This window comes from Hyla sarda, chromosome 9 (assembly GCF_029499605.1).
Source record: "Hyla sarda isolate aHylSar1 chromosome 9, aHylSar1.hap1, whole genome shotgun sequence".
Classification (NCBI taxonomy): domain Eukaryota; kingdom Metazoa; phylum Chordata; class Amphibia; order Anura; family Hylidae; genus Hyla; species Hyla sarda.
The window spans coordinates 78,173,915-78,318,093 of record NC_079197.1 but is presented as its reverse complement, the minus strand read 5'-3'; the positions used below and the strand labels follow the sequence as shown (position 1 = coordinate 78,318,093).

The 144,179-nt window shown below is 46.3% G+C and overlaps 2 protein-coding genes across 6 annotated transcripts; one reads left to right on the top strand and one right to left on the bottom strand.

The window, feature by feature from the left end:
• Positions 1–25,797: 25,797 nt before the first annotated feature.
• LOC130291473 (uncharacterized) lies at positions 25,798–103,389 on the top strand. Of its 2 annotated transcripts, XR_008847944.1 has the most exons (3): positions 88,341–88,469; positions 90,072–90,207; positions 103,280–103,389. XR_008847944.1 is itself a non-coding variant. In XM_056540210.1 (2 exons), exon 1 carries the CDS (start codon positions 26,105–26,107, stop codon positions 31,226–31,228), a length of 5,124 nt encoding a protein of 1,707 aa, XP_056396185.1. In that variant the 5' UTR covers positions 25,798–26,104; the 3' UTR covers positions 31,229–31,480; positions 103,280–103,385. The 2 variants fall into 2 exon arrangements, 1 of the variants encoding a protein (XP_056396185.1); XM_056540210.1 differs by lacking the exons at positions 88,341–88,469; positions 90,072–90,207 and adding an exon at positions 25,798–31,480 and having other exon boundaries at positions 103,280–103,385.
• On the bottom strand, positions 103,064–109,569 carry LOC130291475 (zinc finger BED domain-containing protein 4-like). 4 transcript variants are annotated; one of them, XM_056540216.1, is made up of 4 exons: positions 106,113–109,569; positions 105,963–106,030; positions 104,922–105,044; positions 103,064–103,432 (listed from the first exon to the last, which is right to left on the bottom strand). In XM_056540216.1, the coding sequence occupies exons 1-4, from the start codon at positions 106,179–106,181 to the stop codon at positions 103,237–103,239; spliced, it is 456 nt and encodes a 151-aa protein (XP_056396191.1). In that variant the 5' UTR covers positions 106,182–109,569; the 3' UTR covers positions 103,064–103,236. The 4 variants fall into 4 exon arrangements, with proteins under 4 accessions (XP_056396191.1, XP_056396187.1, XP_056396189.1 ...); XM_056540212.1 differs by having other exon boundaries at positions 103,071–103,432; positions 105,963–109,569; XM_056540213.1 differs by lacking the exon at positions 103,064–103,432.
• Between the last annotated feature and the right edge of the window lie 34,610 nt (positions 109,570–144,179).

Sequence of the window (144,179 nt, the reverse complement as noted above, 5' to 3'; positions counted from 1 at the left end):
GTCATCTGAAGCCTCGCCGGCCACCACTTCCGCCCATCTTGCTGTATTCTGCGCTCAATGTCGGGAGCGCGCATACAGGCGCGCATACAGGCTGGGAGGGACGGCAGCCTCTGAGAGTCTGAGAATGGAGCTGCTGTACTGTACCCTGAGGGAATTTATAATATCAAAATGGTGGGTAGTACAATTGATTATATGCCCAAAACAATAAAAATAAAATTTCACAAAGCTGCAATCCCCAATGAATGACTGCAATGAATAATAGTGAATAATAGTGATTTTATCCCAATCAAAAATGATGCAGAATTTTTGAATGGGATAAAATCTCCATTATTGACACCATTTATAATGCACTGCTGGCTGCAGCCATTCATTGGGGATTGCAGCTTTGTGAATTTATTTATTTATTTATTTTTTCATATAAAGCTGCACTCCCAAATGAATGGCTGCAGCCAGCAGTGCATTATAAATGGTGTCAATAATAGTGATTTTATCCCATTCAAAAATGATGCATCATTTTTGTAATGGAATAAAATCTCTTTTTTTTCACCATCTATACCAGTGGTCCCCAAACTGTGGCCCTCCAGATGTTGCAAAACTACAATTCCCAGCATGCCTGGACAGCCAACGGCTGTCCAGGCATGCTGGGAATTGTAGTTTTGCAACATCTGGAGGGCCACAGTTTGGGGACCACTGACCTATACTGCATTGCTGCGGTTTTATCGTGTACATGTGCTCACTGATTGCATATTTTATTGCATTAGGAACACCGCAGCAATTCAGGATAGGTGGTGATTAAAAAAAAAGATTTTATTCCATTCAAAAATTGTGCATATTTATTGATGGAATGAATTCACAATTTATATCACCATCTAGACTGTATTGCACATAACACCATAACCTCCCCCCAATGGAATAAATGTGCTTTTTTTGCTCACCATCTATACTGGAGTGATCCGGTGTTACTCAATAAAACCGCAGCACTACAATATAGATAGTGATCCAAAGTACCAAATGAGTCCAAAATCAGAAATTTACCGTGCATACCATCCACACTCAATATATGATAATGAACGTGCATAGCATGCAGGCTCAAAACATGATAATGAGAGTGCATAGCATGCATGCTCAATACCTGATATTGAGCATCCATAGCATGCACACTCAATACATAATAATAAACATGAATATTTTGAGCGTGCATAGCCTGCATGTTCAATACATGATATTGAGCATGCATAGCATGCACAGTAAGTATATGATATTGAGCATGCATAGCATACACACTCAATACATGATAATGAGCGTGCATAGCATGCAGGCTCAATACATTGTAATGAAAGTGTGTAGCATGTATGTGTAGCATACATTGAGCATCCATAGGATGCATACTCAATACATAATAATGAAAGTTAATATATGAGTGTGCATAGCCTGCATGCTCAATACATTATATTGAGCATGCATAGCATACACACTCAATACATGATAATGAACGTGAATGTATGAGCGTGCATAGCATGCATGCTCAATACATGTTATTGAGCATGCATAGCATCCACAGTCAATACATGATATTGAGCATGCATAGCATGCACAATCAATACATGATATTGAGCGTGCATGGCATAAACACTCAATACATGATAATGAGCATGCATAGCATGCAGGCTCAATACATCGTAATGAAAGTGTGTAGCATGCATGCTCAATAAATGATATTTTGCATGGATAGCATGCACACTCAATACATAATTAACGTGAACATTTTAGCGTGCATAGCCTGCATGTTCAATACATGATATTGAGCACGCAAAGCATACACAATCAATACATGATAATGAGCATGCATAGCATACATTTTCAATAAATGATATTGAGCATGCATAGCATACACACTCAAAAATGATATTGAGCATGCATAGCATACAGGCTCAATACATCATAATGAGAGTACATAGCATGAATGCTCAATACATAATAATGAACATGAATATATGAGCGTGCATAGCATGCACAGTCAATACATGATATTGAGCATGCATAGCATACACACTCAATACATGATAATGAACGTGAATATATGAGCGTGCATAGCATGCATGCTCAATACATGTTATTGAGCATGCATTGCATCCACAGTCAATACATGATATTGAGCGTGCATAGCATGCACAATCAATACATGATATTGAGCTTGCATGGCATAAACACTCAATACATGATAATGAGCATGCATAGCATGCAGGCTCAATACATCATAATGAAAGTGTGTAGCATGCATGTTCAATATATTACATTGAGCATCCATAGGATGCATACTCAATACATAATAATGAACGTTAATATATGAGTGTGCATAGCATGCATGCTCAATACATGATATTGAACATGTATATCCTACACACTCAATACATTATAATGAGCGTGCATAGCATGCAGGCTCAATACATCATAATGAGAGTGCATAGCATGCACACTCAATACATAATAATTAGCGTGCTTATCTGATCAATACCTGATGTTGAGCGTGCATAGCCTGCACAGTCAGTACATGATAATGAGCCTGCATAGCTGAGTGTGCATAGCATGCACACTCAATACATGATAATGAGTTTGCTTAGCTGAGCGTGCATAGCATACAGGCTCAAAATATGATATTGAGCAGCCCTAGCTTGCTGTCGCTATAAATACAATGTGCAGAGTATTATTAAACCTTGTATAATTGATTATTGTACTGAAAAAGGATGATAGCCACTAACATGTTATCTCAACAAGACCAAAATCAAGTAATGGAGAATTTTGCTTTAGGCTATTACATACTCTATTAATCTATTTACTAAAGGCAACTGGATATTCATAGGCTGCAGAGGAGGAAAGGGATGAAGAATATAATCCTGAAGAATCTTCTGATGAGGTAATTAATATTCTTTATTATATATATATATATATATATATATATATATATATATATATATATAATTTTTTTAATACTTATTATTATATTAATTCACTTTTTTTTTTTTTTTAAATAGGAAGATTATAGTATTCAACAGGAGACGGAAAGTGACAGTGAGGAGGAAACAGCTGCAACAATACATGAAATAACGCCGGTAAGCATATCAACAAGCTACACTTGAAGATCATTTGAACACTGTAATTGAACCCACACCAGGGTCTAACCTACACATTACTAACAGCACCCTGATGTTTAGCTTTCTACCCCGTTTGACAAAAGATCTCCATAGACCACAATGGGCAAAATAAAATAAAATAATGTTTTAGATCTAGCCCATTCATTCCTATCCACCAAAAATAGACCCTGGAGGCTGACTTCCAGTACCCTGCTGTTTAGCTTCCTACGTCATTTGACACAGGATCTCCATAGACCACAATGGGCCATTGAATTCAATGGGCAAAAAATCTCAATATTATAGATCTAGCCCATTAATTCCTATACACCAACAATAGACCCTGGAGGCTGACTTCATACTCAGCCTCCAATGGTATTTTGACTAAACAAACCTCAAATGTTTAATGGGTTAATTTGTTGGTGTATAGGAATGAATGGGCTAGATCAGTGTTGTTCAAACAGTGGCCCTCCAGATGTCGCAAAACTACAACTCACTCACAGTCCAGGCATGCTGGGGGTTTTAGTTTTGCAACATCTGGAGGGCCACAGTTTGAAGACCACTTGGCTACATCTATCTTCTGCAATCTTCACTATCACCAATCTCTTCTTTCTCCTGCCCTAATCTAGCAGCCAAACATTACCATGACACCCTAAAGTCTACCCTGGATCAAATGGCACCCTCTAAAACACGAATCTCCCGACACAGACGGCAGCAACCCTGGCACACGCTAACAACCCGCTTTCTCAGGCGATGCTCTAGGTGTGCTGAACGTCTCTGGAGGAAAACTAAGACTTCTTCAGACTATCTGCACTATAAATTCATGCTTAAATCCTATTACTCCGCTCTTCACCTCGCCAAACAAACATATTTTACCTCCCTCATCTCCTCTCTGTCTAACAACCCAAAACACCTTTTTGACACATTCAACTCTCTCCTTCAGCCTAAAGTACAGACCCCAATCACTGATCTCTGTGCTGAAGACCTGGCCAAATACTTCAAAACTAAAATCGATGAAATTCGTGATGAAATCCTCTCCCAGTCCCCTAAAAGTTCTGATCCAATTCCCAGGCACGTCTCCTCTTCATCACTCTCAGTTTTTGAGCCTGTAATGGAGGATGAGGTTTCCAAGCTCCTCTCCTCCGCCCGCCCCACTACCTGCTCTAGTGACCCCATGCCTTTACACCTCATCCAGTCTCTCTCTCCTGCTATCAGCTGTCACCTAACTAAAATCTTTAACCTCTCCCTCTCTTCTGGGGTCTTTCCCTCCTCCTTCAAACACTCTATCATAACCCCACTATTGAAAAAACCATCTCTGGACCCTTCCTGTGCAGCCAACTATCGACCCGTCTCAAATCTCCCCTTTATCTCCAAACTCCTGGAATGCTTGGTCTACTCCCGCCTTATCCGCTATCTCTCCAAGAACTCTCTCCTTGACCCCTTACAGTCTGGTTTCCGCTCCATTCACTCCATTCACAGAAACGGCCCTAACCAAAGTCACTGACGATCTTCTGATGGCCAAATCAAATGGCAATTTCTCTTTACTGATTCTCTTGGACCTGTCTGCGGCTTTTGACACTGTGAATCATCAACTCCTCCTCAGTAGTCTCCGCTCCATCGGTCTCTGCTCTCGCCTGGTTTTCCTCCTATCTCTCTGGACGCTTCTTTAGCGTCTCGTTTTCTGGCTCTACTTCTTCTCCTCTTCCCCTTGCTGTCGTGGGTTCCCCAGGGATCGGTCCTAAGTCCTCTACTCTTTTCACTCTACACATCCCCAATTGGAAAAACAATCAGTGGATTTGGTTTCCAGTACCACCTCTACGCTGATGACACCCAACTTTATACCTCCTCCTCCAACATCACCCCTGCACTCCTACAGAATACCAGTGACTGTCTCTCTGCCGTCTCAGACATCATGTCCTCTTTATATCTGAAACTAAATCTTTCTAAAACAGAACTTTTTGTCTTTTCTCCATCAACTGATACTGTACCTAACCCTGACATTTCCATCTCGGTATGTGGTACTACCATAACTCCCGGGCAGCAGGCTCGCTGTCTTGGAGTTATACTCGACTCTGATCTGTTTTTCACTCCCCATATTCAGTCTCTTTCACGTTCTTGTCACCTGCATCTAAAAAACATTTCCAGAATCCGCCCGTTTCTCATTACTGAAACTGCTAAAACTCTCATTATTGCTTTGATTCACTCCCGTCTCGACTACTGTAACTCTTTACTAATAGGCCTTCCTTTCTCCAAACTCTCTCCTCTTCAGTCCATCCTTAATGCCGCAGCCAGACTCATCTCCTCTCCAGCCGCTACACCGACGACTCCTCCCTGTGCCAGTCACTACACTGGTTAACAATTCAGTCCAGAATACAGTACAAAATCTTCAGTCTCACACACAAAGCTCTCCACAATGCTGCACCTCCCTACATCTCCTCTCTCATCTCCGTCTACCATCCTACACGTTCTCTCCGATCTGCTAATGATCTCACACTAACATCTTCTATAATCCGAACTTCTCACTCCCGTCTACAAGACTTCACTCGTGCTGCACCGGTTCTCTTGAATGCTATCCCTAAATCCCTCAGACTCAACAACAACATCCATAGTTTCAAACGTGGCCTAAAAACACATCTCTTCAGACAGGCCTACAGTAGTCTCTAATTGGCCTCAACATATCCCCAACATATCCCCACACCTCTTGTTTGAATAGTTATTGTGTAATTTTATGTCTGATACTTGTCTTTGTTTGTACCCCATAATTGTAAGTGCTGTGGAATCTGTATGCGCTATATAAATAAATAAAATTAATAAATCTATAACATAGTGATTTTTTGTCTATTTAAGTCCAAGGGCCCATTGTGGTCTATGGCGATATTGTGGTAAACTTGTAAGAAAGCTGAACAGCAGTGTCCTGTTAGTAATGTGTATGGGAGACCCTGGTGTGGGTTCAATTCCTCTGTTGATATAGAGGGAGATTTATCAAAACCTGTCCAGAGGAAAAGTTTCTGAGTTGCCCATTGCAACCAATCAGATTGCTTCTTTCATTTTTCAGAGGCCTTTTAAAAAATGAAAGAAGCAATCCAATTGGTTGCTATGGGCAACTGCACAACTCTTCCTCTACACTGGTTTTGATGAATCTCCCCCATAGAGTTCTGTGATTATACTCATATTAGTTTGAACTTTTGTGAACTAGGTCAATTGAATACAACACATTACCTCCTTTTTCAATTAACCTAGTTGCCCATTTATGGTATCCAATCAACCTAGTTTCCACGGTTCAAAGTATCAATTGACCTATATCTGTCAAACCTAATTAAAGAATAATCACACAACTTGAGCTGAACCCAGGAATTGAACCCACACCAGGGTCTCCCATACATATTACTACCAGTACCCTGCTGTTTAGTTTCCTACTTCATTTGACACAGGATCTCCATAGACCACAATGGGCAAAAAATCTCAATGTTATAGATCTAGCCCATTCATTCCTATACACCAACAATAGACCATGGAGGCTGACTTCATACTCAGCCTTCAATGGTATTCTGACTCACCAAAATGATAATGTTTAATGGGTTAATTTATTCCTAAATTTCTGTACTTTCCTATTTTGTCTGTAGCTTGATGCATTGGACAAACATTTTAGCAGGAACTGGTGGGTTTGGATAAAACAGTCCCCCATAGGGCTACTGTAAGTGGTCCCCAAAAATTTTTGTGACACCCCTATGTCCATTTAATATATTGTTCAAGAGGATTACATTTTTTTATTGTATACAATTTTTTATCTTTTTGTATTCATTTTTAGAAACGAAAAGCTCTTCTGGAAAGACTAAGAAAAAAGGCAGAACTACATGGCGAGCTACATGAGCACTCTTTCCAAAACGACCCAGAGTGGCCAAGCATCAATGACATCCCAGGTGACATAGTTACATAGTTACATAGTTACATAGTTAGTACGGTCGAAAAAAGACATATGTCCATCAAGTTCAACCAGGGAATTAAGGGGTAGGGGTGTGGCGCGATATTGGGGAAGGGATGGGATTTTATATTTCATCATAAGCATTAATGTTATTTTGTTCCAGGAATGTATCTAATCCTGTTTTAAAGCTGTTAATTGTTCCTGCTGTGACCAGTTCCTGAGGTAGACCGTTCCATAAATTCACAGTCCTCACGGTAAAGAAGGCGTGTCGCCCCTTGAGACTAAACTTTTTCTTCTCCAGACGGAGGGAGTGCCCCCTCGTCCTTTGGGGGGTTTAACCTGGAACAGTTTTTCTCCATATTTTTTGTATGGGCCATTAATATACTTATATACGTTTATCATATCCCCCCTTAAACGTCTCTTCTCAAGACTAAACAATTGTAACTCCTTTAATCGCTCCTCATAGCTAAGATGATCCATGCCCCATATTAGTTTAGTCGCGCGTCTCTGCACCCTTTCCAACTCCGCAGTGTCCCTTTTATGAACAGGTGCCCAAAACTGAACAGCATATTCCAGGTGAGGCCGTACCAATGCTTTATAAAGGGGGAGTATTATGTCCCTGTCCCTTGAGTCCATGCCTCTTTTGATACATGACAATATCCTGCCGGCTTTGGAAGCAGCAGCCTGACATTGCATGCTATTCTGTAGTCTGTGATCTACAAGTACACCCAGTGACTCTGCCAGTTTAATCCCCCCTAAGACATACGACGCATGCAGGTTATTAGTACCCAGATGCATAACTTTACATTTATCCACATTGAACCACATTGAACTATAATGATCCAAGAATTGGGAATACACATTGGTGCAAGTGCCAAAATTGCAAAATTATGCCAACAAGAGATGAGAGCATCTGCTGCCAGGAGGAGGATATTCTTAATCCCCACTTTGATAAAGGACTAACTTGTATTCTACAACACGAGGAGTTAGTCAACTTGAGATTTAAAGAAAAAAGTTCAGTGGATGGATAAGTGCCAAAGAATTGTTAAAAAAATCGCAATAGGTAATAATATTGTATTGTATATTAATTTTTATATCTTTTTTAGAAACATTTTTTTTAATGTTTTTAAATATTACTCTCTTTTTTTTACCTTTTCATAAAACTTGAAAAATTAAAAATGTGCATATCAGCATTTCTCTGTGTTTACATGAACATAATTGCAGTTGCTATTACAATTCATTTTATTTTTTATTTATTTTTTTGTGTGCAAATAATTTACCAATCTCAAAGTACATTTACACAAACTTTAGCGTATACGGCTGGGGGAGATAAAACCGGGGGATCACGTATCCCTGCCAAATGCAACCGTATGTTAATTCCTTTCTATGAGCCGTCCGGAGTGAAATGCCGATTATGGTTGGCTCATTTTTGCTCTGTATGCACTTTTTCCACAGACCAAAAGCCATAGTCGACCATGGTTTTACTTCACCCTTTTAGGTACGGTTGAAAGTGCATACGGGACAAAAATGAGCCAACCTCACTGAGGATCACTCCGGTCGGCTCATTGAAATGATTTACCATACGGCAGGGATACGGTAGCACATGGTTTTAGCTCCACCACAGCCTTATGAACTCATGTAAGTGTAACAACATGATGTAGGTCTTTATAAGTCTTCCCCCACGTTTGTGAAATTTGAATCTAAATCCACATATCTGTAAATTATTCATAATTGTTACACTATTTTAATCTTATTTTATTTGTAGGGTTATTCGCAAGTCCGCTTATAGATCCTACTCATGTTTTGCGCATGGAATCCTTGGGCCTAAACGACGAAAGCCAATACCATCATGTGTCGTCAATTTTATTAGGTCTGAATTTCCAGATCCTGACGGGCAATATATTGGATTCCACTGGCCTGATGAATACCCAGCAAGTGACATGGCTGCTGATGTTTGATTCACTATGACACTTACTTTCTGCACTTTTCATGTTACTACAGTTTTACATTGCACTTTTATTGTTTACAATTTTTTTATGTTTATTTATCTTGTTATTTATATTATATTAATTAGTTATTTAAATTTTTATGGTGGTTATTTTATTTTGTCTATTTTAATCTGTCTACACCAGTCATTTCCCAAACGTGGTCCCTCGGCACACTGCTATTCCATTTGACACTTCCCATTGTTGGAGTTTATTTTTCCGTTGATTTTTTTATTTTTTTATTTCCAGCCCTGGCATGCTCGCTGATGACTGACGGCGCAGGGTGGAAGGGAAGCCTGCGTGCGAACTGCGCACAGTGTCCCACTCCCCCTTGCGGCCCAGTGAGGCAAAAATGGAGCCATGGTGAAGAAGCTGTAATACCTGCGGTGCCACCGTCACTGCGGTGTCACCCAGGTCCACCCTCTACCCACCCCAACTGTCAACCCCCCCCCCCGTCCACACCCGTGTCACCATGTTCATCCTCCTGTCCTCACTGTCACACATGTTCCCCCTCCCCGTCAATCATGTCTACCCCCTATTCACATCTGTCACCCATGTACACTCCTCTACACCCCTGTTACCCAATTACACCCCTCTGTTACCCATGTACACTCCTCTACACCCCTCTATAAACCATGTACACTCCTCTACACCCCTCTATAAACCATGTACACTCCTCTACACCCCTCTATAAACCATGTACACTCCTCTACACCCCTCTATAAACCATGTACACTCATCTACACCCCTCTATAAACCATATACACTCCTCTACACCCCTCTGTCACCCATGTACACCCCTCTGTTACCCATGTACACTCATCTACACCCCTCTGTTGCCCACGTAAAATAATTGCGGATCCTAATGTGTTTGTTTTGCATGTTTAACAGTGAAGAATTGTGTGTGGAATAAATAGTCAAGATGGCAACAATTCAAAGTAGAGAAGATATTATTTGTCAGTTGCTATATAAAGCAGAAATTTTAAATACATACCAACTGAAAAATAGATAATCCATACTCCTTGTATCTCGGCCAGCTGCAGCACCTGGCGTATGAGATAACCCCCGGTTTTCTATAAAATTTTACCTTGTTTAAAGGTAGTCTTATATGGCATATAAAAAAAAAATTAGTTCCTTAGAAACTGAATATTTTTGATTTATGTTTTTTTTAACAATTGATGATTAACATTTATTTTCTGTAATGAAAACATTTCACAAAAACAAGTAGTAATAATATTTTTTAATAAACAACACTATAATAATAAACCATTAATAAAAAAAAGTATTTTTTACTCATGAAAATATACATGAATATGCATGTTAAACAATATAGCACATAAACAAGTATATAGCACATAACAAACAAGTAAAAAATTAAAATCTTGAGTGGTGTTTTTCAACCATTGATTGTTTGTCTGGTTTTTCAATTGGTGCTATATTAGAAGGCATTGTTGACCGGCGAGAGGTCCAGTCTATGGAAATGTTTCCATCGGCAAGTCCCATTACATCCTGCATGATTTTCGAGACGAATTCCTGAGTGGTTGGCTCATACACTGATCGTAAAAAACCACTCTTTCCGGGCTTTTGAATAGGCAAGATTGTACCTCGGTGTGCCTAAAGGTCCGCTAGTTTCAGTCTCTCTTGTAACAACTGCTTGCACTCTATTCACATTATAATTATGGTCAAGAGCAGCAAGCTGTGTTCGAGCATACACCCTGTCTGTACTAAAATGAAGTCTTTTAGGCCTGTATTTTGTTAGTGAACTATGAAACACTTCCAGATATCCAGTGTGACAAAAGTTGCTAAGATGTCTAAGGTATTTTTGTAGTCTTGTATCCATGACAATTTTTCCAAGTTCAACATAACAGGCACTTTGTTTTTTTAACCATTTTCGGGTGGACTGAATGTCCTCAGGGAGTTGGTCATGATGACAAGATGATTCCTGACCATTATCATCCTTCCAAAAATGAACGTTGGTGACATGGTACAAGACAGAGTTCCATCTGTTTACAAGTTCATCTGGATTGCATTCACAAGTATTAGAACTCCACCATAAATGATTTTTAATTGGTCCTATCCATTCTGCTAAATCTTGGCAGTTTTTTGTTTTTTTTTGCTGACGGCAAGTAGCTTTTTTCCAATAGATTTAGCTAAGTGCCAGACATCAAACTGGGGACCAATTGTTTTATATTCCTCACACAGCATTTTTCTGATGGATACATGCCGGTCAGTGCAAATGATATCTATGTCCACTTTATTTTGCAGTAGAAATTCCATGGCATTCTTGCACGCTATTTTTTCAAGGGCAACAGAGGATAAACCAATATTTGTTGAATGTTGAAATTCAATATTTTGTTAGTTTCTACATCCATCAATGTGTGTCACGATGCCGGCTGGCAGGTAGTGGATCCTCTGTGCCAGAGAGGGATAGGCGTGGACCGTGCTAGTGGACCGGTTCTAAGCCACTACTGGTTTTCACCAGAGCCCGCCGCAAAGCGGGATGGTCTTGCTGCGGCGGTAGTGACCAGGTCGTATCCACTAGCAACGGCTCACCTCTCTGGCTGCTGAAGATAGGCGCGGTACAAGGGAGTAGACAGAAGCAAGGTCGGACGTAGCAGAAGGTCGGGGCAGGCAGCAAGGATCGTAGTCAGGGGCAACGGCAGAAGGTCTGGAAACACAGGCAAGGAACACACAAGGAACGCTTTCACTGGCACTAAGGCAACAAGATCCGGCAAGGGAGTGCAGGGGAAGTGAGGTGATATAGGGAAGTGCACAGGTGAACACACTAATTGGAACCACTGCGCCAATCAGCGGCGCAGTGGCCCTTTAAATCGCAGAGACCCGGCGCGCGCGCGCCCTAGGGAGCGGGGCCGCGCGCGCCGGGACAGAACAGACGGAGAGCGAGTCAGGTAGGGGAGCCGGGGTGCGCATCGCGAGCGGGCGCTACCCGCATCGCGAATCGCATCCCGGCTGGCAGCGGAATCGCAGCGCCCCGGGTCAGAGGACGTGACCGGAGCGCTGCCGCGGGGAGAGTGAAGCGAGCGCTCCGGGGAGGAGCGGGGACCCGGAGCGCTCGGCGTAACAGTACCCCCCCCCTTGGGTCTCCCCCTCTTCTTAGAGCCTGAGAACCTGAGGAGCAGACTTTTGTCTAGGATGTTGTCCTCAGGTTCCCAGGATCTCTCTTCAGGACCACAACCCTCCCAGTCCACTAAAAAAAATTTTTTCCCTCTGACCTTTTTGGCAGCTAAAATTTCTTTGACCGAGAAGATGTCCGAGGAGCCGGAAACAGGAGTGGGAGGAACAGATTTGGGAGAAAAACGGTTGAGGATGAGTGGTTTGAGAAGAGAGACGTGAAAGGCATTAGGGATACGAAGAGAGGGAGGAAGAAGAAGTTTATAAGAGACAGGATTAATTTGACACAAAATTTTGAAAGGACCAAGATAGCGTGGTCCCAACTTGTAGCTAGGGACACGGAAGCGGACATATTTAGCGGAGAGCCATACCTTGTCTCCAGGGGAAAAAACAGGGGGAGCTCTTCTTTTCTTATCCGCGAACTTCTTCATGCGTGATGAAGCCTGTAAGAGAGAATTATGGGTCTCTCTCCATATGATGGAAAGGTCACGAGAAATTTCATCCACAGCGGGCAGACCAGAGGGCAAGGGAGTAGGGAGGGGGGGAAGAGGGTGACGGCCGTACACCACGAAAAATGGGGATTTGGAGGAAGACTCAGAGACCCTGAAGTTATACGAGAATTCGGCCCATGGGAGGAGATCTGCCCAGTCATCCTGGCGGGAGGAAACAAAATGTCGCAAATAATCACCCAAGATCTGGTTAATCCTTTCTACTTGTCCATTGGACTGGGGATGATATGCAGAAGAAAAATTTAATTTAATCTTGAGTTGTTTACAGAGAGCCCTCCAGAATTTAGACACGAATTGGACGCCTCTATCCGAGACAATCTGCGTAGGCAACCCGTGAAGACGAAAAATGTGTACAAAAAATTGTTTAGCCAACTGAGGCGCAGAAGGAAGACCAGGAAGAGGGATGAAATGTGCCATTTTGGAGAATCGATCAACGACCACCCAAATAACAGTGTTGCCACGGGAAGGGGGTAAATCAGTAATAAAATCCATACCAATCAGAGACCAAGGCTGTTCGGGGACAGGCAGAGGATGAAGAAAACCAGCGGGCTTCTGGCGAGGAGTCTTATCCCGGGCACAGATAGTGCAGGCTCGCACAAAGTCCACAACATCCGTCTCCAGAGTCGGCCACCAATAGAAGCGGGAGATGAGTTGCACAGATTTCTTGATACCCGCATGACCTGCGAGATGGGAGGAGTGACCCCATTTGAGGATTCCGAGGCGTTGGCGAGGAGAAACAAAGGTCTTTCCTGGAGGAGTCTGCCTGATGGAGGCAGGAGAAGTGGAGATCAGGCAGTCAGGTGGAATGATGTGTTGCGGAGAGAGTTCAACTTCTGAGGCATCCGAGGAACGAGAGAGAGCATCGGCCCTAATGTTCTTATCGGCAGGACGAAAGTGAATCTCAAAATTAAATCGGGCAAAGAACAGAGACCACCGGGCCTGGCGAGGATTCAGCCGTTGGGCAGACTGGAGGTAGGAGAGGTTCTTGTGGTCGGTGTAGATAATAACAGGAGAACTTGATCCCTCCAGCAGATGCCTCCATTCCTCAAGTGCTAATTTAATGGCTAGAAGCTCTCGATCCCCGATGGAGTAGTTCCTCTCCGCTGGAGAGAAGGTCCTAGAGAAAAAACCACAAGTGACAGCATGCCCGGAAGAATTTTTTTGTAGAAGAACAGCTCCAGCTCCCACTGAGGAGGCATCAACCTCCAATAGGAAGGGTTTGGAAGGGTCAGGTCTGGAGAGGACGGGAGCCGAAGAAAAGGCAGACTTGAGTCGTTTAAAGGCGTCTTCTGCTTGAGGAGGCCAGGACTTGGGATCAGCATTTTTTTTGGTTAAAGCCACGATAGGAGCCACAATGGTAGAAAAATGTGGAATAAATTGCCTGTAATAATTGGCGAACCCCAAAAAGCGTTGGATAGCACGGAGTCCGGAGGGGCGTGGCCAATCTAAGACGGCAGAGAGTTTGTCTGGATCCATCTGTAGTCCCTGGCCAGAGACCAAATATCCTAGAAAAGGAAGAGATTGGCATTCAAACAGACATTTCTCAATTTTGGCATAGAGTTGGTTGTCACGAAGTCTCTGAAGAACCATACGGACATGCTGGCGGTGTTCTTCTAGATTGGCAGAAAAAATTAGGATATCGTCCAGATATACAACAACACAGGAGTATAACAGATCACGAAAAATTTCATTGACAAAGTCTTGGAAGACGGCAGGGGCGTTGCACAGTCCAAAGGGCATGACCAGATACTCAAAGTGTCCATCTCTGGTGTTAAATGCCGTTTTCCACTCGTCCCCCTCTCTGATGCGGATGAGGTTATAGGCGCCTCTTAAGTCCAATTTAGTGAAGATGTGGGCACCTTGGAGGCGATCAAAGAGTTCAGAGATGAGGGGTAAGGGGTAGCGGTTCTTAACCGTGATTTTATTAAGACCGCGGTAGTCAATGCACGGACGTAGGGAGCCATCTTTTTTGGACACAAAGAAAAATCCGGCTCCGGCAGGAGAGGAGGATTTACGGATAAAGCCCTTTTTTAGATTCTCCTGGACGTATTCGGACATGGCAAGAGTCTCTGGGGCAGAGAGAGGATAAATTCTGCCCCGGGGTGGAGTAGTGCCCGGGAGGAGGTCGATAGGGCAATCATAAGGCCTGTGAGGAGGTAGAGTCTCAGCTTGTTTTTTGCAGAAAACATCCGCGAAGTCCATATAGGCCTTAGGGAGACCGGTTACTGGAGGAACCACAGAGTTACGGCAAGGGTTACTGGGAACCGGTTTTAGACAGTTCTTGGAACAAGAGGACCCCCAACACTTGATCTCCCCAGTGGACCAATCCAGGGTAGGGGAATGAAGTTGAAGCCAGGGAAGTCCAAGGAGAATTTCCGAGGTGCAATTGGGGAGGACCAAAAGTTCAATCCTCTCATGATGAGATCCGATGCTCATAAGAAGGGGCTCCGTGCGGAAACGTATGGTACAGTCCAATCTTTCATTATTTACACAATTGATGTAGAGGGGTCTGGCGAGACTGGTCACCGGGATGTTGAATTTGTTGACGAGAGAGGCCAAAATAAAATTTCCTGCAGATCCAGAGTCCAAGAAGGCCACTGTAGAGAAGGAGAAGGCAGAGGCAGACATCCGCACAGGCACAGTAAGACGTGGAGAAGCAGAGTAGACATCAAGGACTGTCTCACCTTTGTGCGGAGTCAGCGTACGTCTTTCCAGGCGGGGAGGACGGATAGGACAATCTCTCAGGAAGTGTTCGGTACTGGCACAGTACAGGCAGAGGTTCTCCATACGGCGTCGTGTCCTCTCTTGAGGTGTCAGGCGAGACCGGTCGACCTGCATAGCCTCCACGGCGGGAGGCACAGGAACAGATTGCAGGGGACCAGAGGAGAGAGGAGCCGAGGAGAAGAAACGCCTCGTGCGAACAGAGTCCATATCTTGGCGGAGTTCCTGACGCCTTTCGGAAAAACGCATGTCAATGCGAGTGGCTAGGTGAATAAGTTCATGTAGATTAGCAGGAATTTCTCGTGCGGCCAGAACATCTTTAATGTTGCTGGATAGGCCTTTTTTGAAGGTCGCGCAGAGGGCCTCATTATTCCAGGACAATTCTGAAGCAAGAGTACGGAATTGTACGGCATACTCGCCAACGGAAGAATTACCCTGGACCAGGTTCAACAGGGCAGTCTCAGCAGAAGAGGCTCGGGCAGGTTCCTCAAAGACACTTCGGATTTCCGAGAAGAAGGAGTGTACAGAGGCAGTGACGGGGTCATTGCGGTCCCAGAGCGGTGTGGCCCATGACAGGGCTTTTCCGGACAGAAGGCTGACTACGAAAGCCACCTTAGACCTTTCAGTGGGAAACAGGTCCGACATCATCTCCAGATGCAGGGAACATTGGGAAAGAAAGCCACGGCAAAACTTAGAGTCCCCATCAAATTTATCCGGCAAGGATAAGCGTATCCCAGGAGCGGCCACTCGCTGCGGAGGAGGTGCAGGAGCTGGCGGAGGAGATGACTGCTGAAGCTGTGGTAGTAACTGTTGTAGCATAACGGTCAGTTGAGACAGCTGTTGGCCTTGTTGCGCTATCTGTTGTGACTGCTGGGCGACCACCGTGGTGAGGTCAGCGACAACTGGCAGAGGAACTTCAGCGGGATCCATGGCCGGATCTACTGTCACGATGCCGGCTGGCAGGTAGTGGATCCTCTGTGCCAGAGAGGGATAGGCGTGGACCGTGCTAGTGGACCGGTTCTAAGCCACTACTGGTTTTCACCAGAGCCCGCCGCAAAGCGGGATGGTCTTGCTGCGGCGGTAGTGACCAGGTCGTATCCACTAGCAACGGCTCACCTCTCTGGCTGCTGAAGATAGGCGCGGTACAAGGGAGTAGACAGAAGCAAGGTCGGACGTAGCAGAAGGTCGGGGCAGGCAGCAAGGATCGTAGTCAGGGGCAACGGCAGAAGGTCTGGAAACACAGGCAAGGAACACACAAGGAACGCTTTCACTGGCACTAAGGCAACAAGATCCGGCAAGGGAGTGCAGGGGAAGTGAGGTGATATAGGGAAGTGCACAGGTGAACACACTAATTGGAACCACTGCGCCAATCAGCGGCGCAGTGGCCCTTTAAATCGCAGAGACCCGGCGCGCGCGCGCCCTAGGGAGCGGGGCCGCGCGCGCCGGGACAGAACAGACGGAGAGCGAGTCAGGTAGGGGAGCCGGGGTGCGCATCGCGAGCGGGCGCTACCCGCATCGCGAATCGCATCCCGGCTGGCAGCGGAATCGCAGCGCCCCGGGTCAGAGGACGTGACCGGAGCGCTGCCGCGGGGAGAATGAAGCGAGCGCTCCGGGGAGGAGCGGGGACCCGGAGCGCTCGGCGTAACAATGTGTATATACAATATTTTGCACTGTGCCCGGGTGAATCACATTGTCCATCTCCAGCAACACATACTGCATGTTGTGATATTTTTTCCATTTCTAATTTTTGATTAATTGTCCAAGAATTTTCAATTGCAGGAAATATATATATTTTTTGGATACGGTAGTAAGTAGCCTGGCTAATTCCCAAAATATTAAATATTTTTAGGAACTGTTGGATTTTGATGTAAGTGTTTCCACTAGTAATGATAGCAGTAGCTAACTGTAAATTTCCAAATGGTTTCTTTCCCAATCGGGGCTGGCTCTGCCATATGCGTTTTAAATGTTTGGCCTCGCATTCAGCAAAGACTGAAATATATGATCCCTTTGTTTTTTTATACACTCTTAGTATTTTTTTGTTGCAGGGTGGATTAGAGGTACAGGGCATCTTGTATAGTAATGTGTCCAAACAGCTTTCATAAACTATCAATTTTCTTTCTTCATGATGTGGTACATTTACATTTACAAATTTTTCACTCAGCACATGCTGACTGTCCTCTTCTTCGTAGTCTTCATCATCTGAATGAACTGAGTCTCCCTCATCATCACTTGAACTACTTTGATTTGTTGAGACTGGAGTTGTGATTGTTGATAAACTTTTATCTACTTCTAAAACAGATATAGGGGCATGCAGAGTAGATTCCTCCACAATAACAGTGACTTCAGGGTCTTCAATAGGTTGTATAGGTGAAATTGTCAATTCGGATAAAAGCGTGGCAGGTAGTAGTTCGTGTCTAGCTCTACAACTTTCTTGAAACTCAGGTACACTGTTAAGAGTTGCTGATCCAGATGGTCCTATATTTTTTTTCGGAGTCGAAAATATTACACTGGCACCTTGCAATGGCTCCGAAGGCAGGTTTCCAAATACCAAGCTTTGTCTTGATTTTTTTTTTCTCAAGATTTTTTTTTTAACCAGTCTTCTGCATTGTATTTTTATAGAGAAAGTTGTAGGTTTTACTTGTATACACTGATTTCCGGTTCCCCAATTCCTGTCAAATATAGTTGCTGCTTCCTTTTTCGTTATCTCTGAGGCTTGTGGCTCCGTTTCAGTTGGGTTAACATGAGGTACAATATTTCGGCAGGTTGGGCACATTTCCCCTGGCTTTAAACCATTGGTTGAAGCTACGTCTTCATCCAATCTTTTCCTCTTTTGAGGATTCAGGATTTCAGCCTTAACTGCCTCGGCAGCTTGAACTTGTATATCCCGTGTAGGGAAAATACTAGGAACGGCAAAGGGGGTGAGCCTCTGTTTTCCTGTATTTGGATTAAAGGTATAGTCAGTAGTTTTAAAATGGGCTGAGCAGAGCCGATAATTGTTTATTTTAGAGAGATGAATGTGGTCAACCAGTTCATCAATTTTGGGAAACTCTTGATCTGTAGCCAATAGCCATGCCATGATACGATCCCTCTCTCTTGGGAAGGAATGCATGATGATATTATGGTCGCCTTTTACGCTCCTTGACTTGCAACCGTTGACAATGCAGCCCGGCATTTTCTAAAGAAGAAAATGGAATAATGGATTTTAAAATAAATACTAAATATGTCTATATAAAAATATTAAAATTACATTATGTTTCTATTTTCTAGGAGAACATTTGAAAAATAATATTTATTGAAAAAGCACCATTCAAATAATAAATACAAGATTAATATGTTAGTTCACTAGTACAGTAATGTAACTCCTTCCAAAATTTTACAAAGCTTTCTAAATAATTTTAATTTTTTTACTTGGCCTGTACTTATTACTGTTTATCCAAAATATGGTTACTCTGGTTGTTGCAAAACTTCATTGGCTGTCATGTATGTGTACCCTCTGTATGTCTGAGATTGCTGGGAGTTTTACTTTTGCAACAGCTTGTGGCACACTGATTGTGAAACACTGCTTTAGTGTGTCCTGTTTTAACTCAAATATTTTTACAAGATGAACACAAATCTTTTCAAATTATTATCGTTTGAGTTGAATCATGGCTTGTGTTTCTTTTGAGCCTTTGTGATAGTGCGGGAGCATTACATTATTGAACTGAGGCATAAGATGGTGCAGAATCACGTGGAATAAAATAGTGTCCATTAGTGGAAGATGTTCCCTATTGTGAATAGAGGCTAAAAAAATCTTTATAAATTATAGAGTAGTGTCATGTACTAAATGAAGATTGTAATTAACTATAAAACCCTTAAATACAGTAGAATATCCGAGAGCCTTTTAGTAATCTACTAAAACCACCACCCCATATGATTTTAACCACTGTGCCATATTATTTCACCTTGATCCGCCACTATGTCTACTACTAATTTTCACCCTACTATTTCATTGCCCCTTTATTACCTCTGTGTGGCATGAAGAGGAAATACATTTATGTATCTAAAGGTTGTTGGGTTGCCCAAAGCAAACAATCATATAGCTTTTTTGATGAAAGAAGCGATCTGAACGGTTGGGACACTCTTCAGCTTCACATCAGGACAAGTTGTTCTAAAATCACCCACACTATATTTATGTATTACATAACTTTATGTAAAATTTTTATGCAAACCTGAAAAGCGGCTCTGATAAGTAGTAGACAATAAAGCAAAAGAAAAGAGCTGTTGATGAGTCTTCTGAAAAAAATCAAAAAAGGATAATGTCACATTGACACACAGAACTAAACATCATTTTATTACTTAGATTTTTGATCTATGTTGCCCAGCTTTTAAAAAATGTAACACATAGACACCATAGGTGAACTAAGCCTAAATAGACAAAATTTATAACACAACAAATGACAACTTATCACAAGTTAACTCTACTAATCGCTTTTGAAAATGGGGATGTGGCTTCCATAAATGTGTGTAGCCTAGGACTGCACACACCAATACCAAAATATTATACACATAGTAGTACACGCAATTACGAAGCCATTACCGTCTCACTTGAGAACTGAGAGCACGCTCCACTGATCACAACATCACCACTGTCCAGCCAAATCGTGGCATTGGTCCCTGAACCTAGTCCAATAACACCACCATCTGCATTTTCCAGCAAGAGGCACATACTGGCAAACCTTCATTCCGCTTGAAACTTGGTTAATATTGTAACAGCACTGCAAGGGTAAAAGAGTTCCACAGCGGAGGACTCAAGTAAAGCAGTGCACCCCTGAATAACTCAGTACTCACCCCCACCCCACTAAATATCACTCATACAGCAGGGCTGTGACGACAGGGTATATTGGGCAGAAAATAGAGGGACTCCAGCACAGCTACTAAACTTATTTTTACGTTTTATTTCGACTACATTGGCACAGTGACGTCCGTGCCAGCTACATGTAATGCTAAGACATTGATTATAACAAAAAAAAATGTTTATGTACATTTAGTTTATATTACATAATACAATTATGTATGTATTATTAAATGCCAACCTGTATAGCTGTTCTGTAGAGTAGTTGACAATAAACACAAATAAGATAGCTGTAGATGAGTCTTCTGAAAAATGAAAAGGAAAATGTCACATTGACATACAGACCAATACATCATTTTCCTAATTATGGTTTTGATCTATGTATCACAACTTGTTCCAAATTGAATGCATAGACACCTTATGGTGAACATTAGAGATGAGCGAACTTACAGTAAATTCGATTCGTCACAAACTTCTCGGCTCGGCAGTTGATGACTTTTCCTGCGTAAATTAGTTCAGCCTTCAGGTGCTCCGGTGGGCTGGAAAAGGTGGATACAGTCCTAGGAAAGAGTCTCCTAGGACTGTATCCACCTTTTCCAGACCACTGGAGCACCTGAAAGCTGAACTAATTTATGCAGGAAAAGACATCAACTGCCGAGCCGAGAAGTTCGTGACGAATCGAATTTACTGTAAGTTTGCTCATCTCTAGTGAACATATGTTAAAGCATAAATATTGACACAATTGACGCCACAACAGATGACCACTTATTATAAGTAGTGTAGCATCTGGTGTCCATTTTTTCAAGACAGTGGACAGGGCAACGCATAAAGATGTGTTACCCTGTCAGGTGCCCTCTCAGATGTCCAACCATCCTGCCTCAAAATTGATGTCCTGCAAAGTTTCCCTCTGGCGTGATTTGCGGGTAAAATCATGCAAGAACTGATACCAATCTTTTCTTTTTGACAGTTCACATTCATCAAGAATCTAAATTTAACCTCCTGAGCGGTATTCCCGAGCGTGACTCGGGGTTAATTTTCCCTGCCAGAATCGGTAACCCCGAGTCACGCTCGGGGTAGAATTACAGAGTTCCCGGCCGGGCTGCACGATATATCGCAAAAGCAATGCGATATAGCGATGCGGCCCCCCGGGAAAACTTGCGATTATCTGCTCTGGTTGGCTCGCGTTGCGGGGGCCGGCCAGAGCAGGTAAAGAAAAATACTAAAAGTCAGTGTTTCCCTACCAGGGGGCCTCCAGCTGTTGCAAAACTACAACTCTCAGCATGCTCGAACAGCCAAAGGCTGTCCGGGCATGCTGGGAGTAGTAGTTTCACAACAGCTGGAGGTACCCTGTCAGAAAAACACTGAGCTAAATGTAAAAGGAAAAAGTAGTAAAATAAAAAAAACTTTTGCTCACCTAGTCCCGGTCCCTGAAGATGTCGTTCCCCTCCGTGCGCTCTGGTCCCTGCTCTATTCATCTTACAGGACCTTTCACTTTTCAGCCAATCACAGGCCGCAGTGGTGTAAAGCCTGTGATTGGCTGAAGGGGAAAGGGCTTGTTCTGCAGCAAATACACTAGGTTTGAAAACTGCCCGGCAAACCCAGTGTATCCTGCTGCAGAACAAGGTGACAAGGGGGGGATAGGAAGAATGTGACAAAGGGGGGAATGTGACAGAGGGGGGGATGTGACAAGGGGGGGGGATGTGACATGAAGGGGGGGGGAAATGTGACAGGGGGAATGTGACAAGGGGGGGGGAATGTGACAAGAGGGGGGAATGTGACAGGGGAGGGGGAATGTGACATGAAGGGGGGGATGTGACAAGGGGGGATTTGACAGGGGGAGGGGAATGTAACATGAAGGGGGAGAATGTGACAAGGGGGGGGGAATGTGACAAGGGGGGGAATGTGACAGGGGGGGAATGTGACAGGGGGGGAATGTGACAAGGGGGGGAATGTGACAAGGGGGGAAGAATGTGACAAGGGGGGAAGAATGTGACAAGGGGGGAAGAATGTGACAAGGAGGGGGGAGAATGTGACGGGGGGGATGTGACAAGGGAGAGGGGGAATGTGACAAGGGAGGGGGAATGTGATGGGGGAGATGTGAAATGGGCGGGGGGAAGATGTGAGATTCAGTGCAAAAAATTGTACCGCTTTTGGTACAAATTTCCAGAAAGAATCATACCGCCAGGGAGGTTAATGCCAGATGGGTGATGCTTATGACAGGGTAACACAACTTTCTGCTTTCACCTGTCCGTTGGCAAGAAACAATGGACGCATGAGTCAATACAATTTATGCCAAGTTTTCATAAGTTATTCAATCAGTTGTGTCAATATTTAGGGTGAGACCACCTATGCAGGATACCTGATATATGTGAACCACACCATATAGCGCCACCTCTACCCTGTTAATATGTATTTTGAATACCATGTTACACAATTAAATTATTATGTTTTATTTTCAGATTCATTAATTGTGAGGAATACAATTTTGCATTCTGTTGCCTATGTAGCTGACTCTCCTTTATTTTGGTATAAAAACAATAAAATGGAGGGGAGTGCTTATTTCTCTAAAATTTTATAATTTTTTTTTATTAATTTATATTATACGGTTTAGTAATGGAACCAATCGTATAGATGTAGTCCATTACAAACGCAGGGATTAGCGTTTGTGCCAAAAAATAAATAACCAGGAAGCGGTAACCTCCAATTATTACCAAGTTCACAACCTAAAACGAGGTACCGGGAAGAGCCGGTACCAACAGGCCCAGAGCGTCCAAAATGGTGAACCTGGGCCTAGTTGTTAACAGGCTGGTGTTTTTTAGTCTGGGGAGGGCCAGTAACAATGGTCCTCGTCCACTCTGGTAATGTCAGGCTCTTGCTGTTTGTTTGCTATCTGTCAGAGACTGAAAAAATGGTGACATACACGTTGTTTGTCAAAAATAATTACCAAGATGGGAAAAAAAAAAAAACGTGTGCAGTTCACCATATTTTCATTCTCAGCCAGATACCAACCAAACAGCAACAGCCTGACGTTACCAGGGTGGGTGAGGACCATTGTTACTGGCCCTCCCCAGCCTAAATAATGCCAGCCTGTTACCACCTAGGCCCAGGAGCGCCATTTTTGATTCTCCAGCCCTGTTGGTACCGGCTCTTCCTAGCACCCTTGTGGCGGTGGGTACCAGGGTAATAATGGGGGGGGGATAGCGCTAGCTGGTTTTGGCGCTAAAGCTAAGCCCTGACTTAGTAATGGATTCTGTCTACAAGACAGTTTCCACTACTAAGCATTATAATGTAAATTTATTACACAAAAATAAAAAATTACAACACGTTTTATAAAAATTTTATTGAAAGAAGCACTACCACACAAGCTGTCAAAATATTTTTTTGAATTTACAACAAAATAAACGTAGTCCATCAGACAGAGTTGTAGCCCTTCACACGTATCTGAAATAAAAACTAAAAAAAAAGTTACTACATGCATGGCACTCACCCCTGTGGAGAACGTTTTTTTTTATGTGGATGCTCCAACTTTTGATAAAAAACAACCCCCATTTCCTGTGTGGGAATGATGGGAGTTGTAATTTAAAAAACATGTTGAGCCTAAAGATTTGCAACAGCAGAAGGCAACCTGTTCCTAAAATACAACCCTTATCATGGGAGTTGTTGTTTAGAAACAGTTATTCATGTGTCTACTAAAATTACTGATGATGAATATAATGAAGTATATGTTTATTGGTCTCAAGAATGTTTTTATCATGTCAGTAAGCAATACATACACACACTCATATATATATATATATATATATATATATATGGATATATATATATATATATACCGTATTTATCGGGGTATAACACGCACCCTCATTTTACCAAGGATATTCGGGTAAAAAAAATTTTTTTACCCAAATATCCATGGTAAAATGAGGTGCGTGTGTGCGCGTGTATACCCCGATATACCCCCAGGAAAGGCAGGGGGAGAGAGGCCGTCGCTGCCCGCTTCTCTCCCCTGCCTTTCCTGGGGTCTAGAGCGCTGCTGTCGGCCCTTCTCACCCCCTGGCCGATAGCCAGGGGGAGAGAAGCGGCGCCGACAGCCAGGGGGAGAGAAGGGGCAGCGGCACCCATTGCCGGCGCCGCTGCCCCGTTGCCTCCCCCCCATCCCCGGTGGCATAATTACCTGAGTCGGGTCCGCGCTGCTCCAGGCCTCCGGCGTGCGTCCCCTGCGTCGTTGCTATGCTCGGCGCGGCGCACTGACGTCATGCGCCGCGCCGTTCAGCGCATAGCAACGACGCCGGGGACGCACGCCGGAGGCCTGGAGCAGCGCGGACCCGACTCAGGTAATTATGCCACCGGGGATGGGGGGAGGCAACGGGGCAGCGGCGCCGGCAATGGGTGCCGCTGCCCCTTCTCTCCCCCTGGCTATCGACGCCACTTCTCTCCCCCTGGCTATCGGCGCCGGCACCGATAGTCAGGGGGACAGAACGGGCAGCGGCGCCGATAGCCAGGGGGTGAGAAGGGCCGACAGCAGCGCTCTAGACCCCAGGGAAGGCAGGGGGAGAGAAGCAGGCAGCGACGGCCTCTCTCCCCCTGCCTTTCCTGGGGCGGTATCGGCGTATAACACGCACACAGACTTTAGGCTAAAAATGTTAGCCTAAAAAGTGCGTGTTATACGCCGATAAATACGGTATATATATATGGATATATATATATATATATATATATATATATATATGGGTATATATATATGGGTGTGTATATATATGGATATATATAAGGATATATATATATATATATATATATGGGTTTATATATGTATATGGGTATATATATATATATATTTTTTTTATATATGGGCATATATATATATATATATATATATATATATGGGTGTATAAATATATATATATATGTATATATATGGGTATATATTATATATATATATATATATATATATATATATATATATATATACCCACACATACATATATACTCACACATACATACCCATACATACCACACATACCCATACACACCCACACATACATACCCATACACACCCACACATACATACCCACCCATATATATATATATATATATATATACATATATACCCATACACCTATACATATATACCCATACATATTGTGCTGCCATCGCAATGTATTTTACATGCTTGGCACTCAGAAGGGTCTGTTCCTTTAAGACCCTCCATTTTCTTGAAGCCTAGAGGCGGGCCTTCTCTCTAAAGCATAGGGCTAGATTCGGCATGTCTCATTCATTCCAGCTCCAGCCACCACAGTGACCAGATCCACAGGACTTCTTAAAGCTAATACAGACTGCAAATCTGATAAATACCAAAGCCTGTGAGTACGGAATTGTTAGTTAGCCTGTGTAGAGAGATGCTAGGCATTTGTAGATAGATAATGTGTTTTCAGTGTGTAGTAAGTGAGCACATGTTAGACCCTATCTATGTATTAGCTATGCATAATGTAAGGCACTTGAATAGCCATGCTTACATTTGTCTTTCATATGTTTGTTTTACAGTTTTACCGCACTTTCAGTATATCTCAGTAAAGATTACATCAGTTAAGCAAACCAGCGTGTCTTTCCTTGAGATTCGGTATAAACTTGATGTGAAGCTGTGTCCACGAGACAGCGGAGACATTATAGTAAAAAGGCTTTTAAAACGTTATCAGAAGCAGTTAATCAGCTTTGAATCGTCCGCAGCAGTAAAAAAGACTCATAAATCCTGTGCCCTGCAGTCTGTGTCGGAGTAAGGGCGCGAAGCACTAGAAAGTGAAACTAATTCTCTCACGTGCTATAACACCGCTGTGCTGTGTCCAGTCATCATCATTATCTACGCTGCCAGCTAAATCAAGATGCAGAACCCAGAGAACAGCACTCTGACAGTTAACCCTCAATGCTCCTATAAAGAGGAAGACACCTTGCCAAGAAGTAGATCTAGGTGCACAACATTGTCTAGAGCATCCAGTCAAACAAATCTAACTTCGGTTAGCGCCGATGCATCAAGATTTAAACGCCATAGTTCTAGACACTCAAGCACCACCAGCCTGTCATCCGCTAGCGCCATAGCAACTAAGGCAAGAGCAAAAGCAGAGGCAGCTTGTGCAATGGCGTCCTATGCAAAGCAGGAAGCTGAATTGATGAAAGAACAAGCAAAAAGTGAATCTGAAGCACTTAGAAGAGAAGCTGAATTGATGAAAGAACAAGCAAAAAGTGAATCTGAAGCACTTAGAAGAAAAGCTGAAGCACTTAGAAGAAAAGCTGAAGTGCAAGCATCTTTACACTTACTGCAACAGCAGAAAAACGCTGCAGCAGCCTTAGCCGAGGCAGAAGTTCTCACAAGGGCTGCTGAAGCTCAGTTCGCTGACATAGAAACCCAGATGTCACCCCTCAGCGCAAGCCAACGTACCCGTGAGTACATACAGTCACAAGCAACCATGTACACTGACCAGCAGTTCAATGACACACCAAGGCCATCATTGACTCCACCAGCAATAAGCAACTTTGATACTATGCAACACTGCAAGACTGAATCAGAACCTCAGGGTAGGAAGTCAAGTGGTCGCATGCTCAGAGACCAATCTGCCAACCTGACAAGAGTGCAAACGGATGCTGATGTACTCCCTCCTCAAGCAAATACAAGTCTGGATTATAGCAGAAAGACTTACAATAGAGGAGAACAAAGCAGACTTAGTCAAGTACCTCATCAGCCTTACCAGCCGCAGCCATACCCTGAGTTTACACCCAGGAAGTATTCACCAGATGCAGCAAGAGCTACAGAGGTAGCAAGATTCCTGATGCGCCGTGAGATAGTGAGCGCTGGTCTCATGAAATTCGACGACCGTCCAGAAAACTACTTGGCCTGGAAGTCATCTTTCCTAAGCGGTACCCAAGACTTAGATCTGACAGACAGAGAAAAGCTTGATCTGCTCGTCAAATGGCTAGGACCAGAGTCCACTGAGCAAGCCCAAAGAATCAGATCAGTACATGTTCATGACGCAGCAGCAGGACTTGCAATGGTGTGGAGGAGACTAGAACACTGCTATGGGTCACCTGAAGTGATTGAAGATGCTCTTCTGAAGAGGATAGAAAACTATCCAAGAATGACAAACAAAGACAATCAAAAGCTGAGAGGGTTTGGGGACCTACTCTTAGAAATAGAAGCCGCTAAGTCTAGTGGATATCTGCCAGGTCTCTCATACTTAGATACAGCACGTGGAGTTGATCCCATAATCGAGAAACTTCCTTTCAACTTGCAGGAAAGGTGGGTCACTCAAGCATCAAGATACAAGAAAGAACATCGAGTCGCATTTCCATCATTTGCCTTCCTTGCTGAATTCATCGTAGACCAAGCTGAAACACGCAATGATCCAAGCTTTGCTTTCCTGAACAAGAGAACTGCAAGCTCCCCAAAGGTAGAGCAAAAACATCCAACGCCTTACAAAGAACGCAGAGCAACAGTTTCTGTACGGAAGACAGAAGTCTCGCCTGAGTCTGCAGTCAATCAGGAAGACAACACAAGTAAGAAAGTTGAGGAGCCAGACAAAATATGTCTCATCCACAACAAGCCTCATCCACTAAGAAAATGTCGCAGTTTCAGAAGTAAGACGTTAGAAGAGCGCAAAGCTTACCTTAAAGACAATCACATTTGTTTCAGATGTTGCGCTTCAATTCAGCATCTTGCAAAAGACTGTACAAAAACAATAAAATGCACAGAGTGCAACAGTGACAAACACCTGTCAGCACTGCACCCAGGACCATCACCATGGAAACAAGAAGTTCCAGCAACTCAAGAAGATCATGGTGGGGAGCAAGGCGAGAGTACAACGCCAGCAGTAACCTCAAAGTGTACTGAGATCTGTACAGAGCAGGGCCGCCCCAGATCATGTTCCAAGATATGCTTAGTCAAGGTGTATCCTGCAGGCTTCAGAGAAAAAGCAATCAAGATGTACACAGTCTTGGATGAACAGAGTAACAGATCTCTGGCAAAAACAGAGTTCTTTGACCTCTTCGGTGACAAAGGAAGTCCAACTCCATACACCCTGAAGACTTGTTCTGGAGTTGTAGAGACAACAGGGAGAAGAGCAAACAACTACATCATTGAGTCATTAGATGGAAAGACAAAGGTGACTCTTCCTACCCTCATAGAATGTGATGAGATACCAGACGACAGGTCAGAGATCCCCACACCTGAAGTTGCTCGTCATCACCCCCATCTGGTGCGAATAGCAGACCAGATACCAGCACTAGATCCAGATGCTGCAATCATCCTTCTACTTGGGAGAGATATCCTCAAAGTGCACAAAGTCAGAGAACAGTACAATGGGCCACACAATGCACCATTTGGACAACGCCTTGATCTCGGATGGGTCATCGTTGGAGAAGTATGTCTAGACGGACTCCACAAACCAGAAAAGGTAAATGTCTACAGAACACATCTGTTACAGAATGGTCGTACATCTTGTCTTTGCCCATGTACCAACAGTCTACACATTAAAGAGAGACTTGTAAACCCAACACATCATCCGAGTATCCAGAGGTGCATGGAAGACTTCGCCTCAACTGGAGATACAGATGAACTGGGCTGTAAGGTGTTTGAAAGAACACGAGATGACGACAAGCTAGCACCCTCGGTGGAAGATACTCTCTTCCTTGAGATCATGGACAGAGAAGTCTTCAGAGACAAATCAGGCAGCTGGGTAGCCCCTCTACCCTTCCGGTCACCACGCCATCGCCTTCCTGACAACAAGGTACAAGCAGAGAAACGCTTCACCTCGTTGCAGCACATGCTACAAAGAAAGCCAAATATGAAGAAACACTTCCAAGCCTTCATGCAGAAGATCTTTGATAACAATCAAGCTGAAAGGGCACCACCACTACAAGAGAACCAAGAACACTGGTACTTACCAATATTTGGGGTGTACCATCCTCAGAAACCAGGCCAGATACGCGTAGTATTTGACTCTAGTGCGAAGCACAAAGGCATCTCACTAAATGATGTCCTTCTCAGCGGACCTGACCTGAACAATACACTCCTTGGAGTACTCATCAGGTTCAGAAAAGAACTCATAGCAGTGACAGCAGACGTACAACAGATGTTCTACTGTTTCCTTGTTCGTGAAGATCACAGAGACTGCTTAAGGTTCCTGTGGTATACAGACAACGACTTTAACAAAGAAATCACAGAGTACAGGATGAAGGTACATGTGTTTGGAAACAGCCCTTCTCCAGCTGTAGCTATCTACAACCTGAGACGAGCAGCACAGCAAGGTGAAAGACATGGTCAAGAAGCCACACAGTTCGTCATGAAGAACTTCTACGTAGATGATGGACTTGCTTCTTTCTCCAGCAACGAAGAAGCTATCAACGTCCTGAAAAGTACAAGAGAAATGTTGGCAGAATCCAACATAAGACTGAACAAGGTAGCTTCCAACAGCAACAGAGTCATGGAAGCATTTCCAATGGAAGACCGTGCTAAAGACCTCAAAGACTTGGATCTAGGAACAGAATCACCACCCTTGCAAAGAAGTCTTGGGATTAGTTGGGACCTGAAGACTGACAGTTTCACCTTCAGGGTCTCCAGAGAAGAGAAGCCATTCACAAAAAGAGGTGTCCTATCTACAGTCAACAGTCTTTACGACCCCCTGGGGTTCGTAGCACCCATCATCATGCAAGGTAAAGCTCTTTTGAGACAGATCACTACTGAGCAAGAACAAAGTGACTGGGACGTACCTCTACCTGAAGAGAAGAAAATGCAGTGGAAGTTGTGGAAAGACTCATTGTTAGAGCTTGAACAACTCAACATCCCTAGACCATACGTATCTGTTTCCTTGTCTGCTACAAAGAGAAGAGAAATATGCATATTCTCTGACGCCTCCACTATGGCTATCGCATATGTCGCCTACCTTAGGGTAATAGACACTGAGGGACAAAGTCATGTCGGGTTCCTCATGGGAAAATCTAAGCTGGCTCCCAGACCGGCTCACACTGTCCCATGTCTAGAACTTTGTGCTGCTGTCTTAGCTGTAGAGATGGCAGACATGATTACAACAGAACTGGACATCGAGATCCATGCAATGAACTTTTATACAGACAGCAAGATTGTGTTAGGATATATTCACAATGCTTCAAGAAGATTTTATACATACGTGGCCAACAGAGTGACACGTATCAGAAAGTCTACAAGTCCAGAACAGTGGCATCACAACAGCACAGACAAGAACCCAGCTGATCATGGGACAAGACTGGTGCCAGCCGCTGCGCTCAAGCAAACTAACTGGTTTGTAGGTCCATCCTTTCTTCGTAAACCAGAAACCAAAGAAACTACTCAGGTAGAGACCTTTGAACTCATAGAACCAGATCAAGACAAAGAGGTAAGACCTCAAGTGACAGTTTGTAGGACTATAGTTACAAGAGACAGTCTGGGCACTCATAGATTTGAAAGGTTTTCCAGCTGGAAGTCGCTGACCCGTGCAATCGGAAAACTTATCTGTCTAGCCAGATCCTCCTGCAGAGCTACCAATACTGATCAGCGTAGCAACGACCACCTTGAACAAGCCAAGGTCACGATCATCAGATGCGTCCAACAGGAAGTCTTTAAAGAAGAAATCCAAGGCCTTCTGAAAAAGGAAGAGATTTCTCAACACAATTCACTCAAGGACTTGTACGCCAAGCAATGGAAACAAGTTCAAAGTCTTGCGGACATTTTCTGGAAGAGGTGGAGACAGGAATACCTGGTGATCTTCCAGCCATGCAAGAAATGGCAAGATGACAAACCCAATTTACAAGTTGGAGACGTTGTCTTACTGAAAGACTCTCAGGCCCACAGGAACGAGTGGCCTATTGGACTCATTGTGGGGACTGATCCTAGTAGTGATGCTAGAGTTAGAAAGGTTGAAGTTAGGATTGTTAGACAGGGCATTCCCAAAGTGTATGCAAGGCCAATTTCTGAAGTAGTTTTACTTCTGTCCAAGGGTTAGTGGCATAACAAAAAAGTATGCCAGGTGGGGAGTGTGCTGCCTTCGCAATGTATTTTACATGCTTGGCACTCAGCAGGGTCTGTTCCTTTAAGACCCTCCATTTTCTTGAAGCCTAGAGGCGGGCCTTCTCTCTAAAGCATAGGGCTAGATCCGGCATGTCTCATTCATTCCAGCTCCAGCCACCACAGTGACCAGATCCACAGGACTTCTTAAAGCTAATACAGACTGCAAATCTGATAAATACCAAAGCCTGTGAGTACGGAATTGTTAGTTAGCCTGTGTAGAGAGATGCTAGGCATTTGTAGATAGATAATGTGTTTTCAGTGTGTAGTAAGTGAGCACATGTTAGACCCTATCTATGAATTAGCTATGCATAATGTAAGGCACTTGAATAGCCATGCTTACATTTGTCTTTCATATGTTTGTTTTACAGTTTTACCGCACTTTCATTATATCTCAGTAAAGATTACATCAGTTAAGCAAACCAGCATGTCTTTCCTTGAGATTCGGTATAAACTTGATGTGAAGCTGTGTCCACGAGACAGCGGAGACATTATACATATACTGTATACCCATACATATATACCCATACATACATTCACCCTTACATATACTGTATACCCATACACATATATACCCATACACATATATACCCATACCCACATATATACCCATACATATATACCTATATACCCATACACCTATACATATATACCCATACATATACTGTATACCCATACATGTATACCCATACATATACTGTATACCCATACATAATTACACCCATATATATATATATATATATATATATATATATATATATATATATACACCCACACATACATACCCACCCATATATATATATATATATATATATATATATATACATATATACCCATACATACCTACACACATATATACCCATACCCACACACATATATACCCATACCCACATATATACCCATACCCACATATATACCCATACATATATACCCATACATATATACCCATACATATATACATATTTACCTATATACCCATACACCTATACATATATACCCATACATATACTGTATGCCCATACATGTATACCCATACATATACTGTATACCTATACATGTATACCCATACATATACTGTATACTAGAGGTGCACCGAAATGGAAATTTCAGAACCGAAACGAAACCGGAAAAAAAAAAAATGTCTGGCCGAAACCGATACCGAAACCGAAAATGACTTCTCCCCGTCTTCTGGTAGAATGCAGCACTCCGCTCATTAGATTAGATTCCCCCACATTAGATTGCCAGCTCCCCCACATTAGGTCAGGAGTTCCCCCACATTAATAGGCAGCTCCCCCACAATAGTAGGCAGCTCCCCCACAATAGTAGGTAGCTCCCCAACAATAGTAGGCAGCTCCCCCACATTAGGTCAGCATTTCCCCCACAATAGTAGGCAGCTCCCCCACATTAGGTCAGCATTTCCCCCACAATAGTAGGCAGGTTCCCCACAATAGCAGGCAGTTTCCCCACAATATTAGGCAGATCCCCCAACAATATTAGGCAGCTCCCCCCACATTTGTAGGCAGCTCCCCCCCACATTAGGTCAGCAGTTCCCCCACAATAGTAGGCAGGTTCCCCACAATAGTAGGCAGTTCCCCCACAATATTAGGCAGCTCCCCACAACAATATTAGGCAGCTCCCCCCACATTTGTAGGCAGCTCCCCCCACATTTGTAGGCAGCTCCCCCCCCCCCCCAATATTAGGCAGCTCCCCCCCCCCAACAATATTAGGCAGCTCCCCCAACAATATTAGAAAGCCCCCCCCCCAACAATATTAGGCAGCTCCCCCCATAATATTAGGCAGCTCCCCCCCACAATATTAGGCAGCTCCCCCCCCACATTTGTAGGCAGCTCCCCCCCAACAATATTAGGCAGCTCCCTCCAACAATATTAGGCAGCTCCCCCCACATTTGTAGGCAGCTCCCCCTCAACAATATTAGGCAGCTCCCCCCACATTTGTAGGCAGCTGCCCCCCAACAATAGTAGGCAGGTTCCCCACAATATTAGGCAGCTCCCCCCCCATTTGTAGGCAGCTCCCCCCCACATTAGGTCAGCAGTCCCCCCACAATAGTAGGCAGGTTCCCCACAATAGTAGGCAGTTCCCCCACAATATTAGGCAGCTCCCCCCAACAATATTAGGCAGCTCCCCCCACATTTGTAGGCAGCCCCCCCCCCACATTAGGTCAGCAGTTCCCCCACAATAGTAGGCAGGTTCCCCACAATAGTAGGCAGTTCCCCCACAATATTAGACAGCTCCCCACAACAATATTAGACAGCTCCCCCCACATTTGTAGGCAGCTCCCCCCACATTTGTAGGCAGCTCCCCCCCCCAATATTAGGCAGCTCCCCCCCCAACAATATTAGGCAGCTCCCCCCCCAACAATATTAGGCAGCTCCCCCCCAACAATATTAGACACCCCCCCCCAACAATATTAGGCAGCTCCCCCCACAATATTAGGCAGCTCCCCCCACAATATTAGGCAGCTCCCCCCCACATTTGTAGGCAGCTCCCCCCAACAATATTAGGCAGCTCCCCCCAACAATATTAGGCAGCTCCCCCCACATTTGTAGGCAGCTCCCCCCCAACAATATTAGGCAGCTCCCCCCACATTTGTAGGCAGCTGCCCCCCAACAATAGTAGGCAGGTTCCCCACAATAGTAGGCAGCTGCCCCCCCACAATATTAGGCAGCTCCCCCCACATTTGTAGGCAGCTCCCCCTCACATTTGTAGGCAGCTCCCCCCCACATTAGGTCAGCAGTTCCCCCACAATAGTAGGCAGCTTCCACCCACTCCACAGACATACAGCTTCCAGCCATATACAGTGTATGGCTGGAGGCTGTATGTCTGTACTGCTGCCCCCACAGTGATCCGGTCACCGCTCCTCTGGCCCGGGGCCACATCTACTGCTATGGCCTATGGACCATAGCAGTAGGTGCCGGGACCGGAGGAGCGGTGACCGGAACACTGAAGAAGATGACGCGGTCACTTACCAGGCCCCGGCCAGCGCGCATTATCCTGCGACGATCCTGCGGTCCTCCTGCTTCTCTTTGGTTGTACGCACGGGACGTCAGTGACGTCCCGTGCGTACGACCATAGAGGCGGAGAAGCGAGGGACCGAAGGAGGATCGCAGGAGGACGCCGGGGAATGGTGAGTGACCGGCGGACATCCTTATGTCCCGAAAAGATTTGCCGGTCCGGGCATGCTGGGAGTTGTAGTTTCACAACAGCTGGAGGCCCCCTGGTTTTTAGTATACAGTATTAGGTTTTATATGCGCTGGCCGGCCCCCACCTGCAGCCACACACGGGAGCCGGCCCGGGCACATAAAAAGAAGTATTCCTATCCCGGAGAGCGCGCCCCCCCCCCCCAGATGTTGCGCACCGCCCACGAGTGCCTGTTTGCAACTTGTGCTGTGGGCGGGCAGGGGAGGTGGGTCATTATCGGCACATTTTTTGTTGTTTCGGCATTTCCCCGAAACAGCTATTTTCGGCCGATATGTATCGGCCGCCGATATACTGGATCCCTACTGTATACCCATACATAATTACACCCATACATATATATATGTATATATATATATATATATATATATATACACACCCATACATAAACCCATACCCATACACATATATACCCATACACCTATACATATATACCCATACATATACTGTATTCCCATACATAATTACACCCATAAATACATATATACACCCATACATACATATATACACATATACACATATACCCATACACATATACACCCATACACCTATACATATACACCCATACACATATACACCCATACACATATACATACACACCCATACACATATACATATACACCCATACCCATATACATATACACCCATACACATATACACATACACCCATACACATATACACCCATACACATTTACATATATACCCATAAACCTATACATATATACCCATACATATACTGAATACCCATACATATATACCCATACATACCTACACCCGTACATATACTGTATACCCATACATAATTACACCCATACATATTAATATATATATATATATATATATATATATATACACACACACACCCATACATACATATATAAACCCATACACATATACATATACACCCATACACATATACATATACACCCATACACATATACATATACACCCATACATATACACCCATACACATATACGTATACACCCATACATGTATACATATACACCCATACACCTATACATATATACCCATACATATACTGTATACCCATACATATATACCCATACATACCTACACCCATACATATACTGTATACCCATACATAATTACACCCATACATATTATATATATATATATATATATATATATATATATATATACACACACCCATACATACATATATACACCCATACACATATACACCCATACACATATACATATATACCCATACACATATATACCCATACATATATACCCATACACATATACATATATACCCATACACATATATACCCATATACATATACACCCATACACATATACATATATACCCATACACATATACCCATACACATATACATATATACCCATGCATATATACCCATACATCTATACATATATACCATACATATACTGTATACCCATACATATACTGTATACCCATACATTATATATATATATATATATATATATATATATATATATATATATATAAATATGTATGGGTGTAATTATGTATGGGTATACAGTATATGTATTGGTATACAGTATGTATGGGTATATATGTATGGGTATACAGTATATGTATGGGTATATATGTTTAGGTGTATGGGTATATATGTATGGGTATATATGCATGGGTATATATGTATATGTGTATGGGTATATATGTATATGTGTATGGGTATATATGTATATGTGTATGGGTGTATGTGTGTATGTAAATGTGTATGGGTGTATATGTGTATGGGTATATATGTATATGTGTATGGGTTTATATGTGTATGGGTATATATGTGTATGGGTATATATGTGTATATATGTGTATGGGTATATATGTGTATGGGTATATGTATGGGTATATATGTATCGGTATATATGTGTATGGGTATATATTTATATGTGTATGGGTGTATATATGTATGGGTGTATACATGTATGTATACATACATGTATGTATACACCCATACACATATACACCCATACATATATACACCCATACACATATACACCCATACACACCCATACACATATACACCCATACACATACACATATACATATACACCCATACACATACACACCCATGCACATATACACCCATACACATATACACCCATACACCTATACATATACACCCATACACCTATAAATATACACCCATACACCTATACATATATATCCATACATATATACCCATACATATACTGTATACCCATACATACCTACACCCATACATATACTGTATACCCATACATAATTACACCCATACATATTAATATATATATATATACACACACCCATACATACATATATACACCCATACATACATATACACCCATACACACATACATATACACCCATACACACATACATATACATATATACCCATACACATATACATATATGTTTCAACTTGGTTTTTATTAAAGGATTTTAGAATGTAACAAAGGATAAACAAAAGACAATAAATGGGATAATAATGCTGCAGACATGACATATAATGGACTCACAATAACCGCACTAATACTTAGTATAAATGACGTGTGGATCTGATGTCGCGGAAGGTCCGGACTGATCTCCAATATGAACACGGTAATAGGGAAGATCTAACCAGAAGAGTCCAGTGGGTGGGGGAATATAATGGTGTATACATGTCCATATACACGATGATCTGTGAGATCCTGGGTTATGTAGGATTTGTCAGCAGTGTAAATAATGGGGTATAATAAGGGGTAATAACAATACCACCTAACTGTATAATAACAAAGAACACAATGTTCAGTATGAGACCTTCATGTTCTAGTAAACAATAGATATGGAGATTTTGTGCTACAATTATATTATAAACTATTATAGGAAACGCCACAAAATCAGAGTTGTTACTATTATTATACTCACTATTATTATTGATATGAATGGGAAGTAATATTCCGGATTCACCAGGTGCGTCCCCATCTCCAGTTTTGCTATATTTAAGCTCAGTGTGTGATGTCATATGTAATACACGTAACTGTCCCTGATCCAGTATCCAGGTATTAAATTTTGGTCCAGCAGTGATGTCATGTGTGATGTCATATGTAATACACGTAACTGTCCCTGATCCATTATCCAGGTATTATATATTGGTCCAGCAGTGATGTCATGTGTGATGTCATATGTAATACACGTAACTGTCCCTGATCCATTATCCAGGTCTTATATATTGGTCCGGCTGAGGCTTAGAGCAGAATTTACGTGGAACCATCACAGAAGTTATTGGCCGATTGAGGGAATTTTGTAAACCAGGATTTCCATTTGTGTCTCATCTTTTCCCCACACCCTTGTTGATTTGCCAGAGCCCATTCATATGACCCATTGGTGGAGACGTTATCGATGACTTCTTGGATGTCTGGGATATTTGGAGTTTTCCAGCGCCTCGTAATGAGGAGTCTGGATACATGAAATATGTGGCATATGGGGATTTGCTGGGGGAATGGAATATTCTCTATGTCAATAAATAACAGGGCCAACTCAGGGGTTATCTGTTATCACCTTGAGACTACGTTGTTTTGTCTCTCTGTTTAAAGTCAGTCATGTTGTTTGCATCTATATACACGTTTATCAGGTGTCAGGATGTGATTGTGGTACTTGTGACCGTCTGCAGGCATTCTCCATTGTATGCAATTTTTGCTGGGGACATCGCCCTTAGCAGCGGTTGACAAGTGCAGGGCCTCCACCCCAGCGAAGGTGCACAATTGCACTTGGGGTTGAGTTTCCTGCTATAGCCATGTCCATGCAAATATAAGCCGGCAAGCGTCTTTTAAGGCTTATACCAATGCACCCTTTTATCTTATTGGGTAGCATTGGGGGTTTCACCTGTGAGGCCTGCTATATATAAACCAGCAAGGGTGGGGCTTGTAGCCTGTCTCCCCCCTCCCATTGTATGTGTGCTGAGTTCACACTGGAGGCGACTGGGGAGCAGTCTGCAAGTTGGACCTTAGGCTGCTGTATATCTGGTTCCTGGTTCTATGCATCTGGCCAGGCAAAAAAGGTTGGTGGTTAGGTCCTGCATAACATGAGAAACCTTGGCGTGGTGTGCGGGCTCAGGTATGTCCTTCATATAAGGATATACTGGCTAATGTCTCATTTTTACATCAGTTTTGAGGATTAGCTAATATCATTGTATATATTTACCACAGGATTGAAACCCCACTTTTGTCCATAGGTGCGGGTCCTCTACCCCATTGTATGAGTGCACAATTGCACTTGGGGTTGAGCACCTGTTATCACCTTGAGACTACGTTGTTTTTTCCAACTCAGGGGTTAATGAGATCGGGGAGATCAATAAATCATTAATCAATGAATTTATATTTGACCAAAAGTGCTTGAGCTTTGGGCAGCTCCATAGAATATGTTTGATGGATCCAATTCCACCGCAGTCCCTCCAGCAATCCATAGAAGCGAAAGGATACATTGTAGATAGACGGAGCGGCGTATAATGCCATCTCATTAACACTTTAGCATACGATTCCCAGTGGGAAGCACATCGGGTAGACTTCTTAGCCAAGAAGAACGCTTTCTCCCATCTCATGGAATTCAACGTTAATTTGAGATCGTTCTCCCACTTTCCTAGATGGGAGAATTTTGCCTCATTATATCCGTTTTCATTAAAGAATTTATAGGACCACGCTAAACCTTTCTCTAGGTATGAGTGCGGATTGTGTAGGGTGTCTGCTAGGAATTGGGGGAGGTTGACATCTTTATGGGATAAGTTTTTAATGGATTTCTGTATTATTAGGAATGTAGCTTCCTCTATATCTGGGGGCCATAGCGGAGCTGTAATTCATGGAAGGAAAGAAGACGGTCCCCTTCAAAAAGATTTGAGACATATTTTATTTGCTTATCTGACCAGGTGGAGACGTCCTGCAAGGAGGTGTATAGGACGAGGGAGGAGAGGGGAATATTACATTGGGAACCAGAATGGGGATTTCTCTCTGACTTGCTGTAATCTGCCCACAGTTTTAGCATTGCTTTGACTGGTGGTAGAACAGTAAATCTTTTAATAGGAAGCAGTTTTCCTGCGACTAGTAATACATTTGACCAATTGTCTACATTTAGCGTCTCTTTCTCTACACGTTGCCAACCAATGTTGCCACGTTCTGGTATTAACCAGGCTTTGGTTTGGGATAATATGGTGGACTTCCAGTAAGCCTCTATATTTGGCAAACCAAATCCTCCATCTTTAATGGGGCCTAGAAAAATCTTTTGTGCGACTCTCGGAGGGGAACCCCCATATAAATTTCAGGAGTTGTTTCTGCAGAGCATTGAATATATATTTGGGAGTTGGGATAGGTAGGGCTCTGAACCTATACAAGATTTTCGGTAAGATAAACATCTTATATAAAGTCAACTTACTCAGCCAGCCTGTCTCATTCTTACTTATATCATCTAATTCTTTACCCAGGGATGTTATTAAGTTGGGGTAATTACTTTTAATAAGATTTCTTGGATTATTAGTGATTTGGATACCTAAGTAGGTTAATGATTCTTCTGCCCATTTGTAAGGAAATTTTTGACCAATGATGTCCTTCTCCTCCCTTGACATATGTATACTCAATAAATAACATTTCTTCTCATTTAATTTATAATAGGAGACTTTACCGAAGTCATCCAGAAGTTTTTGAGTTGTCAGGAGTGAGGAGAGTGGGTCTGATAGAAGAAGAATGACATCATCAGCGTAGAGGCTGATTTTATTTTCACTGATTGAATGATCAATTCCTTTAATGCTGGGGGATTTGCGAATTAGAGAGGCGAAGGGCTCCATCACTAAAGAGAAAACTCCTTCTCTGCATTTAGTGACAAGAGCAGAGAAGGCGTCCGTTTATGATCTGCTAGAGCCACTAGGTCTATTACTCGTCTGGTGCCATCATAGGTTTGACGGCCTTTAGTAAACCCAACCTGGTCCTCACCAATGATGAAAACGGTTGGCTATAAGCCTTGCATACAGTTTTGATATCTTCATTTAATAATGATATTGGTCGTAGGGCTGAGGGCCAGGTGGGGCTTTTACCAGGTTTGGGTAATGTGACAACATGCGCTGACAGCATCTCTATCGGAAACTTACCAGACCTCATAGTCTCATTAAAAACCTTTTCCAATAGAGGCACCAGGGTATCTGCAAAGGTTTTATAATAGAAAGTAGAATAACCGTCCGGGCCAGGGGATTTATGGAGTTTGGCTTGTCCGATTCCTGTATGAATTTCTTCTGAGGAGAACGGCCGTGATAAGAAGCTATGGAATTTGTCAGGAATTTGAGGGAGATCACATCGGTCTAGGAAGCTGTTAATTTCTTCTAGGTCTGGCTGATGAGTATTGGGGTCTTTATTCAGATTATATAAATCATAATAATATTTACTGAATTCATCAGCAATTTCTTGGGGGTGATAAATTTTGTTTTTTGTGGAGGGATTTTCTAGGTGACTTAATCTAGTTTTAATTTGCATTTTATTTATTCTGTTTGCCATTAATTTTGATGATTTATTGAAATCATTATAATAGAGTATTTTAAGTCTCCTCATTCTTTTATCGAATCTTGAAACTAATAATTGGCGTAGATGTAGTTTAATCTGTCTAAGTTCAGTCTCTACTTGATGGGAGGGGTTCTATTTATGAGATGCTTCTATTTGGGATAATTTGGTTAGAGTTTGGTTTATTTCAGCCTCATGTAGTCTTTTTTGTTTTGAAGTGGCCTGAATGATGAGTCCCCTGATATACGCCTTACTTGAGTTCCACAAGAGGAATTGATCATCAGTTGAAGGAGAATTTATGGCTATAAATTCTGTAAATTTTTCCTTTATGAGCTTTACAGTTTGTGGGTTGCCCAACACAAAATCATTACATTTCTAGATGTAGGTATTGCTAGGGTGGTTTGGAATATGAATTTTTAGAAAAATGGGGGTGTAGTCAGACCAAGTGATTTGAGATATTGAGCAGTCTTTGACATAATTCAAAGCGTCTTTTTTCAACAGAAAATAATCTATTCTAGTATAGATTTTATGTGCAGCTGAGTAAAATGTATAGTCTCTTTCGTTGGCGTGAGCGCACCTCCATATATCCAGGAATTCGTGTTGGGCAAACCATTGTTTTAGTTGAGTAGGTGGAGTGGAGCTCTGTGAGGCGGTATCCTCTGAGCGATCACAACTATTAGCTTCCCCTCAGCTATACGGTTTATTTTTTTGATCAATTTGTTAAGGAAATTAACTTTTGAGCTGTTTGGGCCGTATGCGTTTACTATGGTGAACAACTGATTATTAATCTCACATACAATAATCAGATATCTCCCATTGATATCCCTTAGTATTTCTATTAGGTTGAAGGCGACAAAGTTTCTAACCGCTATTGCTACTCCGGCTGACTTCTTTTTTGAGTTGGCCAAAAATATGTTAGAGAAATTTTTGTTTAAAAAATTAGGATGATCGCCCTCCTTAAAATGTGTTTCTTGTAAACACAAGATGTCAACCTTATTTTTCCTCGCCTCTGTCCAAATTAAGGAACGTTTGAAAGGGCTGTTAAGTCCTTTCACATTTAAACTCATAAATTGGACTGTCATGGTGGATCAGTAGTGGAATGATGTGAGTGAGTAGTGTTTACCTGAACCCTTTGGAGGGTCTTATTCATGGGGAGGGGGAAGCTTCTGCACCCGGTAATTCGGAGGGAGGAATATCGTCTCATACTGAAACACAAAGAAATCTGTGTAAACAACAAAACAAACATAACATTTTCAATTAATATAACCAACAATTAGGAGTAGTGTTGTCGGGAAAGTGCAGATTCAATATCTGCGCAACTGGGGAAGTTGCAGGAAAAAGGGTAAGTTCTTTAACAATTATATAGTTCCTCATGTTGGGTTGCTCCCGGGTACTCGGGACCAATCCGTATTGAGCTTTGAGAATCTTCGCTGATCATCCTTTGGAGCATTGTCAATTTGAATGTCTCATTTCTGAAGGAGCTCTTTGCCTTTCTCCACTGAGGCAATATAATAGGTTTTCCCATTTCTGGTCAGTAGGATTTTAGTTGGGAACCCCCACTTGTAGGGTATGAGGGAATTGGGAGAGGTCGGTGTATAGAGACAGGTGCTGGAATGGTTCTGGTGTTTTTTTGTAGTTTCCTGCATTCAGCGAGCAGTTGTTCTTTGACATGGAAGTAATGGATCCTGGTGATGACGTCTCGTGGTATCTCTTCCGGTAGATGTTTTGGTTTATATAACCTTTGAGCTCTGTCCACAGTCAGTTCTATGGTGTCCACTGTAGGAATCAGTGTTGCTATGAGGTGTTGGACATATTTTTTCAGGTCCGCATCCTTAACAGTTTCGGGTACACCTCTGATTTTGACATTATTTCTCCTCCCTCTATCCTCCATGTCTGCCATTTTGATTTTCATGGCAGAGATTTCCTCTTGAAGAGAAATGACTTTGTCAGTGAGGCCGTTGTGATTGAATGCAACTTCTTCAATTCTCTCATCTATTTCAGTCACTCTTTCTTCTAAAGTGTCCAATCTGTCAGAGATTTTTGTGATGGCGTCATTGAGATCTTTTTTTATAGATTTTCTGAGGGACAGCATCATCTCTTTCATTAATTCTTCTGATGCAGGTGAGGTTTTAGATGCTTGAATTTGTGTAATGGGGTCGTCAGAGTCATCCTCCATATCAGATGGAGTAGAATGGTTGTTTCCGTCGTCCCATCTCCCTTTGTGTGTTTCTGGGCTCGCCGTAGCTGATTTATTGCCAGTTGTATTTGGTGTAACTGGATCTCTTTCTTTCCGTTTGACGTAAGTAGATCTTTGAGGTAGTGCATCACTTGGTGTGACACTTTTTTTAGGTGATTTGTTCCGAATTCTGTTACCTTGTTCTTTTTGAGAACCATGGGAGGTTCCCAATATATCAGATTGCAATAGTTCCATTTCAGTACGGCGTACATGGTGAGTTTTTTGTTCTTTGTTCTCAGATGTTTTTTTAATAGAAGGATTGTTGGAGGTTTTCCATTTATTTTGAGGATTGGAGGCCATTTTGGTGTAAGTAAGATGAGATATAAAGACTGTCCACTAGAGGGCGCAGTGAAGTTGTGGCACTTCAGGGGTAATTGCACTTTATATGAAGGAAAGAGACAGTGAGGACTTTCCTCCTGTGTGATCTCTTCAGGTTATTGCTGAGGAACAAGTGTATGAGCTTTATAATGAGCACAGAGATATAGAGAGGAGCTGTGTAGTGCTGGCAGGTAGGTCAGTACACTGTATATATAGTCTGCATTCCTGGGACAGTTATGTCTGTATTGTACTCTGTATTGTACTCAGTACTCTGTATTGTACTCTGTACTCTGTACTGTACTCTGTATTGTATTCAGTACTCTGTATTGTACTCTTTATTTGTATATCTGTAGTCTTAGGGCACTGTATACAGCAGTTATATACTCTGTATTGTACTCTTTAGTTATATGTCTTGTGGTGTTAGGGCACTGTATACAGCAGTTATATACTCTGCTCTCAGCTGTTCAGGCTGTATTCTCCTCAGGAGCTCTGTACTCTGTATTGTACTCTTTAGTTATTTGTATATCTGTAGTCTTAGGGCGCTGTATACAGTAGTATATACTCTGCTCTCAGCTGTTCAGGCTGTATTCTCCTCAGGAGCTCTGTACTCTGTATTGTACTCAGTACTCTGTATTGTACTCTTTAATTATTTGTATATCTGTAGTCTTAGGGCACTGTATACAGCAGTATATACTCTGCTCTCAGCTGTTCAGTAGTATTGAGCGGCATATGTCATATTCGAATTCGCGATATTTCGCGAATATATGGACGAATATTCGTCATATATTCGCTAAATTCGCATATTCATAATAGTCGCGTTTTATTTTCGCATACGCGAAAATTAGCATGTGCGAAAATTAGCATAGGAAAAATTACCATAAGCGAAAATTCGCATATGCGAAAATTAACATATGTAAATTTTCGCTTATGGTAATTTTCGCATATGCGAAAATTCGCTCGCCAGTCTCACACAGTAGTATTTGAGCCTACTTTACACCACACAAGCTGGAAGAAGAAAGGGGTGATCACTGTGATGTGTACTGTGAAAAAAAAAAAAAAAAGGAATATTCGTAATTACGAATATATAGTGCTATATTCGCGAATATTCGCGAATATGCGATATTCGCGAATAAAATTCGTATTCCGAATATTCGCGAGCAACACTAATGTTCAGGCTGTATTCTCCTCAGGAGCTCTGAGGTGATGACAGGGGAGGGAAGATGGCGGCGGGGCTGAGCACAGGACTGTTATCAGTGTTTTCTGTCAGCTTGTATAGAGCAGGACTCACCAGAATCTCAGCAGGGATGAGATGGAGACGTGTCTTGTGAAAGAAGATGGAGGCTCCGCTCTGTAGTGTCTTGTGAGGGAAGATGGAGGCTCCGCTCTGTAGAGTCTTGTGAGGAAAGATGGAGGCTCCGCTCTGTAGTGTCCTGTCAGGTGATTCCCCTCTGTAGTTGGATGACAGGACTTTTCCTCACAGGCAGGAGGTATGGAGTCTGCTAGGCCAAAACTTTTTATCCACAATAAGTCTGGTAAATCAAAACAAATTTACTGGAGAGCTTCTCACTGATGTCCCAAAGGATTGTGAGAGGTTTGGACCCAAAATTATCCCGGAGAAGTAGCTTTTTGTTGCTTTATGTGAGAAACCATAGAGGAGCTAACACAACATGCGACTATTCTCTCTCAGCGCTAGGCCACGCCCCCATACATATACATATATACCCATACACATACACATATATACCCATACACATATGTACCCAAATACATATACATATATACCCATACACATATACATATACACCCATAAACATTTACAAATATACCCATACCCATATACATATATACCCATACATATACACATACATCTATACCCATACATAAACTGTATACCCATACATATATACCCATACATACCTACACCCATACATATACTGTATACCCATACATAATTACACCCATACATATTAATATATATATATATATATATCTATATATATATATATATATATATATATATTAATATGTATTGGTGTAATTATGTATGGGTATACAGTATATGTATAGCTGTAGGTATGTATGGGTATATATGTATGGGTATACAGTATATGTATGGGTATATATGTATATATGTATGGGTATATATAAATGGGTGTATATGTATGTATGGGTGTATATGTATGTATGGGTGTATATATGTATGTATGGGAGTATATATATATATATATATATATATATATATAAATATACACCCATACATACATATATACACCCATACACACTCATACATATATATACCCATACACATATACACATATATACCCATACACATATATACCCATACACATATACATATATACCCATGCATATATACCCATACACCTATACATATATACCCATACATATACTGTATACCCATACATATCTACACCCATACATATACTGTATACCCATACATAATTACACGCATATATATATATATATATACACACCCATACATACATATATACACCCATACATACATATATACACCCATACATATATATACACCCATACATATATACATATATACCCATACACATATACACATATATACCCATACACATATATACCCAAACACATATATACCCATACACCCATACCCATATACACCCATACACATATACATATATACCCGTACACACCCATACACATATACATATATACCCATACACATATACATATATACCCATACACATATACATATATACCCATGCATATATACCTATACATATATACCCATACATATACTGTATACCCATACATATATACCCATACATATATACATATATACACCCATACATACATATATACACCCATTCATATATACACCCATACATATATACACACACACATAAATATATATATACACCCATTGTGGCAGTGTGGCAAGGAAAGGGTGTATTTCCTTGGCTCACCCTGCAGAAGCTCTCACCTGCTTCTTAAGTAATGAGGCAGGAGGGAAGGGAGGTGTATATGAGATGGAGACTCAGTCTAATGTGGGCTCTTCCTAGGAGACAGCATGTGGGCTGTAGGGAAGAGACAGAGCCTGCTGAGGAGTACACAGCCCAAGCTATGAGTGGCTCAAAGAAAGTGACATGAATTGTGAGTAGAAGGTTGCAGGGGACATATGTTTAACCGGCTGAGGGAAGCTCAGCGGTTGTTAGTCAGGACAAGCTGATCTGTTCAGTCAGTGACCAGACGGTCTAGGATTTTGTTTTGTTCCTGCTTTTTGTTTATTTCTTTCCCTGCAACCTGTCTAATAAAACTGGCAAGGTGCCAGATTTGCATTATAAGCGTTTGTTTGCTGGTTTATTGAGAAGAAACGCATCCTGTGGCGTGGTCCAGGACGATCCCAGAGCTAATCCCCAAGACGGATCGTCACATTTTGGTGGAGGATGCGGGTACGCCGTTGCTAAGGGCAACCCATTGCCAAGGGCAACCAACAAGTGAGTTGGAGAGGAGCTGTTGCTAGGAGCAACCCCCTGCAAGATTGCAAGTCGGAGGAGCCCAGCAGAGGAGTTCAAGCCCAGTTTGGTGTCTGTGGAGGAGCGTTGCTAGGGGCAACGGATCGAGATTTTTTTTCAAGAAAATGGGACAACCTCGAAAGGCTGTTGCTGGGAGCATCCGACGTGGGCCACAACCGGTGGTCGCCAAGACGAAGCCGAGGTCCTGTGAGTTGTCGGTGGGCGGAATCCCACTGTGGGTGGACTTGGATTGTTGCCAGACTGTATCTCGGATTATGCCAGAAATAATTCCATTTGTGAAGTCCCGCCCGGAGCTCGGTAAGACTGTTCAAATTACCTTTGATACATGTTTTGGGACAGTAAGCCATATGATGGAGGTATGTGCGGAACTTACAGTGGAAAATTGTACTGGACAGAGACTTTCCGTATTTCTGGCAGCTGTGGGATGCCGAGAGTGCACCTGAGAGTTCGCACACAAAGGTTCCGGAAGGAGTGAGGACTGGGAGGTCTCTACTGGACTGTGTGAATGGTGCTGTATATTGTGAACCCATGCAGGCTGAAAATGTTTTTCTTGAAACACTTATGTTAATGTGTTCTGATGTAAAGAGTTCTATTCCCACCTCTTGCAGGACAAAAGAAAACCTGTGTGAGCTGGAAATAGAAGGTAAAAAGATGACTGTTTTGTTAGATCCAAAATGTGTAATAAGTCTGGTAAAGACCAGCTGCAGAAAGCCAGACCCCGCTATAGTGTCTATACAAGCCAGTATTTGGGGCTATAAAACAGTTAATGTGTGTATTTCTACTCCCTGTGGTACCATAAGTCACAAGGTTGCAATAGAGCCTACCTTAGAGTATGAAGTAGTGCTGGGGAAGGATTTTCCGTTTTTTCAGCGGTTGTGGGAAGATAGTCAGGTAACTAGAGCAGGAACACCTGATAGGCTCACCACACTTGGTTTTCACCACATAGCAGGGGACAGTAACTCCGCAGAAGCTGAGGACGGGGAATGTCAGCAGACCCTAGGTATATCTCAGGTGGGAGTGTGCCAGACCACTAGGGGAGCTGAAGAACAGTCCACGAGTCAAGTTGAAGTGGTGACTGGAATAGAAGCTGCGGAAAAACCAAAACTCCGGAAGAGAGTACCAGTGGAGCTGGGGGCTGCACTTACGGTCACAGACGGAGTCCTAAGTGAAGGAGACTGTGACAAGACAAAAGAAAAGTCTGCCAAGAAGCCGAGAGACAGTTCAGAGGAACTGATCAGGAATCTCCCTGACTCGCTGGTGCCAAGAGCCATTGAAGTTGTTACTAGGGGCAACAAACTTACCGCCAAGGGATTGCCGGTCCGACAGGAGTGTTTAGCGAGAGTCTCCAGAGTTGCCAACGTGGTGGGAGAGGAAGAGTGCCACGTGTCAGTGGCACCTGTTGTGGATGATAATAATGAGGCACAAGTGGCCGCAACCCCGAAAAAGGGGGAGACTTCATCTAGAGATGGAGAAGAGCTGGGTCGAGTGTCTGACAGAGGACCAGGGGATGTCTCAAGGTCTAACAGCGAGAGTGAGGAGACCGCTGTCAGTAAAAGGTCTCGGAAAAGATGAGCTGGCCTTGGAAAAAAACTGGAGCAGATCCAGAATCTGGAAGAATCCCTGTAGATGGCTTATGTGAAGTTGTTGGAGAAAGAAAAAGAGGTACATCGCTTGACAGAGGAGAAGGACAAATCACTTGCTGACTTCAAGAAAGAGCAAGAAGCGAGGCTTCAGCTGGAAAAAGTCATGGAGCATCACAGAAGGGAGTTTGTGGCTCTGCAGGATGAACTGTCCCGCTCCCAGGGTCTTGTGACCAGCAAGGAGAGTGAAGTGCAGAGTCTGGCCAAGCGGATGTCCTTCCAGGACGAAGAAGTGAGTCTTCTACATGGTGCATATCAGGCTCTGCAGAGTGATCACAAGGCTAGCCTGGTAGCCATGGAAAAAATAGAAAAAGAGAAGAATGAAATGAAGATGGAAGTTCATGATCTTGCCAGCAATCTGGAGAGTGTCTCTAAAGCTAAGAGACAACTGGAGGAGGAAGTCAAAGCAAAGAGTGCCCTTGCACATGCTCTTCAATCTGCTCGTCATGACAATGACTTGCTCCGTGAGCAGTATGAGGAAGCCCTGGAACAAGTTGAGACTCTGAACCATGAAAACAAGAACTTGCAACAGGAGATCTCAGATTTATCTGAACAGATTGGTGAGAGTGGAAAATCTATCAATGAGTTAGTGAAGTCCAAGAAACAGTTGCTGGACAGTGAGAAGATTATCTCCACAAAGCTCAAGAGTGAGCAGCTGAAATATATAAAGCTGGAAGATGACATGAAGATCTTAAAAGAGAGCCTGGAAGCGCAGAACGAAACGCGCAGAAGGTCCCACGTAGCTGCCTTGGTTTTGCTGGGAGCTCAACTCTACGAGCAGGTGGCTGTGCTGGCGGTCAATGAACAATTGAGGAAACAATTGCTGTCTTCGGAAGATACTGTCAGAGACTTGACAGAGTTACTTGACAGTGAGAGGATGAAGTCCGCTAAGCTCCAGTGTAAGCTGCGAAAATGCGAGAAAAAGGAAGAGGACCAGGAAGTCCTAAAAGAGAGCAGAGACCAGGATATGGCGGAATGAAGTCCTCTAAAGTTGAAACTGAGATGGACCCGTGTCAGAGGTCCTCTGACGGTACAGAGAACAAGACAGTGGTTGGTGAAGCCACTGAGGCCGAAAGATTCTCTGAAGCAGAGGCAGAGGTCCGGCAAGCAAGAAGACAAAGGTTAGAAGCATCTGTCCTCTCACTCCTTAATTTCAAGAACCCTGCCCACACTAGGGTGAAGAACCTGGTACTGGAGAGGTGTGACCGAGAGACTTGCAATTGGTGGCTGGTAAAAGTCCGGAAGAAAAAAGTCAAGGACTTCAGAGACTGTGGGACAAAAGTTGTCCAAGAGAAAGGAAAGGCAGATGGTTTCTGCCTTTCAAATACATGTGCTCCTTCCCGGTGGTCTGAGCAAAGGGGGGGGGGGATATGTGGCAGTGTGGCAAGGAAAGGGTGTATTTCCTTGGCTCACCCTGCAGAAGCTCTCACCTGCTTCTTAAGTAATGAGGCAGGAGGGAAGGGAGGTGTATATGAGATGGAGACTAAGTCTAATGTGGGCTCTTCCTAGGAGACAGCATGTGGGCTGTAGGGAAGAGACAGAGCCTGCTGAGGAGTACACAGCCCGAGCTATGAGTGGCTCAAAGAAAGTGACATGAATTGTGAGTAGAAGGTTGCAGGGGACATATGTTTAACCGGCTGAGGGAAGCTCAGCGGTTGTTAGTCAGGACAAGCTGATCTGTTTAGTCAGTGACCAGACGGTCTAGGATTTTGTTTTGTTACTGCTTTTTGTTTATTTCTTTACCTGCAACCTGTCTAATAAAACTGGCAAGGTGCCAGATTTGCATTATAAGCGTTTGTTTGCTGGTTTATTGAGAAGAAACGCATCCTGTGGCGTGGTCCAGGACGATCCCAGAGCTAATCCCCAAGACGGATCGTCACACCATACATACATATATACACCCATATATATACCCATACATACATATATACACCCATACATACATATATACCCATACATACATATATACACTCATACATACATATATACCCATACATACATATATGCATCCATACATACATATATACACCAAAATACATTTACTCCATTACCTGAATATGAAGCTCCCCCACTGCTGTAAACTTCTCCCACGTGTGCTGTCCTCCGCTCTCTGCTGTGTATCCAAGATACCCTGCTGCTCGCATGCGCGGGAGCTGTAAGGTGGGGGGGGGGGGCGGGCGTTCGGGGATATTTCAATTTCGCGCTGAGCTCTCTATCTGCTGTATAGGAAGCTGTGAGCGCGCATTCCGGATCACGCTGGGGCATGCCCGGCCAGCGTTGGTCCATGCATGCTGAAATTCAGCAAGGAAAACTCAACCTGAGCCACTTAGGGTGACACCTAGTGGCCAGGTTTTCAAAGTGAAAATATACATGTAAAACATTTTTTTTTTAATGAAAATATATTAGAAACATTTTTTATTTAGCAAAATCTTTTTAATAAATTTTTTTTTTTTAATGAGAGTACCCATTTAACCCCTTAAGGACCAAGGGCGTACAGGTACGCCCTTGGTCCTGCTCTCCTGATATAACGTGGGGTTACACAGTAACCCCGCGTCATATCACGGTGGGCCCGGCGTCATAGTGAAGCCGGGACGCAGCGCGCTATTAACCCTTTAGCCGCGCGCTCAGAGCTGAGCCGGCTAAAAGTGAAAGTTGACGGCTAGCTCAGTCGGGCTGTTCGGGATAGCCGCGGCTAATCGCGGCATCCCGAACAGCTGACAGGACAGCGGGAGGGCCCCTTCCTGCCTCCTCGCTGTCCGATTGCCGAATGACTGCTCAGTGCCTGAGATCCAGGCATGAGCAGTCATGCGGCAGAATCGTTGATCACTGGTTTCTTATGAGAAACCAGTGATCAATGATGGAGATCAGTGTGTGCAGTGTTATAGGTCCCATTGGGACCTATAACACTGCAAAAAAAAAAGTGAAAAAAAAGTGACTAAAGATCATTTAACCCCTCCCCTATTAAAAATTTGAATCACCCCCCTTTTCCAATAAAAAAAAAAAAAAACACATTGTAAATAAAAATAAACATATATGGTATCACCGCATGCGGAAATGTCCGAATTATAAAAATATATCATTAATTAAACCACTCGGTCAATGGCGTGCGCGCAAAAAAATTCCAAATTCCAAAATAATGCATTTTTGGTCACTTTTTATATCATTTAAAAATGAATAAAAAGCGATCAATAAGTCCTATCAATGCAAAAATTGTACCGTTAAAAACTTCAGATCACGGCGCAAAAAATGAGCCCTCATACCGCCCCATACACGGAAAAATAAAAAAGTTATAGGGGTCAGAAGATGACAATTTTAAACGTATTAATTTTCCTGCATGTAGTTATGATTTTTACCAGAAGTCCGACAAAATCAAACCTATATAAGTAGGGGATCATTTTAATCGTATGGACCTACAGAATAAATATCAGGTATCATTTTTACCGAAAAATGTTCTACGTAGAAACGGAAGCCCCCAAAAGTTACAAAACAGCGTTTTTTTTTTCAATTTTGTCGCACAATGATTTTTTTTCCCATTTCACCGTAGATTTTGGGGCAAAATGACTGACGTCATTACAAAGTAGAATTGGTGGCGCAAAAAATAAGCCATCATATGGATTTTTATTTGCAAAATTGAAAGAGTTATGATTTTTTAAAGGCAAGGAGCAAAAAACGAAAATGCAAAAACGGAAAAAACCCCGGTCCTTAAGGGGTTAAGTCACCCAAGTGCAAGTATTCACACAAAACACTGTGCACGAGGATGTGGTCTATCGCAAGCCCCCTTTTTTTTTTTTTTATTTGGCTACCCCTGAGGGGTATCTTTATTTAAAAATTCATAAAATTAACAAAGTGCATATGATCGTAAAAGACATTGTTTTTACAATAAAAACACATTTTTCATAATAAAAGTCACATAAATAGTAGTAAATGTTTACATAAATACACTCATATTACACTTAAAATGTTCATTTGGTTGCTTTACAAAATGGCGTTCCATTCATTAAAATATCATTTTCTAGCTCATAAAGGATAGTATTTCCTGTCCAATAAAAGGTACTGGTACATATTACTAATACAAATAGATAAAGCATCATTCACAGATAAAATCTTGTGCTTAAATAGTAAACAGTTTCTGGCATCCCACAGAGCTGCCTTAACACCAGGGCCGGACTGGGTGGGAAAACCAGCCCTGGAAAATATTACATACCAGCCCCATAGTGTTGCGTCATTATACCAGCACGTCGTCATTTTCTTGTTCATAAAAGGTAAAATCATGTATTTTAAAGCATATTAGTTCCCCCCACATTAGGTGCAGTATAGTTCCCCCCCACATTAGGTGCAGTATAGTTCCCCCCACATTAGGTGCAGTATAGTTCACCCACATTAGGTGCAGTATAGCTCCCCACGTTAGGTGCAGTACACTTTCCCCACATTAGGTGCAGTACAGTTTCCCCACATTAGGTGCAGTATAGTTCCCCCACATTAGGTGCAGTATAGTTCCCCCACATTAGGTGCAGTACAGTTCCCCCCACATTAGGTGCAGTACAGCCCCCCCCCCCACATTAGGTTCAGTACAGTCCCCATATTAGGTGCAGTATAGTTCCGCCACATTAGGTGCAGTATAGTTCCCCACATTAGGTGCAGTCACTGTAGAAGACAAGCAGTCTTCTGTACACTGAGGACAAGCGGGGCTCTGTAGACTGAGGACAAGCGGGGCTCTGTAGACTGAGGACAAGCGGGGCTCTGTAGACTGAGGACAAGCAGGGCTCTGTAGACTGAGGACAAGCAGGGCTCTGTAGACTGAGGACAAGCAGGGCTCTGTAGACTGAGGACAAGCAGGGCTCTGTAGACTGAGGACAAGCAGGGCTCTGTAGACTGAGGACAAACAAGGCTCTGTACACTGAGGACAAGCAGGGCTCTGTACACTGAGGACAAGCAGGGCTCTGTACACTGAGGACAACCGAGGCTCTGTACACTGAGGACAAGCAGGACTCTGTACACTGAGGTCAGCCCCCCCCCCCAATCCTCAAGTAGAAAAACAAAGCCACGCCCCCACCCGCATCTCCCACCTGCCAGCTAGCTGTTGTAAGACTAAACTCCCAGCATGCTCTTACAGTGAGGACATGCTAGGAGTTGTAGTTCTACCAGCTAGCCAGTGGGAGGTAGATGCGGGCAGATGGCCGGGGTGCGGATCTTCACAAAAAGTTGTACAAAAAGTTGCAGTTTGCGACTTTTTGTGCACCTTTTTTTTAAATGCTACAGCACGTTTTGTAAGCCAGGTCTGACCTGGCTTAAATTTGCTACTTTTTTATGGGGGTTTGGACTGGGACCAAAAATACACCCTGACATTTAAGAATAAGCAGTCCATTTTTTCTGGTGGGGTCTGAATGCTGGGACCTCCACCAATCACCTCGCTTCAAGTTGCTCTCCAGCTGTTGCAAAACTACAACTCCCATCATGTCTGGAGCCTCAGGCATTATGGTATGCAGTTTTGTAACAGCTGAAGGCCACAGATTGGAGTACAGTGTCCCCATCATCACTGCAGAACTTACAAATTACAGCAGTGATGGGACAGTCAGGAGAATACACAATGATATCACTGACCTGAGTGATGTCTTCTCTGTTGTCGTTCCTTTTCCTCTGATCCAGACGCCAGGTCTTCTTCCAGCTCCATCTTCTCTGCAGAGTCTGAGGCCCAAACTTCATTGTCTCCTCACTATGTCAGCAGATCCTCATCCTCTGTATGATGACAATAATCATTATAATACTGCCAGATACTGTGCCCTAAATAAAATACTGCCACACACTGCACCCACTGAATGTAATACTGCCACACACTGTACCCACTGAATATAATACAGCCATACACTGAGCCCTTGTCACGATGCCGGCTGGCAGGTAGTGGATCCTCTGTGCCAGAGAGGGATTGGCGTGGACCGTGCTAGAGGATCGGTTCTAAGTCACTACTGGTTTTCACCAGAGCCCGCCGCAAAGCGGGATGGTCTTGCTGCGGCGGTAGTGACCAGGTCGTATCCCCTAGCAACGGCTCAACCTCTCTGGCTGCTGAAGATAGGCGCGGTACAAGGGAGTAGACAGAAGCAAGGTCGGACGTAGCAGAAGGTCGGGGCAGGCAGCAAGGATCGTAGTCAGGGGCAACGGCAGGAGGTCTGGAACACAGGCTAGGAACACACAAGGAAACGCTTTCACTGGCACGATGGCAACAAGATCCGGCGAGGGAGTGAAGGGGAAGTGAGGTGATATAGGGAAGTGCACAGGTGTAAACACTAATTGGAACCACTGCGCCAATCAGCGGCGCAGTGGCCCTTTAAATCGCAAAGACCCGGCGCGCGCGCGCCCTAGGGAGCGGGGCCGCGCGCGCCGGGACAGAACTGACGGAGAGCGAGTCAGGTACGGGAGCCGGGGTGCGCATCGCGAGCGGGCGCTACCCGCATCGCGAATCGCATCCCGGCCAGAGGCGGTATCGCAGCGCCCCGGGTCCGTGGAACCGACCGGAGCGCTGCAGTGAGAGGAGTGTAGCGAGCGCTCCGGGGAGGAGCGGGGACCCGGAGCGCTCGGCGTAACAGTACCCCCCCCCTTGGGTCTCCCCCTCTTCTTGGAGCCTGAGAACCTGAGGACCAGACTTTTGTCCAGGATATTGTCCTCAGGTTCCCAGGACCTCTCTTCTGGACCACAACCCTCCCAATCCACTAAAAAGAAGGTTTTCCCTCTGACCTTTTTAGATGCTAAGATTTCTTTGACGGAGAAGATGTCCGAGGAGCCGGAGACAGGAGTGGGGGAAACAGATTTGGGAGAGAAACGGTTAATGATAAGTGGTTTAAGAAGAGAAACATGAAAGGCATTAGGAATACGAAGAGAAGGAGGAAGAAGAAGTTTGTAAGAGACAGGATTAATCTGGCGCAAAATCTTGAAAGGACCAAGATAGCGTGGTCCCAACTTATAGCTAGGGACACGGAAGCGGACATATTTAGCGGAGAGCCATACCTTGTCTCCAGGGGAAAAAATGGGAGGAGCTCTTCTTTTCTTATCCGCGAATCTCTTCATGCGTGAAGAAGCCTGTAAGAGAGAATTTTGGGTCTCTCTCCATATGAAGGAAAGATCACGAGAAATTTCATCCACAGCGGGCAGACCAGAGGGCAAGGGGGTAGGGAGGGGGGGAAGAGGGTGACGGCCGTACACCACGAAAAACGGGGATTTGGAGGAAGATTCAGAGATTCTGAAATTATACGAGAATTCGGCCCAAGGTAGAAGATCTGCCCAGTCATCCTGGCGGGAGGAAACAAAATGTCGTAAATAGTCACCCAAGATCTGGTTAATTCTTTCTACTTGTCCATTGGATTGAGGATGGTATGCAGAAGAAAAATTTAATTTAATCTTGAGTTGTTTACAGAGAGCCCTCCAGAATTTAGACACAAATTGGACGCCTCTATCCGAGACGATCTGCGTAGGCAACCCGTGAAGACGAAAAATGTGTACAAAAAATTGTTTAGCCAACTGAGGCGCTGAAGGAAGACCAGGAAGAGGGATGAAATGTGCCATTTTGGAGAATCGATCAACGACCACCCAAATAACAGTGTTGCCATGGGATGGGGGTAAGTCAGTAATAAAATCCATACCAATCAGAGACCAAGGTTGTTCGGGGACAGGCAGAGGAAGAAGAAAACCAGCGGGCTTCTGGCGAGGAGTCTTATCCCGGGCACAGATAGTACAGGCTCGCACAAAGTCCACCACATCAGTCTCTAGAGTCGGCCACCAATAGAAGCGAGAGATGAGTTGCACAGATTTCTTGATGCCCGCATGACCTGCGAGATGGGAGGAGTGACCCCATTTGAGGATTCCGAGGCGTTGGCGTGGAGAAACAAAGGTCTTTCCTGGAGGAGTTTGCCTGATGGAGGCTGGAGAAGTGGAAATCAGGCAGTCAGGAGGAATGATGTGTTGAGGAGAGAGTTCAATTTCAGAAACATCTGAGGAACGAGAGAGAGCATCGGCCCTAATGTTCTTATCAGCAGGCCGAAAGTGAATTTCAAAATTAAATCGGGCAAAGAACAGAGACCACCTGGCCTGACGAGGATTCAGCCGTTGGGCAGACTGGAGGTAGGAGAGGTTCTTGTGATCGGTGTAAATAATAACTGGAAATCTTGATCCCTCCAGCAGATGCCTCCATTCCTCAAGTGCTAATTTAATGGCTAGAAGCTCTCGATCCCCGATGGAGTAGTTCCTCTCCGCCGGAGAGAAGGTCCTAGAAAAAAAACCACAAGTAACAGCATGCCCGGAAGAGTTTTTTTGTAGAAGGACAGCTCCAGCTCCCACTGAGGAGGCATCAACCTCCAATAGGAAGGGTTTAGATGGGTCAGGTCTGGAGAGCACGGGAGCCGAAGAAAAGGCAGACTTGAGTCGTTTAAAGGCGTCTTCCGCTAGAGGAGGCCAAGACTTGGGATCGGCATTTTTTTTGGTTAAAGCCACAATAGGAGCCACAATGGTAGAAAAATGTGGAATAAATTGCCTGTAATAATTGGCGAACCCCAAAAAACGTTGGATGGCACGGAGTCCGGAGGGGCGTGGCCAATCTAAGACGGCTGAGAGTTTATCTGGGTCCATTTGTAGTCCCTGGCCAGAGACCAAGTATCCTAAAAAAGGAAGAGATTGGCATTCAAACAGACATTTCTCAATTTTAGCATAGAGTTGATTGTCACGAAGTCTCTGAAGAACCATACGGACATGCTGGCGGTGTTCTTCTAGATTGGCCGAAAAAATTAGGATATCATCTAGATATACAACAACACAGGAGTATAACAGATCACGAAAAATTTCATTAACAAAGTCTTGGAAGACAGCAGGGGCGTTGCACAGGCCAAAGGGCATGACCAGATACTCAAAGTGTCCATCTCTGGTGTTAAATGCTGTTTTCCACTCATCCCCCTCTCTGATGCGGATGAGGTTATAGGCGCCTCTTAAGTCCAATTTAGTAAAGATGTGGGCACCTTGGAGGCGATCAAAGAGTTCAGAGATGAGGGGTAAGGGGTAGCGGTTCTTAACCGTGATTTTATTAAGACCGCGGTAGTCAATGCAAGGACGTAGGGAGCCATCTTTTTTGGACACAAAGAAAAATCCGGCTCCGGCAGGAGAGGAGGATTTACGGATAAAGCCCTTTTTTAGATTCTCCTGGACGTATTCAGACATGGCAAGAGTCTCTGGGGCAGAGAGAGGATAAATTCTGCCCCGGGGTGGAGTAGTGCCCGGGAGGAGGTCGATAGGACAATCATAAGGCCTGTGAGGAGGTAGAGTCTCCGCTTGTTTTTTGCAGAAAACATCCGCGAAGTCCATATAGGCCTTAGGGAGACCGGTTACTGGAGGAACCACAGAGTCACGGCAAGGGTTACTGGGAACCGGTTTTAGACAGTCCTTGGAACAAGAGGGCCCCCAACTCTTGATCTCCCCAGTGGACCAATCCAGGGTTGGGGAGTGAAGTTGAAGCCAGGGAAGTCCAAGGAGAATTTCCGAGGTGCAATTGGGGAGGACCAAAAGTTCAATCCTCTCGTGATGAGATCCGATGCTCATTAGAAGGGGCTCCGTGCGGAAACGTATGGAACAGTCCAATCTTTCATTGTTTATACAATTGATGTAAAGGGGTCTGGCGAGACTGGTCACTGGGATGTTGAACCTGTTGACGAGAGAGGCCAAAATAAAATTTCCTGCAGATCCAGAGTCCAAGAAGGCCACAGAAGAGAAGGAGAAGGCAGGGGCAGACATCCGCACAGGCACAGTAAGACGTGGAGAAGCAGAGTAGACATCAAGGATTGTCTCACCTTTGTGCGGAGTCAGCGTACGTCTTTCCAGGCGGGGAGGGCGGATAGGACAATCCCTCAGGAAGTGTTCGGTACTAGCACAGTACAGGCAGAGGTTCTCCATGCGGCGTCGTGTCCTCTCTTGAGGTGTCAGGCGAGACCGGTCGACCTGCATAGCCTCCACGGCGGGAGGCACAGGAACAGATTGCAGGGAACCAGAGGAGAGAGGAGCCGAGGAGAAGAAACGCCTCGTGCGAACAGAGTCCATATCTTGGCGGAGCTCCTGACGCCTTTCGGAAAAACGCATGTCAATGCGAGTGGCAAGGTGAATAAGTTCATGAAGATTAGCAGGCATTTCTCGTGCGGCCAGAACATCTTTAATGTTGCTGGATAGGCCTTTTTTAAAGGTCGCGCAGAGGGCCTCATTGTTCCAGGATAATTCAGAAGCAAGAGTACGGAATTGTACGGCATACTCGCCAACGGAAGAATTACCCTGGACCAGGTTCAACAGGGCAGTCTCAGCAGAGGAGGCTCGGGCAGGTTCCTCAAAGACACTTCGGATTTCCGAGAAGAAGGAGTGTACGGAGGCAGTGACGGGGTCATTGCGGTCCCAGAGCGGTGTGGCCCAAGACAGGGCTTTTCCAGACAGCAGGCTGACTACGAAAGCCACCTTAGACCTTTCAGTGGGGAACTGGTCCGACATCATCTCCAAGTGTAATGAACATTGGGAAAGAAAGCCACGGCAAAACTTTGAGTCCCCATCAAATTTATCCGGCAAGGATAGTCGTAGTCCAGAAGCGGCCACTCGCTGCGGAGGAGGTGCAGGAGCTGGCGGAGGAGATGATTGCTGGAGCTGTGGTAGTAACTGTTGTAGCATAACAGTCAGTTGAGACAGCTGTTGGCCTTGTTGCGCTATCTGTTGTGACTGCTGGGCGACCACCGTGGTGAGGTCAGCGACAACTGGCAGAGGAACTTCAGCGGGATCCATGGCCGGATCTACTGTCACGATGCCGGCTGGCAGGTAGTGGATCCTCTGTGCCAGAGAGGGATTGGCGTGGACCGTGCTAGAGGATCGGTTCTAAGTCACTACTGGTTTTCACCAGAGCCCGCCGCAAAGCGGGATGGTCTTGCTGCGGCGGTAGTGACCAGGTCGTATCCCCTAGCAACGGCTCAACCTCTCTGGCTGCTGAAGATAGGCGCGGTACAAGGGAGTAGACAGAAGCAAGGTCGGACGTAGCAGAAGGTCGGGGCAGGCAGCAAGGATCGTAGTCAGGGGCAACGGCAGGAGGTCTGGAACACAGGCTAGGAACACACAAGGAAACGCTTTCACTGGCACGATGGCAACAAGATCCGGCGAGGGAGTGAAGGGGAAGTGAGGTGATATAGGGAAGTGCACAGGTGTAAACACTAATTGGAACCACTGCGCCAATCAGCGGCGCAGTGGCCCTTTAAATCGCAAAGACCCGGCGCGCGCGCGCCCTAGGGAGCGGGGCCGCGCGCGCCGGGACAGAACTGACGGAGAGCGAGTCAGGTACGGGAGCCGGGGTGCGCATCGCGAGCGGGCGCTACCCGCATCGCGAATCGCATCCCGGCCAGAGGCGGTATCGCAGCGCCCCGGGTCCGTGGAACCGACCGGAGCGCTGCAGTGAGAGGAGTGTAGCGAGCGCTCCGGGGAGGAGCGGGGACCCGGAGCGCTCGGCGTAACAGCCCTGAATATAATACTGCCATACACTGCGCCCCGAATATAATACTGCCATACACTGCACCCCAAATATATTACTGCCATACACTGAGCCCTGAATATAATACTGCCATACACTGCGCCCCGAATATAATACTGCCATACACTGCACCCCAAATATATTACTGCCATACACTGAGCCCTGAATATAATACTGGCATACACGCCTGTTACGCTGAGTGCTCCATCTCCCCCTCCACCTCCGGAGCGCTCGCTGCGTCTTCTGACCTGCAGCGCTCCGGTCGGCAGCGCTGACCGGAGACGCTGTTCTGTTGTACCCGGCGGGGATACGATCTGCCTAGCGGGACGTGCCCGCTCGCGGATCGCATCCCGTCCCGCTCACCTGTCCCGATCTCCTGCTGGATCCCAGTGCGCGCGGCCCCGCTCTCTAGGGCACGTGCGCGCCGGGGCTCTCAGATTTAAAAGGCCAGTGCACCACTAATTGGTGCCTGGTCCAATCACCCTAATTAGCTTCCATCTGCTCCTTGTATATATAAACCCACTTCCCCTTCCTGTCCTTGCCGGATCTTGTTGCCTTAGTGCCCTGAGAAAGCGTTTAGTGTGTTCCCAAGCCTGTGTACCCAGACCTTCTGCTGTGGCCCCTGACTACAACTCTTGCTGCCTGCCCTGACCTTCTGCTACGTCCGACCTTGCTCTTGCCTTGTCCCTGTGTACCGCGCCTGTCTCAGCTGTCAGTTGGGGTTGAGACGCTATCGGGTGGAACGACCTGGGGGTTACCTGCCACTGCAAGTCCATCCCGCTTTGCGGCGGGCTCTGGTGAAAACCAGTAACCCCTTAGATTCCGTTCCCCTGGTACGGCCCACGCAATCACCCCACTGACACAGAGGATCCACCTCCAGTGTCCTCGCTGCATACCAGTCCGGATCCTGACAGTAGATCCGGCCATGGATCCTGCTGAGGTCCCGCTGCCTAGTGTCACTGACCTAACCACGGTGGTCGCCCAGCAATCACAACAGATCGCACAAGGACAGCAGCTGACTCAACTGACCATTATGCTGCAACAGCTTCTGCCGCAACTACAGCAATCATCTCCTCTGCCAGCTCCTTCATCTCCTCCGCAGTGAGTGGCTGCTCCCAGCTTCCGCCTGTCTCTATCGGACAAGTTTGATGGGGACCCTACACCTGGAGATGATGTCGGACCAATTCCCTACTGAACGGTCTAAGGTGGCTTTCGTGGTCATTCTCCTGTCTGGAAAGGCCTTGTCATGGGCCACACCGCTCTGGGACCGCAAAGATCCCGCCACCGCTACTATACAGTCCTTCTTCTCAGAAGTACGTAGTGTCTTTGAGGAGCCAGCCCGGGCCTCCTCAGCCAAGACTGCTTTGCTGAACCTCGTCCAAGGGAGTTCTTCTGTGGGCGAATACACCATCCAGTTCCGTACCCTCACTTCTGAACTATCCTGAAACAATGTGGCCCTCTGCGCGACCTTCAAGAAAGGCTTATCCAGTAACATCAAAGATGTTTTGGCCGCACGAGAAATTCCTGCAAATCTGTCTGAACTTATCCATTTGGCCACCCGCATCGACATGCGTTTCTCGGAAAGACGCCAGGAACTTCGACAGGAAAAGGATTTTGTTCGCACCAGGCGATTCCTCTTCCCGGCTCCTCTCTTCCAATGTCCTTTGCAATCTGTTCCTGTGCCTTCCGCCGAGGAGGCTATGCAAGTGGATCGGTCCCGCCTGACCCTACAAGAGAGGACTCGCCGTCGTAATGAGAATCTGTGCCTGTACTGTGCTAGTACCGAACACTTTCTAAAAGACTGTCCTATCCGCCCTCCGCGTCAGGAGAAACGCACTCACTTACTTCACAAGGGTGAGACGACTCTTGGTGTGAATTCTGCCTCTCCACGTCTGACTGTACCTGTGCGGATTTCTCCTTCCGCCCACTCCTCCTTCTCAGCAGTGGCCTTCTTGGCCTCTTTCATTAATAGGTTCAGCATCCCAGTAACCCGTCTCGTCAAACCGCACTTTATCTCTTCTGTTAACGGAGAAAAATTGGACTGCACTGTGCGCTGTTACGCCGAGCGCTCCGGGTCCCCGCTCCTCCCCGGAGCGCTCGCTACACTCCTCTCACTGCAACGCTCCGGGCCCGGGGCGCTGCGATACCGCCTCTGGCCGGGATGCGATTCGCGATGCGGGTAGCGCCCGCTCGCGATGCGCACCCCGGCTCCCGTACCTGACTCGCTCTCCGTCAGTTCTGTCCCGGCGCGCGCGGCCCCGCTCCCTAGGGCGCGCGCGCGCCGGGTCTCTGCGATTTAAAGGGCCACTGCGCCGCTGATTGGCGCAGTGGTTCCAATTAGTGTTTACACCTGTGCACTTCCCTATATCACCTCACTTCCCCTTCACTCCCTCGCCGGATCTTGTTGCCTTAGTGCCAGTGAAAGCGTTTCCTTGTGTGTTCCTAGCCTGTGTTCCAGACCTCCTGCCGTTGCCCCTGACTACGATCCTTGCTGCCTGCCCCGACCTTCTGCTACGTCCGACCTTGCTTCTGTCTACTCCCTTGTACCGCGCCTATCTTCAGCAGCCAGAGAGGTTGAGCCGTTGCTAGGGGATACGACCTGGTCACTACCGCCGCAGCAAGACCATCCCGCTTTGCGGCGGGCTCTGGTGAAAACCAGTAGTGACTTAGAACCGATCCTCTAGCACGGTCCACGCCAATCCCTCTCTGGCACAGAGGATCCACTACCTGCCAGCCGGCATCGTGACAGTAGATCCGGCCATGGATCCCGCTGAAGTTCCTCTGCCAGTTGTCGCTGACCTCACCACGGTGGTCGCCCAGCAGTCACAACAGATTGCGCAACAAGGCCAACAGCTGTCTCAACTGACTGTTATGCTACAACAGTTACTACCACAGCTCCAGCAACCATCTCCTCCGCCAGCTCCTGTACCTCCTCCGCAGCGAGTGGCCGCTTCTGGACTACGACTATCCTTGCCGGATAAATTTGATGGGGACTCTAAGCTTTGCCGTGGCTTCCTTTCCCAATGTTCATTACACTTGGAGATGATGTCGGACCAGTTCCCCACTGAAAGGTCTAAGGTGGCTTTCGTAGTCAGCCTGCTGTCTGGAAAAGCCCTGGCTTGGGCCACACCGCTCTGGGACCGCAATGACCCCGTCACTGCCTCTGTACACTCCTTCTTCTCGGAAATTCGAAGTGTCTTTGAGGAACCTGCCCGAGCCTCTTCTGCTGAGACTGCCCTGTTGAACCTGGTCCAGGGTAATTCTTCCGTTGGCGAGTATGCCGTACAATTCCGTACTCTTGCTTCTGAATTATCCTGGAACAATGAGGCCCTCTGCGCGACCTTTAAAAAAGGCCTATCCAGCAACATTAAAGATGTTCTGGCCGCACGAGAAATGCCTGCTAATCTTCATGAACTTATTCACCTAGCCACTCGCATTGACATGCGTTTTTCCGAAAGGCGTCAGGAGCTCCGCCAAGATATGGACTCTGTTCGCACGAGGCGTTTCTTCTCCTCGGCTCCTCTCTCCTCTGGTTCCCTGCAATCTGTTCCTGTGCCTCCCGCCGTGGAGGCTATGCAGGTCGACCGGTCTCGCCTGACATCTCAAGAGAGGACACGACGCCGCATGGAGAACCTCTGCCTGTACTGTGCTAGTACCGAACACTTCCTGAGGGATTGTCCTATCCGCCCTCCCCGCCTGGAAAGACGTACCCTGACTCCGCACAAAGGTGAGACAATCCTTGATGTCCACTCTGCTTCTCCACGTCTTACTGTGCCTGTGCGGATGTCTGCCTCTGCCTTCTCCTTCTCTTCTGTGGCCTTCTTAGACTCTGGATCTGCAGGAAATTTTATTTTGGCCTCTCTCGTCAACAGGTTCAACATCCCAGTGACCAGTCTCACCAGACCCCTTTACATCAATTGTATAAACAATGAAAGATTGGACTGTTCCATACGTTTCCGCACGGAGCCCCTTCTAATGAGCATCGGATCTCATCACGAGAGGATTGAACTTTTGGTCCTCCCCAATTGCACCTCGGAAATTCTCCTTGGACTTCCCTGGCTTCAACTTCATTCCCCAACCCTGGATTGGTCCACTGGGGAGATCAAGAGTTGGGGGCCCTCTTGTTCCAAGGACTGTCTAAAACCGGTTCCCAGTAACCCTTGCCGTAACTCTGTGCTTCCTCCAGTAACCGGTCTCCCTAAGGCCTATATGGACTTCGCGGATGTTTTCTGCAAAAAACAAGCGGAGACTCTACCTCCTCACAGGCCTTATGATTGTCCTATCGACCTCCTCCCGGGCACTACTCCACCCCGGGGCAGAATTTATCCTCTCTCTGCCCCAGAGACTCTTGCCATGTCTGAATACGTCCAGGAGAATCTAAAAAAGGGCTTTATCCGTAAATCCTCCTCTCCTGCCGGAGCCGGATTTTTCTTTGTGTCCAAAAAAGATGGCTCTCTACGTCCTTGCATTGACTACCGCGGACTTAATAAAATCACGGTTAAGAACCGCTACCCCTTACCCCTCATCTCTGAACTCTTTGATCGCCTCCAAGGTGCCCACATCTTTACTAAATTGGACTTAAGAGGCGCCTATAACCTCATCCGCATCAGAGAGGGGGATGAGTGGAAAACAGCATTTAACACCAGAGATGGACACTTTGAGTATCTGGTCATGCCCTTTGGCCTGTGCAACGCCCCTGCTGTCTTCCAAGACTTTGTTAATGAAATTTTTCGTGATCTGTTATACTCCTGTGTTGTTGTATATCTTGATGATATCCTAATTTTTTCGGCCAATCTAGAAGAACACCGCCAGCATGTCCGTATGGTTCTTCAGAGACTTCGTGACAATCAACTCTATGCTAAAATTGAGAAATGTCTGTTTGAATGCCAATCTCTTCCTTTTCTAGGATACTTGGTCTCTGGCCAGGGACTACAAATGGATCCAGATAAACTCTCTGCCGTCTTAGATTGGCCACGCCCCTCCGGACTCCGTGCCATCCAACGTTTTTTGGGGTTCGCCAATTATTACAGGCAATTTATTCCACATTTTTCTACCATTGTGGCTCCTATTGTGGCTTTAACCAAAAAAAATGCCGATCCCAAGTCTTGGCCTCCTCAAGCGGAAGACGCCTTTAAACGACTCAAGTCCGCCTTCTCTTCGGCTCCCGTGCTCTCCAGACCTGACCCATCTAAACCCTTCCTATTGGAGGTTGATGCTTCCTCAGTGGGAGCTGGAGCTGTCCTTCTACAAAAAAACTCTTCCGGGCATGCTGTTACTTGTGGGTTTTTTTCTAGGACCTTCTCTCCGGCGGAGAGGAACTACTCCATCGGGGATCGAGAGCTTCTAGCCATTAAATTAGCACTCGAGGAATGGAGGCATCTGCTGGAGGGATCAAGATTTCCAGTTATTATTTACACCGATCACAAGAACCTCTCATACCTCGAGTCTGCCCAACGGCTGAATCCTCGTCAGGCCAGGTGGTCTCTGTTCTTTGCCCGATTTAATTTTGAAATTCACTTTCGGCCTGCTGATAAGAACATTAGGGCCGATGCTCTCTCTCGTTCCTCAGATGCTTCTGAAATTGAACTCTCTCCTCAACACATCATTCCTCCTGACTGCCTGATTTCCACTTCTCCAGCCTCCATCAGGCAAACTCCACCAGGAAAGACCTTTGTTTCTCCACGCCAACGCCTCGGAATCCTCAAATGGGGTCACTCCTCCCATCTCGCAGGTCATGCGGGCATCAAGAAATCTGTGCAACTCATCTCTCGCTTCTATTGGTGGCCGACTCTAGAGACTGATGTGGTGGACTTTGTGCGAGCCTGCACTATCTGTGCCCGGGATAAGACTCCTCGCCAGAAGCCCGCTGGTTTTCTTCTTCCTCTGCCTGTTCCCGAACAACCTTGGTCTCTGATTGGTATGGATTTTATTACTGACTTACCCCCATCCCATGGCAACACTGTTATTTGGGTGGTCGTTGATCGATTCTCCAAAATGGCACATTTCATCCCTCTTCCTGGTCTTCCTTCAGCGCCTCAGTTGGCTAAACAATTTTTTGTACACATTTTTCGTCTTCACGGGTTGCCTACGCAGATCGTCTCGGATAGAGGCGTCCAATTTGTGTCTAAATTCTGGAGGGCTCTCTGTAAACAACTCAAGATTAAATTAAATTTTTCTTCTGCATACCATCCTCAATCCAATGGACAAGTAGAAAGAATTAACCAGATCTTGGGTGACTATTTACGACATTTTGTTTCCTCCCGCCAGGATGACTGGGCAGATCTTCTACCTTGGGCCGAATTCTCGTATAATTTCAGAATCTCTGAATCCTCCTCCAAATCCCCGTTTTTCGTGGTGTACGGCCGTCACCCTCTTCCCCCCCTCCCTACCCCCTTGCCCTCTGGTCTGCCCGCTGTGGATGAAATTTCTCGTGATCTCTCCATCATATGGAGAGAGACCCAAAATTCTCTCTTACAGGCTTCTTCACGCATGAAGAGATTCGCGGATAAGAAAAGAAGAGCTCCTCCCATTTTTTCCCCTGGAGACAAGGTATGGCTCTCCGCCAAATATGTCCGCTTCCGTGTCCCTAGCTATAAGTTGGGACCACGCTATCTTGGTCCTTTCAAGATTTTGCGCCAGATTAATCCTGTCTCTTACAAACTTCTTCTTCCTCCTTCTCTTCGTATTCCTAATGCCTTTCATGTTTCTCTTCTTAAACCACTTATCATTAACCGTTTCTCTCCCAAATCTGTTCCCCCCACTCCTGTCTCCGGCTCCTCGGACATCTTCTCCGTCAAGGAAATTTTGGCATCTAAAAAGGTCAGAGGGAAAACCTTCTTTTTAGTGGATTGGGAGGGTTGTGGTCCTGAAGAGAGGTCCTGGGAACCTGAGGACAATATCCTGGACAAAAGTCTGGTCCTCAGGTTCTCAGGCTCCAAGAAGAGGGGGAGACCCAAGGGGGGGGGGTACTGTTACGCCGAGCGCTCCGGGTCCCCGCTCCTCCCCGGAGCGCTCGCTACACTCCTCTCACTGCAACGCTCCGGGCCCGGGGCGCTGCGATACCGCCTCTGGCCGGGATGCGATTCGCGATGCGGGTAGCGCCCGCTCGCGATGCGCACCCCGGCTCCCGTACCTGACTCGCTCTCCGTCAGTTCTGTCCCGGCGCGCGCGGCCCCGCTCCCTAGGGCGCGCGCGCGCCGGGTCTCTGCGATTTAAAGGGCCACTGCGCCGCTGATTGGCGCAGTGGTTCCAATTAGTGTTTACACCTGTGCACTTCCCTATATCACCTCACTTCCCCTTCACTCCCTCGCCGGATCTTGTTGCCTTAGTGCCAGTGAAAGCGTTTCCTTGTGTGTTCCTAGCCTGTGTTCCAGACCTCCTGCCGTTGCCCCTGACTACGATCCTTGCTGCCTGCCCCGACCTTCTGCTACGTCCGACCTTGCTTCTGTCTACTCCCTTGTACCGCGCCTATCTTCAGCAGCCAGAGAGGTTGAGCCGTTGCTAGGGGATACGACCTGGTCACTACCGCCGCAGCAAGACCATCCCGCTTTGCGGCGGGCTCTGGTGAAAACCAGTAGTGACTTAGAACCGATCCTCTAGCACGGTCCACGCCAATCCCTCTCTGGCACAGAGGATCCACTACCTGCCAGCCGGCATCGTGACATGCGCTACCGCACAGAACCCCTGCCCATGAGCATTGGACTGCACCATGAAAAAATCGAATTTTTCGTTCTGCCTAACTGCACCTCTGAAGTTCTTCTCGGCCTGCCGTGGCTCCAACGTCATGCTCCTACCCTCGACTGGACCACCGGGGAGATCAAAAGTTGGGGTCCTTCTTGTCACAAACGATGCCTCACATCTGCTCCCACTTGTCAAACCCCTGAGGCTCCACCTTTACCGGGCCTTCCCAAGGCTTACCAGGACTTTTCAGATGTTTACTGCAAAAAGCAAGCAGAGATCTTACCACCTCATAGGCCTTATGATTGTCCCATTGACCTCCTTCCTGGTACTACTCCACCCCGTGGCAGGATTTACCCTCTGTCAGCCCCAGAGACTCAAGCCATGTCTGAGTATATCCAAGAGAGGTTTTATTCGGAAGTCCTTATCCCCTCCTGGAGCGGGGTTCTTCTTTGTTTCTAAAAAGGATGGATTCTTACGACCGTGTATTGACTACCGCGGTTTAAATAAAATTACCATCAAAAACCGCTATCCCCTGCCTTTGATCTCTGAACTCTTTGACCGTCTTTGTGGAACAAATATCTTCACTAAATTGGACTTAAGCTTATTCGCATTCGGAAAGGTGATGAGTGGAAGACCGCTTTCAATACCAGAGGTGGACATTTTGAATATCTAGTTATGCCCTTTGGGCTCTGCAACGCCCCTGCAGTCTTCCAGGACTTCGTTAATGAGATCTTTCGGGACTTATTGTATACCTGTGTTGTGGTTTACTTGGATGACATCTTGATTTTTTCCTCTAACTTAGAGGAACACCGTCATCATGTCCGTCAAGTGCTCCAAAGACTTCGTGAAAACCACCTGTACGCTAAATTTGAAAAATGTCTCTTTGAATGCAACAGTCTTCCTTTCCTAGGTTACCTAGTCTCTGGCCAAGGGCTTCAAATGGACCCAGATAAACTGTCAGCGGTTTTGGATTGGCCACGCCCTTCTGGACTCCGCGCTATCCAACGCTTCCTGGGATTTTTCCAACTATTACCGACAGTTTCTTCCCCACTTCTCCACCATAGTGGCCCCTATTGTGGCTCTGACCAGGAAGAATGCTAATCCTAAATCGTGGCTTCCACAAGCGAATGAGGCCTTCAATCGTCTCAAAACTGCCTTCGCCTCTGCACCAGTTCTGTCCAGACCTGATCCGTTGAAGCCATTCTTCCTGGAAGTTGACGCTTCCTCAGTTGGAGCCGGAGCCATACTTCTTAAAAAAAAACGCTACCAAACGTTACATTACTTGTGGTTTTTTCTCAAAAACTTTCTCTCCGGCAGAAAAGAATTACTCTCTTGGAGATCGTGAACTTCTGGCCATCAAGTTAGCACTCGAGGAGTGGAGACATCTATTGGAGGGTTCCAAACACCCCATTGTCATTTACACCGACCAGAAGAATCTCTCTTACCTCCAGTCCGCTCAGCGTCTGAATCCTCGCCAGGCTAGATGGTCGTTGTTTTTTGCCCGCTTTAACTTCGAGATACATTTCCGTCCCTCGGATGCCTCCGAATCTGAAGCCCCTCTGCAGCATATCGTACCGCCTGAGTGCCTGGTATCCTCTGCTCCAGCCTCACTGGGGCAAACCCCCCTACCCCCCCGGAAAGACTTTTGTTCCTCCACGCCTTCGCCTCAAGATTCTCAAATGGGGGCATTCCTCTCACCTGGCTGTTCATGCTGGCATTAAAAAGTCCATTCAGCTAATTTTCCATCTGTATTGGTGGCCTACACTAGAGGGTGACATTACTGATTTCGTTTGGGCCTGTACTATTTGTGCCCGGGATAAAAACCCTTGCCAGAAGCCTGCTGGACTCCTCCTTCCTTTGCCCGTCCCTGAGCAATAGTGTTGAGCGGCATAGGCCATATTCGAATTCGCGAATATTCGCGAATATATGGACGAATATTCGTCATATATTCGCGAATATTCGCATATTCGTTATATTCTCGTTTTATTTTCGCATATGCGAAATTTCGCGTATGCGAAAATTAACATATGTGAAAATTAGCATATAGGAAATTCGCATACTCGAGAATTCGCATATGTGAAAATTAGCATGCACTAATTTTCGCATATGCGAATTTTCGCACGCCAGTCTCACACAGTAGTATTAGAGCCTTCTTTACACCACACAAGCTGGAAGCAGAGAGGGGTGATCACTGTGATGTGTACTGTGAAGAAAAAAAAAAAAAAATGAAAATTCGTAATTACGAATATATAGCGCTATATATTCGCGAAATTCGCGAATTCGCGAATATGCGATATTCGCGAATAATATTCGAATTGCGAATATTCGCGAGCAACACTACTGAGCAACCATGGTCCCAAATTGCCATGGATTTTATTACCGATCTTCCCGTATCCCATGGCAATACCGTTATCTGGGTGGTCGTTGATCGTTTTTCCAAAATGGCTCACTTCATTCCGCTTCCAGGCCTTCCTTCTGCGCCACAGTTGGGCTTCCCACGCTTCCCGGGCTTCCCACGAATATTGTCTCGGATAGAGGCCTTCAATTTGTGTCGAAATTTTGGAGAGCTCTCTGTAACCAATTAAAGATCAAATTAAATTTCTCGTCCTCCTATCACCCCCAATCCAATGGACAAGTAGAGAGAGTAAACCAGATTCTTGGTGACTACTTGCAACATTTTGTCTCCTCCCGCCAAGATGATTGGGTCGACCTTCTGCCCTGGGCTGAATTCTCGTACAATTTCAAAAATTCTGAATCCTCCGCCAAATCTCCTTTCTTTGTGGTGTACGGCCGTCGCCCTCTGCCCCCCCCCCCTCCCCATTCCCACTTCTTCTGGAGTTCCTGCCGTAGATGAAGTAACCCGGGACTTCTCTGTTATCTGGAAGGAGACTCAAAAGTCGCTCCTACTGGCCTCGTCTCGTATGAAGAGACATGCAGATAAGAAGAGAAGAACTCCTCCTGTCTTCGCTCCTGGTGACAAAGTGTGGCTATCTGCCAAATATATCCGGTTTCATGTTCCTAGCTACAAGCTGGGTCCACGTTACCTTGGACCATTTAAAGTCAAAAGTCAAATCAACTCTGTCTCCTACAAGCTTCATTTTCCTCCTTCTCTTCGTATTCCTAACTCCTTTCATGTTTCCCTTCTCAAACCTCTCGTTCTTAACCGCTTTTCCCCCAAGGTCACCGTTCCTGCTCCTGTCTCTGGCTCCTCTGATGTCTTCACGGTAAAAGAAATCCTCACCTCCAAGGTTGTCAGAGGTAAAAAAAAAAATTCTCGTTGACTGGGAGAATTGTGGCCCTGAAGAGAGGCCTTGGGAGCCCGAGGACAATATCCTCGACAAGGAGCTCATCCATAGGTTCCTGGGCTCCAAAAAGAGGGGGAGACCAAAGGGGGGGGTACTGTTACGCCGAGCGCTCCGGCTCCCCCCGTCGCTATCGGGTGGAACGACCTGGGGGTTACCTGCCGCTGCAAGTCCATCCCGCTTTGCGGCGGGCTCCAGTGAAAACCAGTAACCCCTTAGATTCCGTTCCCCTGGTACGGCCCACGCCATCACCCCACTGACACAGAGGATCCACCTCCAGTGTCCTCGCTGCAAACCAGTCCGGATCCTGACAGCGCCCCAAATATAATACTGCTATACACTGAGCCCTGAATATAATACTGGCATACACTGCGCCCCGAATATAATACTGGCATACACTGTGCCCTGAATATAATAATGCCATGCACTGTGCCCTGAATATAATAATGCCATGCACTGTGCCCTGAATATAATACTGCCATACACTGCGCCCTGAATATAATACTGCAATACACTGAGCCCTGAATATAATACTGCCATACACTGCGCCCTGAATATAATACTGCCATACACTGCATCCTGAATACCTGAATATAATACTGCCATACACTGCGCCCTGAATATAATACTGCCATACACTGCGCCCTGAATATAATAATGCCTCACACTGTACCCTGAATATAATACTGCCATACACTGTGCCCTGAATATAATAATCCCATACACTGCGACCCAAATATAATACTGGCATACACTGAGCCCTGAATATAATACTGGCATACACTGCGCTCCAAATATAATACTGCCATACACTGAGCCCTGACTATAATACTAGCATACACTGCGCCCCAAATATAATACTGCCATACACTGCGCCCTGAATATAATACTGGCATACACTGCGCCCTGAATATAATACTGGCATACACTGCGCCCTGAATATAATACTGGCATACACTGTGCCCTGAATATAATACTGCCATACACTGCTCCCTGAATATAATACTGCCACGCGCTGCGCCCTGAATATAATACTGCCATACACTTTGCCCTGAATATAATAATGCCATACACTGCGCCCTGAATATAATACTGCCATACACTGCGCCCTGAATATAATACTGCCATGCACAGTGCCCTAAACATAATACTGCCATTAGTCTTTGGATTAGCGTTTGGATAGGGTATAAGTTATAGATTGCGGGGGGTCCAAGCATTGAGACCCCCCACGATCTCCTGCATGGGGGCCCAGTCAGTATGCCAGAAGCCGACATCTGACCCCACAGGAAGCCGTGGACGGCACGCTCCCTCCATGTATCTCTATGGAGTATGGGGTGTGTCGCCGGCACTTCGTGCGGGGTTGACATACCTCTTTTCCAGCTGACTGCCAAGGCCCGTACTGGAGATCGCGGGGGTCCCAGCGCTCGTACCCCCCCCCACAATCTATAACTTATCCCATATTCTTTGGACCCACATCTATCAATCATGCATATACACCTCCTTCTTTATCCTTGGTTTCCTCAGCCTCACACCTCCCCAAACCCCCCCATCCTTGTTATCCTCACCAACTCCCCCCAGCCTCCCCCCCTTCAATCATAAATATATACCCCTCCCCTCATCCTTGGTCCTAACCCCCCAGCCTCCCCCCCATTAATCGTAAATATACACCCCCCCTCATCCTTTGTCCTAACCCCCCAACTTCCCCCCCATCAATCATAAATATACACCCCCCTCATCCTTGGTCCTAACCCCCCAGCCTCCCCCCATCAATCATAAACATACACCCCCCCCTCATCCTTGGTCCTAACCCCCCAGCCTCCCCATCAATCATAATTATACACCCCTTCCTCCTTGTTCGTCACCCCCAGCCTCCCCCCATTAATAATACATATACAACACCCCCCTCTCCTCAGTCTCCTAGGCCCCCCCCTGCACGCCAACTTTATTCTTTTGTTCTCCTCAGCCTACCCTCCGTAGCCCATGCTTACCTTAATCACACGCAGATCCGCCCCGCGCTCAGCAGCAGTGCCGGGCTCCCAGCTTTACGGCGTGAAGACACAGGGGGAATGACGCCGCACGTGACGCCGCACGTGATGTCGCACGTGACGTCGCATGTGACTCCCCTGCGCTCCCAGGGCTACGGACAGACGGAGTGGAAAGGGTGGCAGACAGAGTGGGCGGACACAGACTGGAGCGGGCAGTAAATTTTCCGCCCCCCCGCCCCCGGACTGCGGACCTGGCCACCCCTAAGCGGGCGCTAGGTCCGCCTAGTCATAGAGCCGGGCATGCAGGCGGCCTGTGCAGCCCGCTGTTCCTATTTTCATGTAGGGGCCTGGAGCCCCTACGTTAATCCGGCCCCAAAGCAGCCCCAGGCCCAGCGGCCCAAACAAGTCCAGAAAAGGTGGTACACAAACTCTTGTTCCTGGCAGCCCTCGCTCAGACAGTCTGCAGTGTCGGCCATACTTCTTCGGTGCTGGAATGCCCGGTATGGAAGACACCCGTGTATGCAGCAGGTTAAAAGCATAAGGACAATTTAACCCCTTAAGGACTAAGCGTTTTTCCATTTTTGCATTTTCATTTTTTCCTCATCACCTACTAAAAATCATAACACTTTCAATTTTGCACATAAAATTCCATATGATGGCTTATTTTTTGCGCCACCAATTCTATTTAGCAGTGAAATTAGTCATTTTACCAAAAAATCCACGGCAAAACGGAAAAAAATTTCAATGTGAGAAAAAATGTCATTTTGTAACTTTTGGGGGCTTCCTTATCTTTATTCTGTAGGTCCATACGGTTAAAATGATACCCTACTTATATAGGTTTGATTTTGCCGTACTTCTGCAAAACATCATAACTACATGCAGGAAAATGTATACATTAAAAATTCTCATCTTCTGACCCCTATAACTTTTTTATTTTTCCACGTACGGGCCGGTATGATGGCTCATTTTTTGCGCCATGTTCTGATGTTTATACCATTTTTGTATTGATTGGACTTTTTGATCGCTTTTTATTAATTTTTTCATGATATAAAAAGTGACCAAAAATACACTATTTTGGACTTTGGAATTTTTATGCGCGTACGCCATTGACCGTGCAGTTTAATTAACAATATATTTTTATAGTTCGGACATTTCCACACGCGGCAATACGACATATGTTTATTTTTATTCACACAGTTTTTTTTTTCATGGGAAAAGGGGGGTGATTCAAACTTTTATTAGGGAAGGGGTTAAATGACCTTTATTAACTTTTTTTTTCACTTTTTTTTCCCTTAGGGGGCTATAACACTGCACACACTGATCTTTTACACTGATCCCTGCAAAGCCATAGCTTTGCATGGATCAGCGTTATAGGGGGTTGATTGCTCCAAGCCTGAGCTACAGGCTTGAGGAATCAAACACCGAATGGACGCGACAGAGCAAGGTATGGGGACCTCCGCTCGCGTCCTAGCTAATCGGGACATCGCGATTTTATCGCGATGTTGTATGTATGTGGTATGTTGTATGTATGTTGTATGTTGTATGCATGATGTATGTATGTTATATGCATTTTGTATGTATGTTGTATGTCGTATAGATGTTGTATGTATGTTGTATGTATTTTGTATGTATGTTGTATGCATGTTGGATGCTGTATGTATGTTGTATGTATGTTTTATGTTGTATCTGCGTTGAATGTATGTTGCATGTATGTTGTATATATGTTGTATGCTTGTTGTATGTATGTTGTATGTATGTTGTAAGTATGTTGTATGCTGTATGTATGTCGCATGTATGTTGTATGACATACAGTACAGACCAAAAGTTTGGACACACCTTCTCATTCAGAGTTTTCTTTATTCTCATGACTATGAAAATTGTAGATTCACACTGAAGGCATCAAAACTATCAATTTATACATGTGGAATTATATACATAACAAAAAAAGTGTGAAACAACTGAAAATATGTCATATTCTAGGTTCTTCAAAGTAGCCACCTTTTGCTTTGATTACTGCTTTGCACACTCTTGGCATTCTCTTTTTGAGCTTCAAGAGGTAGTCACATGAAATGGTTTTCACTTCACAGGTGTACTTTTTTGGAGGAGGAGGAGGTGTGATGGTGTGGGGGTGCTTTGCTGATGACACTGTTGGGGATTTATTCAAAATTGAAGGCATACTGAACCAGCATGTCTACCACGGCATCTTGCAGCGGCATGCTATTCCATCCGGTTTGTGTTTTGTTGGACCATCATTTATTTTTCAACAGGACAATGATCCCAAACACACCTCCAGGCTGTGTAAGGGCTATTTGACCAAGAAGGAGAGTGATGGGGTGCTTTGCACCTCCACAGTCATGGGAACTTAAACCCGATTGAGATGGATTTGGGTGAGCTGGACCGCAGAGTGAAGGCAAAAGGGTCAACAAGTGCTAAGCATCTCTGGGAATTCTTTAAAGACTGTTGGAAGACCATTTCAGGTAACTACCTCTTGAAGCTCATCAAGAGAATGAGTGTGCAAAGCAGTAATCAAAGCAAAAGGTGGCTACTTTGAAGAACCTATATATAGACGAGAAATAACAACAAGAGGTGCGCCCCTAGTGAGGACCGTTTATCATAAATGGAAGAGATAGCGCAAAGATGGGTTCTTACCCCTAGGTGTTGCGCTCAGAGCACAACACCTATAGTAGCGTGCGGATGCAGAAAATCAGATGGAACCGCTGCCACGAGGAACTTCACGGTATGACGTCAGTCAGTCTGGTGGATTGCAATGGGAAGAGATGTGTGAACAAGTTCCTCTAAAAGAAAGCGCTGGTACCCGAAGATGGAGGTATACTTCTTTATTAGCTACACGTTTCGATCCCGAACCGGGATCTTCATCTGCCTGATGAAGATCCCGGTTCGGGATCGAAACGCATAGCTAATAAAGAAGTATACCTCCATCTTCGGGTACCAGCGCCTTCTTTTAGAGGAACTTGTTCACACATCTCTTCACTTTGAAGAACCTAGAATATGCCTTATTTCAGTTGTTTCACACTTTTTTGTTATGTATATAATTACACATGTGTTAATTCATAGTTTTGATGCCTTTAGTGTGAATCTACAATTTTCATAATCATGAAAACAAAGAAAACTCTGAATGAGAAGGTGTTTCCAAACTTTTGGTCTATACTGTACATACATACGAGCCGAGAAGGGGACTCCAAGTGATGCTCCTCCACAGGTCCCAGCAGTGGATACCCCCCTCCTCCCAGCCAGGAGGAGGTTTCAGGGGTGACTATCTCCGAGGTCCCCGAAACAGACCTGAGTAAGCACCCGACCCCTATGGATGGGCAAGAGGTGGAGGATGAAGACGAGTTTGGAGCCCAGAAGGCAGTCTTACCAATGTGCTCCATCTACACACCTGTAGCCTTGAATTGTGGGGGATGTCTGAGCAACGGTAGTTTCTCTCCAGCTTCCTCTATGTGCATGGTAGATTCAGATGTGGGGGGTTACGAGAGCCCCAGTACACGGTCCATCAGTCTGGTCTGGATCTAACCAATCCAGTACAGGAATTTAGGTGCACTACTGTGGTAGATGTATACAGTGACATTGGCTATCCCTCAACACTGATGTTAAAATTGAGACATTCGCCAGTATATGCTTATATGAGGGACATACCAGAGCCCACACACCTACCTGTGCGCTAAACCTACCTGTGCGTGATAAGCAAAACAGGGGCCAGTGGACAATTATGGCAGCATTAGGCCGACTCACAGCATCCTCCCAGGTACCCTCCAGCATGGCTAGCACACATACAAGGAGGGAGGCAAACTGCAAGCCCCACCTAAGTTGACTGATATAGGTGCATGGCCTCACAGGTGCTACCTTAACCTGTTAAGGACCCATGATGTACGCATACGTCATGAGTCCGCTCCCGATCTATAACGCGGGGCCACAACGGCCGGGACCCGTGGCTAATAGCACGTGGCATTGATCGCGCGCTATTAATCCTTTAGACGCGGCGTTCAAAGTTGAACGCCGCGTCTAAAGTGAAAGTGAAAGCATGCCGGTTAGCTCAGGGAGCTGTTCGGGATAGCCGCGGCAAAATCACGGCATCCCGAACAGCTTACAAGACAGCCGGAGGATCCCTACCTGCCTCCTCGCTGTCCGATCGCCGAGTGACTGCTCAGCAGAATCACCGATCAGTGGTTTCTTATGAGAAACCACTGATCAATGTAAAAGATCAGTGTGTGCAGTGTTATAGGTCCCTATGGGAGCTATAACACTGCAAAAAAAAAGAAGTGAAAAAAAAGTGAATAAAGATCAATTAACACCTCCCCTATTAAAAGTTTGAATCAACCCCCTTTTCCCATAAAAAAAACCAAAACAGTGTAAATAAAAATAAACATATATGGTATCACCGCATGCGGAAATGTCCGACTTATAAAAATATATCATTAAATAAGCCGCACGGTCAATGGCGTACACGCAAAAAAATTCCAAAGACCAAAATAGTGCATTTTTGGTCACTTTTTATATCATGAAAAAATTATCAATAAGTCCTATCAATGCAAATCAATTTCATATCGCCCCATATGTGGAAAAATAAAAAAGTTATAGGGGTCAGAAGATGACAATTTTAAACGTATTAATTTTCCTGCATGTAGTTATGATTTTTTAAGGGGTTAATGCTGCCTGGAAAATGTTCAAGGTGCATTACATATGGAGTTTACACACCTCCAAGTATAAAATTTAAACAACAACAAAAAACATGGTCTCAAATGGCTGGAGATGCTCAACCCCAAATGCGGTTGTGCATTCATACTGGGGTAGCAGATCCTGCCCTTGTAGTCCGTTGCTAGGGGCGATCCCCAGCATAAAAATGCATACAATGGAGGATGCCTGCAGTGGACTACAAGTGCCACAATAGAATCCTACACCAGATAGACGTTGTGGATGTGTAACAATTAGAACAATACAATACAGGAATTTAGGTACACTACTGTTATACATCCACACTGTCTACCTGGTGTAGGATTCTATTGTGGCACTTGTAGTCCGCTGCAGGCATCCTCCATTGTATGCATTTTTATGCTGGGGATCGCCCCTAGCAACGGACTACAAGGGCAGGATCTGCTCCCCCAGTATGAATGCTCAACCGCATTTGGGGTTGAGCACCTCCAGCCATTTGAGACCACGTTTTTTGTTGTTGTTTAAATTTTATACTTGGAGGTGTGTAAACTCCATATGTAATGCGCATTGAACATTTTCCAGGCAGCATTAAGTTTGCAACTGTGAGGCCATGCACCTATATCAGCCAACTTAGGTGGGACTTGCAGTTTGCCTCCCTCCTCCCATTGTATTTGTGCTTAGCCACGCTGGAGGGTACCTGGGAGGACGCTGTGAGTCAGCCTAATGCTAGCGTAATTGCCCACTGGCCCCTGTTTTGCTTATCACGCACAGGTAAGTTTAGCGCTAGGTCCCGTGCCATTTGAGAAACCTTGGTGTTGGTGTGTGGGCTCTGGTATGTCCTTCATATAAGAATATACTGGTGAATGTCTCAATTTTAACATCAGTGCTGAGGAATAGCCAATGTCACTGTATACATCTACCACAGTAGTGCACCTAAATTCCTGTATTGTATTGTTCTAATTGTTACACATCCACACCGTCTATCTGGTGTAGGATTCTATTGTGGCACTTGTAGTCTGGTGCAGGCATCCTCCATTGTATGCATTTTTATGCTGGGGATCGCCCCTAGCAACGGACTACAAGGGCAGGATCTGCTCCCCCAGTATGAATGCACAACCACATGTGGGGTTGAGCACCTCCAGCCATTTGAGACCACATTTTTTGTTGTTGTCTAACGAATCCAGATCAGCAGGGGTCGCCATACTTTTAAAAGGAAATGTTTTCATTGATGTTATTAATGAAATTTTACCTGGCAGAATTATATTGGTTAAATGTGATAAGGTGGCAAGGAAAGGGTGTATTTCCTTTGCTCACCCTGAATAATCTCTTACCTGCTTCTTAAGTAATGAGGCAGCAGGGAAGGGAGGTGTATATAAGATGGAGACTCAGTCTAATCTGGGCTCTCCCTTGGAAACAGTATGCTGGCTGTTAGAGGGGGGAGACACACGGCCCTGTTTAGGTAACACGCAGAAGGCGCTGTGAGAGGTCCAAGAAGTGGTGTGAACTGTGAGTAGCAGGTTGCAGGAGATACATGTTTAACTGGCTGAGGGTAGCTCACCAGTTAGTAGTCAGGGCATGCTGATATGTGTAGTCAGTGCCCAGATGGTCTAGGATTTTATTTTGTTCCTGCCTTATGTTTGTTTTTCCCCTGCAGCCTGTCTAAATAAAGCTGGCAAGGTGCCAGGCTTGCATGAATAACTGTTGTCTGCGGGTTTATTGAGTGGAAACGTGTCACGTAGCAGATTCCAGGATGATCCCGGAGCTATTCCCAAGAAGGAATCCTTACATTTTGGTGGAGGATGCAGGCACACGTTGCTAAGGACAGCACGTTGCCAAGGGCAACCAATGAGCGAGTTGGAGAGGAGCTGTTGCTAGGAGCAACCCCCTGCAAGATTGCAAGTCGGAAGAGCCCAGCAGAGGAGTTCAAGCACAGTTTGGTGTCTGCGGAGAAGCGTTGCTAGGGGACACGGATCGAGATTTTTTTTTCTGGAAAAAGGACAGGCCGTTGCTGGGGGAAACCGATGTGGGCCACAACCGGTGGTTGCTAGGATGAAGCTGAGGTCCCGTGAGTTGTTGGTGGGCGGAATCCCACTGTGGGTGGACTTGGATTGTTGCCAGACTGTATCTCGGATTATGCCAGAAATAATTCTCTTTGTGAAGTCCCACCCGGAGCCCGGTAAGACTGTTCAAATTACCTTTGATACATGTTTTGGAGCAGTAAGCCATATGATGGAGGTATGTGCAGAAATTACAGTTGAAATTGTACTGGACAGAGACTTTCCGTATTTCTGGCAGCTGTGGGATGCCGAGAGTGCACCTGAGAGTTCGCACTCAAAGGTTCCGGAAGTAGTGAGGACTGGGGTGTCTCTACTGGACTGTGTGAATGGTGCTGTATATTGTGAACCCATCCAGGCTGATGATCTTTTTCTTGAAACACTTATGTTAATGTGTTCTGATGTAAAGAGTACTGTTGCCACCTCTCGCAGGACAAAAGAAAACCTGTGTGAGCTGGAAATAGAAGGTAAAAAGATGATGGTTTTGTTACATTCAAAATGTGTAATAAGTCTGGTAAAGACCAGCTGCAGAAAGCCGGACCCTGCTGTAATGTCTATAAAAGCCGGTATTTGGGGTTATAAAACAGTTAATGTGTGTATTTCTACTCCCTATGGTACCACAAGTCACAAGGTTGCAATAGAGCCTACCTTAGAGTATGAAGTAGTGCTGGGGAAGGATTTTCCGTTTTTTCAGCAGTTGTGGGAAGATAGTCAGGTGACTAGAGCAGGAACACCTGATAGGCTCACAACACTTGGTTTTCACCAAATAGCAGGGGACAATAACTCAGCAGAGGATGAGGACGGGGAGTGTCAGCAGATCCTAGGTATATGTCAGGTGGAAGTGTGCCAGACCACTAGGGGAGCTGAAGAACAGTCCGCGAGTCAAGTTAAAGAGGTGACTGGAATAGAAGCTACGGAGAGGGCTGTGGAAAAACCAAAACTCCAGAAGAGAGTACAGGTGGAGCTGGGGGCTGCGCTTACCATCACAGACAGAGTCCTAAGTGAAGGAGATGTGGCGTCTGGACCAGGGAGGGGTTGCAACCAGGAAGGTCAAACCACTGGACCAGATATTGTTGCAGACCCAGGAGCCCAGGAGTAGTTTTTGCCAGGCCATGGAGAGACTGTAACAAGACAAAAGAAAAGTCTGCCAAGAAGCCAAGAGACAGTTCAGAGGAACTGTTTGGAAATCACATGGATTCGCTGCTGCCAAGAGCCATTGAAGTTGTTGTTAGGGGAAACAAACTTACCGTCAAGGGATTGCCGGTCCGACGGGAGTGTTTAGCTGTAATGTCTATAAAAGCCGGAGTTGCCAACGTGGTGGGAGAGGAAGAGTGCCAGGTGTTGATGGCACCTGTTGATGATGACGATGATGATGATGATGATGATGACAAGGCAAAAGTGGCCGCAACCCCGAAAAAGGGAGAGACTTCGTCTAGAGATGGAGAATTGCTGGGTCGAGTGTCTGACAGAGGACCAGAGGATTTCTCATGGTCTAACAGCGAGAGTGAGGAGACCACTGTCAGTAAAAGGTCTCGGAAAAGACTAGCTGGCCTCGGAAAAAGACTGGAGCAGATCCAGAATCTGGAAGAATCCCTGCAGATGGTTTCTGTGAAGTTGACAGAGAAAGAAAAAGAGGTACATCGCTTGACAGAGGAGAGGGACAAATCGCTTGCTGACTTTAAGAAAGAGCAAGAAGCGAGGCTTCAGTTGGAAAAAGTAATGGAGCACCACAGAAGTAAGTTTGTGGCTCTGCAGGATGAACTGTCCCGCTCCCAGGGTCTTGTGACCAGCAAGGAGAGTGAAGTGGAGAGTCTGGCCAAGCGGATGTCATTCCAGGAAGAAGAAGTGAGTCTTCTACATGGTGCATATCAGGCTCTGCGGAGTGATCACAAGGCTAGGCTAGTAGCCATGGAAAAAATTGAAAAAGAGAAGAATGAAATGAAGATGGAAGTTGATGATCTTGCCAGCAATCTGGAGAGTGTCTCTAAAGCTAAGAGACAACTTGAGGAGGAAGTCAAGGCGAAGAATGCCCTTGCACATGCTCTTAAATCTGCTCGTCATGACAATGACTTGCTCCGTGAGCAGTATGAGGAGGCCCTGGAACGAGTTGAGACTCTGAAACATGAAAACAAGAACTTGCAACAGGAGATCTTAGATCTATCTGAACAGATTGATGAGAGTGGAAAATGTATCAATGAGTTAGAAAAGACCAAGAAACAGTTGCTGGACAGTGAGAAGATGATCTCCGCAAAGCTCGAGTGAGCAGCTGAAATATATAAAGCTGGAAGATGACATGAAGATCTTAAATGAGAGCCTGGAAGTGCAGAACGAAACGTGCAGAAGGTCCCATGTAGCTGCCTTGGTTTTGCTGGGAGCGCAACTCTACGAGCAGGTGGCTGTGCTGGCGGACAATGAACAGTTGAGGAAACAATTGCTGTCTTCGGAAGATACTGTCAGGGACTTGACAGAGTTACTTGACAGTGAGAGGAGGAAGTCCGCTAAGCTCCAGTGTAAGCAGCGAAAATGTGAGAAAAAGGAAGAGGACCAGGAAGTTCTAAAAGAGAGCAGAGACCAAGCTATGGTGGAATTGGCTCAAGAAAGGCTTCTGGGGCAGAAGTTACGGGATACAGGGATGCTTTCTTTGAAGCCCGGCAAAAAGTCCTCTAATGCTAAGATTGAGGCGAAGCCCTGTAAGAAGCTAGGACTGAGCTGAAACCTGGTGTGAAATCCTCTGAAGTGGAGACTAAGGAGAAGTCAGGCGGGAAATCCTCTGAACCTGAGCAGACCAAAAATTCTGAAGGTAATGCTGAGGCAGAGAAATCCTCTGAAGCAGAAGCTAAACCAGAATCAACCTCAAAAGCTATGAGTAAAGAGAATGGCACAACTGAAGCTACAGGTGAAGAGAAGAGTAAGCCTGAAGAAGAAGCTGCAGAGAAGAGAAGCTGATTCTACACACGAATCTGAAGGAGCCAAAGACTCTGAAGCCAAACCTGAGGAAGCTGGTGCCCCTGAAGAGAAAGCTGGAAGGGATGAGGTGAAACCGTGTGAGAAATCCACTGAAGTCAAAACTGTGGTGAAACCAGGTGGGAAGTCAGCCACTGAGGCCGAAAGATTCTCTAAAGCAGAGGCAGAGGTCCGGCAAGCCAGAAGAAGACAAAGGTTAGAAGCATCGGTCCTCTTGGTCCTTAATTTCAAGAACCCTGCCCACACCAGGGTGAAGAACCTGGTACTGCAGAGGTGTGACCGAGAGATTTGCAATTGGTGGCTGGTAAAAGCCCAGAAGAAAAGTCAAGGACTTCAGAAACTGTGGGACAAAAGTTGTCCAAGAGAAAGGAAACGCAGATGGTTTATGCCTTTCAAATACATGTGCTCCTTCCCGGAGGTCTGAGCAAAGGGGGGGGGGGGGGGGATATGTGATAAGGTGGCAAGGAAAGGGTGTATTTCCTTTGCTCACCCTGAATAATCTCTCACCTGCTTCTTATGTAATGAGGCAGCAGGGAAGGGAGGTGTATATAAGATGGAGACTCAGTCTAATCTGGGCTCTCCCTTGGAAACAGTATGCTGGCAGTTAGAGGGGGAGACACACGGGCCCTGTTTAGGTAACACGCAGAAGGCGCTGCAAGTGGTCCAAGAAGTGATGTGAACTGTGAGTAGCTGGTTGCAGGAGTCACATGTTTAACTGGCTGAGGGTAGCTCACCAGTTAGTAGTCAGGGCATGCTGATATGTGCAGTCAGTGACCAGACGGTCTAGGATTTTATTTTGTTCCTGCGTTATGTTTGTTTTTCCCCTGCAACCTGTCTAAATAAAGCTGGCAAGGTGCCAGGCTTGCATGAATAACTGTTGTCTGCGGGTTTATTGAGTGGAAACGAGTCCTGTGGCAGTGCCCAGGACGCCTCGGAGCTATCCCCAAGGAGGAATCCTAACATAATGCTTTTATTGATGGTTTTAAATGGCAGTTTACGGTTCACTCGTTAAAAATGATAGAGCACGAATGTTAGAGATTTTACCCATTTTTATCAATGATTCTGAGACTCTTATTTTAGCAGGTGATTTTAATTGTATTATAAGGGGCAAGCACCGTTTTACCAACTCAGTAAGTAGAAATTATGACAAAACTTCTTCTATGTTAAAAAATATGATTGTTACATTTCTTAAAAACATCGGTAAGTTTAAAATCCACAGTGTTTTACCAGAGAGAGACGGTTTGACCTGGAGCAATGTAAACTGCAGCTCCAGGATTGATTTATCTTCTGTTCTTATCAAGTACTGCCTTTTAAGGCTATGCTTCCACTTGTTTTTTTTTCTGGCAGTTTTTGGAAAACTGCTAGAGATGAGCAAACTTTTCAAAAATTTGATTAGAATTTTTCGAAAAAATTTGTTTCAATCCGAATTTATTTGTGGTGAAACTATATTAAAAACTGCTATTTCTGGCCTACAGAGAGCCTCAGTAGGGGTATAGAACACTTTGCTGTGTTCTAACACGCATATGGGGTGTGCTGGGGTAGTGAAATAATACTGTTATTCAGAATAACGTGCAGATTACCGGCATCGCTTTTAGAATCACTGCCGCAGAGCAGCACAATGACAGGGCCAGCAGGTGGCATCAGTATGAGGAGACCATATAGTGGCTGAATGACACAGCGTGGAGGTTTTGGCAGCATGAGGAGACCATATAGTGGCTGAATGACACAGCTTGGAGGTGTTGGCAGCATGAGGAGACCATATAGTGGCTGAATGACACAGCTTGAATGAGGCTGAAGCATGAGGAGACCATATAGTGGCTGAATGGCACATCCAGGAGTTGGCAGCAGTAGACACTAGGCCTTCACAATCCCTAAGATTAAAAGATGAATTCAGAAATTTAAACCAAAGATTTTGGATAGCTAGTGCGACCATAACAAAATTTTCAGTCCCAGACCCAGGCCCAGCAGCAGTATCAGTAAACCATATATTGCCTGAATGACACAGCCTGGAGTTGGCTGAAGCATGAGGAGACCATTGAAATGTATGATTTTTTTTATTTAAATTTAGATTTTGAAATTTAAATGAATGATTTTGAAATTGAACTTTTAACTCCCAATTTTTAGTGTCCCGGACCCCGGTGTGTGGGTACAAAGGGCCAAATCTAACAAGCCCCCACAGGGCTCATGTGACTGTGAGATGTAGGCGCAATGTCTCCATTGCTCTGACCAGCCATTGTTTCCAACACTTTTCTCCAAGACAAACCATGTGAAGAACAGCGTGACACCACCATGCCCTGTACGCATGGTATGCTGAAGGGCCACTGAGACTTGTCTAGGCAGTGGAGGCTGAGGACATGGTGGAGGAGGTGGAGTCGAACACTGTCACAGGACCAAAGGGCTGACAGAGTGGAGCAGGAAGCAGCATGAGTACACAAGAGGGATTCACAACCCCTAAAAGTAAAAGGTGAATGTTGAAATCTCTATTGAAGATGCATGTTAGGTAGTGCTACCATCCAAAAATGTAAGGCCCAAGCCCATAAGCATCAGTAAGCCATGTAGTTCCTGAAAGACACAGTCAGGAAAAGGCATCAGCAGAACCCAAGAGGATTTCATAACCCCTAAGATTGAAAGATCAATGTTGAAATCTCAATTAAGCATGTATGTAAGCTAGTGCAAAACATCCATAAATTTAAGGCCCAAGTTCTTAATCAGTTACATAGTTAGTATGGTTGAAAAAAGACATACGTCCATCAAGTCCAACCAGGGAATTGAAGTGAAGGGTGTAAGGGGATAAGGGAAAGGGATGTAGTTTTATAATTCTGCATAAGCATTAATGTTATTTTGTTCCAGAACTGTATCCAACTCTGTTTTAAAGCTGTTAATTGTTCCTGCTGTGAGCAGTTCCTGAGGTAGACCATTCCATAAATTCACAGTCCTCACGGTAAAGAAGGTGTGTCGCCCCTTTAGACTAAACCTTTTCTTCTTCAGACGGAGGGAGTGCCCCCTCGTCCTTTGGGGGGGTTTAACCTGGAACAGTTTTTCTCCATATTTTTTGTTTGGGCCATTTATATACTTATATACGTTTATCATATCCCCCCTTAAACGTCTCTTCTCAAGACTAAACAATTGTAACTCCTTTAATCGCTCCTCATAGCTAAGATGTTCCATGCCCCATATTAGTTTAGTCGTGCGTCTCTGCACCCTTTCCAACTCCGCAGTGTCCCTTTTATGAACAGGCGACCAAAACTGAACAGCACATTCCAGGTGAGGCCGTACCAATGCTTTATAAAGGGGGAGTATTATGTCCCTGTCCCTTGAGTCCATGCCTCATTTATACATGACAATATCCTGCCGGCTTTGGAAGCAGCAGCCTGACATTGCATGCTATTCTGTAGTCTGTGATCTACAAATACACCCAGATCCTTCTCTACCAGTGACTCTGCCAGTTTAATCCCTCCTAAGACATACGATGCATGCATGTTATTAGTACCCAGATGCATAACTTTACATTTATCCACATTGAACCTCATTTGCCAAGTGGATGCCCAGACACTTAGTCTATCCAAGTCATCTTGTAACTTATGCACATCCTCTATAGACTGTACCGTGCTACAAAGCTTGGTGTCATCTGCAAAGATAGAAACAGAGCTGTTAATACCATCCTCTATATCATTGATAAATAAATTAAACAACAGCGGGCCCAGTACTGAACCTTGGGGTACACCACTAATTACCAGGGACTGAAGCATCAGTAAGCCAAGTAGTTCCTGAAATACACATGAGCAGTCAGGAGCAGGCATCAGAAGTACCTAAGAGGGTTTCATAACCCCTTACATTTAAAGATCAATGTTGAAATTTCTATTAAGCATGTATTTAGCTTGTGCTAAACATCCAAAAATGTAAGGCCCAAGCCCAGAAGCATCAATAAGCCAAGTAGTTCCTGAAAGACACAGAAGCAGTCAGGAGCATGCATCAGCAGTACACCCGAGGGTTTCATAACCCCTTTACATTGCAAGATCAATGTTGAAATTTCAATTAAGCATGTATTTAGCTAGTGCTAAATATCCAAAAATTGGAGGGCCAAGGCCAGAAGCAGCATTAAGTAAATTAGTTCCTGAAACAAACAGTCAGGAAAAGGCATCTGCAGTACACCGGGGGATTTAATGAGCAATAAGATTGAAATATCAATGTTGATATTTCTATTAAGCACTCATGTTAGGTAATGCTAACATCCAAACATATTAGGCACAGGCCCAGTTGCATCCCAAAACAATCTAGTTGCTGAAAGACACAGCCTGGATCTGGCAGGAGGATGCATACATAAGAGGGCTTTAATTTAAAAATATCAAGTTTAAGGGTCCCAGGACCCAGCGTGTGGCTACGAAGGCCCAAATCTAACAAGGAGCCACATGTCACATGGTGGCACAATGACAGAGCCTGGAGGTGGCATAAGTATGAGGAGACTATCTCAGAAATTCAGACAAACACTCCAATTTTAATAGAAAGTAAAAATGACAACCTTGAGACACTCTCATTAAAAGTGGATAACAGTGTTGAGACACAGCAGTCACCTGTAGCCCAGTTCCATCAAATAAAGCCTTGCACAAAATTGATATTTCCACAATAAAGAATAGACTGAATAAAAAAGGGGTAACTTCAGTGCTTATTAAAAGGTGTACTAGATGAATTCAATAGTTCTCTCAGTCAGAAGAAAATATTAAAGTTGTTTTAGGTATGTTGTCTGACGAAATACCTTTGTGTAAGAACAAGCGCTTATCCAAAAGATTACACCGAGCTATACTGCCCTTAAGAAAGGCACATAAGACAGTTAAAAAATCTCTGCAGCTTGTGGCAAAATCTGGAAAGAGCAAAAATATGGCAAAATCCTTCAGTGTACAGGAACACCTTACTGTTAATAGCAAAGAGGTAAATCCTAAACAGGTTGAAAGTATAAGCAGTCAGATTTAACAGACAGAAGATTCCTTTAAAATTTTGAAAGTTGCCGAGGTATAGAAGTGCCCAACCACAGACAGAAAATGTCTAACAGAATCAACTCAAGTGATGGTTAATGGAGTGTTTGTGCAAGATTCCCAGCAGGCCAAAGTAAATGGCAATTCAGCTACAAAAATTTCACTTTTGACTTCTTACAAACTTACCATGTCCTACCCAGTTACTCCTGAAGACAGTTCTAGCATTACCAGTATTACCGTATCAGATAAAGAAAATGCTATGCCAGCAGTTCCTTCTGTGAAATCACCTTATGATGGCAAAGGAAAGCATATAGTAAGATCAGGGCCGCCATCAGGGGGGTACAACCCATACACCTGTATGGGGCCCAGAGCTTCAGGAGGCCCAGCCGGCCCTGGACCTTTTTTTTTTCCAGCTTGTCAGGGCCGGACAGGCCAGGGGCTGTTGGGAGTCGACATGCCCTGCGCAGGCACACACGTCTACTCCAGTCACCTGACCTGTCCCTGCATGATCTCCAGTCCAGACGATCCTCCCCGTGCATAGGAGCAGCAGCAGCCTCCGCTGCACCGATCCCCGGCAGCCAGCAGGGTAGGTGAACTTGCAGGGGTGGCGGGGTTTGCAATGGTGATGAGAGGTGCGGGGGGAGAGGTGCTTGGGGTGTAATGGTGGTGATAAGAGGTGCAGGGGGGTGAGGAGAGGTGCAGAGAGGTGAGGAGAGGGGCAGGGGGGGTGAAGAGAGGGGCAGGGGGGGTGATGAGAGTGGCAGGGCGGGTGATTAGAGGGGCAGGGGGGGTGATGAGAGGGGCAGGGGGGGTGATGAGAGGGGCAGGGGGGTGATGAGAGGTGCAGGGGGGTGATGAGAGGTTCAGGGGGTGTTGAGAGGTTCAGGAGGGGTGATGAGAGGTTCAGGGGGGTGATGAGAGGTGCAGAGGGGGTGTTGAGAGGTGCCGGGGGGAGTGATGAGAGGTGCAGGGGGTGTTATGGGGTTGATGAGAGGTGCAGGGGTTGTTATGGGGGTGATGAGAGGTGCAGGGGTGTGATGAGAGGTGCAGGGAGGGGGGTGGTGAGAGGTGCAGGGGGGTGATGAGAAGTGCTTGGGGTGTTATGTGGTGATGAGAGGTTTAGGGGGTATGGGGGTGATGAGAGGTGCAGGGGGGTTATGGGGGTAATGAAAGGTTCAGGGGGGTTAAGGGGGTGATGACAGGTGCAGGGGGGTTATGGGGGTGATGAGAGGTGCAGGGGGTGTTACGGGGGTGATGAGAGGTGCAGGGGGTGTTATGGGGTTGATGAGAGGTACAGGGGTGTTATGGGGTTGTTGAGAGGTGCAGGGGGTGTTATGGGGGTGATGAGAGGTGCAGGGGGGTGTTATGGGAGTGATGAGAGGTGCAGAGGGGAAGTGATGAGAGGTGCGGGGGGGTATGGAGGTGCAGGGGGGTATGGGGGTGATTAGAAGTGCTTGGGGTGTTATGGGGGTGATGAGAGGTGCAGGGGGGTTATGGAGGTGATGAGAGTTGCAGGGGGTGTTATGGGGGTGATTAGAGGTGCAGGGGGTGTTATGGGGTTGTTGAGAGGTGCAGGGGGTGTTATGGGGTTGTTGAGAGGTGCAGGGGGTGTTATGGGGTTGTTGAGAGGTGCAGGGGGTGTTATGGGGTTGTTGAGAGGTGCAGGGGGTGTTATGAGGGTGATGAGAGGTGCAGGGGGGTTATGGGAGTGATGAGAGTTGTAGGGGGGTTATAGTAGTGATAGGTTTGGCGGAGGTGATGAGGACACAGAGGACATACAGAGGACATATACACAGTATATGTTTATATGATGTGTATGCATGTATGGCAGTACTATATTCAGGGTACAGTGTATGGCAGTATTATATTCAGTGAATACAGTGTGGGGCAGGATTATATTTAGTGGGTACAGTGTATAGCAGTATTACATTCAGGGTACAGTGTGGGACAGTATTATATTCAGTGGATACAGTATGTGGCAGTATTATATTCAGGGTACAGTGTGTGGCAGTATTATATTTAGTGGGTATAGTGTATAGCAGTATTATATTCAGGGTACAGTATGGGGCAGGATTATATTTAGTGGGTACAGTGTATAGCAGTTTTATATTCAGGGTACGGTGTGGGGCAGTATTTTATTTAAAGTTCACTTTCTGGCAAGGTTATAATGATGACTGTCTTCATGCAGAGGATGAGGATCTGCTGACAATGTGAGGAGCCAATGATGTCTGGATGTCAGACTCTGCAGAAAAGATGGAGCTGGAGGAAGACCTGGTCTCTGGACCAGATGAAGAAGAAAAGATAACAGAGAAAATATCACTCAAGTGAGAAGACGTCACTCAGGTCACTGATATCATTGTGTGTTCTCCTGACTGTCCCATCAGGGCTGTAGTCACTTGTAAGTTCTGCAGTGATGATGGGTAAAACTGTGTCCAATCTGTGTCTCTCCAGCTGTTACAAAACTAAAACTCCCATAATGCCTGCGGCTTTCCAGACATGATGGGAGTTTTAGCTTTCCAACAGCTGGAGAACCACTTCAACTGAGATGATCGGTGGGGGTCTCAGCAGTCGGACCCACACCAAAAAAATAGGCTGCTTATTCTTAAATTCCCGTGCAGTGCTGTATAACACTGTGCTATTAAAGGAGTTTTCTGGTAAAAAATACCAAGGGAGAAACCGGAAAGTTCGTCCCCAGGGGAGCACGCGCGGTTCCCTGTACCCAACTAGGGAGCGCTGTACTTGGGCACCTGAGAGAGCGGCTGAGTACGGGCTACCCTGGGGACAAACCTCCTCGGTGGACCGCACGCCGATGTATTCTTACTCGCCCGATGCTTCCGCTCTCCGCTGCCGGGGGGTCCACGTCACCGATCCTGTGCCCAAGGACAGCGCTCCCTACCTGGGTACAGGGAACCGCGCCTCCCGCCCTTATAGCCTCTCTGGTTCTCTAAGTGTCAAAGTTTTACAGGCATGGAAGCCTGTCAGGGGACTGTTTAAGAGGCTTCGCCCATGGACTGCCCAGCCCCGGCCCATTCCCCCTGGAAAATACCAAGGGAGAAACCTGAAGGTTCGTCCCCAGAGGAGCCCGCACTTGCCCCTGGCGTACCCTGAGAGAGCGGCTGAATACAGGCTCCCCTGGGGATGAACCTCCTCGACGGATCGCCCGCCGATGTTTGCCGACTCGGCCAAAGCTTCTGCTCCACGATGCTGGGGGGTCCGCATCACCGATCCTATGCCAAAGGACGGCGCGCCCTGTCTGGGTACAGGGACCTCCGCCTCCCGCCCTTATAGCCTCTCTTGTTCTCTGCGTGTCAAAAGTCTACAGGCATGGTAGATCCTTCCATAGACCTTGCCATGTTCGGTTGACCATCCTGGGCATAGGGACTCGCATCTCCCCCTGGCCGACAACCTGGAGTTTGTAATCTTTCATTTCACCTCTGGAGAGCCGAGGCGCTTCAGCGGAACGCATGCCAATGTTTTTTGACTCACCCGAGGCTTCTGCTCTCCGCTGCTGGGATGTCCGCGTCACCGTTCCTGTGCCCAAGGACGGAGCGCCCTGCCTGGGTACAGGGACCCGCACTTCCCGCCCTTATAGCCTCTCTTGTTCTCTGCATATTAAAAGTCTACAGGCATGGAATATCCTTCCAGAGGCCTTGCCATTTTCAGTTAACCATCCTTGGCATAGGGACTCGCATCTCCCCCTGGCCGACAACCTGGACTTTGTAATTTTTCATATCGCCTCTGGAGGGCTGAGGGGCCTCAGCGGACCGCATGCCGATGTTTGTTGACTCGCCCAACGCTTCTGCTCCCCACTGCGGGGTGCTCGCGTCACCGGTCCTGTGCCCAAGGACGGCGTGCCCTGCTGGGTACAGGGACCCGCACCTCCCGCCCTTATAGCCTCTCTGGTTCTCTGCGTGTAAAAGGTCTACAGGCATGGAAGCCTGTCAGGGAACCGTTCCGGAGGCTTCACCTGGGGACCAGCCCAATCCCCCTGGAAAATACCATGGGAGAAACCGGAAGGTTCGTCCCCAGGGGAGCCCGCGCTCGGCCCTGGCGTACACAGAGAGCGGCAGAGTGCGGACTCCCTTGGGGGGGGGGGCGAACCTCCTTGGCGGACTGCCCTCCGATGTATTCTTACTCCGCCGACGCTTCTGCTCCCCGTCGCCGGGGGGGTCCGTGTCACCCGCGCCTCCCGCCCTTATAGCCTCTCTGGTTCTTTGCTTGTCAAAAGTCTACAGGCATGGAAGACCCTTCCAGAGGCATTGCATGTGTTCGGTTGACCCTCTTGGGCACAGGGACCCGCACCTCGCCCTGGCCGACAACCTGGACTTTGAAATATTTAATTTTGCCTCCCTAGGGCCGGGGCATCTCATCGGACCGCCCGCCGATGTTTGTTTACTCGCCCGACTCTTCTGCTCCCCGCTGCTGGGATGTCCGCGTCACCGATAATGTGCCCAAAGACGGCACGCCCTGTCTGGGTACAGGGACCCGCGCCTCCCGCCCTCATAGCCTCTCTGGTTCTCTGCGTGTCAAAAGTCTACAGGCATGGAATCCTGTCAGGGGACCCTTTCGGAGGCTTCACCCCTGAGACAGCCCAGCCCCGGGTAGGGTAAGTGAACCAGCCCAATCCCTCTGGAAAATACCAAGGGAGAAACAGGAAGGTTCGTCCCCAGGGAAGCCTGCATTCCTCCCTGGCGTACCCTGAGAGAGTGGCTGAGTGCAGGCTCCCCTGGGGACGAACTTCCTCGGCAGACCGCCCGCCGATGTATTCTTACTAGCCTAACGCTTCTGCTCCCCGCCGCCGGGGGGTCCGCGTCACCGATCCTGTGCCCAAGGACGGCGCGCCCTGCCTGGGTACAGGGACCCGCGCCTCCCGCCCTTATAGCCTCTCTGGTTCTCTGCGTGTCAAAAGTCTACAGGCATGGAAGACCCTTCCAGAGGCCTTGCCTGTGTTCTGTTGACCCACCTGGGCATTTGGACTCGCATCTCCCCCTGGCCAACAACCTGGACTTTGTAATTTTTCTTTTCACCTCCGGAGGGCCGGGGTGCCTTGGTGGACTGCCCGCCAATGTTTGCCAACTCGCCCGACGCTTCTGCTCCCCGCCACCGGGGGGTCCGCATCACCGATCCTGTGCCCAAGGACGGCATGCCCTGCCTGTGTACAGGGACTCATGCCTCCCGCCCTTATAGAGTCTCTGGTTCTCTGCATGTCAAAAGTCTACAGGCATGGAAGCCTTTCAGGGGACCCTTCCAGAGGATTCACCCAGGGACTGCCCTGCCCCCGTTCGGGTACATGAACCATCCCGATCCCCTTGGAAAATACCAAGGGAGAAACCAGAGGTTCAACCCCAGGGGAGCCCGCGCTCGGCCCTGGCGTACCCTGAGAAAACAGCCGGACGGCTTGCTCTCCTACTATTCTGAGGCAGGCGGCCGTTCTAAGGTACTTACTCGTGATGCTGCGATACAGTTTTATGAACGCGTACCACTCGGACATGCCCAGCTCGTGGAACTGTGACCTGAATTCAGCTTTCATATCCGATCTCATACCGGTTCTCTGTTTTTCAATTATTGTCAGGTATGGAAGTCAGTCAGGGGACCCTTCAGGAGGACTTGCCCGGGTAAGGTTGACCTTCCTGGGCACATGGACCCACACCTCCCCCTGGCCTACAACTAGGAATTTGACATTTTTAATTTCGGGGATTACAAGATGAGGAGATTTGTTACATTGTGTCACCCCAGTAGTAAGGAGATTACATGATGAGGAGGTTTGAAACAGTGTGTCACCCCAGTAGTTATGAGATTACACGAGGAGGAGGAGGTTTGTTACAGTGTGTGACCCCAGAATAAAGTAGATTAGAGGAGGAGGGGGTTGTTACAGTGCGTTACTCCAGTAGTACGTTAATAACATGGGCAGGAGGTTTGTTACATTGTTTCACCCCAGTAGTAAGATGTATACATGAGGAGGAGGTTTGTTACAGTGTGTCGCCCCAGTAGTAAGGACATTACATGAGGAGAAGGTTTGTTACAGTGTGTCACCGCAGTAGTAAGGGGATTAAATGAGGGGGAGGTTTGTTACACTGTGTCACCTCAGTAGTAAAGAGATTACATGAGGAGGCAGTTGGTTACAGTGTGTCACCCCAGTAGTAAGTTAATAATAGTGGATGGGTTTTGTTACAGTGTGTCACCCCAGTAGTAAGAAGATTATATGAGGAGGGGGGTTGTTACAGTGTGTCACCCCAGTAGTAAGTTAATAATATGAGGTTGGGGTTTGTTACAGTGTGTCACCCCAGTAGTATGGGAGATTACATGAGGATGAGGCTTGTTAGAGTGTGTCACCCCAGTAGTTAGGAGACAAATTGAGGAGGAGGTTTGTTACAGTGTGTCACCCCAGTAGTAAGGAGATTACATGGGGTGAAGGTTTGATACAGTGTGTCACCCAAGTAGTAAGTTAATAACATGAAGATGGGGTTTGTTACAGTGGGTCACCCCAGTAGAAAGGAGATTACATGAGGAGAAGTTTTGTTACAGTGTGTCACCCCAGTAGTAAATTAATAACATGTGGAGGAGGTTTGTTACAGTGTGTCACCCCAGTAGTAATACGATTACATGTGGAGGAGGTTGGTTACAGTGGGTCACCCTAGTAGTAAGGAGATTACATGAGCAGAAGGTTTGTTATAGTGTGTTACCCCAGTAGTAAGGAGATGACATGAGGAGGAGGTTTGTTACAGTGAGTCACACCAGTAGTAAAAAGGATACATGGGCAGGAGGTTATTTACAGTGTGTCACCCCAGTAGTAAGGAGATTACATGAGTAGGAGGCTTGTTACAGTGTGTCACCCCAGTAGTAAGGAGATTACATGAGGAGGAGGTTTGTTACAGTGAGTCACACCAGTAGTAAAAAGGATACATGGGCAGGAGGTTTTTTACAGTGTGTCACCCCAGTAGTAAGTAGATTACATGAGTAGGAGGTTTGTTACAGTGTGTCACCCCAGTATTAAGGAGATTAAATAAGGAGAAGGTTTGTTACAGTGTGTCACCCCAGTAGTAAGGAGATTACATCAGGAAAGGGTTTGTTACAGTGAGTTAGCCCAGTAGAAAGGAGATTTTATGAGGAGAAGTTTTGTTACAGTGTGTCACCCCAGTAGTAAGTTAATAACATGAGGAGGTTTGTTACAGTGTGTCACCCCAGTAGAAAGGAGATTATATGAGGAGAAGGTTTGTTACAGTGTGTCATCCCAGTAGTAAGGAGATTACATGAGGATGGGGTTTGTTATGGTGTGTCACCCCAGTAGTAAGGAGACTACATGAGGAGGAAGTTTGTTACAGTGTGTCACCCCAGTAGAAAGGAGATTACATGATGAGGAGGCTTGTTACAGTGTGTCACACCAGTAGTAATGAGATTACATGATGAGAATGTTTCTTACAGTGTGTCACCCCAGTAGAAAGTTAATAACACGAGGAGGAGCTTTGTTACAGTGTGTCACCTCAGTAGTAAGGATAATACATGGGGGGAGGTTTTTTTTACAGTGTGTCACCCCAGTAGCAAGAAGATTTCATGAGCTGGAGGTTTGTTACAGTGTGTCACCCCAGTAGTAAGAAGATTACATGAGAAGGGTTTTTTTTTTTTTTTTTTTACAGTGTGTCTCCCCAATAGTAAGAAGATTACATGAGGAGGAGGTTTGTTACTGTGTGTCACCACAGCAGTAAATTAATAACATGAGGATGGGGTTTGTTAAAGTGTGTCACCCCAGTAGTAAGGAGATTACATGAAGAGGGGGTTTGTTACAGTGTTTCACTCCAGTAGTAAGGAGATTACTTGAGGAGGAGGTTTGTTACATTGAGTCACCCCAGTAGTAAGGAGATTACATGAGGAGGAGATTTGTTACAGTGTGTCACCCCAGTAGTAAGGAGATTACACGAGGAGGAGGTTTGTTACAGTGTGTCACTCCAGTTGAAAGGAGATTGCATTATGAGGAGGTTTGTTACAGTGTGTCACCCAGTAGTAAGGAGATTACATGAGGAAGAGGTGTGTTACAGTGTGTCACCCCAGGAGTAAGGGAGTTACATGAGGAGGGGGTTTGTTGCAGTGTGTCATCCCAGTAGTAAGTTAATAATATGAGGATAGAGTTTGTTACAGTGTGTCACCCCAGTAATAAGGAGATTATATGAGGAGGAGGTTTTATTACAGTGTGTCATCCTAGTCATAAGGAGCTTACATCCTAGTCATAAGGATCTTATATGAGGATGAGGTTTGTTACAGTGTTTCCCCCAGTAGAAAGCAGATTACATGAGGATGTGGTTTGTTACAGTGTGTCATCCCAGTACTAAGGAGATTACATGAGAAGTTTGTTACAGTGTGTCACCCCAGTAGAAAGGAGATTATATGAGAAGGTTTGTTTCAGTGTGTCATCCCAGTAATAAGGAGATTACATGAGGATGTGGTTTGTTATGGTGTGTCACCCCAGTAGTAATTAGATTACATGAGGAGGAGGTTTGTTACAGTGAGTCACCCCAGTAGAAAGGAGATTACATGATGAGGAGGTTTGTTACAGTGTGTCACCCCAGTAATAATGAGATTACATCATGAAAATGTTTGTTACAGTGTGTCACCCCAGTAGAAAGGAGATTACATCAGGAGAAGGTAAATTACAGTGTGTCACCCCAGTAGTAAGGAGATTACATGAGGATTGGGTTTGTTACAGTGTGTCACCCCAGTAGTAAGGAGATTATATTGGGGGGAGGTTTTTTACAGTGTGTCACCCCAGTAGCAAGAAGATTTCATGAGCTGGAAGTTTTTTACAGTGTGTCACCCCAGTAGTAAGACGATTACATGAGGAGGAGGTTTGTTACTGTGTGTCACCCCAGCAGTAAATTAATAACATGAGGATGGGGTTTGTTAAAGTGTGTCACCCCAGTAGTAAGGGGATTACATAAGGAGGGGGTTTGTTACAGTGTGTCACCCCAGTAGTAAGGAGATTACATGAGGAAGAGGTGTGTTACAGTGTGTCACCCCAGGAGTAAGGGAATTACATGAGGAGGGGGTTTGTTACAGTGTGTCACCCCAGTAATAAGGAGATTATATGAGGAGGAGGTTTGTTACAGTGTGTCACCCCAGTAGTAAGGGAGATTACATGAGGATGAGGTTTGTTAGAGTGTGTCACCCCAGTAGTTAGAAGAAAAAATGAGGGGGAGGTTTGTTACAGTGTGTCACCCCAGTAGTAAGGAGATTACATGGTGAGCAAGTTTGTTACTGTGTGTCACCCCAGTATTAAGTTAATAACATGAAGATGGGGTTTGTTACAGTGGGTCACCCCAGAAGAAACGAGATTACATGAGGAGGGGGTTTGTTGCAGTGTGTCATCCCAGTAGTAAGTTAATAATATGAGGATAGAGTTTGTTACAGTGTGTCACCCCAGTAATAAGGAGATTATATGAGGAGGAGGTTTTATTACAGTGTGTCATCCTAGTCATAAGGAGCTTACATCCTAGTCATAAGGAGCTTACATGAGGATGAGGTTTGTTGCAGTGTTTCCCCCAGTAGAAAGCAGATTACATGAGGATGTGGTTTGTTACAGTGTGTCATCCCAGTACTAAGGAGATTACATGAGAAGTTTGTTACAGTGTGTCACCCCAGTAGAAAGGAGATTATATGAGGAGAAGGTTTGTTTCAGTGTGTCATCCCAGTAATAAGGAGATTACATGAGGATGTGGTTTGTTATGGTGTGTCACCCCAGTAGTAATTAGATTACATGAGGAGGAGGTTTGTTACAGTGAGTCACCCCAGTAGAAAGGAGATTACATGATGAGGAGGTTTGTTACAGTGTGTCACCCCAGTAATAATGAGATTACATCATGAAAATGTTTGTTACAGTGTGTCACCCCAGTAGAAAGGAGATTACATCAGGAGAAGGTAAATTACAGTGTGTCACCCCAGTAGTAAGGAGATTACATGAGGATTGGGTTTGTTACAGTGTGTCACCCCAGTAGTAAGGAGATTATATTGGGGGGAGGTTTTTTACAGTGTGTCACCCCAGTAGCAAGAAGATTTCATGAGCTGGAGGTTTTTTATAGTGTGTCACCCCAGTAGTAAGACGATTACATGAGGAGGAGGTTTGTTACTGTGTGTCACCCCAGCAGTAAATTAATAACATGAGGATGGGGTTTGTTAAAGTGTGTCACCCCAGTAGTAAGGGGATTACATAAGGAGGGGGTTTGTTACAGTGTGTCACCCCAGTAGTAAGGAGATTACATGAGGAAGAGGTGTGTTACAGTGTGTCACCCCAGGAGTAAGGGAATTACATGAGGAGGGGGTTTGTTACAGTGTGTCACCCCAGTAATAAGGAGATTATATGAGGAGGAGGTTTGTTACAGTGTGTCACCCCAGTAGTAAGGGAGATTACATGAGGATGAGGTTTGTTAGAGTGTGTCACCCCAGTAGTTAGAAGAAAAAATGAGGGGGAGGTTTGTTACAGTGTGTCACCCCAGTAGTAAGGAGATTACATGGTGAGCAAGTTTGTTACTGTGTGTCACCCCAGTATTAAGTTAATAACATGAAGATGGGGTTTGTTACAGTGGGTCACCCCAGAAGAAAGGAGATTACATGAGGAGAAGTTATGTTGCAGTGTGTCACCCCCAGTAGTAAGGAGATGATATGAGTAGGAGGTTTGTTACAGTGTGTAAACCCAGTAGTAAGGAGATTACATGATGAGGAGGTTTGTTACAGCGCGTCACCCCAGTAATAAGTTAATAACATGAGGAGGTTTGTTACAGTGTGTCACCCCAGTAGAAAGGAGATTACATGAGGAGAAGGTTTGTTACAGTGTGTCACCCATGTAGTAAGTTAATAACATGTGGAGGAGGTTTGTTACAGTGTGTCACCCGAGTAGTAAGAAGATTACATGGGGAGGAGGTTTGTTGCAGTGTGTCACCCCAGTAGTAAGTCAATAACATGTGGAGGGGGTTTGTTACAGTGTGTCAGCCCAGTAGTAAGAAGATTACATAAGGATGAGGTTTTTTACAGTGTGTCACCCCATTAGTAAGGAGATTACATGAGGAGAAGGTTTGTTGCCGTGTGTCACCCCAGTAGTAAGGAGATTACATGAGGAGAATGTTTGTTACAGTGTGTCACCCCAGTCGTAACAAGATTATATGCGAGGGGGTTTGTTACAGTGTGTCACCCCAGTAGTGAGGAGATTACATGATGAGGGGGTTTGTTACAGTGTTTCACCCCAGTAGTAAGAAGATTACATAGGTAGGGGGTTTGTTACAGTGTATCACCCCAGTTGTAAGTTAATAATATGAGGATGGGTTTTATTACAGTGTGTCATCCCAGTCATAAGGAGTTTACATGAGGATGAGGTTTGTTACAGTGTTTCACCCCAGTAGAAAGCAGATTACATGAGGATGTGGTTTGTTACAGTGTGTCACCACAGTAGTAAGTTAATAACATGAGGATGAGGTTTGTTACAGTGTGTCACCCCAGTAGTAGGGAGATTAGATGATGAGGAGGTTTGTTACAGTGTGTCACCCCAGTAGTTAGGAGAACTAATGAGGAGGTTTGTTACAGTTTGTCACCCCAACAGTTAGGAGATTCCAAGAGGAGGAGGTTTATTACAGATTGTCACCCCGATAGAAAGGAGATTACATGATGAGGAGATTTGTTACAGTGTGTCACCCCAGTAGTAAGTTAATACCATGAGGAGGAGGTTTGCTACAGTGTGTCACCCCAGTGGTAAGGGAGATTACATGAGGAGGAGGTTTTTTTTACAGTGTGTCACCATAGTAGTAAGGATATTTCTTGGGGAGAAGGTTTGTTACAGTGTGTCACCCCAGTAGTAAGAAGATTACATTATGAGGAGGTTTGTTACAGTGTGTCACCCCAGTAGTAAGTCAATAACATGTGGAGGAGGTTTGTTACTATGTGTCAGCTAAGTAGTATGAAGATTACATGATAGACATGTGCACATCAAAAATTTTTGTTTCTTTTCGTTTCTTTTTACACCTATATTCGTATGTTTTCGGTTCGGCAGCCATTTTCCGATGACATTTTCGGACAGATTCGTTATTATCTAAAATGGCGGTCAAAATTTTCGAACGCATTCGTTATCGGATTCATTCGTCAACAGAAACATTAGTTTTCATAGGCATTTGTTATAATGGACTTTTGTTATAGGATTCATTATCATTTGTTCGGTATTCTGATATATTCGTCATCTCTTTTGTTATCGGGTGCTTTTGTTATTCGGATACATTCGTTAGTTGGCTGCAGTCGTTATACATTCGTTATTCGGATACATTCGTTATTTGGATACATTCGTTATTCTGCTACATGCGTTATTCGGCTACATTCGTTATTCGGATACATTCGTTATTGCCAATAAAGTTTATTGAAATTACAAAAAAAATCGAATTCGTTCCAGCAACTTCCACTTCCACCTGGGCTGAGCTGCATGCAGTATTGTGTTGGTTGTTGTGAGCTGTTATACTGTGATACTGAGTGAATAAAAATGTCTGGAGGAGAGCATGAAAGTGTGGCTGGGAGAGAGGAAGGTGAGAGTATGAGAGTGAGTGAGAGTGCAGGTGTCAGTGTGAATGTTGGTGGAAGAGGAGAGAGGAGAAGGAGGCGCCTTTATCAGGGCAACATTAGCAGTGGCACTGCCAGTGGCACCACTAGTAGACAACACGGACTTGGGTGGTCAGTGTCCCCATCACCAAGTTCGGAAAGTGGAGGGGAGGAGTCGGCACCTGTTGCCAAAAAGAATCGTGGCCCCAGGTTCACCACAGATGAAAATCTAGCTCTGGTGGCGGCTGTCACCAGACATAAAGCCACACTGTTCACCACCACCGTGGGCAGTGAGGAGAAATTTGCGGCCTGGAAGCGGGTCAGAGACGCTGTGGTCCATGTTGGAGCAAAGGACCGATCAGTCGAATGTATCCGCAAAAGGTGAGTACTATATGTAAATGTTATATGTGTATATATATATATAAATAATAAATATGTGTGTGTGTTTCCCAACCAGGGTGCCTCCAGATGTCCCAGCATGCCCGGAGACAGCCGTTGGCATGCTGGGAGTTGTAGTTTTTCAACAGCTGGATTTATTACATATATATAATTATATTTAATTCCACCTAATGTGAAAAGGGTGATAAGTTAGGTAGCATAGCATATTGATCAGTGTTATCTATGCTCTGTTGCTCCATCCAGGATCTCAAGCATGCAGCAGAGGAGTTAAAGAGGTACTCTGGTGAAAACCTTTTTTATTTAAAATCAACTGGTGCAAGGAAATTAAACAGAAACTAAACAGAAAAGTGCCAGGCAGAAAGTACCCACCTACTGAGTGGTGAGCGTGCATCATACCTCAGGAGCTGCAAATGCAGAATTAATGTCCAGTTGCAGCAAGGGGTTAAACCCGTCCTTCACTGAGGGTTTAACCCCTTGCTGCAATTGGGCATTCATTCTGGGTACCAGATACCATGATCATTCAATACAGATCATGACATCTGCAGCAGTTAGGCAATTTAAATTTCATATATGATCACATGGACTGTGTCCTACTGTCCTTTATGGGTTAAAGGGGTAGTATACCATAGAGAGAAAACATATTAGTTTGTATAACCATGCCCTGGAGAGTTCAGTTAATATTTTTCCTTACTGCCTTTCACTAGAGTACCCCTTTAATGTAAGAGTAGTCTATGGGGAATTTAAATATTATTACACTGTGTGTGGCACTTGTAATGATGCATATTCTACTAATTAAGTAATTAATCACAGATGGAAAAATTAAAACCACACAGAGGTACAGACAGTATAATTAAGTGCATTATTGAAAATAATGGAATACCCCTTTAACCCCTTAAGGACACATGACGTACTGGAACGTCATGTGTCCGCTCCCGATCTATAACGCGGGGCCACGGTGGGTCTAACAACGGACGGGACCCGTGGCTAATAGCGCGCGGCATTGATCGCTGTGCCGCACGCTATTAACCCTTTAGACGCGGCGTTCAAAGTTGAATGCCGCGTCTAAAGTGAAACTGAAACCATGCCGGTTAGCTCAGTGGGCTGTTCGGGATAGCCGCGACGAAATCGCGGCATCCCGAACAGCTTACAGGACAGCAGGAGGGTCCCTACCTGCCTCCTCTCTGTCCGATCACCGAATGACTGCTCAATGCCTGAGATCCAGGCATGAGCAGTCAAGCGGCAGAATCATCGATCACTGGTTTCTTATGAGAAACCAGTGATCAATGATAAAGATCAGTGTGTGCAGTGTTATAGGTCCCTATGGGATAACAATGATCAGTGTTTGCAGTGTTATAGGTCCCTATGGGATAACAATGATCAGTATAAGAGATCAGTGTGTACAGTGTTATAGGTCCCTATGGGATAACAATGATCAGTATAAGAGATCAGTGTGTACAGTGTTATAGGTCTCTATGGGAGCTATAACACTACAAAAAAAAGTGAAAAAAAGTGAATTAATATCATTTAACCCCTTCCCTATTAAAAGTTTGAATCACCCCCCTTTTCCCATAAAAAAAAAAAAACACAGTGTAAATAAAAATAAACATATATGGTATCTCCGTGTGCGGAAATGTCCAAATTATAAAAATATATCGTTAATTAAACCCACGGTTAAAGGTGTGCGCGCAAAAAAATTCCAAAGTCCAAAATAGTGCATTTTTGGTCACTTTTTATATCATGAAAAAATGAATCAACGATCAATAAGTCCTATCAATGCAAAAATGGTACCGCTAAAAACTTCAGATCACGGCGCAATAAAAAGAGCCCTCATACCGCCCCATACACGGAAAAATAAAAAAGTTATAGGGGTCAGAATATGACAATTTTAAATGTATTAATTTTCCTGTATGAAGTTAGGATTTTTTCCAGAAGTACGACAAAATCAAACCTATATAAGTAGGGTATCTTTTAACCATATGGACCTACAGAATAAATATCAGGTGTCATTTTTACCGAAAAATTTACTACGTAGAAACCAAAGCCCCCAAAAGTTACAAAATGGCGTTTTTTTTTTTCATTTTTGTCTCACAATGATTTTTTTTCCCGTTTCACCGTAGATTTTTGGGCAAAATGACTGACGTCATTACAAAGTAGAATTGGTGGCACAAAAAATAAGCCATCATATGGATTTTTAGGTGCAAAATTGAAAGAGTTGTGATTTTTTAAAGGCAAGGAGCAAAAAACGAAAATGCAAAAATGGAAAAACCCCTAGTCCTTAAGGGGTTAACATACCAGACATTTTGGTAACACTGGCTATATCTGTTGCTTATATGCAATTGTGCATATAAGTAAAATCAAACAGTTGTAACATTTGTCAACAAAACTTTTTATTGATTTTAAATGTATGATAAACTTTTTAATAAACTATATCTCATGCAGGTATTATGACTGTAAAGCAACCGTCCTGCGTAAAATAAAAAAAAAACAAGGAATTCAGGAAGTGGGAGCAGGAGTTCCGGAACCATCTCCTGCCAGAGGGTCGGAGTGAGACAGGCCTTGGTGATCCTCATATGTCGCCTGAATCCGAGAGTGCTGGCGGTGAGTAAAAAAATAAAAATAAATTATTATTATTATTAATAATTACTTGTTCAAAAAATATAAAACAATCATACTAATCCCAAACATACACACACCCACATATATATATATATATACATATATGTGTATATATATATATATATATATATATGTGTGTATATATTGGTATATATATATATATATATATATATATATATATATATATACAGACAAAGAATAAGTCAGCCAGCACTTTAGTTGATACCAAACTATTATATGGACCTGGCCTACACCATAGCTGTATAGCTCTCCGTTTTAACTGCATATTCATGTTTCACCTATATCCTTGTGCTGGCAGTGTGCTGCTGCATACTTCTGTTGCTGTATATCTAGCCTAGTAGCGTGCACCTGTAGGCCAGGTCCATATAATAGTTTGGTATCAACTAAAGTGCTGGCTGACTTATTCTTTGTCTGTATTGCACATACGGGGGAGTGGCTACCTCCATGTTGGCCTTGCACCCCACCCACCTCTATCAGGTGTGTATATAAGGTGTCTTGGATGTTCCAGACCCTGCCATGCTTACTGAACTGTTCACACAGAGGCATATTCACAGTGTAGGGTCCGTCCCAAGGAGGCCACCTTATCGCGGTGGGACGGTCCAAGCTATTTGACCGCCGGCGGAGACAAATTTGCGAGCTAAGTGCCTTACTATTTCATAGTTTCACATTTGCATCTATTACACCATAGCTGTATAGCTCTCCATGTTTTAACTGCATATTCATGTTTCACCTAAATCTGGTAGTGTGCTGCTGCATTCTTCTGTTGCTATATATATATATATATATATATATATGTGTGTATATATATATATATGTATATAGATAGATAGATATAAATAAAATATTCATATATATATATATATATATATATATATATATATATCTATAGATACATACATATACAGTTTATACACACACACATATATATATATATATGTGTGTGTGTGTGTACACACATGCATACATAAATAGATATCGAACAATCAAGAGAATGCAGCATCTCCAGACCCACAACACTCCAAAATGCTGAAATAGTGATGAGTTTATTTCCTCAGAGGTTAATAATATAATATTTTAGTATCTTCTTCTTTACCTATGATGAAATAAACTCATTACTTTTTCACCATATTGTAGTTTATTTATTTATTTAAGCTTTAAGAACTTATGATGGCAGCTAATCAAAGTAATGAGACACACTGTAATGTAAACTTTCTTACTGTTTCAGTCAAAACATTACTAATTAATTATTATTATTATTTTTTTTTTCCAGATCAACCAGGTCCATCTGCAGGGAGGATGGTCCGCCATCAAAACTTGCCCCAATCACCTGTCCTGTCCTCAGCATCGGCTGAGATAGATGAGGAGGAGGAGGTGTCCCCAGGTGAACAACACCAACCACTCTCCCCCAACCCTAGCTCCTGGCTCTGTCCCAAGGGATACTTACCTGCAGCTTGCTAAAGAAATCCAAAGGCTGGCCAAGGAGAACAGGAACATGTCGCGCGAATTGCGCCGGATGAATCGCACCATGGTTGAACTCCACCGATCACAAAAACAAGAGTTCCAAGCCCTGTTGGCCAAACAAATGGGAGAATTTCAGGCCATGTTGTCCCACCATAGCCAACAACAGATGCAGGCGATGCATGATTTGAGGGTGGACGTTATGCCCCATAAGCAGCAGCAATACCCCAAAAAAAAACTGAAATATACGGGACTAAATTATTTCGCCTTGTTGATATGTTTCAGTTGTTGTTCTGTTTAAGATATGTTATTATTACTACTGCAGCATTGAAGGCCTTGGCCATTCAAGAAAAAAAAAACATTTTTTTCTTTATCCTGTGTGGTGTCTAAATTATTACTAACATTACATTATTTTTATTTCCACTTTTTTTTTTTTTTGTGTTGTCCACATCTTGGGGGAGATTTATCAAGACCTATCCAGAGGAGAAGTTGCCCATAGCAACCAATCAGCTCGCTTCTTTAATTTTTTAACAAGGCCTGTGCTAAATGAAAGAACCAATCTGACTGGTTGCTATGGGCAACTGGGCAACTTTTCCTCTTGGCAGGTTTTGATAAATCTGCCCCCTTGTCCACAGTGCTCTCTGCTGACACCTTTGTCCGTATTAGGAACTGTCTAGAGCAGCAGGAACTTTGCTATGAAAATGTTATTCTAATCTGGACAGTTCCTGGCTGACATGTACAGAGGTGTCAGCAGAGAGAGCCCTGTGGACAGACTGGAGAGAAATAAATAAAAAAATAATACACTGACTTATATTTTCTATTGGCACGTACATTATTCTGCGCAGATTTGATGTACTGCATATTATGCTGCAGATTTCAATATCTGCAAAAAATAATGTACGTGTGAATTGACCATTATGCCTCTGGAATATTTGCTCCATTCATTTACTAGGGGTCCCTCTAGTGGCAGAGGCACTGTAAAGCACAACTGTTATAAAGAAAATTGATGGAATTTTAAGTTACTCACCAGTGATTTGCTGAAAGAAACTCCTTTTTTTCACCCACTTCAAGGTCCAGCAATAGGATTCCTAAATCCTGAAAGATGGAAAGGTATAAATTAAACTAAAATTAATAATGGGATATTAGGAGGGAAGGGGATGATTGACAGACCACTCACCTGTTTGAAGGGGCTGTTAAGCTTGTCACTTGCTTCACTTTTAAACAACTGGTAGTAACGGGAAAACATTCCAACTTGTTAACGAAACTTGAACTCAAGGGTAACTGCAGTGTTCAACTTTAACTGAAGAGGTAACTTCAACTTTTTAACTTGTTTCAAAGTTTAGGGCTGGGTACCCTAACTTTGGCAAATTGACTTTAAAAAAAGTCATCTGCTCCATGAGCTGAGGGGACAGTTGAGAACGCTGTGGGCATAGAATGTTCCCGGTGACAGAAAATACCTGCTCACTTTGCACAGAGGTTGGGGGGCAGGATAGGAGCTCCTGGGCCACCATGCTTAGAGCAGGCCAAATAGCCCTCTTTTCGTCCCAATATTTCATGGCATCGGCAGTGGGAAATATATTTGGTTCAGACACATAAATTTTGACCATGTCTGCCACCTTGTCTCTTAGAGAGGGTATCCGAGAGGGTTGTCTGATTTGTCCAACCAGGCTTTGCAATGTCTCTGCCCAAAAGTCTGCAGCTCTTGAGGAGGTTGTAGCAGTGTTGCTGATGGTTGCTGAGATTTCTGCAGGCTCATCTTCCTCTGCTTCTTCCTCCTCATCATGCCTCTCTTGTCCCACATCTAATAGTCTCTGTCTGTCACACACCTTGATGATTAATTTGTCCCTCCAGCTTGTTAGGGCATTTGCTTGGAGAGCCATTTTGCCCTTAATCCGGGGGTCACACATGGTGGCTAGCATTAGATCAGGGCAAGTGTCTGTCAGCTCTTTAATCCTACGCTGTAGTAGGACCTGGAGTCTCCTTACCAGTGTGGCAACATCACCAACTATATAGACTCCAGTCAACTTCTCTCTGTTATTCAGGAAGGCATCCATTTTGGTTAACAGATGAGTAAAGAGAGGGATGACTTGCGCCAAACTTGCCTTCTCCTGGCTTAACTTTTCCGTGACCGCACGAAAGGGGCTAAGTACAGCAACCACCTGAGCAACTAAGGTCCACTCCTCCCTGCCAAATGCTCTGGTGATGCCAATATAATTTTCATGGGACATTGCATGTATGGGTTTCTGCTGCTCTAGGATTCTTTCCAGCATTTCTAGTGTGGAATTCCACCGGGTGCTAACATCCTGTTTCAGTCTGTGTTGAGGAACACCTGCCTTACTCTGCTCCCGTCTGAGTAAGTGGCTGTCTTTAACACTCCGGTGAAAATGCCCTGCAATTTTTCTACATGAATCCAGAACTCCTGTGAGCTTTGTGTTGCTCTCTGAGGTGTCTTCCAAACCGGCCTTCACCACAAGATGGAGGACATGTGCAGAGCATCGCACACATACAAAGTTGCCATTACGCAATGCCTTTATCATTTTGGCTGCACCGTTAGTCAACACGAAACCCATCTTCGGATGTGTATCTCCGTGTTCCCCAAGCCATTCTTCCACCATTTTTTTTAAGTGCTCTGGTTATGTTTTGTGAGCTGTGCAGCTCATCCAATACCTCTGCATGGAGGAGGAATGAGCGGTGGCCCTGATTTGTATTCTCAACACCAGCCCCTGTGCTTCTTGGACCTGATTTGGTTTGGGCAAGTTCAGTGACAATGGGCTGCCACCAGTGTGTGGTCAATGATAGGAAAGCATGCTGGCCACTGGGAGCACTCCACAGGTCAGTGGTTAGATGTACAGACTGTCCAGCAGCTTTTCCCAGCTCCTCTTTTCCACACACGATTTATACAAAGCAGGTACTATACTTCTGCTGAATGTGGTACGTGATGGTACAATATATTGGGGTGCAAGTGCCTTTAGAAGGCGTTTAAAAGGTTCCCCTTCCACCATGTTAAATGGAGCCCCCCCAATGGCTATGAGCTCACCTATAAGGCGGGTAATCTTGCGGGACTGTTGGCGGGAAATCCCCCTGGGATGAAAACCAGTAAACTGTTCTATGGTGGACTGGTTTCCTTTACTGGGATGAACAACAGCTTCAGCCCCTTGCCCCTTTTCCAGGTTATCTGAGGCTGAACTCATAGTAGCACTGGAACTAGCACTACTACTTCCCTTTCTTTTACTTGGTGGAGCTGCCAAACCACTTTCTTCTCTCATCAACACTGCCTTGTGGTGTGTCCTCAGATGGTTATCCATTCCTGCATTGGTGAGATGCCCCAAGACTTTGCCACAACTTACTTCCTTGCCACATAGCTTACATTTGGCCAAGCGACCATCCCCAACTGTTATGAAATGCTCCCATACCTTAGATTTGCGGTTACCACTGACACTGGGTTGTGCTGATGGGGAAGGTTTTTCTGGAAGGGGAGTGCTCTTGGAAGCAGTAGCTAAAGTCCTTGTACTGGTGACAGTGGCAGTCTTTGCATGGGAGGGTGTATCCACAACTATGGAGCCAGAGGAGGATGGTGGTGATTGAGATTCTTGATAGTCATCATCAATGTCATGTACGAATAGTAGTGGCGAAAAAGGTTTATCTGGTGCAATACTGGACCATGGTACCTCCTCTTCTACAATGCCAATGTTCACATCTGCAAGGGCAGGACTGACATGCATGATGTTGTCTATTTCTGTGTCAGAGCCTTCTTGATGGACATTTAGGGCCACCTCAGCATCAGTAATGGCTGTCTCATTTTCTGCTAGAGTCTCCGTCTCCACATGGCAGATGTCTCTGATTGGTTGCCTAGAAGTTTGGCCACTGGAAGACTTGGCAGCAGGCCTTGCTGATGTCCTCTTATAAAAAATGGCAGCTGTTACCTTTGGCTTCTTGGTAACACCTTGTCCTCTAGCTGTCTCTGTGTCACTGGGGAAGTCTTCCTCAGGGGATCTGTCCATCTCTACAAGCACTGTGAGTCACTGTTAACACCAGTAAAACTTTCACAGGAATAAAGAAAAGTTCCTCAATGTCCGTGAAAAACACAGGATGTAGAAGGACACCCCGATTGGCTGACTAATGTCATGTGATAACAAACTCTGTAAAGTGACCAATCAAATAAATGGAGAAAATTATTCCTTAGTTTCGATTTCGTCAACTAATAACGAATGCATTCCGTAATTAACAAATCAAGTCCTTGTTTATTCTGGGACAAGGGTCACGTGACGAGAGGATGTGATCTCGTCAGCTCCGCCCACTCCAGGGCTCTCTCCCTCCTCTCCACCCACCCCCCAGGAGGCATGATGCTGACCCTGGGACGAACGTCCCTGATTAGGGCGAAAAAAGAAAGAAAAAGAGGAAAGAGAGAAAAAAGAAAAAAGGAAACCACCTGACGGACGGATCTGCTCCCCGCTGTGGTATGGAGATGGAGGTGTCCGGTGTGGGAGGGGGTGTGGCGGCCTCGCTGCAGTGGACAGTAGTGGTGGAGGTGAACGAGCTGAGAGGCGCACAGTCAGCAGAAAAGAGATCCGGCAGGAAGAAGAGGAAGGAGACGGAGCGCAAGCACGAGTGGTGCAAAGCAGCTGGGGGGACCACGTGAGCGGGCTCGGCGTGTGACGGAACACGCCGGCCGCTCCGGGTGCCCTGCAATCAGCTCGGGTAACAGAGGCCAGGATCAGCGTGGTGAGCTTGAATCTATTCCTTTTAACTGAAGTCCGTTGTAGGAAAGCTTTTCTGAAATGCAGGCTGGCAATGGCAGTCTATGAGAGTCTGGTGGGGTATACTTCCTCACCCTGGTTACAGATGATAGGATAAGCATGTGAGATCAAGAAATCTGGATGAGCTACTGTACTAAAAGTGGTGGAGGGGGGGCAGAGGTGTGTCGGAGCTATCACAGTTTTGGAACTATAAAGTGACTTCCCCCCCCCCCCTCCCTATACCTCTATACCCCTTATAATCCTCCAGCTACCCCTCCTCTATATGGATAATGTTGTTAAGAGTATATGTGAACATGATCGGTAGTCCGAGGACTGGTTATATAAGCTGATTACCTTATGTGGAGGAATTTTTCAGCTATCCCCAAGGTGAAACAAAAACGTATTAACCGAAGGCATCGGTAGAGAGGAGGAGGTGTATATTGAAAAGTATTGCTCTGTCTGAATTTATAAAATAACTCACTGAAGAAAGATGAGCTGGTGACTCTCTGTTATTGAATGGTGTATGGTTTTTTGCAGGACGTATGCATTCAGATTTACAGCTTAGAGCCTGCAGAGTTGAACAACAGAACTGTAAGTCTATTACTTTTTAAAAAAAACCTTCACGCCTCAAGGGGGGGAAAAGGTAAGAAAGCACTATGCACCTTTTTTGCCTCTTTTCTGTGCAGGTGTTTTCCTTGAGTATAACATAAAAAAGCCAAACAAATTAATATGGCTCCCAAGATCCAGCCTAGGAGATCGGGCGGGAATGTTACAGGAGAAGCAGGCAAAATGGATAAATTTCTAAAATCACCTAAAGAAACAATTAAAACCAGAACACAAAGACATGGGGATAGCATGTATGGCTCTAGATATGCAGCCCTTCAGGAGGAAGGAGTAACAGAGGAGGGAGAGAGTGAAGATGTGAATAATTCTATGCTAACTTCCATATTAAGTGGTGTGGAAAAAAGTAATAAAGCATTAGAAAACTTAACAGTACAAGTGGGCAGTCTCAGCTCAGACGTGAGTTTTATCCGTGAAGATATAAAAAAGGTGAAAGAAAGAGTGGGGAAAATAGAGAACATGGTGCCCCAGATGGACGGTAAACTACAAAGCATTGAGAAAGTGCAGGAAGAACTCACAAAGGAAAATAATTTCTTAAAAAGGAAGATAGAAGATTTAGAGGATAGATCAAGGAGGGCTAATGTAAGCGTTATTGGCCTTCCGGAAGGGGAAGAAGGAGCTGACCCTATTGCCTTCTGCACAAAATGGCTAGCTGACACCTTTGGAGAACGTACGTTTTCAACCTGTTATGTTATAGAAAGAGCCCACAGGATACCATATACCAAACCACCGCCCGGAGCTTTGCCTAGGACTTTACTGCTAAAATTTATGTGTGCTAAAGATAGAGACACCCTATTGAAGTTATCAAGGGAGAGGGGAAAAATTTAAGTTGGGAGCGCGGGTGTTTTTTTTTTATCTGGATTTTTCAAAAGAGACTCAAAGGAAAAGAATGGAGTATAGAGACATTAAGAAGAGACTCCATAATTTGAATATTGCTTTTTCCTGTTATTCCCAGCCCGTTTGAGGGTGGTTCAAGACAGCCTGGAAATCGGTTAGAAGTAGAGATGACGGAGTAAAAGAGTATGGAGACCCAGGGTAGCCAAGGAGGTAAAATGTTAGTATGGAATATTAAAGGTATTAAGGAGAGGAAGAAAAGAGTAGCTATTATGGATAGGGTTAAAAATTATCTACCTGCAGTGGTATGCTTGTTAGAAACACATTTAACAAAAGAATCTGTCCATCTAATGAAAAAGAAATGGGCTGTTCAGGAATTCCCCTCATTTAGAACAAACTACTCATCGGTGGTCTTGGTGTTGATTCACGGTAAAATGAATATGCAGGTTAAAAATGCTCGCTGTGATGATAGAGGGAGATTTGTTTTTCTCCACGTAGAGTGGAATATGGTACAAGTTATTCTTGCTTTTGTTTATATTCCTCCCCCTTTCAAAACAGAGGTATTGGTTAATCTGGTGAATTTTTTAAGTGATAAAAATTACAAAGATGTATATATTATGGGGGATTTTAACTCAGTAATGGATAACAAAAGGGACCGGAGAGGAGGAGTAATGAGGGAGGGGAGGAATGTCCTGGCAGATTTTTGTAAAGAAGTAGGATGGAGAGATGTATGGAGAAACCTGAATCCTTTGCGAGAAAATTTTTCCTGTTTTAATTTGAGCCATAAAACTGCATCACGTATCGATTTGATTCTGGCCAATGATAGTGGAGCAAGGGGTATTAGAAAAATTGTTTATGAGCCCAAGGGCTTGTCTGATCACTCCATGGTGGTTGTAGTTTCGGTGGTGAAGATCGGGTCCCCCCCCAGAATATGAATAGAAATATTAATCCGCATTGGTTTGACGTGGAAGACGTGACAAAGGGTATAGAGGAGGAGATTAAATGGTTTTGGGCTACAAACAAAGGTTCGGCCGATATATTTATGGTTTGGGATGCTATGAAAGCATATTTGAGGGGGATTTTGTCCCGAAATATAACCCAGTTTAGGAGGAAAGTAAGGAAGAAAGAAGATAACTTGGTAGATCAGATAAAAAAATTGGAGGAAGTTTATGCAACTGATGCCAGAGATGAGAACTGGGGAAAACTGGAACAAGCGCAAAAAAGAATATAAAGAGTTAATGCTTGAGAAGGCACAACATAGGATTTTTTTCTGGGGACAAAAATGCTATGCGGAAGGGGGGAAATCAAATAAGTGGCTCTCTGGTATAATAAAAAATCTAAGGGAAAATACGGAAATTACTAATTTAGAAAATAAGCAGGGATTAATAGTAACAGATCAAGAGGAGATAAGGAAGATAGCGATGGAGTATTATCAAACATTATATGAATCTGAAGGGGTAAAATCAGAATCGGAGATTAAAACATTCTTACAAAATTTAGTTCTGCCAAGTTTAAATGAGGAGGGGAAGAGGAAAATGAATGAGGGGAATAGCCTGGGGGAAGTCCAAGAAGCATTGAGAACATGTGCAGGGGATTCCGCCCCAGGGTCTGATGGGTTCTCATTTGATTTTTATAAAAGATTTCATGGGTCTCTGTTGCCCTGCTTGATGGAGATTATTAATGAATCCTTGGAAAGAGGGGCTATGACCCCTTCAATGTCTGAAGCAGTGATAATATTGATCCCCAAGAAGGGGGGCAACAGGGAAAAGATGGAGAATTACCGTCTTATATCACTATTGAATACGGATTACAAAATTTTTGCAAAATTATGGGCAGGAAGATTAAAAAAGGTTTTGGGTGAGATGATAGGGCAAGAACAAAGGGGTTTTATGGTAGGTAGGAATATGTTTTCCAATATACACAGGACATTCCTTAACATTCAAACACGTGGAGGGGATCCCCGCTCCATCCTGTCGTTGGACGCAAACAAAGCTTTCGACAGGGTGGAGTGGGGTTTCCTCTTTGGGGTGGTGGAAAGATTTAGTTTGGGCACTTTATTCTTAAAAGCTATAAAAATGGTTTATTCAGCTCCTATAGCAAAAATTAGTATTAATGGGAAATTTACGAATACGTTTTTAAAAAAAAGAGGTTCAAGACAGGAATGTCCGTTATCACCTTTATTATTTGCACTCTTTATAGAGCCACTAGCAGCTATTGTTAGGAACACAGAAGTCTTTCAAGGGTTTGGGGTACAAGGGGATAGAGAAAGAATGTTATTATATGCCGATGATGTGCTTTTGTTTGTTAGGAATCCGGTAGAGAAAGTACAGGAAGTGATTAGGTTAGTGGAAAAATTTGGATATTTCTCAGGAATTAAAATTAATTGGCAGAAGTCCGGTCTCATGCCTTTGGATGAAGAAATTGAGGTCCCTATTGGCCCTGTAAAAGTACTAAGACTTAATGATAGTTTGGAATATCTGGGTGTTAAGATCTCTAGCGCTGTCTTGAATTTTGAGAGATTAAATTTGGACCTCTGTTGGGGAAGGTAAGGGGAAAGGTAAATACATGGAGGAAAATGAGATTGGGAATGGCAGATAGAATAGGACTGCTGAGAATGGTATTACTCCCCATGATAACACATTATTTGAGAGCTTCTCCCATATGGATTAAAAATATTTGGTTTAAAAAATTGGAAAGTATATTAAACAATCTTATATGGGGTGGAAAAAGAGTCAGGATCAAGAGTCAATATTTGTACCATCCCTTAGAGGAAGGACGGCTGGGTCTCCCTAATTTTCAGCAATACTTCATAGCATCCCAACTAACATTGGTTATTCAAGAGCAACAAACACTATTGGATTATTTGAAAAAGGGGTGTAAGAAATATGGGTCCATATGGGAGTGGTTGGAGAGTGGGAGTTTGAAGAAGGGTGTAGAAGAGGAGAACGTAGCTAAAGATTTATTGGTACAAGTATGGGATAGTATGAAGTCAGCAACAGGGATAATGAGTAGTGTGTGTGGTGTACCCCCTTATGGGAAAATGAGAACTTCCCAGAAATAAAGAAAATTGCAGAATATGTGAATTGGGAAGATAAAGGAATTAGGTTGTTAGAGCAGGTTTGCACAAATGGGGAAATAATAGATTGGGAATGTTTGAGTGAACGCTTTAATCTAAAAAATACTAATTACTTTGGTTATGTACAGTTAAAAGACGCCTTGGGACAGCAAGAACCGAAAGGGAAATTAAAGGTAGGGTGTTATCACATTACAGAATATATTAAAAGTGCACAGGGGGGGGAAAAGGAAAATAATGAGTACTTTATATAAAATGTTAGGTCAGAAGGGTTGGGAGGACGTAGTCAAACAGTTAGGACAGGCACTGGATATAGGTGGAATTTCAGAAGAAGAGTGGAAATTGGTGTTAAAGAATATTAGAAGAACAACGATCAATGCAAATAATAGGGTGTCTTTTTTGATGTTAGTAAATCGGGCACAGTACTCACCGCAATTTTTGTATAAAATTAATGTTAGGGAAAATGCACAATGCCCCAAGTGTGGGTTTGAGGGAAGTAATTGGTTACATATGGTATGGAATTGCACGAAGTTGCTAAAATTTTGGAGTGTAGTGTTTGAAACTATTAAAGCTAGAATAGGCGAGGTATTGCTCTTTGAACCTAAGGTTGCAATTTATGGACTAGGAACAATGGGAACGAAGCATACTGATATTATACTTGGAATATTGGGAGTGGCAAAGAATTTGATTCTTAGGAAATGGTTGGCCCCAGCGGTTCCATCAAGGGAAGAATGGTTAGGAGGTATAAATAAGGTTAGAACTTATGAGTTGTTGTGGTTCAAGGACAGTGAAAGAAATAAAAAAATCGAGAATAAATGGCTACCCTGGGAGAAAGGAGAAAGTAGATAGTGAAAAGGAGTAAAGAGTAAGAGAGGAGTAGGGAAAGGAAGGAAGTCAATGGATTTCGGGCAGGCTTTCTTAAGGGGAGGGAGGGAAAAGGGAGGGGGAGGGGTTTTGTTTTTTTGCTTTGTGATAATGATGTAAGCATTAATGGACTTTGTACGTATTAAATTTATAATTAAAAAAACAAAAAAAACAAATGCATTCGTAATTAACGAATGCATTCGTACATAACTAATGCATTCGTACATAACGAATGCATTCGTGAGTAACAAATGCATTCGTGAGTAACGAATGCGTACGTTATTTACAGACTGCATTGTTTGTTAACAAGAGTCAACATTCGTAATTATCGAATGCATATGTTAATCGCCATTCGGATCTTAACGAATATCGTCAGATTGGCATTCGTTAATACGGCGTTTTCGTAAAGACCCGATATTTTATGTTTGGCACATTACAAATATCGTCAGATTAGCATTCGTTAATGGGGTGTTTTTGTAAACATCCGATATTTCATGTTCGTTTTTCGGGATCGTCCGAAAATAACGAAAATCACACTTTTTGTTATTTTAGCGATTCGTTCCAAAACGAAATGCACATGTCTATATTAGAAAGGATATTACAAGAGGAGAAGGTTTGTTACAGTTTGTCACCCGAGTAGTAAGGAGTTTACATGGGGAGAAGGTTTGTTACAGTGTGTCACCCCAGTAGTAAGGAGATTACATGAGGAGGGGGTTTGTTACAGTGTGTCATCTCAGTAGTAAGGAGATTACATGAGGAGGGGGTTTGTTACAGTGTGTCACCCCAGTAGTCAAGAGATTACAGTAGGAGGAGGTTTGTTACAGTGTGTCACCCTAGTAGTAAGAAGATTACATGATGATGGGGTTTGTTACAGTGTGTCACCCCAGTCGTAAGAATATTACATGAGGATGGGGTTTGTTACAGTGTGTCACCCCAGTAGTAAGAAGATTTCATGAGGAGGAGGTTTGTTACAGTGTGTCACCCCAGTAGTAAGAAGATTACATGAGGAGGGTTTATTTTTTACAGTGTGTCTCCCAAGTAGTAAGAAGATTACATGTGGAGGAGGTTTGTTACAGCGTGTCACCCCAGCAGTAAATTAATAACTTGAGGATGGGGTTTGTTAAAGTGTGTCAACCCAGTAGTAAGGAGATTAGATGAGTTTGTTACAGGGTGTCACAAGGATTACACAAGGAGTAGGTGTGTTACATTGTGTCACCCCAGTAGAAAGGAGATTACATGATTAGGAGGTTTGTTACAGTGTGTCACCATAGTAGTAAGGATATTTCATGGGGAGAAGGTTTGTTACAGTGTGTCACCCCAGTAGTAAGAAGATTACATTATGAGGAGGTTTGTTACAGTGTGTCACCCCAGTAGTAAGTCAATAACATGTGGAGGAGGTTTGTTACAGTGTGTCAGCCAAGTAGTATGAAGATTACATGAGGATGAGATTTGTTACAGTGTGTCACCATATTAGAAAGGATATTACATGAGGAGAAGGTTTGTTACAGTTTTTCACCCCAGTAGTAAGGAGTTTACATGAGGAGAAGGTTTGTTACAGTGTGTCACCCCAGTAGTAAGGAGATTACATGAGGAGGGGGTTTGTTACAGTGTGTCATCTCAGTAGTAAGGAGATTATATGAGGAGGGGGTTTGTTACAGCGTGTCACCCCAGTAGTCAAGATATTACATTAGGAGGAGGTTTGTTACAGTGTGTCACCCTAGTAGTAAGAAGATTACATGATGATGGGGTTTGTTACAGTGTGTCACCCCAGTCGTAAGAATATTACAGGAGGAGGGGGTTTGTTACAGTGTGTCACCCCAGTAGTGAGTAGATTACATGATGAGGAGGTTTCTTACATTGTGTCACGCCAGTTGTAAGAAGATTACATGAGGATGGGGTTTGTTCCAGTGTGTCACCCCAGTAGTAAGAAGATTTCATGAGGAGGAGGTTTGTTACAGTGTGTCACCCTAGTAGTAAGAAGATTACATGAGGAGGGTTTATTTTTTACAGTGTGTCTCCCAAGTAGTAAGAAGATTACATGTGGAGGAGGTTTGTTACAGCGTGTCACCCCAGCAGTAAATTAATAACTTGAGGATGGGGTTTGTTAAAGTGTGTCAACCCAGTAGTAAGGAGATTAGATGAGTTTGTTACAGGGTGTCACAAGGATTACACAAGGAGTAGGTGTGTTACATTGTGTCACCCCAGTAGTAAAGAGATTACATGATGAGGAGGTTTGTTACAGTGTGTCACCCCAGTAGTAAGAAAATTTCATGAGGAGGAGGTTTGTTACAGTGTGTCACCCCAGTAGTAAGGAGATTACATGAGGAGGGGGTTTGTTACAGTGTGTCATCCCAGTAGTAAGGAGATTACTTGAGGAGGAGGTTTGTTACATTTTGTTTCCCCAGTAGTAAGGAGATTACATGAGGAGGGGGTTTGTTACAGTGTGTCATCCCAGTAGTAAGGAGATTACTTGAGGAGGAGGTTTGTTACATTTTGTTTCCCCAGTAGTAAGGAGATTACATGAGGAGGGGGTTTGTTACAGTGTGTCATCCCAGTAGTAAGGAGATTACTTGAGGAGGAGATTTGTTACATTTTGTTTCCCCAGTAGTAAGGAGATTACATGAGGAGGGGGTTTGTTACAGTGTGTCCTCCCAGTAGTAAGAAGATTACTTGAGGAGGGGTTTGTTACAGTGTGTCACCCCGTAGTAAGGACATTACACGAGGAGGAGATTTGTTACATAGTGTCACCACAGTAGTAAGGATAATACATGGGGAGGAGGTTTGCTACAGTTTTTCACCCCAATAGTAAGGAGATTACATGAGGAAGAGGTTTGATACAGTGTGCCACCCCAGTAGCAAGTTCGTAACATGAGGATGGGGTTTGTTGCATTGTGTCATCTCAGTAGTAAGGAGATTATATGAGGAGGGGGTTTGTTACAGCGTGTCACCCCAGTAGTCAAGATATTACATTAGGAGGAGGTTTGTTACAGTGTGTCACCCTAGTAGTAAGAAGATTACATGATGATGGGGTTTGTTACAGTGTGTCACCCCAGTCGTAAGAATATTACAGGAGGAGGGGGTTTGTTACAGTGTGTCACCCCAGTAGTGAGTAGATTACATGATGAGGAGGTTTCTTACATTGTGTCACGCCAGTTGTAAGAAGATTACATGAGGATGGGGTTTGTTCCAGTGTGTCACCCCAGTAGTAAGAAGATTTCATGAGGAGGAGGTTTGTTACAGTGTGTCACCCTAGTAGTAAGAAGATTACATGAGGAGGGTTTATTTTTTACAGTGTGTCTCCCAAGTAGTAAGAAGATTACATGTGGAGGAGGTTTGTTACAGCGTGTCACCCCAGCAGTAAATTAATAACTTGAGGATGGGGTTTGTTAAAGTGTGTCAACCCAGTAGTAAGGAGATTAGATGAGTTTGTTACAGGGTGTCACAAGGATTACACAAGGAGTAGGTGTGTTACATTGTGTCACCCCAGTAGTAAAGAGATTACATGATGAGGAGGTTTGTTACAGTGTGTCACCCCAGTAGTAAGAAAATTTCATGAGGAGGAGGTTTGTTACAGTGTGTCACCCCAGTAGTAAGGAGATTACATGAGGAGGGGGTTTGTTACAGTGTGTCATCCCAGTAGTAAGGAGATTACTTGAGGAGGAGGTTTGTTACATTTTGTTTCCCCAGTAGTAAGGAGATTACATGAGGAGGGGGTTTGTTACAGTGTGTCATCCCAGTAGTAAGGAGATTACTTGAGGAGGAGGTTTGTTACATTTTGTTTCCCCAGTAGTAAGGAGATTACATGAGGAGGGGGTTTGTTACAGTGTGTCATCCCAGTAGTAAGGAGATTACTTGAGGAGGAGATTTGTTACATTTTGTTTCCCCAGTAGTAAGGAGATTACATGAGGAGGGGGTTTGTTACAGTGTGTCCTCCCAGTAGTAAGAAGATTACTTGAGGAGGGGTTTGTTACAGTGTGTCACCCCGTAGTAAGGACATTACACGAGGAGGAGATTTGTTACATAGTGTCACCACAGTAGTAAGGATAATACATGGGGAGGAGGTTTGCTACAGTTTTTCACCCCAATAGTAAGGAGATTACATGAGGAAGAGGTTTGATACAGTGTGCCACCCCAGTAGCAAGTTCGTAACATGAGGATGGGGTTTGTTGCATTGTGTCACCCCAGTACTAAGGAGAATACATGGTGAGGTTTGTTACAGTGTGTCACCCCAGTAGTAAGATTACATAAGGAGGAGGTTTGTTACAGTGTGTCACCTTAGTATTAAGGAGATCACATGAGGAGGAGGTTTGTTATAGGGTGTCACCCCAGAAGTAAGGAGATTACACGAGTAGGGGGTTTGTTACAGTGTGTCACCCCAGTAGTAAGGAGATTACATGAGGAGGCGGTTTGTTACATTGTGTCACCCCAGTAGTAAGGAGATTACAAGAGCAGGAGGTTTGTTACAGTGTGACACCCCAGTAGTAAAGAGATTACATGGAAAGAAGGTTTATTACAGTGTGTCACCCAAGTAGTAAGTTAATAATATGAGGATGTTTTTTTTGTTTTTTTTTAACAGTGTGTCATCCCAGTAGTAAAGAGATTACATGAGGAGGCGGTTTGTTACATTGTGTCAACCCAGTAGTAAGGAGATTATGTGAGCAGGAGGTTTGTTACAGTGTGTCACCCCAGTAGTAAAGAGATTACATGGAAAGGTGGTTTGTTACAGTGTGTCACCCCATTAGTAAGTTAATAACATGAGGAGGAGGAGGTTTATTACAGTGTGTCACCCCAGTAGTAAGGAGATTACGTGAGGAGGTTTGTTACAGTGTTTCACCCCAGTAGTAAGGAGATTACATGAGGAGGAGGTTTGTTACAGTCTGTAACCCAAGTAGTAAGGAGATTACAAGATTAGGGGGTTTGTTACAGTGTGTCACCCCAGTAGTAAGGAGATCACATGAAGAGGAGATTTGTTACAGTGTGTCACCCCAGTAGTAAGGAGATTATATGAGGAGGTGGTTTGTTACAGTGGGTCAGCCCAGAAGTAATGAGATTACATTAGAAAGGAGGTTTGTTACTGTGTGTCACCCCAGTAGTAAGAAGATTACATGAGGAGGAGGTTTGTTACAGTATGTCACCCCAGCAATAAATTAATAACATGAGGATGGGGTTTGTTAAAGTGTGTCACCCCAGTAGTAAGGAGATTACATGAGTTCCTTACAGTTTGTCACCCAAGTAGTAAGGCGATTACATGAGAAACAGGTTTGTTACATTGTGTCCCCACAGTAGTAGGGAGAATATATGAGGAGGTGGTTTGTTACAGTGAGTCACCTCAAGTGACCTTCCTGGGCAAAGGGACCCGTACATCCACCTGGCCAACAACCGGGACTTTGATATTTTTTTATTTCGCCTCCAGAGGTCCGGGGCGCCTAGCTAAACCGCCCCACCAATGTTTGCCGACTCGCCCGACGCTTTTGCAACCGCCGCCGGGGGGTCCGCGTCACCAATCCTGTGCCCAAGGACGGCACGCCCTGCCTTGATACAGGGACCCGCGCCTCCCGCCCTTATAGCGTCTCTGGTTCTCTGCATTTCAAAAGTCTACAGGCATGGAAGACCCTTCCAGAAGTCTTGCCCATGATCGTTTACCCTCCTTGCATCTCCCCCTGGCCGACAGCGCCCGCCGATGTTTGTTGAGTCGCCCGATGCTTCTGCCCCCCGCTGACGGGGTGTCCGCGTCACCGATCCTGTGCCCAAGGACGGCGCGCCCTGCCTGGGTACAGGGACCCATGCCTCCCGCCCTTATAGCCTCTCTGGTTCTCTGCATTTCAAAGGTCTACAGGCATGGAAGCCTGTCAGGGGACCGTCCTGGAGGCTTCACCCGGGAACCGCCCAGCCCCAGGTCGGGTACATGAACCAGCCCAATCCCCTTGGAAAATACAAAGGGAGAAACCAGAAGTTTCGTCCCCAGGGGAGCCCGCGCTCGGCCCTGGCGTACCCTGAGGGAGCCGCCGAGTGCGGGCTCCCCTGGGGGGCAAACCTCCTCGGCGGATCGCCCTCCGATGTATCCTTACTCGCCCGACGCTTCCGCTCCCCGCCGCCGGGGGGTCCGCATCACCGATCCTGTGCCCAAGGACGGCACGCCCTGCCTTGATACAGGGACCAGCGCCTCCCGCCCTTAAAGCCTCTCTGGTTCTCTGCATGTCAAAAGTCTACATGCATGGAAGAACCTTCCAGAAGCCTTGCCATGTTCGGTTGACCATCCTGGGCATAGGGACTCTCATCTCCCCCTGGCCGACAACCTAGACTTTGTCATTTTTCATTTCGCCTCTGGGGGAGCCGAGGCGCCTCAGCGGACCGCACACCGATGTTTGTTGACCGCTGCCGGGGTGTCCGCGTCACCGATCCTGTGCCCAAGGACGGTGTGCCCTGCCTGGGTAAAGGGACCTGCGCCTCCCACCCTTATAGCCTCTCTGGTTCTCTGCGTGTCAAAGGTCTACATGCATGGAAGCCTGTCAGGGGACTGTTTAAGAGGCTTCGCCAGGGGACCGCCCGGCACCGGGTCGGGTACATGAACCAGCCTATTCCCCCTGGAAAATACCAAGGGAGAAACCGGAAGGCTTCTGCTCCCGGATGCTGAGGGGTCCGCATCTCCGATCTTGTGCCCAAGGACGGCGCGCCCTGTCTGGGTACAGGGACCCGCCCTTATAGCCTCTCTTGTTCTCTGCGTGTCAAAAGTCTACAGGCATGGAAGATCCTTCCAGAGGCCTTGCCATGTTCGGTTGACCATCCTGGGCATAGGGACTCGCATCTCCCCCTGGCCAACAACCTTGACTTTGTAATATTTCATTTCGCCTCTGGAGGACCGAGGCGCCTCAGCGGACCGCACGCCGGTGTTTGTTGCCTCACCCGACGCTTCTGCTCCCTGCTGCCGGGATGTCCGTGTCACCGCTCCTATGCCCAAGGATGGCGCGCCCTGCCTTGGCACAGTGACCCGCGCCTCCCACCCTTATAGCCTCTCTGGTTCTCTCCGTGTCAAAGGTCTACAGGCATGGAAGCCTGTCAGGGGACTGTTTCAGAGGCTTCGCCCGGGGACTGCCCAGCCTCGGGTCGGGTACCTGAACCAGACCAATTCCCTGGAAAATACCAAGGGAGAAACCGGAAGGTTCGTTCCCAGGGGAGCCCGCGCTCTGCCCTAGCGTAGCCTGAGTGCGGACTCCCTTGGAGGGCGAACCTCCTCGGCGGACCTCCCTCCGATGTATTCTTACTCACCCGGCGCTTCCGCTCCTCGCCGCCGGGCAGGGGGAGGGTCCGCATCACCGATCCTGTGCCCAAGGATGGTGCCCCCTCCCTGGGTGCAGGGAAACGCGCCTCCCGCCCTTATAGCCTCTCTGGTTCTCTGCATGTCAAAAGTCTACATGCATGGAAGAACCTTCCAGAAGCCTTGCAATGTTCGGTTGACCATCCTGGGCATAGGGACTCTCATCTCCCCCTGGCCGACAACCTGGACTTTGTAATTTTTCATTTCCCCTCTGGGGGGCCGAGGCGCCTCAGGGGACCGCACGCTGATGTTTGTTGACTGCTGCCGGGGTGTCCGCGTCACCGATCCTGTGCCAAAGGACAGCGTGCCCTGCCTGGGTACAGGGACCCGCACCTCCTACCCTTATAGCCTCTCTGGTTCTCTGCATGTCAAAGGTCTACAGGCATGGAAGCCTGTCAGGGGACTGTTTCAGAGGCTTCGCCCAGGGACCGCCCGGCCTTGGGTGGGGTACATGAACCAACCCATTCCCCCTGGAAAATACCAAGGGAGAAACCTGAAGGTTCAACCCCAGGGGAGCCCGTGCTGGGCCCTGGCGTACCCTGAGAGAGCGGCTGAGTACAGGCTCCCCTGGGGATGAACCTCCTCGACGGACCGGACGCTGATGTTTGCCGACTCGGCCGACGCTTCTGCTCCCCGCCGCCGGGGGTCCCCGTCACCGATCCTGTGCCAAAGGATGGCGCGCCCTGCCTAGGTACAGGGACCCGCACCTCCTGCCCTTATAGCCTCTCTTGTTCTCTGCGTGTCTACAGGCATGGAAGACCCTTTCAGAGGCCTTGCCCGTGTTCAGTTGACCATCCTGGGCATAGGGACTCGCATCTCCCCCTGGCCGACAACCTGGAATTTGTAATTTTTCATTTCGCCTCCGAAGGGCCGAGGCGCCTCAGCGGACCGCATGCCGAGGCTTTTTTGACTCGCCCGAGGCTTCTGCTCTCTGTTGCCGGGATGTCCGTGTCACCGATCCTGTGCCCAAGGACGGCGCGCCCTGCCTGGGTACAGGGACCCGCGCCTCCCGCCCTTATAGCCTCCCTGGTTCTTTACGTGTCAAAGGTCTACAGGCATGGAAGCCTGTCAGTGGACTGTTTCAGAGGCTTCGCCCGGGGACCGCCCAGCCCCGGGTCGCATACATGAACCAGCCCATTCCCCCTGGAAAATACCAAGGGAGAAACCTGAAGGTTCTTCCCCAGGGGCGCCCGCGCTCGGCCCTGGCATACCCTGAGAGAGGAGCTGATTACAGGCTCCCCTGGGGATGAACCTCCTCCGCGGACCGCCCGTCGATGTTTGCCGACTCGGCCAACGATTCTGCTCCCCAACGCTTGGGGGTCCGGATCACCGAACCTGTGCCCAAGGACGGTGCGCCCAGTCTGGGTACAGGGACCTGCGCCTCCTGCCCTTATAGCCTCTCTTGTTCTCTGCGTGTCAAAAGTCCACAGGCGTGGAAGATCCTTCCAGAGGTCGTGCCATGTTCGATTGACCATCCTGGCCATAGGGGCTCACATATCCCCCTGGCCGACAACCTGGACTTTTTAATCTTTAATTTCGCCTCTGTTTTTTGACTCGCCCAAGGCTTCTGCTCTCCGCTGCCGGGCTGTCCGCGTCACCGATCCTGTGCCCAAGGACGGCGCGCCCTGCCTTGGTACAGGGACCCGCGCCTCCCGCCCTTATAGCCTATCTGGTTTTCTACGTGTCAAAGGTCTACAGGCATGGAAGCCTGTCAGGGAACTGTTTCAGAAGCTTCGCCCGGGGACCGCCCGGCCCATGGTCAGGTACATGAACTAGCCCAATCCCCCTGGTAAATACCAAGGGAGAAACCAGAAAGTCCATCCCCAGGAGAGCCAGCGCTCGGCCCTGGCCTACCTTGAGAGAGCGGCTGAGTACGGGCTCCCCTGAGAACGAAGCTCCTCAATGGACCGCCCGCCGATGTATTCTTACTCCCCCGATGCTTCTGCTCTCCACTGCCGGGGGGTCCACGTCACTGATCCTGTGCCTAAGGATGGCGCGCCCTTCCTGGGTACATGGATCCGTGCCTCCCGCCCTTATAGCCTCTCTGGTTCTCTGTCTGTCAAAGGTCTACAGACATGGAAGCCTGTCAGGGGACCGTTCCGGAGGCTTCGCCCGGGGACCGCCCAGCCCTAGGTCGTGTACGTGAACCAGCCCATTCCCCCTGGAAAATTCCAAGGGAGAAACCTGAAGGTTCATCCCCAGGGGAGCCCGCGCTCGGCCCTGGCGTACCCTGAGAGAGCAGCTGAGTACGGCTCCCCTGTTGACGAACCTCCTCGGTGGACCGCCCAACGATGTATTCTTACTCGCCCGATGCTTCCGCTCCCCGCTGCCGGGGGTCCACATCACCGATCCTGTGCCCAAGGACGGCGCACCCTGCGTGGGTACAGGGACCCACGCCTCCCGCCCTTATAACCTCTCTGGTTCTCTGTGTGTCAAAGGTCTACAGGCATGGAAGCCTGTCAGGGACTGTTCCGGAGGCTTCGCCCGGGGACCGCCCAGCCCAGGGTTGGGTACGTGAACCAGCCCATTCCCCCTGGAAAATACCAAGGGAGAAACCTGAAGGTTCGTCCCCAGGGAAGCCCGCACTCAGCCCTGGCGTACCCTGAGAAAGCGGCTGAGTACGGGCTCCCCTGGGGATGAACCTCCTTGGCAGACCGCCCGCCGATGTTTGTCGTCCGCTGCCGGGGTGTCTGCGTCACCGATCCTGTGCCCAAGGACGGCGCGCCCTGCCTGGGTACAGGGACCCGCGCCTCCCGCCCTTATAGCTGCACTGGTTCTCTAAGTGTCAAAGGTCTACAGCATGGAAGCCTGTCAGTGGACTGTTTCAGAGGCTTCGCCCGGGGACCGCCCAGCCCGGGGTCGGGTACATGAACCAGTCCAATCCCCGTGAAAAATACCAAGGGAGAAACCGGAAAGTTCGTCCCCAGGGGAGCACACTCTCTGCCCTCGCGTACCCTGAGAGAGCGGCTGAGTACGGGCTCCCTTGGGGACGAAACTCCTCGGTGGACCGCACGCCGATGTATTCTTACTCGCCCGATGCTTTCGTTCCCCGCTGTCGGGGGTCCACATCACCGATCCTGTGCCCAAGGACAGCGCACCCTGCGTGGGTACAGGGACCCACGCCTCCCGCCCTTATAACCTCTCTGGTTCTCTGTGTGTCAAAGGTCTACAGGCATGGAAGCCTGTCAGGGACTGTTCCGGAGGCTTCGCCCGGGGACCGCCAAGCCCAGGGTTGGGTACGTGAACCAGCCCATTCCCCCTGGAAAATACCAAGGGAGAAACCTGAAGGTTCGTCCCCAGGGAAGCCCGCACTCAGCCCTGGCGTACCCTGAGAAAGCGGCTGAGTACGGGCTCCCCTGGGGATGAACCTCCTCGGCAGACCGCCCGCCGATGTTTGTTGTCCGCTGCCGGGGTGTCTGCGTCACCGATCCTGTGCCCAAGGACGGCGCGCCCTGCCTGGGTACAGGGACCCGCGCCTCCCGCCCTTATAGCTGCACTGGTTCTCTAAGTGTCAAAGGTCTACAGGCATGGAAGCCTGTCAGGGGACTGTTTCAGAGGCTTCGCCCGGGGACCGCCCAGCCACGGGTCGGGTACATGAACCAGCCCATTCCCCCTGGAAAATACCAAGGGAGAAACCGGAAAGTTCATCCCCAGGGGAGCCCGCGCTCGGCCCTCGTGTACGCTGAGAGAGTGGCTGAGTACAGGCTCCCCTGGGGATGAACCTCCTCGGTGGACCGCACGCCGATTTATTCTTACTCGCCCGATGCTTCCGCTCCCCGCTGCCGGGGTGTCCACATCACCGATCCTGTGCCCAAGGACGGCGCGCCCTGCCTGGGTGCAGGGACCCGCGCCTCCCGCCCTTATAGCCTCTCTGGTTCTTTACGTGTCAAAGGTCTACAGGCATGGAAGCCTGTCAGGGACTGTTTCAGGGGCTTCGCCCGGGGACCGCCCGGGCCAGGGTCAGGTACATTAACCAGCCCAATCCCCCTGGAAAATACCAAGGGAGAAACTGGAAAGTTCGTCCCCAGGGGAGCCCGCGCTCGGCCCTGGCGTACCCTGAGAGAGCGGCTGAGTACGGGCTACCCTGGGGACAAACCCCCTCGGCGGACAGCCCGACAATGTTTTCTTACTCGCCCGATGCTACTGCTGCCGGGCGGTCCACGTCACCAATCCTGTGCCCAAGGACGGCGTGCCCTGTCTGGGTACAGGGACCCACGCCTCCCGCCCTTATAGCCTCTCTTGTTCTCTGCATGTTTAAAGTCTACAGGCATGGAAGCCTGTCAGGGAACTGTTTCAGAGGCTTCGCCCGGGGACCGCCCAGCCCAGCATCGGGTACATGAACCAGCCCAATCCCCCTGGAAAATACCAAGGGAGAAACCAGAAAGTCCGTCCCCAGGAGAGCCCGCGCTCGGCCCTGGTCTACCCTGAGAGAGCGGCTGAGTACGGGCTCCCCTGGGGATGAACCTCCTCGGCAGACCGCCCGCCGATGTTTGTTGTCCGCTGCCGGGGTGTCTGCGTCACCGATCCTGTGCCCAAGGACGGCGCGCCCTGCCTGGGTACAGGGACCCGCGCCTCCCGCCCTTATAGCTGCACTGGTTCTCTAAGTGTCAAAGGTCTACAGGCATGGAAGCCTGTCAGGGGACTGTTTCAGAGGCTTCGCCCGGGGACCGCCCAGCCACGGGTCGGGTACATGAACCAGCCCATTCCCCCTGGAAAATACCAAGGGAGAAACCGGAAAGTTCATCCCCAGGGGAGCCCGCGCTCGGCCCTCGTGTACGCTGAGAGAGTGGCTGAGTACAGGCTCCCCTGGGGATGAACCTCCTCGGTGGACCGCACGCCGATTTATTCTTACTCGCCCGATGCTTCCGCTCCCCGCTGCCGGGGTGTCCACATCACCGATCCTGTGCCCAAGGACGGCGCGCCCTGCCTGGGTGCAGGGACCCGCGCCTCCCGCCCTTATAGCCTCTCTGGTTCTTTACGTGTCAAAGGTCTACAGGCATGGAAGCCTGTCAGGGACTGTTTCAGGGGCTTCGCCCGGGGACCGCCCGGGCCAGGGTCAGGTACATTAACCAGCCCAATCCCCCTGGAAAATACCAAGGGAGAAACTGGAAAGTTCGTCCCCAGGGGAGCCCGCGCTCGGCCCTGGCGTACCCTGAGAGAGCGGCTGAGTACGGGCTACCCTGGGGACAAACCCCCTCGGCGGACAGCCCGACAATGTTTTCTTACTCGCCCGATGCTACTGCTGCCGGGCGGTCCACGTCACCAATCCTGTGCCCAAGGACGGCGTGCCCTGTCTGGGTACAGGGACCCACGCCTCCCGCCCTTATAGCCTCTCTTGTTCTCTGCATGTTTAAAGTCTACAGGCATGGAAGCCTGTCAGGGAACTGTTTCAGAGGCTTCGCCCGGGGACCGCCCAGCCCAGCATCGGGTACATGAACCAGCCCAATCCCCCTGGAAAATACCAAGGGAGAAACCAGAAAGTCCGTCCCCAGGAGAGCCCGCGCTCGGCCCTGGTCTACCCTGAGAGAGCGGCTGAGTACGGGCTCCCCTGGGGACAAACCCCCTCGATGGACCGCCCGCCGATGTGTTCTTGCACCCCCGAAGCTTCTGCTCTCCATTGCAGGGGGGCCACGTCACTGATCCTGTGCCTAAGGACGGCGCGCCCTGTCTGGGTACATGGACCCGTGCCTCCTGCCCTTATAGCCTCTCTGGGTCTATGCGTGTCAAAGGTCTACAGACATGGAAGCCTGTCAGGGGACCGTTACGGAGGCTTTGCCTGGGGACTGCCCAGCTCCGGGTTGGCGGGTTGGGTACATGAAACAGCTCAATCCCCCTGGAAAATAACAAGGGAGAAACTGGAAGGTTCGTCCCCAGGGGAGCTCGTGCTCGGTCCTGGCGTACCCTGAGAGAGCGGCTGAGTACTGGCTCCCCTGGTGATGGACTTCCTCGGCGGACCGCCCACCAATGTTTGCCGACTCGGGCGACGCTTCTGCTCCCCGACGCTGGGGTGTACGCATCACCGATCCTGTGCCCAATGACGGCACGCCCTGTCTGGGTACAGGGACCCGCGTCTCCCGCCCTTATAGCCTCTCTTGTTCTCTGCGTGTCAAAAGTCTACAGGCATGGAAGATCCTTCCAGGGGCCTTGCTATGTTCGGTTGACCATCCTGGGCATAGGGACTCACATCTCCTCCTGCTGGCCGACAACCTGGATTTTGTCATTTTTCATTTTGCCTCTGGAGGGCCGAGGCGCCTCAGTGGACCGCACGCAGATGTTTGTTGACTCGCCTGACGCTTCTGCTCCCCGCTGCTGGGTGCTCACTTCACCGATCCTATGCCCAAGGACGGCGCGCCCGGCCTGGGTACAGGGACCCGCACCTCCCGCCCTTATAGCCTCTCTGGTTCTCTACGTGTCAAAGGTCTATAGGCATGGAAGCCTGTCAGGGGACTGTTAGAGAGGCTTCGCCCAGGGACCGCCCTGCCCCTGGTCGGGTACATGAACCAGCCCATTCCCCCTGGAAAATACCAAGGGAGAAACCGGAAGGTTCGTCTCCAGGGGAGCCCGCGCTCGGCCCTGGCCTACCCTGAGAGAGCGGCTGAGTACGGGCTCCCCTGGTGATGCACCTACTCGATGGACCAACCGCCGATGTATTCTTACTCCCCCGATGCTTCTGCTCTCCGCTGCCGGGGGGGGGTCCAAGTCACTGATCCTGTGCCTAAGAACGGCGCGCCCTTCCTGGGTACAGGGACCCGCACCTCCCGCCCTTCTAGCCTCTCTTGTTCTCTGCGTGTCAAAGTCTACAGGCATGGAAGCCTGTCAGGAGACCGTTACGGAGGCTTTGCCCGGGGACCGCCCAGCCCAGGGTTGGAGTACGTGAACCAGCCCAATCCCTCTGGAAAATACCAAGGGAGAAACCGGAAGGTTCTTCCCCAGGGGAGCCCGCACTCCTTCCTGGCGTACCCTGTGAGAGTGCAGGCTTCCCTGGGGACAAACCTCCTCGGCAGACCGCCCTATAAAACAACTGGTAGTAGTCCATAAAACAACTGGCCTTTATTGGTAAAAAAGAAGGGTGCAACACATTGGTTTCAAACCCGGGCCGGGTTCTTCATCAGGCAGTGGTTGTTACAAGAGCACATTCCCGCTCGTTTAAATATACACCTGTGGACCGGCATAGAACTGCTGCCGGGTCACCGGGTCATTGCAATTAACACATTTTGGCAAAAAGTTTTTTTTACACATAAGGAAATTAACAAACATGAAAAACTTAAAATATGTAAAGCAGAATTATAGATATGGTATAACACCTTTATATTGGTTAAATTAGCACTTATACCCTCGTCACTCCTAGAAGGCGCTGAGGTCTCCCTTAGAAGGTGCCCACTGCTGTTGGGCTGCGGTCAGGCTGCGAATATTAACAAGATGAGGAACTCTCCGCAGGTTGGTCCGCCAGGTTTGTGATATTCATATTAGGTATTGGAACCTTGTAACTTCTAGGAGGCGCTGAGGTCTCATGTACGAGTGCCCACTGTTGGCAGGCTGCGGACCCGTTTGTCGCCGCATGCGCTGTCCCTGAATGTTGGGGGTATTTCTTTGGAGTTACCCCGTAGCACAAGCATAGAGTGGAACACGCCGAAACTGGTATGTAGATTAGTAGTTCGGTCCAGGCCGCTGGAAACACCATTAAAGGAGAACGTAATGGTTTCTTTGTGGGAGAGGTGTGGACTATCTTGATGCAGGTAAGCGGATGGTTAGGTATCCTCTGTTTGGGAGCAAGATAATTGTATCTTGGGTATGTTCCTTGGTTTTAGGGGATGGGCATGCCGGTGTGCATTTGAATATAACAATTATTAATTATTAATAATTATTTAATAATTATAGCGCTCCCAGCGTGTATTACCGGACCGAAATTGTAGTCGCCGCGGGTATGAAGCATATGATGGGTGGTCTAATTGAAGGTTATTGGTAGTAGACACTTACTATGCCCTGGTTGTCTAGCTAGCTTTAGCCATTATATGGACATAAAGGATTATTGGAATTATGATAACTGATTATATAATAATCTCGTCTATTTCATTGAGACCCCTCGGGTTCACTGTGCTCAACTTGAAGATCCAAAAGACCTTTCGTTTTTTTAGGAGTTCAAATCGGTTGGAATTGTAATCAGGAATGTGATCAATGGGAGTGATTTTTATGGGATCCGCACTCTCCGGGTGTGCAATTGCACAGTGCCTGGAGACTCCATGGAGCAGAAATTTTTTCTTTATATTTTGTCTATGTTTGTTCATCCGACAGTGCAGGGATTGGGTCGTCCTGCCTATATACTGCAGACCACACATACAATCCAGTAGGTAGATGACATAATTCGATTGGCATGTCAGTCTGTATTTGAGTTGGAATCTTTCATCTGTTGAACGTGACTTAATCTCATTTACATTGTTTTTGATCTCCTTGCAGCATTTGCAACGGGTGGACCCACATCTGAAACTTCCTACAGGTAAGTTCATGGTCCCTTTAGTCTGTTTGTGCTGTCGTATCTGGCTGGGGGCCAGCAGGTTCTTCAGAGTGGGGGCTCTGCGGAATGTGATTTGGGGGTGCTCGGGAATTTTTCCTTTAAGGTATACGTCGCTTTGGAGGATGTGCCAGTGTGTTCTCAATATCTGCTTCATCCGAGTAGCGGCGGTGGAGAATGTGGTTATTAAGTTGGTCTTTTGTTTGTTTAACCCCTTAAGGACTAAGGGTTTTTCCGTTTTTGCACTTTCGTTTTTTCCTCCTTACCTTTTAAAAATCATAACCCTTTCAATTTTCCACCTAAAAATCCATATTATGGCTTATTTTTTGCGTCGCCAATTCTACTTTGCAGTGACATTAGTCATTTTACCCAAAAATGCACAGCGAAATGGAAAAAAAATCATTGTGCGACAAAATCGAAAAAAAAACGCCATTTTGTAACTTTTGGGGGCTTTCGTTTCTATGCAGTGCATATTTCGGTAAAAATTACACCTTATCATTATTCTGTAGGTCCATACGGTTAAAATGATACCCTACTTATATAGGTTTGATTTTGTCGCACTTCTGGAAAAAATCATAACTACATGCAGGAAAATGTATACTGTCACGATGCCGGCTGGCAGGTAGTGGATCCTCTGTGCCAGAGAGGGATTGGCGTGGACCGTGCTAGAGGATCGGTTCTAAGTCACTACTGGTTTTCACCAGAGCCCGCCGCAAAGCGGGATGGTCTTGCTGCGGCGGTAGTGACCAGGTCGTATCCCCTAGCAACGGCTCAACCTCTCTGGCTGCTGAAGATAGGCGCGGTACAAGGGAGTAGACAGAAGCAAGGTCGGACGTAGCAGAAGGTCGGGGCAGGCAGCAAGGATCGTAGTCAGGGGCAACGGCAGGAGGTCTGGAACACAGGCTAGGAACACACAAGGAAACGCTTTCACTGGCACGATGGCAACAAGATCCGGCGAGGGAGTGAAGGGGAAGTGAGGTGATATAGGGAAGTGCACAGGTGTAAACACTAATTGGAACCACTGCGCCAATCAGCGGCGCAGTGGCCCTTTAAATCGCAAAGACCCGGCGCGCGCGCGCCCTAGGGAGCGGGGCCGCGCGCGCCGGGACAGAACTGACGGAGAGCGAGTCAGGTACGGGAGCCGGGGTGCGCATCGCGAGCGGGCGCTACCCGCATCGCGAATCGCATCCCGGCCAGAGGCGGTATCGCAGCGCCCCGGGTCCGTGGAACCGACCGGAGCGCTGCAGTGAGAGGAGTGTAGCGAGCGCTCCGGGGAGGAGTGGGGACCCGGAGCGCTCGGCGTAACAGTACCCCCCCCCTTGGGTCTCCCCCTCTTCTTGGAGCCTGAGAACCTGAGGACCAGACTTTTGTCCAGGATATTGTCCTCAGGTTCCCAGGACCTCTCTTCTGGACCACAACCCTCCCAATCCACTAAAAAGAAGGTTTTCCCTCTGACCTTTTTAGATGCTAAGATTTCTTTGACGGAGAAGATGTCCGAGGAGCCGGAGACAGGAGTGGGGGGAACAGATTTGGGAGAGAAACGGTTAATGATAAGTGGTTTAAGAAGAGAAACATGAAAGGCATTAGGAATACGAAGAGAAGGAGGAAGAAGAAGTTTGTAAGAGACAGGATTAATCTGGCGCAAAATCTTGAAAGGACCAAGATAGCGTGGTCCCAACTTATAGCTAGGGACACGGAAGCGGACATATTTAGCGGAGAGCCATACCTTGTCTCCAGGGGAAAAAATGGGAGGAGCTCTTCTTTTCTTATCCGCGAATCTCTTCATGCGTGAAGAAGCCTGTAAGAGAGAATTTTGGGTCTCTCTCCATATGAAGGAAAGATCACGAGAAATTTCATCCACAGCGGGCAGACCAGAGGGCAAGGGGGTAGGGAGGGGGGGAAGAGGGTGACGGCCGTACACCACGAAAAACGGGGATTTGGAGGAAGATTCAGAGATTCTGAAATTATACGAGAATTCGGCCCAAGGTAGAAGATCTGCCCAGTCATCCTGGCGGGAGGAAACAAAATGTCGTAAATAGTCACCCAAGATCTGGTTAATTCTTTCTACTTGTCCATTGGATTGAGGATGGTATGCAGAAGAAAAATTTAATTTAATCTTGAGTTGTTTACAGAGAGCCCTCCAGAATTTAGACACAAATTGGACGCCTCTATCCGAGACGATCTGCGTAGGCAACCCGTGAAGACGAAAAATGTGTACAAAAAATTGTTTAGCCAACTGAGGCGCTGAAGGAAGACCAGGAAGAGGGATGAAATGTGCCATTTTGGAGAATCGATCAACGACCACCCAAATAACAGTGTTGCCATGGGATGGGGGTAAGTCAGTAATAAAATCCATACCAATCAGAGACCAAGGTTGTTCGGGGACAGGCAGAGGAAGAAGAAAACCAGCGGGCTTCTGGCGAGGAGTCTTATCCCGGGCACAGATAGTACAGGCTCGCACAAAGTCCACCACATCAGTCTCTAGAGTCGGCCACCAATAGAAGCGAGAGATGAGTTGCACAGATTTCTTGATGCCCGCATGACCTGCGAGATGGGAGGAGTGACCCCATTTGAGGATTCCGAGGCGTTGGCGTGGAGAAACAAAGGTCTTTCCTGGAGGAGTTTGCCTGATGGAGGCTGGAGAAGTGGAAATCAGGCAGTCAGGAGGAATGATGTGTTGAGGAGAGAGTTCAATTTCAGAAACATCTGAGGAACGAGAGAGAGCATCGGCCCTAATGTTCTTATCAGCAGGCCGAAAGTGAATTTCAAAATTAAATCGGGCAAAGAACAGAGACCACCTGGCCTGACGAGGATTCAGCCGTTGGGCAGACTGGAGGTAGGAGAGGTTCTTGTGATCGGTGTAAATAATAACTGGAAATCTTGATCCCTCCAGCAGATGCCTCCATTCCTCAAGTGCTAATTTAATGGCTAGAAGCTCTCGATCCCCGATGGAGTAGTTCCTCTCCGCCGGAGAGAAGGTCCTAGAAAAAAAACCACAAGTAACAGCATGCCCGGAAGAGTTTTTTTGTAGAAGGACAGCTCCAGCTCCCACTGAGGAGGCATCAACCTCCAATAGGAAGGGTTTAGATGGGTCAGGTCTGGAGAGCACGGGAGCCGAAGAAAAGGCAGACTTGAGTCGTTTAAAGGCGTCTTCCGCTAGAGGAGGCCAAGACTTGGGATCGGCATTTTTTTTGGTTAAAGCCACAATAGGAGCCACAATGGTAGAAAAATGTGGAATAAATTGCCTGTAATAATTGGCGAACCCCAAAAAACGTTGGATGGCACGGAGTCCGGAGGGGCGTGGCCAATCTAAGACGGCTGAGAGTTTATCTGGGTCCATTTGTAGTCCCTGGCCAGAGACCAAGTATCCTAAAAAAGGAAGAGATTGGCATTCAAACAGACATTTCTCAATTTTAGCATAGAGTTGATTGTCACGAAGTCTCTGAAGAACCATACGGACATGCTGGCGGTGTTCTTCTAGATTGGCCGAAAAAATTAGGATATCATCTAGATATACAACAACACAGGAGTATAACAGATCACGAAAAATTTCATTAACAAAGTCTTGGAAGACAGCAGGGGCGTTGCACAGGCCAAAGGGCATGACCAGATACTCAAAGTGTCCATCTCTGGTGTTAAATGCTGTTTTCCACTCATCCCCCTCTCTGATGCGGATGAGGTTATAGGCGCCTCTTAAGTCCAATTTAGTAAAGATGTGGGCACCTTGGAGGCGATCAAAGAGTTCAGAGATGAGGGGTAAGGGGTAGCGGTTCTTAACCGTGATTTTATTAAGACCGCGGTAGTCAATGCAAGGACGTAGGGAGCCATCTTTTTTGGACACAAAGAAAAATCCGGCTCCGGCAGGAGAGGAGGATTTACGGATAAAGCCCTTTTTTAGATTCTCCTGGACGTATTCAGACATGGCAAGAGTCTCTGGGGCAGAGAGAGGATAAATTCTGCCCCGGGGTGGAGTAGTGCCCGGGAGGAGGTCGATAGGACAATCATAAGGCCTGTGAGGAGGTAGAGTCTCCGCTTGTTTTTTGCAGAAAACATCCGCGAAGTCCATATAGGCCTTAGGGAGACCGGTTACTGGAGGAACCACAGAGTCACGGCAAGGGTTACTGGGAACCGGTTTTAGACAGTCCTTGGAACAAGAGGGCCCCCAACTCTTGATCTCCCCAGTGGACCAATCCAGGGTTGGGGAGTGAAGTTGAAGCCAGGGAAGTCCAAGGAGAATTTCCGAGGTGCAATTGGGGAGGACCAAAAGTTCAATCCTCTCGTGATGAGATCCGATGCTCATTAGAAGGGGCTCCGTGCGGAAACGTATGGAACAGTCCAATCTTTCATTGTTTATACAATTGATGTAAAGGGGTCTGGCGAGACTGGTCACTGGGATGTTGAACCTGTTGACGAGAGAGGCCAAAATAAAATTTCCTGCAGATCCAGAGTCCAAGAAGGCCACAGAAGAGAAGGAGAAGGCAGGGGCAGACATCCGCACAGGCACAGTAAGACGTGGAGAAGCAGAGTAGACATCAAGGATTGTCTCACCTTTGTGCGGAGTCAGCGTACGTCTTTCCAGGCGGGGAGGGCGGATAGGACAATCCCTCAGGAAGTGTTCGGTACTAGCACAGTACAGGCAGAGGTTCTCCATGCGGCGTCGTGTCCTCTCTTGAGGTGTCAGGCGAGACCGGTCGACCTGCATAGCCTCCACGGCGGGAGGCACAGGAACAGATTGCAGGGAACCAGAGGAGAGAGGAGCCGAGGAGAAGAAACGCCTCGTGCGAACAGAGTCCATATCTTGGCGGAGCTCCTGACGCCTTTCGGAAAAACGCATGTCAATGCGAGTGGCAAGGTGAATAAGTTCATGAAGATTAGCAGGCATTTCTCGTGCGGCCAGAACATCTTTAATGTTGCTGGATAGGCCTTTTTTAAAGGTCGCGCAGAGGGCCTCATTGTTCCAGGATAATTCAGAAGCAAGAGTACGGAATTGTACGGCATACTCGCCAACGGAAGAATTACCCTGGACCAGGTTCAACAGGGCAGTCTCAGCAGAGGAGGCTCGGGCAGGTTCCTCAAAGACACTTCGGATTTCCGAGAAGAAGGAGTGTACGGAGGCAGTGACGGGGTCATTGCGGTCCCAGAGCGGTGTGGCCCAAGACAGGGCTTTTCCAGACAGCAGGCTGACTACGAAAGCCACCTTAGACCTTTCAGTGGGGAACTGGTCCGACATCATCTCCAAGTGTAATGAACATTGGGAAAGAAAGCCACGGCAAAACTTTGAGTCCCCATCAAATTTATCCGGCAAGGATAGTCGTAGTCCAGAAGCGGCCACTCGCTGCGGAGGAGGTGCAGGAGCTGGCGGAGGAGATGATTGCTGGAGCTGTGGTAGTAACTGTTGTAGCATAACAGTCAGTTGAGACAGCTGTTGGCCTTGTTGCGCTATCTGTTGTGACTGCTGGGCGACCACCGTGGTGAGGTCAGCGACAACTGGCAGAGGAACTTCAGCGGGATCCATGGCCGGATCTACTGTCACGATGCCGGCTGGCAGGTAGTGGATCCTCTGTGCCAGAGAGGGATTGGCGTGGACCGTGCTAGAGGATCGGTTCTAAGTCACTACTGGTTTTCACCAGAGCCCGCCGCAAAGCGGGATGGTCTTGCTGCGGCGGTAGTGACCAGGTCGTATCCCCTAGCAACGGCTCAACCTCTCTGGCTGCTGAAGATAGGCGCGGTACAAGGGAGTAGACAGAAGCAAGGTCGGACGTAGCAGAAGGTCGGGGCAGGCAGCAAGGATCGTAGTCAGGGGCAACGGCAGGAGGTCTGGAACACAGGCTAGGAACACACAAGGAAACGCTTTCACTGGCACGATGGCAACAAGATCCGGCGAGGGAGTGAAGGGGAAGTGAGGTGATATAGGGAAGTGCACAGGTGTAAACACTAATTGGAACCACTGCGCCAATCAGCGGCGCAGTGGCCCTTTAAATCGCAAAGACCCGGCGCGCGCGCGCCCTAGGGAGCGGGGCCGCGCGCGCCGGGACAGAACTGACGGAGAGCGAGTCAGGTACGGGAGCCGGGGTGCGCATCGCGAGCGGGCGCTACCCGCATCGCGAATCGCATCCCGGCCAGAGGCGGTATCGCAGCGCCCCGGGTCCGTGGAACCGACCGGAGCGCTGCAGTGAGAGGAGTGTAGCGAGCGCTCCGGGGAGGAGTGGGGACCCGGAGCGCTCGGCGTAACATATACGTTTAAAAATGTCATTTCTGACCCCTATAACTTTTTTATTTTTCCACGTATGGGGTGGTATGAGGACTCATTTTTTGCGCCGTGATCTGAAGTTTTTATCGGTATGATTTTTGTTTTGATCGGACTTTTTGATCACTTTTTATTCATTTTTTAATGATATAAAAAGTGACCAAAATACGCTTTTTTGGACTTTGGAATTTTTTTGCGCGTACGCCATTGACCGTACGGCTTAATTAATTATATATTTTTATAGTTCGGACATTTACGCACGCGGCGATACCACATATGTTTATTTTTTATTTTTTTTACACTGTTTTATTTTTTTTATGGAAAAAGGGGGGTGATTCAAACTTTTATTAGGGAAGGGGTTAAATGACCTTTATTATCATCATATTTTTTTTGCAGTGTTATAGGTCCCATAGGGATCTATAACACTGCACACACTGATCTCTAATGCTGATCACTGGCGTGTATTAACACGCCTGTGATCAGCATTATCGGCGCTTGACTGCTCCTGCCTGGATCTCAGGCACGGAGCAGTCATTCGTCGATCGGACACCGAGGAGGCAGGTAAGAGCCCTCCCGGTGTCCGATCAGCTGTTCGGAACGCCGCGATTTCACCGCGGCGGTCCCGAACAGCCCGACTGAGCAGCCAGGTCACTTTCACTTTCACTTTAGAAGCGGCGGTCAGCTTTGACCGCCGCTTCTAAAGGGTTAATACCGCACATCGCCGCAATCGGCGATGTGTGGTATTAGCCGCGGGTCCCGGCCGTTGATTAGCGCCGGGACCGACGCGATATGATGCGGGATTGCGGCGCGATCCCGCTTCATATCGCGGGAGCCGGCGCAGGACGTAAATATACGTCCTGCGTCGTTAAGGGGTTAATTGTATTGCACAGTCTACTTTTTTTCTTTTCTTTGTCTGGGACAAGACACTCTTTTTGTGTTCTGTGTTGTACTTTTCTCAGTGCTTCCTTTATGATTAGACCAGGGTATCTCTTTTCTTTGAATCTTTTTTCCAGGATTTTCGCCTGTGTTTTAAAGGTTCCATTGTCTGTGCAATTCTTTCTCACCCGTTTGAATTGACTGTAGGGGACATTTTTATGCCATTGCTTGTGATGCCCACTTTCAAAATCCAGATAACTGTTTACATCAACAGTTTTGAAATAAGTTGATGTGATGAAGTTTTCAGAATTATGGCTAATACATAGGTCCAGGAAGTGGATTTCTCTATTACTTGTCTCCATTGTGAACCGTATTCCCCAGTTATTGTTGTTGAGTTCGTCAAGTAGTATGCCGGTGGTTTCTCCTGTCCCATTCCAGATGAAAAACAGATCATCTATATACCTGCCATATAGAATGATATGGGATGATAAGGCCGGGTTAGTAGTGATGTATTTTGACTCAAAGGCGCCCATAAACAGGTTTGCATAAGCCGGTGCGACCTTCGAGCCCATAGCGGTCCCTTTGCACTGTTGGTATGTTTTTTTATTGTAGGTAAAGAAATTGTTGGTTAGTATGAATTCCAATCCTTTAATGATGAACTGTTTCTGTGCAAGTGGCAGTGCAGTATCAATTTCCAGATAACTGTAGGCGCTTTTCAGTCCTAGATCATATGTGATATTAGTGTAGAGTGATGTCACATGGCAGGAGATAAGATGATAATCCGGTTTCCATGGTATTTTGATCAGTGTTTCAATGAGTTGAGTGGAGTCACGCAGATAGCTGGGTAGTTGAATGACATACCTCTGTAAGAACAGGTCTATGTAATGCGAGAGATTACTGTTAAGGGAGTTTGTGTTTGATATGATGGGGCGGCCAGGGGGGGTTATTGATTGTTTTATGAATTTTTGGTAAGAAGTAGCAGTATGGTTTATTGGCATTAATGGTTCTCAGATATTTTTCTTCATCCTTATTCAGGATGTTAAGCTGTGCTCCTTCTTTGATGAGTTGGTGCAAATTCCTAAATTCCTTTCCACCTGTGGGAAGGGATCTTGTTTTATGGACAGATAGTATTCTGTATCCGATAGGATCCTATTTGCTTCCTTCTCGTAGTAGTCATAGTCAAGGATGACCAGTCCTTCCCCTTTATCCGCACTGCGGATTACGATTGCTGGGGTTTTCTGTAGTTCTCTCATTGCTGTCCTTTCTTTTGCGGTGAGGTTAGATTTTTTTGACTCCATTTGTTTCAACATTTCTTTGGAAACAAGTTCATGAAATACCTCAATGCTGGGCCCTTTTGCTTGTACCGGGTAGAATGCTGATGGTAGTTTGACTGACTGATGTATCATCAGATCATTACTCAATTCCATATCTTTGTCCTCCTGTTTTTGGTGTGTACCATTTGTTTCTTTGATGGCAAAAAATCTCTGTAGTGTGAGCTTCCTGATAAACCTATTGAGGTCTAGGAAAATCTGGAATTCATCCCCTTTGTGTGACGGGCAGAATGAGAGCCCTTTCTCCAATAGGGTTGTCTCGTATGGGCTTAGGCAATGTTTTGAGAGGTTGAAGATTTTTATTATCCCTCCACTGTTGCTGGAGGTACTACTTTCTTTGCTCTTCTTTCGTCCTGTTCTTTTTCCTCCTCGTTTCCCTCTGTATCTTCCAGCTTTCTTTTGTCTTTCTTCTTTTGGAACATCATTGGTATGTTGCATGGTTTGTTCCTGGGGCCTACCTCTAAAAAAGGAATTCCTGTGGGATTAGGTTTCTCACTTTGCCCCTCTTTTTCTGTGCGATCTGCGGTTTGGTTCTTCCTTTCTCTGAGGTATTGAGCCAGGGAGCTCTGATTGTCAGTGTTGTCAACTACTGTAATTTCATTACCCTGTACAGTTTCACAATTATGATGTTCCGTGATTGCAGGTTCTGGTGGCGTTATTGCTTCATGGATAGTGAGATCCAGATCTATCAGATTCACTATCCCGGTTTCTGGTTTAGCAGGTGTTCCTAGGTCAAACCTGGGTGGAGTGCTTTGTAGTTTACATCGCTGTTGTTTGATTCTGTCCTGGACCTCCTTGCTCAGGTTTTGGTATTTTTTCGAGAGGTTATGGCTTGCTTGTATAAATAATGATTTTGGGGTACTCAGAGTTTCTATTACCCTATTAGAGAAAGGGCTCTCATTCTGCCCGTCACACAAAGGGGATGAATTCCAGATTTTCCTAGACCTCAATAGGTTTATCAGGAAGCTCACACTACAGAGATTTTTTGCCATCAAAGAAACAAATGGTACACACCAAAAACAGGAGGACAAAGATATGGAATTGAGTAATGATCTGATGATACATCAGCCAGTCAAACTACCATCAGCATTCTACCCGGTACAAACAAAAGGGCCTAGCATTGAGGTATTTCATGAACTTGTTTCCAAAGAAATGTTGAAACAAATGGAGTCAAAAAAATCTAACCTCACCGCGAAAGAAAGGACAGCAATGAGAGAACTACAGAAAAACCCAGCAATCGTAATCCGCAGTGCGGATAAAGGGGGAGGACTGGTCATCATCGACTATGACTACTACGAGAAGGAAGCAAATAGGATCCTATCGGATACAGAATACTATCTGTCCATAAAACAAGATCCCTTCCCACAGGTGGAAAGGAATTTAGGAATTTGCACCAACTCATCAAAGAAGGAGCACAGCTTAACATCCTGAATAAGGATGAAGAAAAATATCTGAGAACCAGTAATGCCAATAAACCATACTTGTGGTCGTGGCTCGAAGAGCCGTGAATGAATAACCTAAGGAGAAAACATGATTAGGATGACTTACCGACCTAACCTTGAATTCCTATGGAACCTCGAACATAAGAAGAAGTAAGGAAACAGCGGTTGAAGTGTGCCCAAAGTACCGCGACCATGGGTACGCCTATAGAGGGCAAAAGTCAGAAATAGGGTGCAACTTGATTTTATTTAGTTTACAGAGCCAGTATCTTAAATACATTTGCCATTTCCATTGAAGGGTCGGGCACATAACGGTCAAAGAAAGCAGAACTCCAACAACCCAGCTTCTTGATCATGTGAGCTGGAACGTTGTGTCTAGAAGCAGCCGAGGCCGTGCCAATTCTGAATGAGTGCCCTGTGATGCCTGAGTCTTTACCCAACATGGTGATGAGTGACCGGACATGTTTGATGAACTGTGATGACGTTAAAGCCTGGCCACCAAGAGGTAAAAGAGGACTGTCCGCCACTCGCCCCAACAACATGGCCAGTAAGGCCGATAGGGCAGCTACCGGGCACCAACGATGTGACGTGGGAAAGTAGCGGACGGACACTCCCCACCTGCAGGTTTTGGTGGCCAGCAGAGAGAGGGTGAAACCTGAGCCACTATGCGACAGCTGGCCCGGGGTCAGGCCCGGTGATCTGTGCCCGAGACGCGTGAACTCACCGGGCCTGAGAAAGCCATAGAAAGCGAGGTGAATGGCCGCTTTGATGACCGTACTTAGGTGGTAACCGAAAGGGTGAGTATCTAGCAGGGTGCACATGGCCCTGAAGAGGTCCCCGGTGACCGGTGCGCAGGAAGGTGACCTGTGAAGTGAAGAAAGGGACACACCTCTGAGAGCAGCCTTGATGGGACGTGCGGAAAGCAGTGACGGTGCATTAGGGTGCAACAAGGACCTGTGGTGCTGAAGACCCGTGAGGTGCAGCTTGATGGTATTGTGGGACAAGTGTAAGGAGGAGTGGCAAAAACCAATGAACGCTAGGGAAGAATGCACCGAGATTGTGGCAGGCAGACCTAAGTTGTTCATGAAGGTAGTGAAAGACGCCAGAGCAGAATCATAAGCCCGAATCGTGCTGGGTGCTAAGGAACCTCGGTTTAGAGCGATAGCCACTGCTGAGTAGGTGGCTAGGCCGTCAGTTGCTGGAGTGGGTGGACCGTTCGATCTGCTCCTGGTAGTACCTGAAAGAACAGCCTCAGGTTAGCTAGGGACAATGCGTCAGCTGCAACATTTAACCTGCCCTCAATATGTTCGACTGAGAAGTGGAAGTTGTGCTCGAGTGCTAGAAACACGAACTTCCTGACGAAGCGCATGATGTGGGGGGACTTAGAGCACCCTTTGTTTAGTATATCGACCATGGCCGTGTTGTCACATATGAAGCGAACAGTCGTGTTACTCCAAGACCGTCCCCACACTGCAGCGGCCGCTACAATGGGATATATCTCGAACAGTGCAGAGGTTTCTTTGAAACCGGGAATGTTGCCGATCTCTGGAGGCCAAGGACCTGCCAGCCACTGATTCTTGTGTATAGCTGCGAACCCGAGTGCAGAAGCATTGGACCGCACAATGGAGGACAGTTCTGATGCTCCAGGAGTAAAGAAAGACACCCCATTCCATTTGTCTAAAAACTGGTCCCACATAAGTAGATCTGCCATGGCTTCATTGTCAATGTGAATAGTCTGCCTCTGGCCAGAGACTGAGGGGAGAAGGTCCAGGAGCTCTCCCCTGAGGGATAATCCTCATGGCGAAAGCCATCATTCCCAGGAGGCTTTGAAGCTCGACCCTGGAGACCGTACGACACCTGGAGAGGCTGTGTAGTCGCTCCCGGATTCTGGCCAGTTTGTCCTGTAGTAGTCTCGCTTGCATGTTCCCGGTATCCAGGAGGATACCCAAGAAGACAAGCTGGGTGGAGGGACCCTCTGTTTTGTGTGAAGCGACAGGGATGCCAATCTCTTTGAATAAAGCCAGCAGTGAGGTAAGGTTACTGTCACGATGCCGGCTGGCAGGAGGTGGATCCTCTGTGCCAGAGAGGGATAGCGAGGACCGTGCTAGTGGACCGGTTCTAAGACACTACTGGTTTTCACCAGAGCCCGCCGCAAAGCGGGATGGTCTTGCTGCGGCGGTAGTGACCAGGTCGTATCCCCTAGCAACGGCTCAACCTCTCTGGCTGCTGAAGATAGGCGAGGTACAAAGGAGTAGGCAGAAGCAGAGTCGGACGTAGCAGAAGGTCGGGGGCAGGCGGCAAGGTTCGTAGTCAGGGGAGATAGCAGAAGTTCTGGTACACAGGCTGTAAACACACAAAACGCTTTCTCTAGGCACAAGTGCAACAAGATCCGGCAAGGAAGTGCAAGGGAGGAGGATAGATATAGTCAGGGACCAGGTGGGAGCCAATTAAGCTAATTGGGCCAGGCACCAATCATTGGTGCACTGGCCCTTTAAGTCTCAGAGAGCTGGCGCGCGCGCGCCCTAGAGAGCGGAGCCGCGCGCGCCAGCACATGACAGCAGGGGACCGGGACGGATAAGTGACCTGGGATGCGATTCGCGAGCGGGCGCGTCCCGCTGTGCGAATCGCATCCCCAACGGCCATGACAGTGCGGCGCTCCCGGTCAGCGGGACTGACCGGGGCGCTGCAGGGAGAAAGACGCCGTGAGCGCTCCGGGGAGGAGCGGGGACCCGGAGCGCTAGGCGTAACAGTACCCCCCCCCTTAGGTCTCCCCTTCTCTTTGCCCGGTAACTGCCTCCCCTGGGATGAGGACACCTGGAAAGAATGGAGGGTTTCCTCAACGGCAGGCAGTACAGCAGGAGTGGGAAGGGGGAGGGAGGGCAGAGGGCGAGGCCTGGCATGGGGCAGTGTGACACCAGGACGGGGGCCATGGGGTGGCACAGAGGCTTGCCTGACGGGACTGGGAGGGGGGGAGGGGCATTTCCTGTGGCAGGCAGAGTCCTTAATGACCTTAGGGGGACCGGATACAGGAGGAACCACAGGGTCACGGCAGGGAGTACTGGGAACCGGTTTTAGACAGTTCTTGGAACAAGAGGACCCCCAACTCCTGATCTCCCCAGTGGACCAATCCAGGGTAGGGGAATGAAGTTGAAGCCAGGGAAGTCCAAGGAGAATTTCCGAGGTGCAATTGGGGAGGACCAAAAGTTCAATCCTCTCATGATGAGATCCGATGCTCATAAGAAGGGGCTCCGTGCGGAAACGTATGGTGCAATCCAACTTGGCTCCGTTGACCGCGGAAACGTGGAGTGGCTTGACAAGACGGGTCACCGGAATGCGGAATTTATTCACTAGGGACTCCCGAATAAAATTTCCAGAAGCTCCAGAGTCCAGGCAGGCCAC

Coding starts and splice junctions, on each gene's coding strand:
- LOC130291475 (XM_056540212.1), bottom strand. CDS start 107,550: ATGGTGGAAGAATGGCTTGGGGAACACGGAGATACACATCCGAAGATG.
- LOC130291473 (XM_056540210.1), top strand. CDS start 26,105: ATGCAGAACCCAGAGAACAGCACTCTGACAGTTAACCCTCAATGCTCC.